At 46.8% G+C, this 108,956-nt stretch overlaps 2 protein-coding genes across 5 annotated transcripts in view; both read left to right on the top strand.

Annotated features, from left to right (window-relative positions):
* The window catches only part of si:ch211-151h10.2 (uncharacterized protein LOC567699 homolog), a 4,864-nt gene extending 3,332 nt beyond the window's left edge, over window positions 1-1,532 (top strand). Inside the window, exons 5-9 of the mRNA XM_034605019.1 lie at window positions 203-321; window positions 412-592; window positions 729-812; window positions 900-992; window positions 1,096-1,532. Of these exons, the coding sequence (XP_034460910.1) occupies window positions 203-321; window positions 412-592; window positions 729-812; window positions 900-992; window positions 1,096-1,422 (804 nt within the window). The 3' untranslated portion in view covers window positions 1,423-1,532. The remainder of the gene's footprint in view (window positions 1-202; window positions 322-411; window positions 593-728; window positions 813-899; window positions 993-1,095) is intronic.
* A 56,931-nt stretch (window positions 1,533-58,463) lies between these two features.
* On the top strand, window positions 58,464-89,797 carry cdon (cell adhesion associated, oncogene regulated). 4 transcript variants are annotated; one of them, XM_034604648.1, is made up of 19 exons: window positions 58,464-58,913; window positions 71,535-71,673; window positions 72,441-72,719; window positions 73,238-73,384; window positions 74,042-74,185; window positions 74,277-74,570; window positions 74,657-74,926; window positions 77,872-78,128; window positions 78,579-78,753; window positions 80,359-80,475; window positions 81,263-81,466; window positions 81,768-81,949; window positions 82,923-83,028; window positions 84,677-84,799; window positions 85,033-85,224; window positions 86,039-86,334; window positions 86,474-86,553; window positions 87,854-88,104; window positions 89,141-89,797. In XM_034604648.1, the coding sequence occupies exons 2-19, from the start codon at window positions 71,601-71,603 to the stop codon at window positions 89,293-89,295; spliced, it is 3,345 nt and encodes a 1,114-aa protein (XP_034460539.1). In that variant the 5' UTR covers window positions 58,464-58,913; window positions 71,535-71,600; the 3' UTR covers window positions 89,296-89,797. The 4 variants fall into 4 exon arrangements, with proteins under 4 accessions (XP_034460539.1, XP_034460538.1, XP_034460536.1 ...); XM_034604647.1 differs by having other exon boundaries at window positions 58,491-58,913; window positions 74,657-74,937; window positions 77,901-78,128; window positions 81,768-81,982; XM_034604645.1 differs by having other exon boundaries at window positions 58,491-58,913; window positions 81,768-81,982.
* Window positions 89,798-108,956: the final 19,159 nt, after the last annotated feature.

Genomic DNA, 108,956 nt, shown 5'->3' on the forward strand with positions numbered 1-108,956 from the left:
GTTTATTGGCTTTTTAAACTGAATGAAATGTGTTGAACAGATGTGTTTGCGTATAGAATGGATATGAAATGCAACAGGTGAGAATTTTGCACAGTCTTCATCTGGCACCATGGTGCATGTATTTTAAAGGAGTCCTTTAAATGGCCTCGTTCAACCAAACAAACCCACAAAACTAAACCCACTCCTCTATTTGTCCCTGCAGTCAGTGTCTCTGGCCCTTGAGGAGGCTGATCCTGGATCAGAGGTGACGCTGGACGAGGTGGACGGAGGCTCCACGCTGAAACACAGAGTGAAGCTCCTCTGCACCTACCTACAGCAGAGGTGAGGCTCAGCGTTAACACCATCTGCTTTTCCTTTTTTGTTTTGAACATTACTTCAGTTTGATTAACGTCACGCGCTCGGCTCTGACAGGATGAGGTCGCTGCGTACTCTCGTCCAGGTGCAGGGGGATTTCGAGGCCAGCGTGAAGGACATGCTGGAGGGTCTGGACGGTCTCTGGGCTCAGCTGGAGGAGCTGCACACCGGGGTCACACTAACCAAAGAGGGGGGTGAAGACCAGGGAGACGTGGCCCTGGCCCGGACGGACGCAGAGGTAAGCAGGTGTGGAAGAGTGTCTGCAGTTTGGTTGTATTATTAGATATAAGAAATATGCTTGAATCTTGGTGCATCAACATTTGCTTTGTCGCTGCCTCTGAGACCTAATTTCTCATTTTATTTGTCTGGCAAAGAATTTATTTTCAGTCCTGAGTCACTACAGGAGCAGACTTCAGTGCTGCCAGACTCATCTGAAGGACGCCACGCGGCAGCTGCAGGTGATCCTCTCCTCGTGCAAGAAACATCCACCTCTGATATGTCCCTGCCGTCTTCACCCAGAATCCCCTGTTTTCCGTGTTTCACAGGAGTTAATGTGGAGTCACACTCACATCAGCCACAGGGTGAGCAGCAGTGAGTCCGTCTGGCCCGAGCTGCTGCTTCAGTCCAACATTGAGCAGGTACAGTAAATTCTGCCCCTTAGACAAACAGCTCAGTGTTGTTCGTAGGGTTAACCCCCCCCCCCCCCCGCCCCAGGACTAAAGAACCTGTCTCTCCCTGCAGTTTGACAAGGTGCAGGAGGGTTTCTTCTCCTTGGAACAACAGACCTCTACGTTCCAGGCCCACCTGGAGGGGCTTGGGAAGGGGAATCAGGAAGGACATGCAAGGCCCCTGGCTTGTGCCAACGGGGCCGGTTCATGTCCAGCCTCACCACAGGCTTCCCCACGTCTGGGACACGCAAGTGATTCATCACTGGAGCCTTGTTCCACCTCTGTCTCCTCGATGGAAACAGACCTGGGAGACGACTTTCCTCTCTCACTGTGCGAGAGGTCGGCTCTGCAGTTCTCCTCCACTATCGGACGCCTGCGTAAATCTGGAAAGAGGAAATGATTTGTTTTGTTTTTTTATCAAAATGTGCTTGTATGTGTTAAACAAAAAGGTTTTTCATTGTCAAATGTTGATCATTTGCTGGTTTCCTCAAACAATAACTATTTATTGCTGTTGTGTCATTTTTCCTTGTTGTTGTATCAGAATCCAGAATTTCTTCATCTTCTCTTAATATTTCATCTCGGTTTTTAAACACAAGGGGGCGCACTCTCACCAGTCATTACAGTTGAAGTGTCTCACAGCAGCCATTCAACAAATGATCCAACATTAATATATATGTTCAGCTGAGATCTGTCTTCAATGACCGACCGTGGCTGAGACACTTTCCCTCAAATCGACTTTAACGTTAAACACATGGGTCTTTCTTCAAGGTCGGGTCGGTCACAACTTGAGTCTCGAGAATCTTCCATGTGTCTAATAAATGGGTTCCAGACACAAGTTTTACGTGTTTTCAGAATATTCATTTTCTGGTTCATCTCATCAAACATCCCAGTTTCATGTAATACTGGATATCTGCCTTGTTTGCATCATCCAGCGACTTGTTCCTGTTTCACTTTGAACCAGTGATTCGTCCACGAGAGGATGAGAGGTGCGTTCTTCTAATGTGCAGGAGGAACAACTCGCATGTTAAGAAATCCCAGATTTTCTTTCTTTTCCACAACAATTTTTCATTCTGTCTCTCTCGATCAGACTGAGCCGTGACTTGAGCCCTTCAAAGCAGGGATTCCAGGTCGAGGGCAGAGGGGGGGGTGGGGGGGGGAGAGGAAGGTATACGGGGGCACTGGAGGTCAACGCCGGAAGCGTTTCTGTTATTACTAAAAAACTGAGCAGCCCTCTAGACCTGTTTGAAAGACATGAATGTCTTTGATCCAAATTCAATTACCCTGCAGCTCCACACTGAAGGCCTGTGAGCTGACAGTTTGTGAACCGGGCTCTGACTCCTCCAACGGAATTAATGAGAATCACTCAGGGTGCCGGTTCTTCGGAGACCGTACAGTATGCAGTGGTGTGGATGTCGTTTGACCGTGGACTTGCTGACCATCTGCCAGATCCTGCATCTGTCTGATTCCCTCACACTGGTGGGGCAGTGATTGGGAGAGGTGGGGCCCCGACCCCTGGGGGGGGGGGGGATCTGGGATGAAAAGAATGCGAGCTGAATGCTGCAGGATCCGAGCTGTCACAACAGCACAGACACAAACACACCATGTCTGGGTGGAGAGGGGGGGGGGGGGATGTTGTGTGTTTGGTTATTTAAAGTTAGTGACCAGAGGCATGAATCCAAACAAAAAGATGTGTTATGACACGCTGCATGAATATGGAACGTTTTCCAGGAATCAGAAAACACAGAACACAGCAGATCCTCTGCTCTCGGTTCCAAGTGCTTCAATATAAGTGGAGAGTTGATTTTATGAGATGTGAATGACAAAACTGTGTTTAAAACCAAACAACCTCTGCTCCACGTTCTCATGAGGCCCGACTGGATGAACTCATGCCTCACATAGTTGGCATGTGATGTCACGGCCAGCAGAGGGACGGCGTCCGGTGGGGGGGGGGGCACCGGCTATCTGCTCTGCTCAGAATGTAACAGTGAGCCAATGAAATTACCACTGGCTTTGTTTGGTTACACTGAAAAGTTGATGACCAGCTTCCTCGCCGTCCCGTCCCCGTCCCGGAGCAGAGGCCATTTCAAAGCCAGCTCAAGTGTGTGTTGTTTCAGAAAATATGGTTCATGGCAGAGGTCAATCCTTCGCCTTATCCTGACAATTACTCAAGATCGGGTGTCACCGGCGTGCACACAGCGCACATTCGTGCTGATCCCTCCTGTGATGGCACCGCAAGTCAGGACGGACGGCCGCCAGCTGATACTGACAAACTTAAGACCTCGTCACAAAACCCTCACAAGTGCAAAGTAAAATAAACTGTTTTAATTCCACTTCCCTGGAGGTTTGTTTTTCCTTCACGGTGTCAGGGTGCAAAGTAATATTAGCAACAAAATGCTGCATAGGAAGTTAGGAGGCCCGTATGTGGACAGATAAATACCAAAGAGAAGAAGCAGTGCATGGACAGGTGTGTGTGTGTGTGTGTGTGTGTGTGTATGTTTGTGTGTGAGTGTGTGTGTGCAGCAGCCCTATTCAAATAAGTGTTTGTCCAATGATCTGAAGTCTGTGACAACGATATCATGTCTTACAGCTTCTGTAACAAAGCAGCTTTCCCGAAGTCCTCAAATCATATTTCACTCAAACAATTTGAAAAACAAAAACCTAACATAAAATAAGAACGGTTTCATCAGAACGAAGAACGAACAAACAAACAAAGTAACTAACTAACTAACTAACTAACTAACTAACTAACTAACTAACTAACTAACTCACCAACCTACCAACTGACCATGAACAAACGTACAAAGTAAGTAAGCAATTAATTAACTATGTCAACAAAAATTTACAAAGAAAACCCATTTTGTAATTACTAATTCTTTGCGGATGCATCTGTATATCAGTAAGAAATGGGCCTATCAAACACTAAATATATACAATATGTATTTTCCAAAGTATAATACACGTACGTCCACCAGATCCTTTGCTATCAAATCACATGTTTGTTTTAATGTTTAAAGGTCATTTGTGTTTATTCTTCCATTTCGTTGACTCTCTTTCCACAAAGTGCAGGTGTCTGCTGGATGTCACAGTCTGAACCAAACCAGTCATCGGCTGGACGCTTTAATGGGAAACTTTGATTACAGCCAATAAACTGAGCTGTGCAAGTATGAAGTTCAGGAGAGAAGGAGAAAAAGAGCAAAGGCCTCCCGGTGAATCACAAAGCATCGCTGCATGGCTGCTATTAAAGGGCTGGACACAGATAACGCTGAGGCCTCGGCACTTTTCACCAGAGGCTGTTGGAAACACAACGTGCAGCTGCACGCGGAGACGAAACATCAAAACACCAGCCACAGATGGACGCAATTAGCAACATGGTAGACATTTGGGGAGCAAAGGTCCATAAACGCGCGAGTTATTATGGTCGATCTAACGTGTCTGGAGGGAAGCCGAAACTCGACGACGTTAATGGGGTTTCAGTTCAGGTTCGAAGTTTCCACAAACGAGAACTTAATGTCAGCGAAGGCCTCGCTACTCCAACATAACATTTTAAATCAGTTTCTATTCACACACCAAGTTGTATCCCATTCAGAGCGTGTTATGTGTGATTGAGAATCTTTAAAACACAAAAAGTTATATATTATAAACAAGTGATGAATTCATAACTGTGAATGTAAAAACAAAGTCTCAGTAAAAGGGTTTTAAAAGCCTGATTTCTGTAAAATGTTAGAAAATAGAATAAACTGTGATCTACCTGTTCAGCCACTACTCGTGATGCCTGCAGTGGCCTGAAGGGGGAGCTCTGGGCCACGAGGCCTCATTCCCGGTGAAGACTGAGACCTGAGGAAGAATCGAGTCTTTGTTTACATTTCACCTGTTTCAGGTAAATCAGCTCTGGAGCTTTTGCACATGTTCGCTATGTGGTTGTGTTTTGTTATTATACTGAATGTTCAGTATTTAGATTTGTTATTTGTTAAATGATAAGTTGTGAGTAAACTAGTTAAAAACGGAAATGGTGCTTGGAGCGGAAAATAAGACAAACGTTGAATTTTAATAATTTAATAATACTTATTATGGCCGTTTGATTTGATTTCCACACAAAACATTAACAAGTATATGAAATTGAATATTAAAGGAAACTAAAGGCAAAGTTTGCAGCTTTTTCAATTTCTTTTTTTTCATAAATTGCTCATATAAAAAATATATTTTTTTAAATCCTTGAGAGGTGACACAAAAAATGGGGGAGTGTGCACTAGGGGAACTTTGTAACCATGTAAAAACTGTGAAGAACTGTAAAGAATACGTCCTCGATGCAGCGACCACAGAGGACGCTTTGTGTCTGAGAGTCCTTATTTACATTTCCCCTTCTTCAGGGTGTAACATACACTCTTCCATCATGTGTGTGTGTGTGTGTGTGTGTGTGTGTGTGTGTGTGTGTCTGTGTGTGTGTTGAGTGGGGGGGGCAGGGACTGAATGCTCAACCTGTTTCCACTCATGAGGAAACGCTAAGCTTCCTGTTTGTGTAAATATTTTCTTATTGTGTTTTTTCAAGAGAGAGGGGTAGAATAATCGAGCCTGACCTCTCTGCCCTCCTGTTTCCTACTCATCACGTGGCCGCTCACCTTCTGCGTCGACACCACTGACCGGAGGTTGGGGCCTGTCCAGACCCGTCACTGACTGGGGGGGGGGGGGGGGGGGGAGGTGAGTCAAGACTGGATGGATTCTCTCCAGAGGTCACGAGCAGCAGCCAGTGATACCAATGGGTAACAGCTGTGGGGCCAGTTTAAAGGCTGTTTTTGAACATGCTTAAGTGCATTTTATATTCTTTTCAGATTAAAACTATCATTCCATGAGTTGATAGTTGCAAAATACAATGTGCTTGAGAAAGAAGTTGCGCCACATTTGAAGGAGTAGAACCCACCGAGAGTTATTTGGGATAAAACGTTCGATTCCAGATGTAGTTTTCTGCAACATTGAAATATCACATCTTAAATCTTTCATGCTGGTATTTTTTTCCTATCTCCTTCGGACTGATACCCCGTAAAATCTTTTATCTTGTGTTGATGTTTTATCTGTGTTGCCAACGGGACTGACAGTTTGATTTCTCAGTATTCCTCCCTAAGAAATAACTTTTTGGAAATGTTCTGAGGCATCTGCGACCAGATGCTGCTGCTCTGGACTCTGTGGATTTTCTAAATATCCCCCTTAACATTTTATTCAGGCAAACACTGAGCTCTGGAAACGTGGAAACTTTGCCCCGACAACGTGTCCTTCAACAAAAGAAGTGGTCAGCTGATTAGAAATGATGTAAACAAGCAAACGTTTTAGCTAAGATTAACTCCCGGTTATTTTAAGGTATAAAAGCTGCTTAATGTTGCTTTAATCAGGGGTAAAAACCAAAAGTTAATGCCCCTCGGATATTGGTAATAATCCCTTTTTACAGTGTGCATTCACGATGTTTATCCTAAAACTTACAACACAAACAGACGTCAGTACACATCCTTTTAGTCACATTCAGGGTCCAGTGTCTGAAGCATTGTTTTTGGGGGCGTCTGATTGTTTGAGCTCATCCTCCCTGTCTCCTGTACGAGGCGTCAGTGTGTGAGGCAGCTCTCCGAGGGAAAGGCTAAACAAACAGGCCGGCCCCGGCACAAAGAGTCCGCCACTCAGGAGACATGTGGCAGCAAAACCCTCTCAATCCACGTCACCCAGACCCCGTCCACATCCCCTGGACGTGGAGCCAGGAGGAGAGAAAGATGGAGGAGGGGGAGCAAATTCTGATTCCTATTCACTGGATGTCACCACCTCACAAAGGGGACCGCATCACACTGCCACTAAATCAGAGTTAATGGACTCCTTTCTCAGTCCCGCGAACATGACAGGGGGCGTGTGTGCGAGAGTGAGGGGGTGTGGGAGAGGGACGGGGGCTGGTGAGGGTGCCTGGTTGCCCCATTGAAGGGGCACATGGGCCAATGAGCCCTGTGTGATATAGTGAGGGCAGATTGGCGAGAGGAGTGTGTTTTCCGGGGGCATTAACAGCTCACTCAATGGAAAAGACCTGCAGCCCGCTCGACACTCATTTGTTCTAAGCGCCCCCATAACTCAGAGGATATACTGCGCTGCTGCGTTTTTACTAGATTGTTAGTGATTTTTTAAAAAGGGGAGTGTTAATCACATGCTCTGTTTGACTTTTCTGTCCCGACTCTTTCAGCGCAACTGATTTGTGCGTAAGAGGCAAAATAACACAACGTCAATCAGCGACCTGTTTAACACTAAGTGCGACGCAACACAAACCGTGTTGGTGTGCAGGCAATCAATCAAACCCCCGAGCTGAAGGTGCGGGAACAGCATCCACCGAGCTCAGGGGGTGGGGGGGGGGTTGAGTTTTGATTTGCATGTGAACACTTATCACACAATGAGGAGCCAGACTGGGGGACAGCAATTTCTGAGCCATTTGTTATCTTCCCTCCAGGCCGGGACCTGATACAAGTCGCCCCCCCCCCCCCCCCCCCCCCCGCCCGGCAACAACGCACCCCACCCCGCACTCCTCAAAGAGCACGGCTCCAAGGCGGCAGCGGGGATGAGTGAAGATGGCATTGGTGTCACTTGGCAGGCATTCATGGGCACCGCTCCCCCCCACCCCCCACCCGCCTTTGACCGCACGGGGGATATGCAGAGAGACAGAGGCGGAGAGACAAGGAGCCCCAGGTACCGACCTCATTAGCAGATAAAAGCAACCTTTCCCCGCGACCCCTGACCCCGGAGGTTGCCATGGAGCCTTCCAGTCGAGTCATAGATGGAGCATGCTGGGATTGCTCCCAGCAGGGCAGAGTGAATATGGGCTGCTGTGAGAGTTATTAAGACACCCTCCCCACCACCCCACACACACACACACACACACACACACACACACACACACACACACACACACACACACACACACCCCCCCTCCCCTCTCATACACAAATCCATATTCGTCCACTTTGTGCGCTGGTGAACCCGGTGGTGCTGCGGCTCATGTGCTGAGCGCCTCCTGCTTTGTTTCTGAGCAGTCAGACAGTTAAGCTCATTACGTCTCAGGGTTCAACTTTGATGTGCACGGAGGAGAAAGTGTGATCGTTTACATAAGGTGGAGATGAAAGGACGAAACCGCGACTTCTTTTTTTTTCTCTCTCCCTCTCGGCTTGTTTCTAACGGGCGAACTGGCCCAAGTGTGGTTTGAATGTGAGCATTAGCGGCGCTGCATTAGTGATGCTGTTGGTTGCAACTAGTTTACATTTTAAAATCTGCAAAGGACGATGAGAATTCACTTCTGTCGGTTGGTTTGATGTTTGTTTGCAAGATTTCACACAAAACGCTTGGTGGAAGAAGGAGTCTGGGAAGAGCCCATTGAATGTCGGTGTGGTTTTTTTTTATCACTTTAACACTTTAACACAACTGTATTTATTTTAGTGCCACTGGAAACAAAGGTTGTTATTATTTCCTCGGCCAAGACGATTGTTTTCATCTGCGTTTGTTTGTTAATCAGCAGGATTTCTCAAAATTTCTTGGACGGATTATCAGGAAAGTTGGTGGAATAATGATGTGGTGAGGGTCTGGTTTCTTTTTGACACTTCTACTCATTTCCAAGGAAATAATTCCTGAATATAGATGAAAACAATTGGGTTTATTTAGGGAAGTGATATCTATGAGTCTTTAACTTGGTGCATCTTGATTGAATTTAAGGGGACTGGTGTTGCTTGGCGGAGGTTTGTGCTCGAGTCCTGTTTCTAGTTACACATTTATTCCTTATATTGAAGTGGATTTTCTGCCAGACACTCAAAATATTCAGCTCTTTTATGATTTTATTCTGTGCCATAAAACCATATATGGTTGTTATTATAATTGTTGTTGTTGAAAGAAAATTAGAAGATGCATAAAAACAGAAAGTCTTGTGTTGGGATCCTCTGAATCCTTCAAGTGAAAGTGTATCAGTGTCAGGTTGCGTGTCCATGTCTACTGTATGTATGCATGTGTGTGTGTGTCCATGTCTGCGTGTGCATGTGTGGTGGTTGGAGAATGGGGGGGGGGGGGGGTGTGGGGGGGTTATATCTTGGTCATGCTGACTGAGTTTTATAAGCTGTGGCTAACCCTACTCCCCACAGCTGACTGAATATTAAATAAACAGAGCCAAGTGGCTGAATTCAGTGGAGTGAGCGCTCGGGCTGGAGCAGCACTACTGCAGCAGCAGCAGCACGCCCCCCCCCCCCCCCCCCCCCCCCCCCATGGGGTCCCCACATCAGCCTGTCTTATTCTTGGCAGCTGCAGAGCAGAGGGGCAGACTATGGGGTGTGTTTTTTGGGGTAGTGTACAAGGGGGGAGGACGGAGGAGTCGCGTACAGGGAAGGAGGGGAGGACAGATGGAAGGGGAAAGTTGGAAGGAGAAAGATGGATGTGGGCAAAAGAAAAATGGGGGCCGGTGTGTTTGCCGTATGGATGGAAATCCCGAACGAGCAGCAGAAGGAGACCGAGCTCTGCTCCGTCACTCGCTGAGTTTTCTTGTGGTTTCCAGGAGAGTCGGAGGAACCTCTGCTCCCGGAGCTCGTCCGTCTGCGTCACAGAGAAAGAGAGGCAGCGAGTCAGTGTCAGTCTGTCAGCCGCCGACAAACCTGCTGCCAGGAACACCGCAGGCCTCCATGCTCCGTTTCACATCGCTTTTCACAGGGATGTTTCATATTTGGAGATTTACACGATAGCACCATAAATAAACAGAGATGTTTAAGAGATGCAAACAGATCAACTATTCTCATTCTGATGATTGTTTCAAATACGTTCTGTGTTAAAGAATGTTTAGCAATAAAAAAGTGTATTTGATTTAATAATGGCTCTGTTAACCATGAAAAGTCACAAATTCAAATGTTAAAAAGATTTTTAACGTGACAACAACTTATAGAAGAAGACAGAAAATATTTAGATTGCTCATAGGATTATATAAGAACTACTGAGCAGATTTCCGTGACGAATGAAGGATCAGACACGGATCAACATAGAACTAATTGAAGTTTCGTGCGGATCCAGATTCATCTTCTTCAACATTGTGAGAATTTTTTGACATCTTCACCATTTTCCCAGAGAACAATTCATTGATCTTGATGAAAAGAATCTGATGATATCTGTGAGTGTGTGAGTGAACTGAGCTTACTGTACTTTGACAAATTTAAAGTTTTGTTGTGAACCAGACCTTTTGTTGGCCAATCACGATGACACCTGTGGGGGGGTGGGGGTGGGGGGGCTGGTGGTTGAACGTCAATCAGAACGTCATAAAAAAAACACCATATTTCAAAGTACCATTACCATTATGAGGAACAGGTGTTTAAGTTATGACAAATCTCTCAGGAATAGATTTAGTTTTTTACACATTTTTGCTCGAATGTCAAGGTTTTAAAAGTAAGAGCTTTTTGAAAAGAGTTTGAAAACACCAGAACTCTTTCACATGTAAACATTCTGTGTTATGGAAAAAAAACGTACTCCCTTGATGATATCATGACAACGATATGACACACACCCTGCACACACACAGAGAGAGAGAGAGAACCACAAACACACACACACACTCCACACACTGCCCTCTCTGGAACCCCCTCCCATCCCACTTCACAAACATCACAGTCTCACACATTTCTCGAGGGTTTCCTGTCTTGTTATTTTTCGCCGTCTCACAGTTAAAAGAAGATCTGCGGCTCAACCCCCACGTCACCCCTCCACCGCCGTCATTACACACACACACACACACACAGACACACACACTGTAATTGTCTTTTGAGAACCCAAAACCGCCCGTCCCAGACCATGAGTTCACCCGTCGCAGACAGGGAATAAAAACCATTTGATATCAAGCTCCCGTTTGATTTACACGGCGCTCCCACATGAACGCTATCGAGTCACTGCGAGCATCTGGGGCAGGTCATGGGAGCCATTTTCTGGATGGAGTGAATCCGCAGGCCTCCAGCCTCCCACACCCTGCTCTGTAAACACAGCTGTCAGTCTCGTGTCGCCTGTCACTGCCAGCTCCTGTGTTTCCCTCTCTCCTCCCGCTCGGGGTTTGAAGCTGCGCAGGGCCGAGCAGCCGTGAGAGAGCATCCTGTCAGCATCCTCCTCTGCTGCTGGTTGGATGTGGGAGAGTTTCGCTCTCTCGCTGACTGAAGCGATGACACAGTGAGATATGTGTTTGGGATGCGTTCCCTGCGTTTATCTTTTCCAGGAACGTGCAGCGCTGCAAACCGCTGGCCGTCTCTAATGACTCACACCGAAAAGCCAGTGGAGCACAGAGTGAGAGTTCAGCTAATTGAAGCCAGTGTCTGTGCTTTATGATGAATTGTTGTCCTCTTCGTGTCCCTCCCCGAGCGTCCCCCCACACTGTGAGTCAGACCTCCCGCAGGAGACTCTGCACATACATTCATACGCACAGGCAGACACACACATACACATGTACACACTGCACTTTCATCGTGACCCCCAGGAAAGCAGAGGCACGAGTGCAGCTCATTGGTTTTCAAAGGGTGAACGAAAAAAGGGAAACAGAAAGATGGAGCGTGATAGACAAAGAGAGAAGGAGCCGTGTGTGTGCGATGGAGGAAGGAGGAAATGGCGAGAGGTAGAGCCGTTTGCTGAAAAACTCTCCCTGGCCTCTGCTTCCCTCTCCTGCTGCCCCACGCAGGTCGGCGTTCCCCCCCCGCTCTCCCTGTGTGGTCCGGAGCTCCGAGTCATTCCCAAACAATCGGCATTAATCCAGGGAGCGAGGGGCCTGGAGCACCGCGCTGCCAGACTGCCAAAGCACCCTCACCCTCACCCTGGCCTGCACTGATGCATGCTTCTCTACACCTCCTGTACACACACACACACACACACACACACACACACACACACACACACACACACACACACACACACACACACACACACACACACACACACAGACAGACTCATGCAGCCTTTAATCAGGCTCTGTAGTGTTGTGTAATGTACAGTGTGGTACAGCAGGAGCAACATCACGCCACATCACAGACATCTGTCAGTGAGCTTCTGTCAGACTCAGGGTTTCCTGACCAAGTGGTAAATCTGTACCTCAGCTGAGTTGTTTCTACGTTTCTGTCGAGTCTTTCAAGTCTCTGAATCGTGACGACCTAAATGACACAACTTTTCCTGTGGTCTAAAATCTGGAGCAGGGTCAATATCAAAGAAAGTCTCGTGGGGGCTTTCCTACATTGTCTGGTCCGGAACCTTTTCTGGTTTAGTCTGAATAAAAATAACAAGTGTGAAAAGTTCCTTGGACCAAAATTGAGTCCGACCAAAAGTGGTGGTTTCAGTCTGGATCAAACTGAACCAGGGTTCGGTTCGTTTGCAGCGTGAGAACATTTTTATTTTAAATTTAGAATTTCAGACCAAGATGAGAAAGAAGCAGAAGCTTTTAGTCGTCGCCTCAGTTGAAATAATGTGTGAACGACGAGGACGAAATTTAGAGAACAGGTTGATTCATTTTCTCCTTTCCATCAGAAAGACCACTTTATTCTGCTCACTTCATTTAAAACAAGAAATGACAAGACCCTAATGTCAGGTGCTCGCCGTCCACACCACTCACTGATCGTCCCTCCTGTTCCCTGCAGCTGTATTTTGGCACTTTGCATCCAGCCAGTGGTTTTAAGGTTGGTTGTGCACTCAGCCCCACACTGACCAGTAACTGCACCCCCCCCCCCCCCCCCCCCCCCCCCCCCCCCCCCCCCACGCAGGCCCGAGCATCTGGGATTATCCAGCATCGTGTGCTGCGGCCTGGAATGTATATTCCTGGCAGTGCTCAGGGTAAATTGCTGTAATCAGCCATTACTCTAATTCAGTCATTTACCTGACTTTACACATTCATCACTTTCATATAGTTCTCGGCACACAGATGATGAATTGGACTGTTTGTGTCCCCCCCCCCCCCCTCACACACACACACCGCAGCCTACTCTGCTGTAACAGCCCTGAAAACTTGTCTCGCCGGGGGACCAAGCTGGACTCCCCCTGCAGCCTCTCACAGCCTAATCACCGGCTTTGACCAGCCATTAGTCAGTCGGTTCAGACACCACCTCCGGTACCCCAACCCCGCCCCACCTCGCTCCCCAGCACACAGGCCAGAAGGTGGGTGTCCTGCTGGGAGGTTGGCTGGATGATGCTATGGCGAGGAACCAGGTCACTTGCTCCCTTACGGCCATTACTGTAATTATAGTTGGCGTTGTTAATTGTTTTTGGTTGGGCCTAATGAGGTGTGTGTGTGTGTGGAGGGGTGGTGCAATTAAGGAGGACGAAGAAGGTGGAGGGAGGTGAGGAAGGCTTGAGTGAGACAGGGGCGGAGTGGGGGAAGCCACAATGGGGGGGAGCGGGGGGGGGGGGGTGGCACTGCAGGATTGAATTGTCAGTCTGGGTTATGATTAGGAGGCGCAGATGCGGCCATGTGAGAAATGAATTTCATGCCTGTTGATTCGGCGATTTCTCCTGGAATGTGAGAGAGAGAGAGAGAGAGAGAGACTCGTTGTGCTCCACAGAGATAGACGAAGGCACAGAAGAAGAAGAAGAAGAAGAAGAAGAAGAAGAAGAAGAAGAAGAAGAGTGTAAACAAGGACTCGTGATGTGGGAGAAGTGCTTTCATCTCCGCCTTTGAAAAATCCTTTGTCTTTTAGAAGCTGTGCACCAAAAAAATTGCACAGTTAAAAGGTTGTTTTTGTGTTATTTAAATATCTGTGAAAAATTCCATATATTGATTTATCATTTATTTAAAACACCAGACGGAATATAATCATCGTTGATATGCTCCACTACCCAATCTCCCCCTGTGTTTCTAAATCATTGAATCATAATGCGCACTACACTCGTGCATATTACATTATTATGAATTTGAAGTGTAACGTACACAGCGTGTCCTTCTGAATCTGACCGAGGTCGACCCCTCACAAAGCAGATTTGAATCCTCAGTCACTCCAGGTCACACCACGAGCCTGAATATTAATTAAGGGAACGCCAAACAAATATTCCCTGGTGTTTTTTTTTTTGCGGTGAAGCTTCACTTTCTGGATAGAAGGGCTGAGTCTGGAGAAAAGGCGGGACACGTTGTGTATCCTTCGCTGTGGGAACAACAGAGCCCTGTGTACGCTTCTCTCCCCTTCGACTCCCTACGTGAGCACATGTTTTCCATTTCTGTTCGGAGTGTCAGCGAATTGTGTGACACACGGGGGAGAGCAGGGTGTCTGGGGCGGGCGCGCATGTGCCGAGATGGGCTTCCAGGCACTGTTTACTCTGGCCAGCTCTAGCTGTGGATACCAGTCTGTAGCCAACTGCCGACCTGCCATCTCACCAGCAGTGTCCCACCCGCATTACTCCCCCCCCCCCCCCTGCTCACTCTCCAGGGCCAAGGTTTGGACGCTGCCTCGCAGGATTTCTGGGAACGGACGAGCGGCAGAGAGATGCTGGACTCCTCATTATGGGAATATCAGCATCAAGGTTCAGGTTTATTTGCCCTAGAATTGAGCCGTTATTATTTTTCCTGGATGAAAAGAACACAAACACCAAAAACAATCCAAACGGGGGGGACACAGGTCATCACGGTTCAGTGAAAGCAATTAAGACGGTTGCAGTTATTTCGTACTACGACGAGTTTCCGGGTTATAGCTCAGTGGTGTCGAGATAAATGAGGCTTGTAATTATTCGTCCTGACCAGAGGAACCAGAGCGTAGAGGCTGGAATTAGGAGCGAGGGGTGAGAACACTTTGGTGGAACAAAGTCTCCGTTCAAACTTAAAGTCAGGAGCTCAAAGTCAAACTGACAGAGGACAGTGGGGAGCACAGAGACATTTGCCCTCTCCGCAGTAATTTGGAAATTTTTCAAAGTCAACTTTTTCCAGTTTGGCCTCTCATCAACATTTGGACCTCATAGTTCCAGCTGCAGTTGTACACGTACACGTACACGAAGTTTTCTCTGTCCGGCGAGAACTTGTCTCTCACTTTTAAATCTATGTACCTGTCTCTTGTGATCAGTTGTAGTGAGCAGACATAGATTGAATGGATTCTGTGGGGTTCACTGAAATGGGTTTTGGAACGAATGCCCTGCAGCTCTTTAAAGAAATGTAAGTGGTCAAACTGGAGACTGTTCGACTATGAAATTACAGGCTGACAAGTTAATGTGACGGAGGTGTTCCAGCAGCCAAATGCCTTTTTCATCACCTTGCAACACATAAGTAATGACTTTTTATAGATGTATAAATCAACGTTTCTTCCTTGTATTATTCACTGTTCTCTGGACACTAACTTGAACCAACTCTCTGCTGTTCACTCCTCGTCCAGACGGTCACAGGGTGGTGAGCCTGAGCAGCCGGAGCCTGAGCGGTGAGGTAGTGCACATGCTGTAATAGGGTGTCACAGTGAGAAACAGCGTTGTGTCTGTCCACTGGGGACATCGCATCATGGAAAACCCAGCACAGACCTCTGGACGTTGCGCGAAGTTCTCAGCGGTCTTGTCGGAAACGAGTCAACAGACTCCCCGGGGAGAGTTTGTCGCGCCCTCTGTCCTGTCGTCACCGCACACGAGTGTGAGAACGCGCAGGTGTGGATCACAGCAGTCGTGCGTGTTCGTGTGGGTGTGTGTGTGTGTGTGTGTTTGTGCATGTGGCCGTGCACTGGGCCCTGTTTGTGCCTCCCATGCCGGGTGTGTTAATGAAGGAGTCTAATTGGATTTCTTGGGCTGGTGCAGGGGCATTCAGGAGTGGGCGGGGCCGGTCCAGACCCCCTGAGGGGAGAGGAGATGAGGGGGACAGACCTGCAGGCTGGATTACCACTGTGCCCCTTCCTCTCCCGCTCTGTCTTCCCAAGGTCGGGGATTATCGTTTGCATGTGCAGTGAGGCCGGCGAGGCAGCGTTTCACGAGTTCAGCCTGTTAAGATAAAGGACGGGTCATGCGAGGCTAAACAAATTCTGCTTTGAACACAAATGTTAACGGGATAATCTGGTGTAGGTCAGCTGTTGCTATTCAAACCTCCATTACATCCGTGAACTATGGAAACGTTGTTATCAATGGTAGATCTTTGCCTTACTCTGCCGGCTGGCCTGTTTGCTGCCTTTTCCCTTTTCCCGTTCACTGAACGGACTGAATATAAAAATTGGAGGCTGAGCCCCTCAGATATGCCACGACAATGGTGAAGAGGAGAGGGAGGTTCTGCAGATTTTTTTTTTTTCCAACAACAAAAGCAGTGAAACAGAGGGAGACGTGCAGTGAGGGTGAATACGGGTCCTCGCTCCTTCCCACCCTCCCCTGCTCCCTCTCCCTCGGCTCAGCTATTGTCCGCTGTCCCCCGACCTCCTCGTCTTCCGGCCGCGACCGGAGTGGGTCCCGATGGCCCCAAACAGGATTAGGAGCGGCCACGGCTCCGGTCATTCTCTGTGGATTTGGTAGAGTTACTGCGGCTTGGCTGGGCTATGGTACTTTAATTACCCTGCCACCAGGGGTCCTCAGAGTGGCCCGGCGGGTAACAAGCGGGAAGCGGGGCAACAGCGTCTCGCTTTTTTTTACGTGGGAATAATCCCCGAACTTGTGCTAAGCACTGACAACAAGTTTTAACCCTGATTGTTAAGCTTTAGTGCAACTGTACATGAGTGTGTTACAATCTAATAATGTTTACAAGATACATTATATTTATTAATTGCAATTAACTGCAGCTTTTACTTTGTAACGTACCTTTAAAAACAAAACAAGACGATATTTGATCGATTTTCTTTATATCCTTGCATCCATCAGGTATACCACTTGTGCTTTTAGGGTCTCGGGGGGGGGGGGGGGGGGGGGGGGGGGGGGGGGGGGGGGGGAGCTGGAGCTTATCCCACATGTAGCGAGACAACATTCACAATTATCTCAGTAAATCACATTTATTTAATTACATTTATTCAATTTGGAATTATTATTATTAAACACACTGTCGCAATATGGTTCTGCAGCCAAGTATGTCGGCCGTAATTGTTTGGACCGCGCTGCACGCTGATGCATCACAAAACATCCTATCACTTATCACAATTACATTTAAATATGTCAAACACATTTAAATTGTTTATTTTTCCCTCAGCATCATGTGTTCTGTGTTAGATGCGATCAACATTTCTACAAAAAAAAACAGTAACTGCAGCTAGTGGCCCCAAGAGAGCAGTGATTTTGCAACGTGAACTTTGTGTAGGCTTATGATAGTCAGTGTGTGTGACAGGTTGTGTATTTGTCTAAGTGACAAAATCAAGAAGATGCTGATTGGGAATCGAACATCTCCGTCTCTTATTTTTTGGTGCCTGGGCTGCATCAGTGTGTCTGTGGTCATTGCACAGCTCAGACCTGCTGCACCTGCTAATGATCGACAAGCTTCATATAAACAGGGAGAAGATTCTCACCTCTCGCAGCCAAGAATGATGTCACAGCCACGAAACGAGGGGGAAACTGATTTCATGCCTTTGACTTCATGCATTTTCATGTGATGACAGAGAGACGACAGAGTTTCCTTGTTTATGATTCAGAAGAGGCTGAAGTGTGATGTTGTTCAAATCTCTCTCCGACAATATTTTTTGCACGTCACTGATGCAGAATACGGCTCGAGGTCAAAATGACAAACAGTGGAATAAAAAAAAATATGGTTCAGATTTAAAAATGCCAACATCTGGCTTCATGTCAGAGTATATTTGTGAGTCTGTGTGTGTGTGTGTGTCTGTGTGTGTGTGTGTTAGAGAGATGGCAGACACAGTGAGAGTGTGTGCTGGCGAGAGAGCAGGGTCTTCAGCGAAGGAGGCAGAGCGCGGGCACAGACAAAGGTAAGTCTGTGCGCCCCTTCCACTGACGACCTGTGGAAAATTCCCTGTCTGTGCTGTGCCAAGACGCCTTGCCCTGCGCTGTGGGACTCAGGAGGAATCCGAGAGGCAGACGTGACTGAGAGGGATCTAACCAGAACTAGAGCGGGAGCATGTCCTGAGGAGGTGGACGGCTTGAATACATGGATCTCTTTTCTATTTTCTGACAAAAAAATGAGAACTGTATCTATAGTATAGATTTCTAATGAATATAAAGAAACGAAAACACACCTCACTTCCATCCAGTGCAGGTGATTTGCATCTAAGTCAATGAAAGTGAAGTAAAATCCAGCTCAGCAAACGTCTGTGAAATGAAAACACAAATTCTCCACTTATATATTGAGCTGATTTTAACAGGAGGTCAAATTCATTTCCATCTCAGACACTGGTTTATGACCAGAGAGCCAAGATGTTTACTGTCACAGAGTTTATGTACAAACAAGTGAAAAACTTTATCTATTAGCAAAACCCTGTTTGGCACCAAAATAATATTTGCCTTGACCCATATCTCATCCTTACACTAAGTTTTGTGGTAATCTGTTTGGTAGTTTTTACATAATCCTGCAAATTCACAAAAAAACAGATACAAATTGGTAGTTTAGAAGTGAAGGAGTAAGTATAATATATAAACTGTAGTAAATTTAAGATAAATACAGTAATAATAAAATACAAATTTGAATATAATTAGTATTTACATAAGATATGCAGTACAGAATGGTGCAGATACGTAATATGTGGATAGCAGCAAAGGCTGAATACTTAATACTGCAAAGATTTATGGTTGTTTAATTCTCTTATGGCCCAGAGGAAGACGCTCTTCTGTTGTCTGGTGGTGTGAGTCTGTGGGGGACACGTGTCTCCTACCACAGGACAGGAGGGAGACGTGCTGGTGTGGGGGTGAATGCTCAGTTTAAGTTGCACAGCTTCGAGCCTGATGAAGAACTGACTGTCTAATGTCTGTATTTGTCCAACGGAGACCGACTGTTTCTGTTACACTCTGCATTAAATGGTTAAAACCAAAGGAAGAACAATAAAGTTAATCAGTAACATTCAGTGTCCTCCAGCCTGACTGTCTTGCACATCAACGGATCTTTCTCTGCTCACTCGAATGAGTCAAAACAGCCCATCACTGCGTCCTTGTTCAAGGCCGCTGTCCTCGGGCACTTCACCTGGTTGCCTGGCCTTGAGGTGTCAATCTGGACCAGGTGTCCCTCTCTACCCTTCACCTCTCTGGTGTCTGACCCACAGGAGGCGGCCAAAATGTCCCACCTGCACGGGAGGCCTGCAACTCCTCTCACTTCCATCCTCTCGGCTGCCGACACCTGGACGATACGCTACAGTGACTGTGAACGTCCGGAGGTTGGAGCCGCTCAAAATGAGAAACTTTGCTAATGAGCCGCTGCCTCGGATGGTGATTGATGATGAGTTATGAGCAATTATCAGGGCAGCGGGTTGGCATGGCGATTAGAGAGTGTGTCTCTCGGGCAGAAAGTCCTGAATTCAATCGTGTTTTACAGCTTTGATCCTCTTCCTCTAGTCTTTCATTTGTCCCTTTATGACCTTCTGAGAGCTGCAGGGAATCCTTCCCATTGTGATCAGGTGTTGTTGTGTTCATTGTGCTGAAATGGGCGCGGGGAGGAAATTGTCCCGTCTGCCAAGCCTCCGTGGATCCTGTCCGAGGCTCCACTGGGGCTACTGAGCCTCCTTCAATCAGGCCCGGGAGCTGCCAGGACCCTTGCATCTGGTCCTGCTTAGGGCAGCCCCCCAGCCTCTCCTGCTGAGTAACGTAGGAATCTCTTTTTCTTTCTTTTTGGGGCTTTTTTTTTGCTCTTGCTCCAGTTTTCTACCACCGCGAGGCTGCAGAGGAGCGAGGGACCAACCGCCGGGTGTGCTCCTCAGCTGGGTAACCGAAGCATGCGTGAAAACAGTCAGGGTTCGGAGGAAACACATGCGCAAATATATAAATAAACACCCATACGGGGAGTTACATGCACAATAGAGAGAAACAAAGGTCAGCTCTGCCTTGCCCCCACCCCTTGAAGACATTCCTGGAGCACCTGCACTCACTTAATATTTTGGCAGGAGTGAAAAAAAAAAAAAGAAAAAAGTTTCTGTGCTTCAGCGCCTGTCATGTTTGTTCACTGAAGGAAACAAGTTTGGTTTTAATTAGAGCTCCTGCCAAGAGCTGAGGTAATTGCCACTCCGTACGGCTTGCTTTCTTTTCTACATTTCTTTTTCTCCGTTGTTGCTTCATATACTTTAAAACAGCGCCGAGTCGTTGGCAGGAAAAAACTAAAACAGCCCTTGTTAAAGTGTGCGTTCAATGGGTGCATCCATCACGGAGAGCCAGACCCGTATTGTCAGCAGTCACACAGGAACCTACAGTAAATGATTAGGGGCAATAATAATTTGGATAATTGCCGTGTTCGCCCCCTCCTCCCTGTGTCTTTGTGTCATTCACTCTGGCTGCTTTTGGCCCAGGACAAGGTTTTGTCCTCAAGGCACCACCCCAGCCCTGTGCACCCTCTGCCCCCCCCCACCTGTAACCCAGCTGTGGCCTTATGCAGCTCATGAAAATTCCCACCGAATTATTCTGACATACACCAACATCTGCTGCAGGCAGTGTGTTTACGTGCAAACACCTATTTACATACACAAGGTCGACTCTCTTTTGAGTTCTACATGTTTACGAATCCTCGACGGCCAAGAGAGCTTCACCGTTTCAATGGACCGATGCTGCAGAAACACAAGCAAACAGACCCACTGTGTGACACATGTCCTGGGAAAACTGGAACCCGATAAATGAGTAGAAGGCTCAAAGACTGTTGCACAACCATATCTGCTGACTCCAGAAGTGTGTATGTGGCTCGCGTATCTCAAGAACCGTCCTTACTTGCTTCACACGCCCGAGGAAGTGCAGTGTCTGCTGCGCCTCGTCAATGTAAGTGTCGCCGATCACAATAACAACGTGTTCGTGACAAACGGCAATGACAACAGATTTTTCCAGTTCGGCTTCTACACACTGAGTCGAGCTTCACCGATCCTTGGATGCACAGTTGAGCAGCTCTGTGTGCAGCAGCTCCGGTGCAGCCTCGGGGGTTCTGCAGCCGGAGTCCAGCAGCCGCTCTTTTACTTGCAGGTCACAGTTTCAGCTTCATTCCAAACAGTCATTTTTAGAACAGGCACAAATTGGAAACACAAGCCCCATGTTGTTACAATATCTGGAGAATTCCAGCGACAAGAGGTGAACTCCATCAAATCACGTTCCTCTTCATCTTTAGTATCCCACTGGAGCTATGCAGTAATTCACCGGTTTGTTGGATGCAGCTTTTATCATGTTTCTGTATTGTCTTGCATTTCTGTGCCGCATGTTCTTCTGCCAAATATGTGTTCCCTTCATTCCTGCTTGTGATTTTGTAAGATGCAGTGCACTGAGCTGGGGATTGATGGATGGATGTAAAACACATTAACACATACAGGCCCATCCCTCATCCTGGCTCTGCTGTGTTTCACCTTGTGTCACGGCGTTGAGATACAGATAGAGAGGGTGTGATGTGCTGGAGACCGGAAGACAATCTTGATTTGTGTGTCTGTCGATAAGTAGATAAGAACCAGGGATGTATTTTTTCTCGTCAGGGCCTCAAATGACTTGAGCACATGCTGAGCCTTTCAAAAAGGGCTTTTGTTTTGATTTGCACCATGATGGAACGGTGCCTGCTCGGTCTCTCTCCATCTGAGCCCCCGCGGACCCATCAAAGCCAGCTCCAGTCCTGAGATGAGACGTAACAGCTCTGATTTACTTTTCTCAGAGGTTGTGTATTGCCTATGGACAAAAAAGACAATTGAATTATGCTGTCGGAAGAGTGGGGCTTGGCCACGGCAGCTCAGGACGGATGAGCTGTGTGATGGATCCTTCTGAATGCTTAAGGCGACTCCCTGTTCCTCTGATCAGTTCTATGTGCTGATGAAAAACAGACAGAGGAGATGCGGTTTGGAGTCAAGGTCACGGTTATTCCCTGAGACATCTGCACAAAGCTCAGGGTTAAAGGTCACCCGGCAAGACCATCCGCTCAGGACGTGCACGGACACTATCGTGGTCAGGGATATATATTTTGAGTTTTGAAAATGCAATTGTTGATTAGAGTACTTCAAATACACCAAAACTATTATTTCCACTCGTGTGCTCTATCAGAGGAAGCAGGAAGGACATATCCTGTCGTGATTTACTGGTAAAGTGATGATTGTTTGTTTAGGTGGTTTAATAAGTTTCCTCAGGAAGTTGAACAATGTTAGTTTTTTGCTGTGATTCTGCGTCTCCACTGGAATTTATTGCGACGTCTGAAATATATGAAGTCAACTTTCCACCAAAAAACACTTTAAACACATCAGCAAGTCCAGATTTCAATATGTATTTATGTAATTCTACATTTTCTAATTAAATCTTATTATTATGCCTCTGCACTATAATGTTTTCAGGTCGTCTGTCCCATTCTCGTGCTCAATATCTAAAGAACGCCTTAAGGGAATTTCTTCAAATTTGGTACAAACATTCAGTTGGACTGAAGAATGAACTGATAAGAATTTGGTGGTTGAAGGTCCAAGGCCTCATGTTCTAGTGAAGGTGATATGTGGAAAAACCCCCCGAAAGGAAATTTGTTCAAGTCTGTGACATCACAAATCCTTTTTTAGTCTTGTGAACACGTTATCTTAAGAACGCGCCTCAAGAGAATCCTTTACAAGGTCAAGGTCACAGTGGACTCATAAAACATGTTTCTGGCCTCAGGGAAGTAATTCTAGTTGAAATATGAAATACTGAAGCGGATGGAAGCTCTATTTAAACTCCTGATGCTCCGTCAAACACTGTGCGCACTGAACTGATCATCATGTCATGTGTAAGATGTCCAACATATACACAACGCTGTGATGAAGCAACAATCATCAACCAGTGTTTCATCTGTCGGGTCTGAAAACTCAAACACATGTTCCACACCCAGCGATGCAATTACTTCTTGGATGATCTGCTTCCTCCTCCTCACTGACATCATGCTGTTGGTGTTGATCCTCCATTAGTTAAACTAACTACACAGCAACAGACAGATTAACCAATATTTGCTGCCACATGTGGAATATTTAACTCTCAGTCATGTCCCCGGGTGAAATAAACCATGAGAGATTCTCATTATGAAACGCTTTCCCCGGGAATTTGTGGCCACATTCCCTGTTTCCTTTAAGATCACTTTTTGATCACTGCTGCAGAGATGTCTATGGCAGATGCACCCAGGTGTTGGCAGGACATCCCTTGTTTTTGAAGAATGTTTTACCCATTTCCCATCTGGAATCCCTGATATTAAAATCGAAAATACACGTTGAAATCCCAGGTAACACACAGATTGCATAAATTTACCAGCATCATCTCCAGCAGGGGAGTGTGTTGGGTGGCCTTTGCTTGGAGGGTGGCCCACCATGGCATCTTATGAGTGCTGATTGTGTACAACGTGAGTATCAATTGTAACACCCCCTCCTCTGTTCGCCAGCGGGAACATCGCTCCCTGCATCCCTCACCTCCCAGGACACAGAAGGTGAGCTGGACCCCGGCCCAGATAAATGTGCCGTCCGTTCCAGCTGGGGTTGGGTCAGGATCTCCCGGGCGGTGGGGACAGGCCCGTCTTTGTCCAACAGGAGCTGCGTGTGGTTTAGTATCTTAAGAGAGTCATAATCACATCCGTGATTGGGGTGTTAACAGGCCCCCACAGCTGTCGGAGAGCAATGCACCCTGGGAATGCATGACGAAGGAACCGCTGGCCCTTGGCGTGCGGGGTTTGCAATATGTGTTTATCCCTGTACACACACACAGCATGCACATATCCATCTCTGTGAGGGTAATATGGGCCGACGCCTCATTTCTTGTCCAAACACACCAACAGCTATGGCAGCACATTAGCAGCTTCACCCTGTGCAAGTTAAGTGCCTTATGAAAAGCATCTGTCTGGGACATTGTGTCCAACAATGCTGGGCGCTGTTGTGATATATGTCTGAACGAATGCCGAAGCCACAGTAAATGACAGGAATCAAAAATAAAAACATAACAACAATATGTTTTGAGAACTTTTAAAAACCCCCACAGAGCATCATCTGCTTGAAATCAACTGAGAAACATTCCCTGTCTTTGCTGAAGAGACGCTTGGAGGCCTGTCGATGCGTGAAGGGTGACCCAGAAATAGTCCAGTGATTAGCCGGGAGGACCTATAGAGCACTGAAGGGATCTCCGTTCAAGTGCCTCCTGTCCAGGGGCTGATTCATGAGCAGGGGTCAGTGCTTCAGAGTATATATCAGGTTCTCAGTTTGTTGCTTTTAGCAGCTGTTATTGCATTCAAGAGACTGAGCCGGCCCCACTGAATCACAGGCATGAGCGGAGGGAGAGGACTTTGACCTCCAGGGCCACGGCAGGCAGGAGCTGTGGGCGGGGACCCTTCCCGATGACGCCGCGGTGCCACAGCCAGTCCCAGGCAGGGCTGTGGTAGCACCGGATCATGCCAGGCTGCGTCCAGGCTGGCAGGCGACGCAGCACAGGGTAGGTGGTCCGGCCTTGTTTATTCCTCCAGCCGCACGCACGGGCTTGTTTAAACAAAGTGGGTGCCTTCATAAGCTTCCCCTCGGCCCGTGGACGTCATCAGGCAGGCGTGTGTTGATGTGGCCTTTCCCTGGAGCGCCCTGGATTGTGTACTCCAGAAAGAGAGAGAGGGAGAACGGCGTTGCCAGCTGCAGAACTCAGACCACAGTGCCATGCTTTTCCCAGTTGTTTGACCAGATAACTTTGGGCCAGAACGATGTGGAACAGCATAAAATATCTTGGCTCTCGCTCGGGCCTGATTAACATTTGGATCCTCAAGTCGAACCCTCCCGCCAACAATTCGACATTCCTCCACAATGTGGAGTGGAAAGTGCTGCCAGCTCTTTCTGTGATCATCGCACACTCAGCCGTCACCTGCTGCCTGCGCCTTACAGGTGATCCTCACTCAAACCGGGCTTGAAAGTACAATTCACTGAAGAAATATCCGGATCAAAGACACAGATGGGAAACAGAGAAAGGTTTTGCTTTTTGATCACAGGCTTACAACCTGGGCGCTGGCGTGTGTCCTAAAAGCATGATTCACAGGAATTATTAGAAACGAGCCAGTTCAAAAGAAAGTCTGACTTTTATCTCCTCAGTTAAATGTCAAACACCTGCACTATTGTCTTAGTTTAATGACCTGACCCCTGCAGGATGTGGAGAGAGATGGGTGGGGGGGGGGGGGGGGGGGGGGGGTCCATCAGCATCACAGAGGAGCCTCACGTGACAGGAAAGTGCAGATGTCAATCAATCACACCCACATGACTCATCATTAAAAACATACATGCACCAGCGCCTCTAATTAGTTATCTCTGGTTTGTTTGTTTGTTCGTTTGTTTGTAGGCAAGATTGCGCAAAAATGACTTGACGTATTTCCACAAAACTTCATGGAAGTATGCGATATGAGTCAGGGAAGAACACATCAAAGTTTGATGCCGATCTGCACAGGGGATCTAGGAATTCTTTTCATTCTTTAACATTGTGAGATTCAACATTTTCAGTTTTTCCAGAGAATAATTAATGGATCTTTTTGGAAATCAGACATATTTGGAGCAGCCTGATTGAATTAAAGGGGACTGTTGTCTGAACTTGTGGTCTTTGTTAATTGTAAGCTTGAAAACCCTTGAAGGCAAATCTGTAAATACATCATTTATTAAGGGAACATGCCCTTTCAAAGGAGCTGGTATATATCTCCAGAGAAATGCTCTAATCACCAGGACCATATGGACTTTATCTCCTGAAAAACATGAGGCTGCAATCTCATCACGCTGGAGCCTTTTTACCGAGGAATTTCAACTACAGAAAACCTCCTAATGGCTCAGCACTGTCACTGATACCAGGCCACGTCCGTATCAGTCACGAGCAGTTGGACGACTCATTAGTCGCTGCCGTTAAGGCCTCTCGGCTGCTCACTTTGTCATTAATCAAAGCACCCATGTCCCTCAGTGACAAACGGTCGAGTGCAACCAGCGATCTATCGTTGCTCTATCTCTGTGCTTTGATCAAGTGTCCGCCTGTTATCTCTCTCTCTCTCTCTCTCTGTTGGCCCCCGGTGGCCCTGGGTGGCCCCCGTGTTCTCGTCCCAGCCTGGTCCACGGGGTCAGGGTTTGGGAAAAAAGGTGCCTATCTCAGATGTCCTCCTCCTCCTCTGTGTCATTCTTCTGCATCCCCCCCCCCTTCTTGATCCCTCGGTGCTGACATGAATATTTGATCAATGGCTGGTGCCTCCGAAGGGGCTTTTCCAACACCGCTCCTCTTGCCAGCCTCCCCACCCCTGATGGCAAACCCCCCCCCCCCCACTCCTCCCCTTTCCTCTCAGTCTAAAGCTTGGGCAACTCCAAATGTCAATGATGTTAGTTTAGCCATTGTACACGGCTGGCCGCTTCTGAATGGGTGACTTGTCCCCGGGCCAGCCCCCTACAATTGCCTCCTTTCTCACTCTGACTTATTCTCAGCATTTTCCCCCGCTGCGTGAAGAGAGGGCTCTCTCTCTCTCTCCGGCACTCCTGGCTCTTTGGCTCTGCCGAGGATCCTGCAGCCGAAGTTAAACGGGAAGAGAGGGCACGGGAGATCAAGAGAGAGAGAAGGCCAGGGAGAAAGTGAGAGTGTGAGGGAAGGATGGAGGTTCGGGGGTCAGCAGGGAGGTGGACCGTGACAGGGCAGTAAGTGGTTTTATAACCAGAATTGTTACAGTGCGCTCTGCCAGTAATTACCAGCATAGACGAACGGTGGTAAATCTGGCTTTCACACACCGGCTAAGCTTGTTAGTGTGCTTAATCGGACAGGGAAAGAGTGTGTTGGTGCCCTGAAAGCTTCGGGGACGGAGAAAATGTGCAACTGGTTCCTTAATGAAGAGTGACGAGAGGAGGTCGGGGGCAGGCGGGGGGGGCGGTGGTCGAGGGAGGAAAATGTCATACATACATGGTGAATTTACAGATCGGGACGGGTTGAAATTCCTCGTCTGGGAGAGAGCGAGTGCAGCTCGGTGAGTGCAGCCTGACAAAGAGCCGCAGGTCACGAAGGGTTAGCGAGGGGAAAGGAAATCAGGGAGGAGGTTTTCAGCCTTTATTTGAGCTCCATGTTATTTGAGCTGGTGAAGTGGAGTCCACCTGATTTGGTCAGAGGTGACCACGGCTGTTTTCACGTCTTCTGGGTCACGTCCATTTTGAACTTCGAGTCAAGTTCAAGCCGCCAGTCAAACCAAATGTCTCGAGTCCTCAAAGACAAACCAGTGGATTCAAATTGGATTCAGTTCTCTCAGGTCTCTGAATACCAACAATTAAGATATGATGTTAACTTGAGTGTCACTCAGTCCCTTTATGAAACCACGTTTAAATTCAAGAGATCCAGATGTTTTGTGGATCAAATTACAGTTTTTGCACAATTCTTTACTAAAATAAAAACACTACCTCCTTGGTGAGGTCAAAAACCCTTTAATGTGCAATATGAGCCTAATATTTAAAATATGTATTGCATTCTCAAAGCATGTCAAGTCAGGCATTAAGCAGACTGATTTCAACTTCTGTTACTTCTCTGCGTTCTGTCTCCTTTCTCCTCTCGTCGATATCAAATTTGATATAAAGCGGATTTATAAAACCCCCAATTTCACATATTTCACTCAAGCTCAAACATTTTTAAAACGCCTTTGGAAATGTCACCGCATTCTCCTCTTTCTACAGAAGCCTGACTCACATCTCAGGTTGTGCGTCTACATGTCTGCTCCTCCACCCGAGTTCACCATCAAACCTTTCGTCATCACTCTCCTCGCTACTCGCTGAAAGAATCATTTTCATTAAACACGGCTTTTTAGCAAGTTAAACTGAAAACAATATGAATGTAATATTTTATTAAACAGCTCTGGGCTGGGTCTCGGCCTGATTTTGGACAGGACACACACACACACACACACACACACAAACACACAAACACACATGCAAAAACATACTCCCTTTTTTTCTCAATGAAGATTTTATAGACACTGAACATCTGGATGAGGCGAGGGCGGAGACGTGGGGAGGAAGACGAGCAAAGAGGAGAAGTAACAAGTCACGTACTGTCACCGACTTCCTTTGAACGGAATGAGATCATTACTTTTGGCTTAAATTATGATTATCTTAGAGAAACGCATCCTGTTTTATGTTTACTTTATCATTCAGTGTTTGTCATTCTTTTTTCAAAAGAAGAGTTCTATAGTTGGCTTTGGCCTGGCACTGAACTTTTCCATTCTGTCACATGTACAAGACCAAATCTGTAAGAAATGATATCAAATCTACTTTACTTCTCTCATACTAATACATTTAGGAACACTTTAATTTTTTATCTCAGACTTGAAAGAGCTGCAGTGGTTTATTTCCTTCAGGTAAACTTTAAGTGCTGCCATCTACTGATGCCTCGTTGAACTGCTTGGATTCTTTTTGCTGTCTGGAGGTCAGATACGTTCACATCTGGAAGGCACATGGCCTCTGAGACAGATGTGTGCGGGGTCGGGGGGGGTCAGCCGGGCCCTTTAATGCAGATTAAAGAAGAAAAGCTAAGAACAACAGAGATGAACAAACCTCGGCAGCAGCTCCGAGGCGGAACAGCCACAAACTGAGAAACTGATCAGCGTCGCTCGTCTGTGTGAGTGAAGACAGGGAGGCTGATTACAGAGATGAGCTGGGACAGTTCGGCTCGGGAGTAAAACACACGTATTAATCCGCATGTATGTGTGATTGCATTGAGGAAGAAGGGATAAAATCATTTTAGTTGTTATGACCTAAACTATCTCATCCAAGGAGAGTTGCGTTCACATCTGTCTGTTGTTTTGTTCGTTGGTTTGTTCGGTTGTTGGTCAACAGAATTACACAAAAGCTACGACATGGATTTCCACAAGTCATGGACAGGGATCAAGGAAGAAGCCATAACCTTTTTTGGGGCGGATCCAGGAACTCGGAGATGGATTTGATTTCACAAATTTTCCCAGGAAATAATTCATGGATTCTTAATGAAAAACATCCGGCATATTGAGAGGACTGATATCGTTGAGTTTGTGAAATTTGCTGCAGCTTGATTGTGTTTAATGTGACTATCGGGGCCTTGGCACAGGCACAGGCACACGCTCTATTGGTTTGTTTGGTTGTTTGTCAGCAGGATTACTTATAAACGACATGGACCAAAGGGGGGATCCAGGAATCTCTCTTCATTATCATTTTCTTTTACCATTACAAGGGAATAAGTTCCCAGGGAATAATCCGGCATCTCTGTGGAGGTATAACATTCTAGCTGAGGATTGTTATAACGTCCGACCCTAAATGTAGATGTGTTACGTGGCGTGCTGCTTGTGTCGAGTCTTTGTTCCCTCTGCGACTCGCTCTGCTCAAACATGTTTCTGTCTCCCCCCCCCTTAAATTCCCTTCTTTCAGGGAGAGGTCAGAGGCCAGGGACTGTGACCTCCCCTGGGGGCGGGTGAAGGACTCCAGCTCCCCTCCTTGAGAGATGGGCTGTGTCTCCCCATCTCTTTATTTTGTATACACCTGAGACCCTTATTCTCCCTCGGATCCACTGACAGAGTGCGGAGAGAGTGCGGAGAGAGCGGTCGTATCCAGTTTCCTGCTCTATTTTGTATTGTGGGGACAGATCAATAAGTGCTCCACTTTCAGCTCTATGGGGGTCATTGTACTCTCGGAAAGAAAAAGAGGGACAATCCTTCAAACTTTGCTGAAAGTTGTCATCATGCTGCTGAGTTTATAACAATCTAGGGAACTTTCTAGATTATCTGGTTACTGCAGATGGAAGGTTTTCCCTCGTCCCGAAGAGAACGACACGTGGGAGACTTTTAAAGAGAGGTTTTGCCGTCATTACCTGTTTCAGGGAAGTTACTTTAGACGAAGTCTGGTCTCAAAGGTAACACAAGACAGACTGTTCTCTCCGGACTCGTACTTGTGATGCTGACCACCCTTCCTCTCCTCCCTGCCACCCCCCCACCCCCCCGCCTCTCCCTGGCACCGCTCCTGCATGTGTGTTGGTTTAGAGGAATTCTCTGGAGCCTGCAGGAGAGACAAGTTGCATCGCTCACACCACTGTCTTCCCGCTCGCTCCTATAAGTAAAGTGTTGCTGGCCCTGTCTCTGCGTGTACTTACTCAAACACGTTTAAACAACTTGCCTCCTCTCGGCTCCTCATTCCACATCTTGACAAGCGGAGTGGAGCAGCTGAATCTGGCCCAGTTTCAGACTTGTGTCTCCTCTCTCTTGCTGCCTGCAGAGATCCGCACCACTTTTAACAACTGTGTGCTCCGCTCCCAGGGACTCAAATGGTTTTGCATGTGCAGGGCTTTGAATCTGTTTTTATAGTCACAATTCAAAATGTGAAAATGATCAAACTGATTTAATGCAGCGGTTTGATACTAGCCTCTGCCAGGGAGGGATGTTTTCACCCCCCCGGTCTGTTTCTGTTGGTTTGTACATTTGTTTGTTTGAAAGCAAGATTTCACTAAAACAACTGAAGGGACATCAACAAAACACTGGTGGACGGATCCAGTGTGGGTCAGAGAAGAACCATCAGCTATTGTGTCTACGTGTCCCCCTTCCATCGTAGATATACCGGATTTTGGGCCAAGACTTTCGAACGTTTCTCCTTTAAATTTAAAAGCTGATAGTCGATGCATTCTGCCCCTGTTACACTGAAGAACTCATTAGATTTTGGTGCAGATCCGGAACAGAATATATTTTTCTCTTTCTTTAACATCGTGAGATCCCTGAATGTGAGGAATTTGGTGCAGCTTGATTGAATTTAAAGTTTTGGGCCTTAGCAGAGGTTTGTGCTCTACTGAGTGCCATGTTGGTTTGTTGTGTATTTGTTCCTTTATTTGTGGTTTTTATCACTTACATAATTTACTTTTGTCAAGTTTTCTAAATGCAAAATGTCTTTCTTTCTTTTCTCCGCGCACTTCCCTGCGTCAGGATTTATTTCTAGTCAGACAAATCAAACTGATCTGAGACTAATCCCAACATTTCACCCCAAGCAGAAAGAACCAGCAGGTTAAGAGTCTCTGTAAATTGTTGAATTTATATTGGGTATTTCAGGGTTTTATGAAAGGGATTTGAGAGTCTGTCCTTCCTTTGGCGGCATTCCTTTCTTCCTCAAACGCAATTATCTATTCCCATTTGTCTGTTTTTGTTTTCCCCATCTTTTCCCTCTTACACTCATTTCCTGTTTTGACTTACACCAGGCTTTTATCCCCCCCCACCGCCCCTCCCCTCCCAACCCCTTCCCATAAGTATGGGAGCATATCTGTTATTTACAGCCCCCGGGGGCTACCTGTCATTCTCACCGCTCCATCGTGATCGCCATGGTGACACCCAAATTCCACGGAGCGCAGGTCCCGACCCCCGCCCGCTCTAGCATAAAGCTCTGACCCCTCACCTCTGCACCTGGGGATGCAAACCCATTGCTGCTGATTAGAGAGTGCAGGAGAAGAAAGAAAGTTAGAAAGGGATGGAGGGATAGATAAATGGATAGAGGGAGAGATGGATAGAGGGATGATTTGATGGATCGAGAAACGGAGGGATCCATAGATGGATAGATACATAAAGGGATATAGATGGATGGAATTACAGCGCCTATACGAACACGTTTGCTGTTGCAGGCTATAGAATCACCGTATCTGGTGGTTTGTGGACTCGGGTTCATCACAGGGCAGCAGCCTGAGTGTGTTGCTACATGTTCTATTGTCGTGTGCGAGTAACATCCTGAGTGTCCGTGTGTGAATATATATGTGTCGCTGCGGTTTGACATTGTAGACCCGTTGCCGTGGATACAGGAGGCAGCCTGCAGAAGAAGACACGGTAGACGGTGATAAGAAGCTGCCGTGAACTCATGACCTGCTGTGGGAAGCGAAGTTACTGAGTTACACACCGACGCTGGGGTTTTAATCCGTTAGCAAAATCAAGTACTGTAAGGATGTCATCCAATATCTACCATTTAACACCGGAAAAACATCCCAGCAGGGGTTCGGTTTTCTCTGGGTCTGAGTCATGCTGCTGCTGTGACTGGAAACAATGATATGTCTGAGTGTTAATAAAAGAAGAAGAAGCTGATCCCATTCACAGGTGCTGTGGAAGTCTGTTGTGTGAAATGGGGAGAAAACCTTTGCTCCTGCGACTGTTAACGTTCGAAATCGGGTGAATTAACCCTCCAGCCCCTCCGGCTGTGTTACTGCATAATTACATGGTTTCATGATTTCCCTTACTCATATTTAGCCATGTAATGGTTTACTTCTGCAAATATTTCGGTCCAGCTGGCGCTAAGGTGTAACTGTAGATGCGGAGCCCGTGTGAGAGTGGAGTCTGCTCATGAATGGACTGTGTAACAGTCGAGAAGTCCGGGCAGACATAATAAAGTGAAAACATTCCAGAGTCAGATAGAAAAACATGTCACATTTAGCAATAAAAGAAAAAGAGAGAAACTCAAACTTATCACCGAGTGTTGACTTTGAAAGAAAACTTCAGCCACAGATACATTAACACTGCCGTCTTTGATTCAGCTCCGTTACGCTTTGACCAGGTGGAACATGTTTAAGTGTTTGTGTTCATCCACTTTTCTTGTTTCCCTTCTCATTTATCTTTTTCAATATTTCCAAACCGCGTGCTTTCTGACATCTTCCACAGGATGAGCTCTGAAACCCTCACAGGTGTGTGTTGTACGCGTGTGTGAAGACATGAATGGTGTTTTGTCAGTAGAAACCTTGTGGACACTGTGAATATTGTCTGTTTTATAATAGATTTCTTGTTTTATAACTGTGAAACTTTTGTGTTTGGTGTTGAACTTTTGTATAAATGGACAAACGACAATATGATGTCAAATATTTATATTACATTTTTCATTATAACGAGAAACACCCGATAATTGCTTGTTTCACATTTTCACATTTTCACATTTGCTACTTGTATTACTTGAAAAAGGATACTAAACAATGGCATGGTCAACATTTTTATTTGGTATATGACGGCCAAAATCAAAGCTTTAGAAATAGCTTCACCGAATTGCTCACACTTATAGATTGTTAGTAAAAAAAAACTGACTTCTTACATCAAGATCCATGAATAACTTTCTGGGGAAATTGGTGAAAATGTAAAAAAAGACAGAATCTGCCCCATTGCCCAAATCCACCAAGTTTCGTGAAAGTCCTTCCAGTAGTTTTTGCGTAATCCCACTAACTAACAAACCAAAGGACAGGGGGTGAAAACATAACCTCCAAAGTGTGACATTACCAATTTAATCCATTTGTTACAAAAGGTTAAAAATGACCTTTTTAAAAAAAAAGTAGCCGACGCTCCACAGGTCGGGAGAAAACCACAGTCAGTGTCTCATTACCATAAACAGTAACCCACACTCTCCACCTTGTTATTTAACAGTGCGCTGACCCATCTGCTGCGTTTATAAACTTCACACAGTCCCGAGCAGGGGCGCTTCACGAGCTCTTTCCCCTCTGGAACAACTGGTCAGTCTCGTGGTTCGCATCTAATGAGGCAGACGTTATTGTTGGCCGGGGAAACCGGCGCGCTGGTCTGCCCCCTTTTGTGCCAAGATGCCAGTCTGGGTCCTCAGGCTGCTGCTTTCCATCTGACTGCCAGTCTGGCCGCGCCGCACCCGTGTGACGCCCAACTGTCCGTCACTGTTTGTTTGCCCGTCTCCCGAGCTGTCAGCTGTCGGGGCCAAACCACATAACCATCTGCCCTCGGCCTGGCTCCTGTCCTCTGAAACACGGATCACCGAAATGTTATTCCACTGTAAACCTCAGCAGAAATACAGGAACCCTGGCGCTCTGGCACACTCCTGTATTGTCTCTGCTCCACGAGGGATCGCTCGCTGGGAGGCCCGGCGGCTTCAGAGAGAGCGAGACGTCGGGTCAGAGGGCGCGGATTCGTCTGTTGGGGAAACACGTACAACACGTGGTCGGACATCACATCCTCTTCCATCTCATTAGCACGGTGCTGCATCTTTTATTTCTTCTGTTCTTTGTTTTTATAGCGTTTAAAATCGAGCGTTTGGTATTTTCTTTGTCTTATTCTTGACTCATCAGCATGTGAAGAACTTTGAATTACACTAACCTGTATGAAAAGGTGCTACGAATAAAGTTTGATTGATTGATTTTCTTATTCCATCTTCTCTCTCATTAGTTTTTTTACTGCGATCGTTTTTTCCTTCATAACCTTTCTCCCACTTCAATGTTTTCATCTCACATTTGGAAATCGTATTACTACATTTTCAATTTGTTTGATAAATATGACATTAGTCCTGCACCGCCTGTGAAAACTAATAACCTTGTTTTCCTCTGAATCAAAACCAGAAACCAATTTGCCTTAATTGAAAGCATGTCGAGTTTACATGAGATGACATTTGTCTCAGTGTGGGGGAGACGGGGAATTAAGTGGTAAAATTGAAAGTCGAGATTTATTTTAAATTTGCAGAGACGCATGCTGATGCTCACATACATTACATTAGTATATTTATCTCTATGTTCTGTCAGAGGGAGGAACTGATTTTCCTCACACACACACTCTCTCTCCTCTCCACACACACACACACACACACACACACACACACACACACACACACACACACAACACACACACACACACACACACACACACACATCACAGGTGAAACTGTTGCCCTGGCCACTGTGTACACATTGGGAGAGTTTGGTCCGACCTCGACATTCTCAGTCACACTCACAGATGCGGTTTTCAGTTTTCCCTGAGTTGAGTAAAAACCTCCACATTCAGACTCAGTTTCACTTGATTATTGTCAAAGGGAACTCTGGGAAACTTTAGTGACCATAAATCCTCAAGTGATCGGAAGAAAAGCTAATTAAAAGAAATAAAGAAGTCATTGCAAAAGCAAACACAGTTTCAGCAATAGCTGCGTATCTGATGGAAAGGTTGTGTGTGGACCTCTGTTGCTCCAGTTGGGTTTTGGAGACTGCTCGTTCTTTACTGGGAACCAGTACTGGCTCAAGGCTGCATCAGCCCCTGCCCGTCTGAATCTCCAACAGAGGTGTCAGCGATGGAGTTGCATTGAAAGCAACCTGCACAGATGCCAAATTTTCCCAAAGAAGAATTTAATTTAATATAAATTTGATTTAAAGTGGGCCGACGTTACAGTCTTTTAAAGCTGCCGAGGCCAGGGAAGGAGTCGTTATCACAGGTTACACCGTCTGCTCAGTATCACTCTGATTAACAACATGATGCCTCAGTGTGACCACAACTCACACAGTGGAGAGAGAGAGAGAGACTCGCACAGTGGAAGAGAGAGAGAGAGAGACTCGCACAGTGAAGAGAGAGAGAGAGAGACTCGCCACAGTGGAGAGAGAGAGAGAGAGAGACTCGCACAGTGAAGAGAGAGAGAGAGAGACTCACACAGTGAAGAGAGAGAGAGAGAGAGAGATGAGAGAGAGGAGAGAGAGAGAGAGAGACTCGCACAGTGGAGAGAGAGAGAGAGAGAGTAGAGACTCGCACAGTGGAGAGAGAGAGAGAGAGAGATTCACTTCACTGAAGAACTTCTCCATCGCCCCGTTTCTCGCACGCCTCTTTTTCGGTGTCCTGCGCTCCTCTTCTCCTCTTCTCCTCTTCTCCCTCCTCTCTCGTCTTTGTTTGAAAACAGCTTTCAATTTCCTGGGCAGCCGTCTTCAAAGGGAGCGGGAGCAGGGGTGGGGGGGTGGGGGGGGGGGGGGGGGGGGGGGGCCAAGAGAGGCCAAGTAGGATGCCAGAGGCACAGTGACAGCTGGGAGGCAGGAGACTCCGGGACGAGATCAGAGGGTTCGAGTTTCTGTCCGCCACAGACACGCTGTCATTCTCCGAGCTCCTGGCCCTGCTGCTTCCACACACACACACACACACACACACACACACACACACACACACACACACACACACACACACACACAGTTGTACACACAAACATGCATTTTGGAAATGCATACACAGAAGCTTGAATACACAACAACTACGAATACCAATACACACCAGCTGTTGAACAACCATGTGCTTTATTGAAAAACCAACATACACACACACACACACACACACACACACACACACACACACACACACACACACACACACACACACACACACACACACACACACACACCTACTGAGAAAGATCCATATAAACACAAAGCCAATTGTTTCATGTGTGAGGCGAAATTAAAAAGCTGCCACAAAGGAAACTCCACCGCACACTTTCCCAGAGCACCTGCCCCGACTCGACGCCCCCTTCATCGCAGCGCCAGAGGTCTTCTGAGGCCGCGAGCGCCGGGTTGCAACATCGAGCTTTTATTCCCAGGTGATGATGTAAGTGTTGAGGGAAGAAGCGAAAATGATCTGATTTAATTTAAATAATGTGTTGACTTTGGAACCGATAGCGTTCTGCTGGAAGAAAAACACGACCTTTTCATTGGCAGCGCCGGCGCTCAACACATTTTAGTGATTAATGCACTCAAGCAGACTTGAAACATCTGTCCCACTTTCTCATCTGACTGTCTTTTGGCGGCTGCACAGTATGGGTTTCAGCTTGTCCTCTGTGTGGCAGCCCGGTTGGGCCTTCAAAGCCTCTCCAGGTAATGGCACTTTTGGCTTTGGCAACGCTGCCACAAGCTCACAATTATAAGGAAGCTTTTGAAGACTCCTGGCGCCACATTAGAACCGTATCTCCGCACTGTCTAATCATACCTTTCTAGTGGCAAACAAATTACCTCCTGATAGCACTGGGTAAGATGATGCCAACGCTGTTTTTGTTCTCGCTCGACATGGCGGCCTGGCAGCTCCGTGCAACCCCCGGAGTAAAGTGACATCAGTGACCACAAAGCTCCCGTTTGCACACGAGGAAGGAGCAGTGGTGGTGGTGGTGGTGGTGGTGGGGGGGGGGGGGATCTGGGGGAATCTATTTGGAGAGGGTCAGTGACGCTTTGCTCAAGTCTCACCTCAAAACCCAGAGTGTTGACTGCTCTCGTATTCCCAGTGCATCTCGCACTCTCAAGGAAAAATATGCAAGAGTTGCGGAGGAAAGCCCGAGATCGAGTATATGAAGGAGAGAGTGGAGGAGAAATGAGACAGTGGGGACTCGAGCTGGAAGGGGGGGGAGAGAGGAGGAGGGCGAGAGTGGGAGAGGCAGAGCGAGGGAGAGGGAGAAGGGGGAATGGTCTTTGTTAATCCCTCCACATCTGGCTTCTATTAGGATGTGGGGGCCGCTAAAATAATGTTTTTCACCCTACAAGCCTTTCTGTGCTATAAATTACCCACCAGCCACTGTGCCTTCCTAACTGAAACTCTTTCAGTGCAGCCAGTCAGGCAGTCCGCTCACCTCCTCCCCCTTCGCCTCCTCCTCGCTCTTGTCCTCTCTGCTTTCTCCATTTCGAAACTCCCTCTCAGCGCCGGCGCAGTAAAATCCTCCCTTTCTTCCTGTCAGCTGTCTGCACTTCCTGTTGCCGCTCTGCTCTTCATAACTTTGTGGATCTCTGCATTTAGATGCCTCCCTCTCGCCGTCCTCACGCGCCACTGAACACGGCAGAAGAAAGTTGTTGTTCAGACCAGTAATAATTGTTTTTTGCAGCCTCTTGACGATTTAAAAACCACCACCACGAGTGCTCGAGCAAAAAAAGCTCCAAGGTTGATCTTGGCTTCGCCCCATCTGTGACTTCAGCGCTCGTACGTCACTCTGTGATTTGGTAACAGCTGCTTCCACCCAAAACCTTTATGAATATTCCAATAACACGAGTCTCATTCTTTTCTTCTTTTACTGGATACGTGTTAAATCCACTTCCATATCAATCAGCTCAAATGTACGGAGCCCCTAAGGGGACATGGGACCGCGGTGCATTACGTCTTGCTGTGTTTCTGTCAGGAAAGTTGGAAAGATATTCACAGATTCTGTCTTTACAGATCAATAACTAATATAAACAAAACGTCTTTAAAACACAAGAGAAGCCTTCCTTCCAACCAGCTCCAGCTTGACTTCATCAAAACGAGCAGAATTCCGATCAGGAGGAAAACACATTGGTCTTTATGCAGAACAGGCAGTGAGACGAGTGCAGGGACCGTCTACAAAGGACAAAGACGAAAACAGGTCAGATTACAACTCTCACTTTAGAAAATTATGTGATACTTACTTAATTAATAACTTTAATTATTCTTTTTGCGATGTCCCGTTAGGGGCTTTGTACAAATGCACTTCAGCGATTCAACTTCTTCAGTTTGAGGTGTAGAACATTCACCAAACTCTCAGCTGCACAAACTTTGAGCAACTTGTCTCAGAAGAAATTCATTTTCATGAGGATGTGCACATTTGTGAGATTAAGATTAGATCCAGATTGTGAGACTGTGCTTGAATACAGTCCGACACCAAGTTGGTTTGGGATCTTTTCTGCTGTCTTATGTACAGTAATGTCTCCACCATCATCATGCACTGGGCTGGAATGTCAAATGGCCTAATACTTCATGATTTTATAGCTTTGTGTTCATTCTGCTGTTCGTCTTGAAAGTGCTGAGACAGAGGCTACTTCTGGTTTAAACTTTCCTCACAGGATTATAACCACTGCTGCTGCGTCTGAGAATCTGACAAACCTTCAGACCCCCTGGTTTCCATTCCGTTGCATTGTACTTTCATTCTGAACTCAGCCTAGAAGCCTGATCTGTGGCCCCCTTCAGTCTCTCAGCAGCGAGAAGGCCAGCCAGGTCGGATCTGTCACTGGTGATGAGCCTCTGCTCATCATCTCCAGGGGTTAAGCAGAGTTCAATGTGCACAGGTGCATAAAAGTAGCGTGGGCTCGCACGTATAGAGCCGGAGACATGAGGTCTAAAGGCCGGTGAGAGGGCCAAGGCAGGGCCCGGTGGAGAGGGAGGGAGGGAGGCTGGCTGGTGGAAGGGGTGAAGGGCAGCAGGTCAGTGCCTCATCACCAGAAACACCAATTAGATAAATCAGAGCTGACAGCTCCGAGGATGAAAGGGAGAGGATTGACTAATGCGCGAATTCAAGTGGTAATGATGAACTGGCCAAACCTGATTTTATAGCCATTAGGCACCTGTTTGAGCCGAGCAGCTGGTCCTGCCAGGAGGCCGAGGCTTCCCCAGGTGATCCCCAGTACCCGGGCACATCTGCTGTGAAACCAGAGTCACGCAGGCGGTGGCACCGTCCCTCTCTGATGTCTGATCGTCAGAGAGATGCTTCTGGAGATCAAACCCGAGTCAAGTGGAGCAGCACTCACTCTATAATCTTAATCCGTGGACCTGTATCAAGGCAGATGGAGATGATCTCACCTGATGGTCTGACGCAAAGTGCAGGATTTCTGGTTTCCTCTCAGTTTACAGAGATCAAATCAACCTGAAGGAAATCTCAGACCTCGCCCATATCACACGGAGGGAGAGAAACACTTTCCACTTCACACTCGCACCGTCGGCATCGACAAAACAAATCGAGCTATCGTATTTCTATCGAAGATGATTTATGGGCTATAACGTGGCGCGGTTTGAGAGAGTGAACTCAACATTTGATTGTTTGAAGTCGTCCTGAGAAACAACAGGATCGTATGAGCCTGCCGAGGAGGAATGTGCGGACGCATTTCAGCACGGCGTAATTCTAGCTGGTCACGGCCTATCATCTGGATGGAGTGGATGTCATCCCTGTGCGGGTACCCATTATGTCAAACGGGCCCTTTGCCACATATTTCGATGCGCCCCCTGTCTCTTCTGTCCGTCTCTCCATTACTCCATCCCATAATCACCTTCTGCGCTTCCCTCAGTGAACCCAATCCTTCCTTTGCTTGTCTGCCAATTCCTCCGAGGTTCAGAGAGATCCATGTCATTCGCCTGCTGGGATCGGCTGGCCGGAGGACCGCCTGTCTGGACCGCTCTCACCGGGTCGTCTGTTTGTCTGTTTGTCTGTTTTTTATGAACTAAATGTAACACTGACCTTTAAAACAAACGTGTGATCTTTGGAAACTTGTTATGGATGAGTTACATTTCAGTTTTTTATCTCGTATTGAAAAAGCCGCTGCTGCTGCTCCGTCTATCTGCTCACATGATGCCTGTGTATCCTCCGGCTGTCAGAGTTTATCTCGGCTTAGAGCAAGAATGTCGAGATAAGAGATGAGTATCGAGATAGACAGTTTGAGCGCTGAGGCTGCAAATGAGAGCTGCTTCACCGGGCGAGGCCGGTCCATGGGAATCCGGGAGCACATTTATCCGGTAAAAGGTTAAAAAAAAAAGAGAAAATCTTTCACAGAGCAACGTGGATGTTTGTCAACGCTGCTCAGGATTCTAAAACCCATGTCATTTTTCTATCATAATCCCCCGGGATTATTTGTATGGAGGTGGGGTGTGTGCGGGGGTTTGAACAGGGGAGGATATTCCTCCATGCAGGGGTCTAAGATATCAAAGCCAAAGGGCTGTGGGGAGGATGGAGAGAGGGTGGATGCAGCAGGGGGGGGTGGGGGGGTGTGTTCAGAGTGGTTGGGGTTGGCTTTTGTTCCAGCCCCTTCACCAGGATCCCCTGAAAAGATCACCGAGCAGGCCGATTCGTCACGGCTCCGGGCTGCCCTCCTCTGATTGGTTGTGGCGGGCGAGCAGATGTTGGCGCTGCAGCAGGGGGTTCGGATGATTCCAGCTCCTCGCTCTCGCACCGTGGGACGGTCACACAGCACCGGCGGCTTCTCACACACAACCTGCTGAAGCTGAGGCCCACGGGCTAATAACACACAGCGGTCGCTCGGGTGCCCCCTCAAAGACGCATTCACACTCGTCACTGTTCACTTCTGCTTGGCCACATCAGACATGACCATAATGGCCCCGAGCTATGTTTGCTTCTGGAATTTATTATGGGTGTTAACTGAGCGTGTGTGAATCCACTTCACGATGCTATTGACAAACTAAAGATCCGGTCATGGGGTCGGAGGTTTACTCCTCATTGAGAATAGATTACAAACTGCGTATGGAGCTTTTATTGTTGGTTATTAATCTAAAGAAACTATTTTAAAACATCCATATTTATAACACTTCCTTTAACAGATGTACCTTGTGGGACCTCCGGGGTCATTTGAAGGAATCTGATGTAATTTTTTATTAAATCGGCTGCCGAGTAGAATTTCCGGCTGAATCCATATGTTACTGGTAAGAACAACCGAGTTTTCAGTTTCAAGAATTTGAATTTTAATATGTTTGAGGCTAAAAGTTGCAACCCAAGTTATTTGAACGAATATAAAAAAAGCTATGCAGCTCTATCAGCTGTATAACTATATAGAAGTAGCATTAAATGAAATGGGATCACTCTAAACTGCATAAGTTGTGTAGGACAAACCCCTGTGGACCAAAGTCTTATTGTGTATTTGAGAATAATAATTGTAACCGATGCATATTGTCGATTGGAAAATCTGGTCCAGAGCAACGCGGCAGGAGATTGTCGGGTCAGGAAAATAAACTGACAGTTCCCTTTCTCACACACAGCCCCTCCAGAACATACAGGGGGAAACGTCTGGACCTCAGCACGTGTCCAAAAGCAGCTCTAGAAGTTTCTTTCTTGTGCAGGTGCTGAAATGAAATTCTTCACCGTCGGAACTAACTGCCCGAGATGAAAGGGAAAAGAAAAAAGATGCCTCAAGACTAATGTTCAGAGCGAACTCCCCCTTTAAGTGAACTAATTAGTGTGATTAGTGTAGAGATTACTTGTCAGTGTGTCATTTGAGCGAAGCTGTTTCCCGTCCCAGTAGCTCTTTATCTGAAGCTGCAGCAGATAAGAGCACGTGTGTGTACATCCAGGTCTTGTGATGCAGAGTCCAATCTGCTGAAGCCTCGGAACGGAAAGGCAACAGGTTTTGCTCTGCTTTGCATCAGCAGATCTTGATGTTTGCTCAAGGGTCTGGGTCCCATACAAACACTTTGTTGCAGAGTTGAAGAGGCAGATATGCTATCTGGGAAAATCTGCAGGCTCTGAAGCAGAAAGCAGTTCCTGTACTGTCCCTCCTCCGCTTGGACAGAGCCACGGAGTAAACGGCCAGTTGGACCGTCCTCCGCTTTTCCCCTTTCTCTTCCTGACATGTGTTTTTATACATGACAACAACAAACACAAATAGAGAAAGGAGATACTGACAAATAAGCGATGTAAAAGGAAAACGCTGACTAATCGTTTTGGGATGAAGTGATCTGGAGAACAAACTTAGGCCACATATTAAAAAATGTCTCGTTTTATCTGGCAGGGATGTGTTTCGACAGCCATAGGAAAAGGAAAAGTTCACACACAAGTCAGAGGATTAAAAATCATGAGGGACTGTTTGAATTTGCATCTCCTCTGTTTTCAGCTTTGTGTTTGTCTGGATACCACTTTACCAGCGAGCTATCACAATGGCAAAGATGTTATTGACAACACGTCCCCACAAGCTGAAAACCCTTCCAGCCGGAGCCTGGACAAGTGCCACGGAGACGAGGAGCAGCAGCTTGGCAGGACAGTTCTCATGACGACAGTAGGTGTGTTCATCAGAACCATAACGTCCCCAAGGCCCTCGGAGCGGCAGCCCATGTGTTTCAGGTTGATTTATGATAATCATCTTTGTTTCCAGTGTTATTCCTCTGCATGGCATATTTGCTGCTCCACTTATTGGGATCAAAATGTCCGTGTGTTTCCCTCCACATGAAGTTTGCATGGTTTGGATTCTCCTCCTGAACCCAGACGACAAAGTAATGCCGAGTGATTTAAAGCAGGAGACGCACGCGGGAAGGAATTTCTGATTGATTGAAATAATGAACGGTTCAACTCTGGGGAAGTTAAAGCCAAAGGGTCAGAGGGCAAAGCCTCTCAGAGAACAGACAGGAGTTGTGTTATCCACTACAAATCAGCCTGCTGTGGCTCTTCTGCATGTGTGCGTTGGTTCTCTTTGAAGCGCGGTGCTCCCCTACGTACGGCATGGCGTGACTGGAGCCAAGCCGGTCGAGGGAACCTATGAGGGGAGATGTTCTGGTTGTGGTTATCGGTGCGCTATGCTGGCATCCAGGCAGCGCAGCACGTTGGAGAGATAACAGGCCTTCGGGAGGGAGGAGGGGGGGGGGGGGGGGGGGGGAGTCAGACCATCCACCTTTTAATACCACGTGACCGGGCCTCCACCCGGGCTGCGGACAAATGATGTCTGAGCCAGTAATGCACATCTGTGCCTTATTTTATTGCTGTTCATTTTGCATCGGTATGTGCAGAGGCCAACAAACAAAGCACAGTTCCACCTTGTTCCCATATCCCTCCCTGCCTCCCTGCTCTCCCCCCCCCCCCCCCCCCCCCCCCCTGTGCGGAGACCCGTTTGAACACACATAGGCTTGCATTACACAGAATGCAAAGGTACAGATCTTATATTGGAGTGGCATTCCAGCAAAGCCCCCACGGGGTAGATGACAGGGTTTTACTTAAAAGCAAAGAGGCATGCGGAGGGAGACTTCAAGTCTGAAGAGGATATTAGAAAAATACATTGAAAAACGTCCCCTCCGGCAATATTTCTTTTTTTCTCTTTCACTTTCAGGAACAATTTTGTACCTTTCGCTCAGAGGGGGAAGTGTGTTCAGGGGGGGGGGGGGGGGGGGGGGGGAGGGGGGGGGGGGGGGGGGGGGGGGGGGGGGGGGGGGGGGGGGGGGGGGGGGGGGGGGGGGGGGGGGGGGGGGGGGGGGGGGGGGGGGGGGGGGGGGGGGGGGGGGGGGGGGGGGGGGGGGGGGGGGGGGGGGGGGGGGGGGGGGGGGGGGGGGGGGTGGGGGGGGGGGGGCGAGAGGAAAGGAGGGATGCTGTTTTTTTTTTCTTGCTTAGGTCTGAAGTGCAGAGGACGTAATGAAAACCAACTGGCAGGCCGTCACTATCTATCTATTCTGCTGAAGGAGTGCATTGACATGGAGAGGGAAAACAGGCCCTCGCCCCTAATCCAGTCAGGCCTGCACTTCTCCTTTTCTTCCCTCCTTCCTCCCGCTCTCCTTCTATTTCATTTCCAGCTTCCAACTGTTCTCAGACCGAGTCGTCGCTTTTTGACAAAAACAAGAGATTGTCTTACAAACGGGACGAAGATGTGAGCTGGATGTGAGGCTGAGGTTATACAGCGAACGACAGCGACATTTCACTCGTGTGTTTCGCTCAAGATCGAGAGACTTTAATCGTGTTTCTCTTTTTTGTCAGTATGAACACAAACAGCAAACTGCACCAAACTAGTCTCATAACTCCGCCAGTCCCCGAATGAAACTACATTTCAACTCAATCTGCACCAAAATCATCAATATCTGAATCATTCTCTGAGAAATTAAAGAAAGTGGATGGCTCATGGATCCAGCCCCTGATCTGCATCTAATCGGCCCTTTACTGACCCAAAACACATTTCGTGGTAATCTGTGATAATCCTGTTCATGAACAAGCAAACCTGCAAGTGAAGAAACAAATGGACAGGGCTGAAATCACAACCTTGGCAATTAAAACAGTTATAGAAGCTTTAAATCCTAAATGTGAGTGTATTTTTCATTTTGCTGTGAAACGTTGCTCTATCGGGCTCCAGAGGTTGAAATACAAATGAACCAGTTGGGATTTGTAGTCGTTGCATCTCTGTGTGTTTGGGACCAGTGAGGCAGATCGAGGAGTCGGGCTGTTTCCTCGCGTCCCACCTGGCTGTGCGGTGAAAGCCGGTCTTTGGCTCGACGCTGCCGGGCTGCCCTGCAGTCGGGGGGTTCAGGGCGATAAGAGACTTCTTTCACACCCGCGCTGCTTCCTAATCCACACTGCGCCACCCAAACCACCAAGCCCAATATTAGTTTTCCTGCAGCTGGCCAGTGCGGGTAATGAATATGAGTATGTTTGTTGGATTGCATGTGTAGTGTTGCTGAGCTCCGACAGGCTCGTAGCTGTGGATAAGTTACTCGGATGCAGATTTGGAATTTTGCAAAAAGCCACGAGGAATGTTTGCTGTTCGCACACATTTTGTGAAAGATGTTTCCAAAGTTTTACCGTTGACCAAGTTTCAGAAGTACGATGATTTTTCCCTGATTTGATAAACTGATTTTTTGTGTTGCTGCAGACAACTTAAAATACTGTTGTGTTGTGTGAAATGTTGTTGTCTTTTGACCCTCAGGGCCACCGTACAATAAACAAAGGCACCATGAGATCAAACAGAGGAAAAGGAGAGAATAATAATGTTCAAGGAGAAGAATGTAATGAATACTTTCCAATGATTAACTAATTATCCAAAATGTTGCTGATTTCTCTCAAATAACTTGTCAATGGATCAAATATAAATCTCAGGAAAACTTGGAACAATCTTTTGAGAAGATTTCCTTTAATTAATATTTATAAAGGCGACCCCAAAGGCAACCCCCACAAAAAAAACTTTAAAAAAACTCTATCCATACTTTTATATAATCGTCCTTTAAAAATAAACGAACTTTGTCCACACGAGCGTTTTAGCTCCACATCAGTTATTATCCACATCCATACTAACGCACCATCAGAGCTTTTCACCGTCTGACTCAGTCGACAAAGACATTTTTCCATGAACACCTTCCTGGGTCAGAAATTAGGAGGATTTATTTGTCAGATTGATGAATAGAGAGAGAGCGGCTTGTCTATTAGCAAACACTCAATCAAAGTGCACCAAACAAAACCAGAGAGCTTTTACACCGACTGAGGTGGTTCACCGTGACGTTCACAAGCTCGAACGCCGTGCAGACGCCACTGACTGGGGAAATTATGATTATGAATCCATCAGACGAGGTGTTTTTATGCACTCAGAGGAAACATTGTGGTGCCTTTTTGTAGCTGTGAAATATTTACGAGTGCTGCTCCGCCGTTAAACGTTTGTTAACACTCCATCTACTCTTTTCCTAATCAGCGGCCATTAGTGAAGTCCGACTTGGTCTCATTAACCAGGCCAGGCTGACAGGTAGAAGGAGCCTTTCATTCTCTCCACATTTATTGTTGCCCGGCTTTAATGAGCACTTTGGACCATCACCTCCACACTGTGATTTATAGCGTTTTTAGCAGAGATCAGAGAGCCGGGCCTGTTACGCGCCTGTGAAGCCGGCAGCCTTTCCTGACACCCCGGGCCGGGCCTGGGCACCGGGGGGACACAGCTGGGCCCAACATGACGAGAGGTGTGAACCTCCCCGGGCCTAATGAGCTGATGGCGGAGGCGGATTACAGAGGAGGGTCAGAGGTGATGGGACCAGGGCCGAGGAGCCTGGTCTTAATATCCATGAGCCAGATTAAGACAAAAGAGATTTAGTCTGGGAGACTTCCCCCAAAATAAAAATGCTCATTGGAGAATAAGTGGAAAACTAACCTGACATACAGTCTATAAAATCCACTTGTACAACAGCGGTGATAGAATCAGTCTCAGAAATGCATAAAAGAAAAAATGAAAACCCCACAGTCAAGGTGGGAAGATGAATCGATCTTCAAAAAAACAAAGCAAAGTAATTTCTCTAAACAAACATGCAGCGTCATCATTGTCCTCTGCAGCCGAACCAGTGCACTGTGGGTCCAAAAGTGGAGTTTTTATCTCCTTATCTCCTAAATGTTCCTGACCGGACGGTTCTCTGCTCGGCAGCAGATGAGTCAGTTTATGCCGTGTATGTATAACGCAGTATAAACACTTTGGAGAAGTTGAATACACATTTAATTTTTTTCGAAATGGATAGTTTTGTTGTCCTCAGTAGTTCCCCATACTTCATGTTGTCTGCAATAGCTGTAAATTAAATCTATCTGGGGATAATTTGGGTATTTGGGCCGATGATCCACTTTGGCAGTTGGACGATATAATTGAAGTTACCTTAACTTATAAAAATGTGGAAGTGGAAGTTTCTTTTGACAAGATAAAGCAACTTTAATTAGCCAATAATCGTTTATATTTTGATTCCAAATTGGACTTTTAAGTTCAACAGACTAATCCAAAGGAAAGTCGACATGTGTGAACATTGGTATCTCAGTTTAATTAAATGTGCATCAAATGCCAAAAGCCGATAAACGTCTGCAGCAACACAAAAAAATGTTCAGTGCTTCAGTTCGGTTATAAATCTACAATGTTTCCTCAAATGTGTGCACGCCAACCGTCACTTCTCCATTTCACTGCACCCCATTTCATTCTGAGTACACAAGTCAAACTGCAGTGACCTCGGTCCATCAGGGCACGGAAGGCCGAGCGAGGGAGGAAGTCCAGTGAACTCACGCTGGGCCGGGACATTAACTGTGGGAGCACACAGGCCATGAAATATATGGCTCTTTAGAGGGAGCTTTATATTCACCTTTAACAGGGCCGTTAAGAGCCTTTCAGTGGCCCTGATCAGGAGACCACAGGCACAGTGACACCAGCCTCATCGGTCCTCACACACTGACCCTCGCCATCAATATCTGTCCACACCACCAGACGAACTGGGGAGACGGGAATTAGACGTGAATTCAGCGTTGGGGTCGAGGGGACTTTTGTCCGGCGAGCCTAATTTGAAACAGGAGTCTTTTCAGACAGCTCTATCTGGCTCCCACTCGCACTGTCTTTCCAGCCGTCCCCGGGGGAGCTGCGATTTATGGAGCAGAGAGACGAGCACAGGCTGTGGAATGGAGCAGATTCTTCATGGATGTAGCTCGCCTCTCTGGCGTGGGGGGGGGGGGACGGGGCAGAGCCGGGTGAGATAGCACGAGTTGGACAGGGGAGAGAAAACTGAGATCATTATGAAGACATCAGTGTCTTCACTTCACATCTGCCAGAGATTTCCCCCTGCAGCCCGTCCTGCATGTTCCGGGGGGGGGGAGTTGCTCCTCTGGCGTGTGATTGAACGCAACAAATCTCCCGTGTCTTGTCAGTGATTAGATGGCGGCCATTATCACACTGTGGTTTGAGAGACAAAACATGCATCCGAACGGCTGCGTAGAAAAACAAATAGTGATAATGGAAATAGACATGAACAGGGCATACAGCTCGCAGGCGTTACACAAACACGTTCCTGTGGCTCCACGGTGATTATCTGGTGATATCCTGCAGCGATTGTGCGCCCGGCCTCTCGCTGGGGGCGGCGAGGCTCCACATCTGCCAACAGCGGAAGACAGATAGATGGTATCTTCCTGGATGGTGTCGTCCGACCAGCGCAATGTACAACAGAAGTGAGATACAAGGGTTCTCCCGAGACCAGAGGTTTGCAAAACAAGAAACAGGATGCTCTATCACACCCTGACATCCTGTCCTCTGCCTCCAGTCAGTCTGTTGTGGTCCAATCTCTGTTTTCGGGATCTTGGGACCTTTTCGGTTCAGTCTGAACCACAATAAGCTCAATAAGAGTCAATGGATCCATATTAAGATTCAGATCAACAGAGGTGGTCTCGGGTCTGGATCCAACAGAACCATGGTTCTGTTCGTTTGCAGTGTGAAAACAGTTTTTCGGACAAATTGCAGATAGAGACAACATTAAACAATAGAAGAAGAAAGAGAAGAGGAAGCCTCGCTGGTCTCTCCAGAAACTGAGGTGATCAGGCTCACATGGTTGCTGCAGTTTTCACCTCCGACAATATAATGTCAGAACGACGAGGACGTTCACTTGGTGTCGAGTAGTGCGTCTGAAGGTGGTGATGCTGGGAATCAAACCATAATGATTATTCAGTAGCAGCAAAATTAGCCAAATGACCCAGTTCATTCATCTTCTCCCACAACACGCGGATATCAGACACACGCCTGTCTATAACCGATGGTGACAACAGGATGTCATATGTGAAGTAAAATTCTCTTTACCTGAAAAAGGCCTAAATCTATGAAAACCAAAGAAGCATGACGGTGAACGATCCTCTGGAAAACCACTCCACCGCTCACACTCTCTGTTTGTGGATTTAGTTGAACACCTGTGGGAATGCCAATAAGCTCCAAAGGCCATAATGAGATATGTTTAAACGTCCAAACATTTTGGGCATGTGCTCTCTTCAAGGTTGACGAATGTGCTCGGCAGAAGCTGCGGGTCAGGAATGTGGACTCACAGTTTCATGGCCTCGTCTAACGCAGTGTTGGCATGATGGATGGTGTCCTTCGTGACAATGGCAGCTGGTGGAGATGTTTGTGTATTTGTGTAGTGACATCTATTTGTATATGTGTGTGTCTGGATGAGGAAGATTACCGGAGATGAACTTTCTTAAGCGCTCTGTCTTTGACCTCCTCTCAAAAGTTTTACTGATGCATTTCCAGCAGCTAAGGGCATCTACATATTCTCTTATGGGTAAGGGTGTGATTTATTTGGCCTGCATCATACATATTTGTTTCATAAATGTATTTTGAGTTCTCCCGGACCTGACCCCTCTTTGCTGGATGTCTCAGTCGCTCTCTCTTCCCCTTTCAGGCTTAAATGTCCCGTTCAAATAACTTAAAGGGCTTAAACCCCTAAAATATCTTTTAAAAAGAGATCATGTATTAATCCCTGGAGAATTACCCAAAAAATGTAATCTTTAATCAGTTCTTTCTGGCCTACGTCCCATCCTTCCACAAAGTTTCAAGAAAATTAGTTTGCATAGTATTTGTGTAATCCTGCTAACAGACAAACTGATAAAGTAATGAAAACAAAAACCTCCTTGGCAAAGATATGGTTCCATCCCTGCACCGAACATGGACATAAATGCTCACAACTTAAAGCCAAAAGCTAAAACTGTGTTAAAGCCCAAATATTTAACTTCCAGTTCCATACTTTTACGTTTCTGTGGCTGCGACTGCCTGAGCGATGTCCCACTGTCCCCGATGACAACAGAGTCCTTTGCACTGTGGTGGCAAACAGAGGAGCGCCACATGCACGGCTCACAAAACAAACAAAACAATGATTAGAGCTCATTGAAACGTCTGCATAGAAGCTCCTGGGCAGAGAGAGAGGGTTAAAAAAAAATAGGCTGAATGTGGAATTCAGCCTCAGTTAATGTGTGTGGAGGTTATACGACCAGACGGGGTTCGAGTGAAAGAGAGTGTGGTGACCTGTAACAGCTCCATGACTCCAGTCTGGGGCTTTAAAGTCCACACGCCGGGGTCCTGGGTTGAACCCGCGGCAGACCTCACTTCAGTATAGACAAGGCAGCCCAATGGGAAACTGATTGTTTATTTAACTACTGTTTTATGGAATACCTAGTGACAGGAAGTCCTTAAAACAGCAGCAGTTACTATTTATATAGTCCCTTTTCAGAGTAAACACACCCGCTCGCCCCTCCTCCCGCAGGCGGACACCCTGCCGTTGAGGAATGCGCCCATTCACAAGCTGGTGGCCATCTTGGAAGCTTGCCTCTCACTTCCTGTTTCCATGGCTACACTCGGTGCAAAGGAGATGATAAGCACTGGAAGTCGTAATCCTCTTGATCTGGCTCAGTTTCTACATCGCTTCACGCCACTCGGAATGAGCTCGAAAAGCCAGTAAGGCGCAACAAGTGACACACGTGTTTTATTTTAAACGCATATTATCTCTGGATGCATTTGTTTTTTTTAATAACAGCTGGAAAACCTTCAGTCCAAACACCGCAGATGAGGATTTCACAGTGGCTGCTTGCATGAGTCGGACACATGTTTGTGTGTAGCCGTGGGGCAGCTGTGTTCTGATCCACTCCTCCGGCGCTGCACCGTAAATCACGGGGTCAACATGAGCCCGCGGGACCAGAGGAAACATCAGCGTTGAACAGGAATGATATTTCACTTCAGCATCTTCCTGCTCGCGATTCCCCTGACACCCACTATGAGCGACTCCTGAATGCTCATCATGACAGCTCCACGTCACTGCTGCTCTGGATGTTGGGGACCGGAGCGGAAAAACATGTCCCAGTGGGTGAAGTGCAGGAGATGGGGAGCAGCTCCTGTGTTTCCATGGCTTCACATCAGGATAATGGACCATGTGAACTGTTGTTGTGTAAAATAGAGGATTTAGTTGGAAACTGTTGTTGAAATACTGTAAGAAACCACTTTCGTAACAATATTAATGACTTTATTGCATCTTATCTGCATTTGTCTTGGTGGAAGGATGAGACACAGGCCAAGAAAGAACCCACAACATGTTGGTGCAGATCTGGACACAGGAGCGTATTTAATCCACTTTCTAGGACAATGCGAGACAGGGCCCTTGGCGGAGGTACAGAGCTCTAGTATTCTAGTTTACATGTTTTTTCTTTTTCTGTGGTCAGATAACAGATCAAGTATGAAACAGTGGCTGGAACATGGTCCATTAACACAGAACATTAACCTGGAGTCACTTCCAAGTGGTTTCCAAGCTGCTGCTCCGCTAAAAATCGGACAAAACCACAATTCACACGAGTTTAAAGACGACTCTGCAGTGATTTCATCTACATTTACTTTTTTAATGATCGCTCACCGAGCGTTAGAATCAGAATATCTTTCTCATTCTGTTTATTACACATTGCACAGGCTCTGAGGGGTGTTACTGGCAAATCTTTTATATTGGAAATATAAAGTTTGTCCAAAAAGTCAATAGATTTTATCACTAAAGGTGTTTTGATTTAAAAAAAAAAAGTCTGCTTTCATTGGCAGCACTGAGTAATAAATATAATATCTTGGACCAATTAATTTTGACAGCCAATGGTGAAACACTTGGCAGAACGACCAATGGTGTAATGGCCTCAGTCATTAACGCGACATTTGGCCGACCGATGGTGGGATTTGATCACATGTTGGCGTCTATGGAGCTGACTGTAAAATGGATTGTTAATAGAGTAAACAAGTAGTGGAATAATAAAGGAAAAGTTACAATAGTGACAATCCAAAGTAGTCAATCTATCATAATGAGACACAGATGCACACATAAAAAAATATATATATATATATACTATAATATCAGCTTGTATCTTTATGCTTGTGCAAGAAACTTTCTTTCTTTCTTAAGGATTTTCAGAGCTTCGAGTCCAACTTTTATTTCCCTTCATCTGAACCCACAATATATAACAGACAATAATACAGCAACACCTTCTTTAAAATCTTCTGAATTCAATATGTGGAAGGCAAAATAATCCAAAGGTCAAAAGAGCACTACGAGTTTGTTTAGTTTTTTGTTTATTTATTGAATGTTATTCTGTTTATGTACATTTACTGTACATTGAGCACTTTGAGGTCTGACATCAGACGGGGGTGGCGGCTTGAAAGACGAGCAGAGGATGTGCGGGGTCACCGCAGTGTCAGGGGGGGGGGGGGGGGTCGCTCGGGGTCGTTGTACACGGTGAATTCCGGGGAGATGTGTGAATAAGTGAGATGTTACAGACTGATGAAATTCCCAGAGAGCCCACGATGGATAATGTGATCCCACCGCAGTGATGCAGAAACCAGATGGAGGGGAGCGCCCCCTTCAAATTTCTCTTTCTTTTCCCCTACACATTCACGAACACACACCCACAACTGCAAACCTACAGACAGACACGACCTACACACGCACACATTGTGCACACCTGTCCCAGCCGGGAGATGTATGGGCCTCCAAGGGGGAATCCATTTAGTCTGTGTTGTAAAATTGTGATTTTTCTCACTCTCGTATATATTTCCTCGCCCACACAAAGTTTTCATTGTCTTATAAAAACGTATAAAAGGCTGCAAATGAATGTCCCTGTCTCAGCTCTGTGAAAGACGTTTGTATATAGTTGCGTAATTGTCCTACTTCACGACTAAACACCCTATAAAAATAAACTAAACAAGTGCTTTCTCACAGCGTTGAAATTTCCCAAACAACAACAAGTAGGTGAGTAAATCAAGCGAACGTGTTTGTCAGATCTGAAGCACAACAAAGAGGCTGTGGTATTTTGTCCTGCCGACCAATCCACAAACCCTGGCAGGCCCAAACAGAGAGTTGGCACTCCTGTTATCTGAAAGTGCCTTTTAATAGCACTGGGAGTCAGGCGTCTCCCGGGCCCCTGCTGACAGAGTCAACAGAAACCTTGCGTTGCTTTGCAGGTCATAAACACTCTGTTGACAGTGGTCGGAGGCTTATTATCCTCACAGCAAAGCGCAGCAAGCTGCATGTACCTACCCTAAACAACACTTGTGGATTCACTACACAAAACCCTTGTTAGTGGTTCTCTTGCAAAGTTTAAGCTAAATCAGGGAGTCGCGGGAGGAAAATCTGTATTTTCGTGTACTCGTGCAGTGCACCATTCTAAACCTGCCTGTTTGGAATGATCTGTTTTTTTTGGTCTGTGGTGATGCTGGTTGAAGGTTTCTTTCTTTAAACTGCAAAAGTGACCTGCAGCAATTGAGCCGCCGCCGCAAGTGAAGACAGGCTGTGGGACTCATGCTACATCCACACAACAAGGTTTCCATCTGAAAACCTATGAACTCTGCTAGGGATACGCCTGGCGTCCACGAGACTTTGGAGTTTTAGATCCGCTAAAATTGAGAAGCTTGAAAACTTTGCTGACCCATTTTAGTTTGAAAACTCGGGGGCCATGTTTTAGTCTTGACGGGCAGAAACGGAAATGTTTGGAAACTATGACGAAGAGAACTCAACTGCTATTATTTGAGCAATCTGTGATATTTCCCATCTCCAGCGAGACCGGGACACGCACGCCTTGTGTACATCACTTGATTCAGGCGTGTTAATATGGATTGGGATTAAATCTGATCAAAACCCTCATGTGCACAGTTTGAAAATGCTGATGATATGTAGTGTGGATTTAGCCTCAGTCCCCAGAACCCTGACACTGCACCACCGCTGCTGCACAAATATTCTTTCACCTGTTTATTGTGTCGTGTTCAACAACATCACTTGTGTTGATGCACAGCGCTGCTCCCCTGTTTATTCAAAGTTTATTCATATTGAATGTATCGCGTTTCCAAATCATACTTAATTCTACTCTGCTCTTCCTTTGGTCCTCAACAATACTCCTCTGAGGTGTGAGGCTGATAAGAGGAATGGATTTTGAGATATGTGAGCTACATACAGACTGAGGTTTTTAAATGAGTAGATTAAGTGTAAAACTGTGTTTGCAAACAGTATCTGCTTGATCATCAAAACATAATCTTGTATTGGCTAAACTGTTGTAATCTACTGATATTGGATTGGGGCTAATATGACGAAGGAAACTGGCGTCATATCGGTTAAATGTGGGCCAGAGGTCACTGCTGCTTTGTGTACTTATTGTTTTTGCAGCTTCTGCTCTCGGCGGAGCCTCAACAGCTCCGTGAAGCTGCTGTGGCTCAACAGCGAGGAGCTGGCAGCTCCGCACAGATAAGTGAGTGTGTACCCCAGGGGGCCAGAGACAGCCAAACCCTCGGTGGATAAGAAGTGTCTGTGCTGTCAGCTTTAGTTCCCAGCGTGGCCTCTCCTCCTCGGGCCGCCCCTCCTGCCCCCGCTGAGCCCCTCCCTGGCCCTTTGTGAAGGGGACCCTGCTCCCTGCGGACTCGCCACTCTCTGGCCTTTCACATGCGACTGTGTCCAATCACCCTGCTCACCCCCCTCTGAACCCAGAGCCGCTGTCTCCATCTCCAACCAGCTCCTGACCCTGAGACAGAGCGGGAGAGAGAGAGAGAGAGAGAGAGAGAGAGAGAGAGCGATGGAGAGAGGGAGAGGGAGTGATGGACACAAGGAGAGAGAAAGACCCCAGAAGTAAAATCAATCACTCAGGAAGATTTAAGAAATAGTGGGTATCAGTTCATAAAGGACCAATCTCAATAAACAGATTCTACATGTGAATATTCAGAATCTGTGGGCGAGGGACCAGATTTTTGGGCCTCAAGCTTCTGGATCTTAGTTTGATCGATCGTGTTTGAACATGCAGTGAAATCTGCATTCGTATGCAGATGTCTCAAAAAAGAGATGAGCCAAAATCTCGTCTGGACCTAAAACCCCTGCACAAAGTATCCTGTCCTTGTTCTGTGTGGAGAAACGTCTGACTTGTGTTAAACAGTGAACGAATGGAGGACTGAGTCTATCGGATATCCACTGTCTATGTTGCCCCCAGAGGCTGATTCGTCGTTAGAGATTGCAAAAGGGCTAAAACTATAAAACTCAGGTTTCGCAAATGATAAGTTATGATTGAAAGTCCTATATGAAATAGGTTTTCCTGCTTCGTAGCCTGTGTGAGCATCAACAATGGTTGCGAGTTCGGCTTCATTCCTTTACTCTACAATGATAACTCTTGGTTTGCTTCTATTTGTGTCACTTCTTGGTTTTTCCTGAAGTTAGCATACTAACCAGCTAGCCTCGGCCTGCTCTGCCTGTCTCCTCGCTTTCCGATAGTGGGTCACTGTCGTCTGAAATCTGCCTAGAAGTCCTTGTGCTGCTTAGAGAGAATTCAGTGTACCATAACCTCCTGAAATTGCAAATATGGCTGAAGTGCTTGGCGAGCGACCACAACCGCTACCACCCACTTCTGGCAACGAACCAAGGTTCAGCTGCAGAGAAAACGTACATACAGCACCTTTAATAAATCATCTCTGAAAACTTTATAGTCAGTAATACGACATATGGGAAAAAAAACTTTTGGGTTGCCAGCTTGTGAAAGAACACTTGTCCTCCTCTGCCATCGGGCCTTGCACTCATGCATCACTATTAAAGGGTTCTTCCCCTAAAATAATCCATAATTCATAATCTGCGGATCAATAACTGTTGGACCAAGATATGTAAAGTCAAAAGATCGGGCCTCCTAAGAGGGAAATCAATAAATATTCACAGGTTAATGATAAATAGATTATTGGTCTTTGAGGCGTCATCTTTTTCAACTAGCTTTATTATTATAGTTTTATAACAGCCACAATAAAGATTTATCACAAGACTCAAGTTGTTTATTGCAAAGCAGAAGGTCTTCGTCTGTGCCTGATAAGTAACTGGTGCCATGACAGCAGAGAAAAAAAGCGAGTGGATAGAAAATGACGCTTTACAACAACAGAAAATTGGCCCCGTTGGAAGTTAAAAGACAAACAGGACGGTCCTGCTAGTGAAAACAGAGTCGAGGCATCTGTCCTTCATCGGGCTTGTCTCCGCCAACCTCCTCCATGTTGTTTTTCTCTCCTCCTCCTGTGTCAGAGGTTTGCCGGTTTGTTAGCTTTGGCCCCGTCGCCGCCTGAAGGCCCTCGCTTGGTCGAACCCGGCCTCGGGAGGATTGGATCACACCTTCCATCGCAGTCAGCTGTCAGATGGCGAGCTGCACCTGCTGTCTGAAGCAGGGTGGGCCCCGCGCCGCCGCCGCCGCCACCACCCAGCCAATGCTGGAGCACATAATTACTGCCTCAGAGATGATTACGCTGTTTACTCATGCCCATACGCACAACAGATGACTGTTTCTCAGCCGCCGCTCCCCCGCCTCTCTGCGAAGGCATTTCACCCAGTGATGAGGAAACGGCTGCAGCCAACCAACATTCAGACGATCCAAGCAGCACGTCTGATGCCAGGAATGACCCGTAGCTATTAGCTGTTCAAACAGCCTCCTCCCACATAACTTTGATTCAATTCAATGGACCTAGTGAGCACTGGATTAAGGAAAAGTGTATTCCACTGCAAAAAAAAAGAAAAGAAACATGACTTTATGGCTGTGAGGCTGTGTCGGGATTTAGGTTCGTGCAGTAGATGAAACTCTCATAGTCTCAAACAGAGGGAAAGACTTGGTCAGGGAAGGTTTAGAGAAATAATCTTAGACGTGCAGCACCTTAGTATATGTTCCTATTAATAAAACAGCTAAGGATAAAAGTCTACCTTCTTGAAGAAGTAAAACTATATGTAAATATGATTCATTATTGTAGCTGACTGGTTCAAATGTTCATCTTTACTGTAAAATCTTCCGCTTTTCAATTGAGTCCTTTGTCCTAATGTCAACACACACACACATCGGTTATGTTGTTTACACGGGTGATACTTTTATGATCATCACCTGATACAAAACCATCCTGTATCTCTGCATAAAAGTACAAACTACAGTGATCTATTATTATTTGATCACCCATTGTTTCATTTATTTACACTATATGTAAGTATTACTGTCATTATTGTAGCAGAATGGTTCCAATCTTCAATTTTAGTAGGAAATTCATGACATGAATCCTTTATCCAAATGACTGGGATACACAACGCTGACATTAAACCAGTGTAAGTGAAAGTGTAATTTGCTTTGTTTACATGTGTGACACTTTAACACTATATAATCACCTGCCTGAGAAACCGGAGACAGGTCACTGAGAGGTCGGCTACAAACTACAATGAGTCATAACAAGTGAAACAATAAAGGTTTTGTACTTTGTATATGTGTCAATTTTATATTAACTTATTCTGGTTTTATTTCCACTGCTTCATCTCTCATGTGGCCAATGTGCTTTAAGTCAACAGCCCTGTCATGTTTTTAATTCTTTAATCTTTTTGTTTTACTTCTGCAATTCTCTCTCTCTACAGAAATAAGAGACAGAATTACAAACCATAGAGAGATAGACAGACAGACAGACAGACAGACAGACAGACAGACAGACTAAAGTAAAGTCACCTAGTTAACCAGGTGACTTTACTCTGAAGTTAACCAGGTGGGTTAACACTGAAGTTACCCAGGTTACACTGAAGTTAACCAGGTGAGTTAACACTGAAGTTAACCAGGTGAGTTTAGCCTGAAGTTAACCAGGTGAGTTAACACTGAAGTTAACCAGGTGAGTTTAGCCTGAAGTTAACCAGGTGGGTTAACACTGAAGTTAACCAGGTGAGTTTAGCCTGAAGTTAACCAGGTGAGTTAACACTGAAGTCAACCAGGTGAGTTAACACAGAAGTTAACCAGGTTACACTGAAGTTACCCAGGTGAGTTAACACTGAAGTTAACCAGGTGACTTAACACTGAGGTTAACCAGGTTACACTGAAGTTAACCAGGTGAGTTAACACTGAAGTTAACCAGGTTACACTGACGTTAACCAGGTGAGTTAACACAGAAGTTACACAGGTGAGTTAAGACTGAAGTTAACCAGGTGAGTTAACACTGAAGTTAACCAGGTTACACTGAAGTTAACCAGGTGAGTTAACCCTGAAGTTACCCAGGTGAGTTTACTATGAAGTTAACCAGGTGAGTTAACACTGAAGTTAACCAGGTTACACTGAAGTTAACCAGGTGAGTTAACCCTGAAGTTACCCAGGTGAGTTAAGACAGAAGTTAATCAGGTAAGTTTACTCTGAAGTTACCCAGGTTACTCTTAGGTTAACCAGGTGAGTTACTCTGAAGTTACCCAGGTGAGTTAACACTGAGGTTAACCAGGTGAGTAAACACAGAAGTTACCCAGGTGAGTTAACACTGAGGTTAACCAGGTGAGTAAACTCTGAAGTTACCCAGGTGAGTTAACTCTGAAGTTACCCAGGTGAGTAAACACAGAAGTTACCCAGGTGAGTCTGCGCGGAGGAGGAAGGAGGAAGTTTCTCTCCGTCTGGTTGTAAAAGTTGTTCCCTGAACACGGTGCCTCCCCCTCGGCCTCCCCCCTGTCTCCCCCTCGGCCTCCCTCCCTCTCTGCAGGAGCTGCGGGGCTGGGACTCGGGACATTCCTGGTTTGACGAGCAGCTCCGCCGCGGCCACGATTCGCTGAGCAACTCGACACTGGTTCAAAGATGCGAGTGTGTAGAGCCGGAGGAGCCGTGGAGGAGCCGCAGTAACGGGACGGACACAGGAAGAGACCGTGCGGGGGAAACTCACCGGGACCTACCGCTTTCTATCCCAACTTTCCCACCACCACCACCTCCGCTCGACCAGGGGGGGAGTCGTCGCACCTTCGCCCCCGAGAAGCCTGCGCTGCTCCGCGGCTGTGAGGAAAAACTCCCGTCGCCGCGTCCACCTCCGGCTGTGTTCATGTTCCCCGCGTCGCCTCTCCCTCCCGGCCCGGGTCTAATGGAGGGCCCCGTGCGGATTTGCCACCAGAAGAATGCGTCTCGCTCCTGATTCCGCCGACGGCTCGCAGCTTTTTTCGCCCCAGCGAGAGAGGTAAGGACCGGGGAGAGCAGGGGGGGGAGTCCCGGGCCGGCCTGGGTGCCTCGCTTGGCCGGGCGGAGGAGCTACAGGGGGCGGGCGGCGGCGTGTGCGTGTGTGTGTGTGCGCACCAGGGCCAGACTGAGCTCCGGAGGGAGTCACAGAATAAGAAAAGTGGAGGTTTATTAAGTTTGTTTCCCCAAATATCACCAAGATTTGTTAACTTGGTGAAAGAAGAGTGTGCACGCGCCTGTCTGGTAAACTGGGGGCGCCCGTGTACGGATATTAATATGTGTACACATCCATGAATAAAGTACATCTACTCCTAAAATACTACTCCTACAGCCTGTGCTACATATAATCTGTAATAAAAATCCATTTCCCCTCCATTGCAATGAGCAGATATCCCCACAGTGTGTATTTCCATGCCCTGCAGGCTTCATCTTTTTCTTTATAGATTACAATCTGCAGACAGGAAGAGAGAAAAGAGAGAAACCCCCTCCATGCATTTCTTTTGTATTTGCACAACAGAAGCCTCCGACATGTCCTGATTGTTCAGCAGGGATCTGTCCTCGTCTCCTCAGCTTCGGGATGTGTAACACAGAGGGAGAGGTCTGGGTTATTTGTTTGGTAAACAGCTCTGGAGGCTCAGGGACACCTCACTGGAACATCATGAGACACATGGGCTGCACTGCTGCTGCTGCTGCTGCTTTTTTTGAACAGACAAATGTTTTTTAGAAATCTCAAATAAGTCTTGGTGGAAAGAGACTGAAATACATGAGACGTGACTTTGTTCTAAAGTTGTATTTTCTGTATATCATGGATCCAGTTTGTCCAGGGAGCCGACTGTCTGCCACTTTTTACCACCGTTGCAGGAACATTGTGGCTTAGACTAATATTTGAACATTTTTCTCCCTAGCTCTCCGCAGACAGAGAGCCTTTATTGTTTTAGATGAATCCCCCCCGAGGCGGTGTCATAAATGTTGGTTTGGTAAATCCCTGTTTAATATTTGGCAAGTGCACAAATCACCGGGCGAAGCGGAACCAAATGGACTGGTACCTGCCTGCTGGGATGAAAGTGTCACTTGTTCACACACTGAGAACATGTTTATTTTACTTATTTAGGATCTTGGGGATGAATTATTAGTGCAGTTATTCACATTATAAAAACAATAGACAGCTTCTCCTTTGATTCAATTTAACGTTTCTGTGTCTTTGATTTGAAAAATAACTCTGATTGATTGTGTAGTTGTGTACACGAGTTTATTCGACACAGGTTTTGTGATGTGATCTGCTCAGCAGCATCTCAGGGACTTTAAGGGAAGACACCTTTTAAACATTGTAGTTTTTTTTGGACAAAATATAAGATTAATCACACTTTTCTTTTATTAAATACATGTATATGAAGTATATTATCGTAGTACGTAGCTATATTTGTAAAAACATGCAGAATGTGGATTTGAATATAAGGTGTAGCTGTAAATACTGTGTCTGAGTTGAGGTTTTCAAAAGTGAATTTACAACAAAAAGGTGACAGAGTAAAAGTGATTGTACTGATGTGACTGCAGGAACAAGTTGAAGTCACTTTTTTTCCCCCCCACCTCCTCCCTCAAGTAATTTCCTGCGTCCGCCGCTCTCCCCTATCATCAGAGCCTCGCGGGGACTTTTGTTACATGGGGGCAACTCTTAAGAAAAGTGAACACTTAAAAGTTGTCGAGAACAAAGTCCCGAATCCCTCTCGAAAGCATGACATCCAGTCAGGGGGACACACATGGCTGCTCGCACATAAAACACTTTCAAGTTCAAACAGTCGCTCGTGCATTGTTGCGTTCCGTGGGGGACAAGGAGACACTTCCGATGGCTTTCAGATCCTCTCAGGGCTCCGCAGATATTGGGTGAGCTTTTGACAGGGGGCAGAGAGAGAGATTTGCTCTTTTGTGTTCAGACGCTGACGACGGCGGCGGCGGCGTTCACTTTAGAACCAGAGGAGCCGGCCTCCAGGTTCTGATACTGACTCTATGACTCTTTTCCTCTTGAAAAGGTGTAGTGGTGTTATTCTTTTGTGGCCGCCTTCCCCCAGCCGGCCTCGTTTTAACTTAATAGACTCCGTGATTTCCTTTAATACCTCGTTCCCTCGCTCTGACCACAGTGTGTCCTGTGGCTGCAGTATTTTAGGGTCAGTGTGTGGACAAACCTCTTCTCTGGGTTTCTCCCTGTACGTTGGGGCCGTTACAGCGATAGAATACAGTTCTTACACTCATACATTTTTGCACAAGTGACGTTTACAGATGTTTTAGATTGCAGATGTATGCTTTCGCTGTCAGTTGCCCTTTGTTGGACGCTGGAAATATATTTCCGAACGGCGTCGTGTTCAAAGAGAACGTGAACATTTCTCTTGTGAATGAGAAAATAAACCCAGAAGTACAAGTGTTTTTATTACGATCGTCCATGTTCTTAATATGTGGGATTTTCGGTGATTCTGCATTGAGAACGTGATTGAATCAGAGAAACAGCTCCTCAGAATCAGTGTGTTTTTTTGATTTTGCAGGGAAATTAATAAACCATTAGTGCCACAGCTCTTATCAGACGGCCCCTGAACAAAGCACAACTACGCCATTAGGCCAGTTTGAATAATGTTTGAGCCATTAGGGTGCTGGCTAATGATAAACACATGTTGCTGTAGGAGAAGAACTATGTTAAGTGGGGCAATTTGAATGTAAGCATGTGTAATGATACCAGCCCCTGCTCTCATAATGGCTCTCTTGATTTTTTTTTCGTGGAGCAGCATTTTAATCACGCAACCACAGACGCTCCGGCAGTGACAAGCGCTTGTTGAGCGAAGGCAAAAACCAGGAAGCGAGCTTGTACACAATTAGTCGATTAGCGGCACGTCAATTAACTGACGGCGACGCAGAGGAGTGATTCATTGTTTGACATTTTTCAGGCGTGAATGTCAAACTGCTCTCAGGCCTCTTAGACGAGTGTTTTCAGGTTTTCTCTGTTTCATATCGTGTTTGATTTAAAATGTTTGATATTTTGGGAGAAATTAAGGTTTAAGATAATGTTCCATAGACCAAACGATTAATCGGTTTATATAAAAAGCTCGTTACAGCTTTATATGGCAGAGATAAGTGGATGAGTGTCTATCTGAGGTGAGTGTGGTGGGAGAGGGTGTGTCCACGTGGGTGACTAAAGTATATTTTGGGCACCTCCCACATTCTCCTGCTCTCGAGGCCGTACAGATTTGAGGCCAGCGAGCAAACCTCAGCCCTGGCCTTAAGCGAATGCAAGTGAATTCAAACCCTAAATCACAGTGTGGCTCGGTTGTTTATTTGGTTTTGCGCTGTGATCTGTCATATCTTCGCTGCAAAAGATCAACCTTTGGCCGAGAAGAAATGTTCGGAGAGTCATAAAACCCGGGAGGGAGGGGGGGGGGGGGATGTAAATTTCAAGCAGCCACCTTATTTTTCATCATCCTCACAATATTTTGACCGCTGGAATTAGTTCTCGCTCGTTTGCTAAATCTCACACGGCTAATCCATGTCAGCTTCTTGGTACAATAAAGAATTTAGTGTGGCGTTGTTTGGTTGACGTTTGACCCCGCCGCTACTCCCAAACTAGAACCTGGGCTTGTTTTGAACTCTTGACACGTCGCCATCCTTTTACTCTCATTTCTCAGAGATTGAGTCATGCTGCAGCGTTTCTTTCCCAGTTTCTAACGCTGGCCTTTACTCCGTGAGCTTCGGCTCCCATTCGTCAAGGACCCGCGCCGAGCTCAGGCCCCATTAGATGGACAGAGGGGAGTTTTGGGCAGACGGCCAAACAGCCCCAATGTTCAAGGAGCCGAGGGCGGGGGTGTGTGGGGGGGTGCTGATTGACAACACCCAGCAGCCATGAGCGAGGGGTTGATGGGAAAGATGGGCAGGTCAGAAAACGGGTTTGAGTTCTTGTGACTGCTGGGCTGGTGAGTGCACCCTGCAGCTGCAGCGCTAACACACACAGAAAAGAGAGAGACCTCACTTTCCACCCTCGCTCTCCCTCCCTCAATTTATTCTGAGGACAAGCTGTGAGCGGAGCCGGGTAAATTGAAGCCGTGAAGGCAAACGCAGTAGCTGAAGGTGTCACCTGTGTTTACGTGGAGCTGTCATCAGCGGCACTTCTTATCTGCTTGGAGCTCACACCGTCATTACTTTAACTACACAACACATTCTCCCCCCCCCCCCCCCCCCCCCCCCTTCCCCACTTTCTCCCATGTCCCCCAAGTCTGACAGATGATCCAAACAGCCCGGCGCTGACTCGCTGTACTATGCAAGCATGTTACTCCGGGTGGTTACAGATAGGCTGCGTGCTTCCTCCGGCACAGCTCCCCTCCGAAATGTCAAGGGCGAGCCGACTGTAGCCCGATGTGTACGCCACCTTTCAACAGACGGTCGTGTTGGGTTTCTGAAGATTCAGAACCTGGAAGGACCTGAAACTGGATAATGACTTTCGAAGAGATTTGAGAAAATGAAATGAGAAACATCGGGGCGTAATTGTTAAGACAAACAAACAGTATTTGGGAGCAGCAGAAACAGATGTTCCAGCCCAGCCACTGGAAGAGCAGCGGGACGACGCCGTTGCAGGGGCGAGGACGTCTGCTTCTTCTCGGGAAGATGTTTTGTTTTCTGTTACTGTAACTGAAATGCAGGCTGCGACTAAATATATATGTCTGCGTTTTCAATATGATAAGGGAATGTAAACCAATAGGGCGAGCATGGCGTCCTGGCGGCGATAGATAATGAAAATACCTCAACAGCAGATGGTCAAGAGCTGCGACACGTAAGGGACACACGTTGATAGAAACTATGATTTTTTTTTTTTTTAACTGTAGGAAAAAGTTTTGTTCTCTTGGCTCAGATCAAATCTTATACACAGATGGTTGGTTTGATGAAAAAGACCAAAAGGCTAAGAAAAGTCTTCTTTCTGCCACATGGTTTGACGTTTGTTAGTTTCTGTAGATGCCTTTTTATTATATGCTCATTATCATTCGAGGGAGTGCTCTTTGGCCGGAGTGGCTGTAATGTACATGATGCAGGACACCGCATGTACGAGAGAGAGAGAACAAAAGCTTCTCCCGGAGAGTTCGACGTGGCATTTTTTTACACAGCGCTCGCCTTCTCTCTTTCCAAAAACAACAATTTTCCTCATCGTTTTCAATCGAATGCACGACGAGACCCCTTTGTCTTCTGCTGTTCTTTAAGTGATTCCTCAGCCCCCGGGGGGAGGATTTCAGCGAGTGAACTTCTGAACCTGGACCCTCGCTGACAGCTCTCCTTGCAAAGTATTTCAGAACATGCAAGGGATTCTTTTTGTTTTTTGTTTTTTGCATCCTCAGCGTCTTCCTGTTTGCCAGCTCCGTTTCTTTTCCCCTTCCTGCAACTGACCCCCGACTAAATAAGCCTGACTAAGTCCGTCGCTTCAGCGCAGGCCTCAAGAGCTGAGAGCCTTTTCTTCTTGAAACTTTTGAGCAACCGCAACTTTCTATTTCAAATGTTGAACCAATAAGTCACATCTGACGTGGGGTTTTTTTTTTTTTTCGCGAACCAGACTGTGAGCGCTGTTGAAAAGCCAGCACAGGGATCAGCAGGACTATATTAAGGCAGAAGTAGTGGCTGGCACTCCCCTCTGGCTGACAAACAGGCTACTTGTTTGAAGGGCTGTTTTTGAGTGTGAGGCAGTGTGGGTACCGCTGCCGCTGCCTGCCTCCAGGCCTGTGGTTACGGGTGCCATTTTGGGCCTTCCCTCCACCAAGATGTGGCCCCCGGGGGAGCGACGGAACCCCTTATTTGTTAAAAAAGATATTCAAAGTGAGCGGAGTCAGAGGGATGGAACATGTGGTTCGGCTGCAGCCTTCTGCATTGTCCTGGGAATCTTTGGGAGATGGAGCCGTTACTCAACGCGCTGCAGTCGAGTGTCGTCTCCGCCTGGTGATTTATGGATTCATGGTCTGACTGACTTTTATCAAGTAAATATAAATCAGTGTTATTTCTCTGCGGTGCTCGCACACAGTAGCAAACACAAACAAACCTATGCAAAGAATGCACCGAGCGAACCAACGCCACGGTTTCTGTATTATTACTGTGTTTTGCTGTTGTCATGCGGCGGTGTTTCTCTTGGCAACGTCGGGAGCACGACGTCATTTCACCAAACGCTCCTCTCACCTCCAGCGTTTCAGCAGCCTGGACCCCAAACATGTTTTTATGATTTGACCAAGAGCCAGAAGTGGAAACTCGGATGATGTGTGTGTTGATACATCACCGCCGAGTTTGTTTTGCGATCACTTGATTGCCACACAACAAGCTTGAAGTGTTACATGGCGAGACGGATAAACATTTAGACAAACTAAATAAAGCGTTTACACGCTCCGTATGGGACGGAGTATTTATCTTTGCGTCCTCACACGTGTACATACAAGGGAGCCGGTTTGCTTGTTTGGGTTTTTGCAAGAGATTTGTCGAATTGGTGAAGGCTAATTATATTTGAACCTTTTTTTACATGTGTTTGTTTTTGTTCCGCCGGCTCGCTGTGGAGTTCAGGCCTTTTTTAGTCTCCCCCCCCCCCCCCCCCCCCCCTCCTCCCCCTTCCTGTGAATACATGACCATCGCTCCATTATAGTTGCAGAGTCAATTCATCATCCTGAGAAATGAAAGTACTCCGTGTGTACTGTTTTTCTCACGCCTCTCAAGTGACAAACAAAGGAAAACACCCTGGAAGCAACCGAATTCAGTTGTATGTTTGGCTGGTTTAAAAAAACGACTTTGTAAAAACGGAGTTCCTTCTTCGTATCTGTATGGACACCCGGGCCGATTTGTTTTTGTTGCATATGTTTGAAATTACATTATTTGATGTATGTTTTAGTCTGAAAGTGCTTTTGGTCGGTGGCCAGGGACCCATCAGGAGGAGACTGAACAGAAACTGTTGTCTGCGTCTTTGCTGCTTGTTGCCGTAGAGACACAGGGAGTGATGGAATCCAGGAGAGCTGGGGAGGGACGGGAGACTGCGCCGAGGGGAGGGGGGGCAGCTGGATCAGATCACCGCATGCCCATAGTTCACAGCCTACACAAGAGCATTTAAACACACAGAGAGCGTCTCCACTCCCCCGGAGAAGGTGGACGTTTGGCAAACTCCATCATTTTTCCTCCCCTGCATCAATGTGTTTTTTCTCTCATCTCTCTAATCAAGGCTGATACGGAGGAATGTGAATCCGTGGCCTCCTCTGCCCCGGTGCCACGGCTGCACAATCCCAGCTCCCCTCTCGCCTGGCGTGATGAATCAGACTCTTGGCACATGTTGGAGATCAGTGTTATAACACACCCTGCAGGCAAGAAGGCCTTCTTGTGCATTCCTCCTTTCCATCAGAATTACCTTTTTCGTCTGAACAGACGTTCCCCTGTGGGCTGAAAGGCCTGTGAAATCAGCCGGAAGGGCCTAGAGAGCTTTGACAATGGGGAAGGGTTGTTAGTTACATGCGCTTTGCAAAAGGTCTCGAGGTGGACTTGTATGGTGGCGATACCCGTGGATCTGTTTCCAGTGTCCGAGGCCGCTATTGAGTTTCGCCCCCGTGGTTAATCCTGCTGTTCAGGACCTTGGGAAACAACCGTACCTCCCCACCCTCCTGTCCCTCCTCCCCACAAATTCCCAGGAAAAACAAGACATTGCAGAACAATCTCCAATTAAGATGGGTCTTACATACTGTACCATTCAGTCCCCACTCTCTCTCCCCCACCGTCTCCGTCTTTCTGCCACCCCCCCCCCCTCCCCATTTCTCTCCCCTCTCAGCCCGCTGTTTGTGTCCTCGGCCAACAGGCCTCGGGGTAGAATTAGCGCTGTCTCCCAGGTCCCGGCCCTGGCACTTTGGGAGGGTCGGGCTTTGGTGAACGGAGGCGTTGGGGGGGAGGAAGGGAGGGGAAGGGTATGTGTGTCCTTGGTAAACAGGGCTTTGTGGGATGTGACTGTCTGATCCCCGGGGGCCTCTCCTTTCATTCCTCCTCTCATCTGATCCCACACCACGCTGGTGTCGTCAGGGCTGCGGCGTCGCCGAGTTCTGGGACCCGCTTGGCCTCGCCGTCACCCCGTGCCTCCCGGACTGCTAATGCTCGGCCCGCCTGCAGACACACAGAGAGACAGCAGTGTCTGAAACGCAGACCGTCCTCGAAGATGTGTCTCGCTTGTCTCCTGCAGTCCCACCGAGTTTGAATGATTTATTGAAGAGTCTTGACTCAACTCTCTGCAGAATGTCAGGTTCAGGCGAGGGCAGGCCTTTTTGTTTTACGGGTCGGCTAAACCCTTCCAATGTTGTTTTCTCTTTACCTCTCAGGGGGAAACCAACAGCGCCTCTCTTCTCTGCCATCGTAATTCCCTCAGTTGATTCCAAATCATGTCTCCCTCTTTTCTCCCCCTTTCTTTAGCTCTCTCCCCTTCTCTAAGTCTGTCCCACTTTTTTTTTTTAATAACGTCTCGGTCTTTAATCAGACAGAGTTAGACCATACCACTCATCCGTGGCCCCATGCTGCCTCACCCAGAACCAATAGAGGAAGCTAATAATGGCCTACACAGGGTCTCTTCTCTCGGGAGGCTCTTCCCAAACCTTCTCTGCCGAGCTCAATGCAGTTGGGCTGAATCATCAGTCGGGATTTGGCAGCCGTGGATGCGAATGCAGCCATTATCTATGCGTCTCTATCTCCGGGCCAAATAAAGAGGGAGGAGAACAGTCTGGGCTTTGCACATTTTCACCTCACAGAGAAGGTTTCACCTCTTTGCAGCCCCATCTCCTTTTACTCCCCCTCCCAGAGAGCTTTTCTCTCCAGTTTCTCTCGTATGTCTCTCCCCCCCCCTCCCTCCCATTGCCTCTCATCTTCTTCTTCTTTTGAATTTATCTCCCATCTCTTGTGTGTGAGTGTGTTTCTCTCTCTCTCTCTCTCTCTCTCTCTCTCTCTCTCTCTCTCTCTCTCTCTCTCTGTCTCTCTGTCTCTCTCTCCCTCTCTCTCTCTCTCTCTCTCTCTCTCTGTGGAGCTGAGGAATGTGTGAGCTGCAGATCCTCTGTCAGTGAGATGTGGGGCGAGTGCAGACAGGTTTGGGGTATAGCATGTGAATCGGCTTCAGCACACATGTCAGATTAGACCATCATACCAGAAAAGACTTGCTCTTTCTCTTACACCCGACTGCTCCCTCGCCCTTAAAGTCTTTATCTCCCACTCCGGCTTAATGGCCACTTGTTACATATCTCCCTCCCTCTTTTTCTTTTTTTTTGGAAGATAAACCTTTCTGATTTATTGGATTTGTACCACTCCGGTGTATTGATTGTCGTGGCAGCCGGGATCGGCCCCCTGTTATCCAATCAGCGTCGGAGCTGCTCCGCGATGTTGCTCGTTGGCTCTGGTTCAGCGGTGCAGTCGTGTGAAGCGGAGAGGAGGCCTGCAGGGCCCGGCCTCAGTCAGCAGCACCAGTTGTGACCTGTTCCTCCTCTGCCCTCCAGGTCTTTGATGCGCCGCCGTGTTGCTTTTGTCCCTGTTTACCCAATATGACAGGGATATGGGCCAGCCCCACATGGGGGCAGATGGGGCTTTAAGTAGTTCCTGCAGAGAGGAGGCCTAAAAAGAAGTGCAGGTGCTAACCCCCACCGCCACCATCCCCGCCGCCCACCTACCCCCCGAACTCAAACCCCTTTCCCTTCCCTCAGGGCGGCCTGTCAGTGTGTTTATTTTTTCCTGTGTCATCACCAGGGATCCCTCTCGTCCTACAAGGGGATAGATGTGAGTTTTGTTTTACTACCAAGATGGATGGATAAAGCTTCTGCGTCTCAGTGCTGCAGTTTGTCTCTGGAAGGGAGAGCGACAAATAAAATACGAGTTTTAAAGCTCGAGAAAAGGATTCAAGCTGTCGGAGGAGACTGTTGTTTTTTTTTCCTGTCGTTTCACACACTTAAGCCAGGTGTCAGTCAAACATTTCCCAAACATACATGGGTCAACCCCCACACCTGTAAAAAAAAAAAAAAAAAAAAAAAAAAGAGGAACTTTTCCACTTGAACTCACTGACACTGACCTTTTATTTTCATAAACTGTCACATGTGTCTGTATATCAGCTTTCAACGGCGTCTGTTTTGTACGCAGGATGTCTCTGCAATTTATAGCCGGTCGACCCCGCGTTGAGAATGGTCATGTATCTCCAGTGTATAAGTGCAAAAACAGAGAGTAACACAAGATCAGAGCCGGGACAGGAGCAGGAAATTTGGAAGGCAGGATTTTCTTCCTCTTTACGTTTGTGTAGTCTGGAGATTTGAGGAGAGCAGAGGAGCGAGGGAGTGGGCTGGCCCGGGGATCAACGCCGGACCAGAGGAGTCGGCTCTCAGGCTGATCAGACTTCATTTGACAGGGACTTCCCCCTTTTGTCAGAGAACCACTCCAGCCTTTGTCTGGGGGCGTCTGCTCAGGAGGAAGCAGGACTTGCCCTTTCCACGCAGCCGCTGCTGCCAGCATCGGGACGACTCTCTGTGATGAGGGATACAAGATATCCTCTCAGTTTCTGTCTCCACTGAGGCGGCTTCATGGTGGCGGATGTCAAAAGGAAAGCCAAACAGATAAGGAGCAGGAATGATGCCCTTGTGTTTCCTCGTTGTGCCAGATCGATGGGCCAGATAGGCAGCTGTGTGTGTGTGTGTGTTTACACGAGGGCACCCAGTCGGAGCTGTATCGCCCAACTGCTACGCCCACTGGGAGGAAGTGAACGCTCGAACTAAGACGGAGGCAGAAAATTAGATAAAGACAGAGAGGGTTGCAAAATCGGCTCTTGGTCCTCATCGTACCATTTACCAATGTGCCTGCGCTTGGCTGTGCATTTTTATAGCACTGTTGCTCATTATTGTAATTATATATCATTATTCCGGCACAGAGAGAAAGATAGTTTCCATTGATGACATGGGGGCAGCGTGCAGGGCCTGTTGCAACTCGTGGGATAAAGAAAAAAACGCCAGCGTGAGAGATGTGGGTTTGATCCGCCTGAATGAGAATGCACACACTTAAACTGGAGCCTGAAACGCATGAGGACACACAATGTAGTGCGTTCAATCCTATACAGTCAGAAGTACGTGTTGTTGTTGTAGCAGTTCAAACTCAAAATGTAACTTTTGAGATTGGGTTTGATTGTTTTTTTCCAGTTTTTAACGTTACTTTAAAGCACTTTGTGTGTGTGTGTGTGTGTGTGTGTGTGTGTGTGTGTGTGTGTGTGTGTGTGTGTGTGTGTGTGTGTGTGTGTGTGTGTGTGTGTGTGTGTGTGTGTGTGTGTGTGTGTGTGTGTGTGTGTGTGTGTGTTGCTGGTGGTGACCTCTGGGGGCTGGTCCAGGGCCACCAGACACCCGCTGGTTCACCCTCTCTCTCTGCTCCTCCCCGACCCCTGACCTCCGGGTGAGAAGGGGGCGTGGGCCAGGAGCTGGGAGAGTTTATTATTTCCTGCCTCTTCTCTCCTCCTCCTCCTCTCATGTTGCCCTCTGAGAGAGAGCGAGGGAGCAAGATGAAGCGAGTGAGAAACGAGTGTGTGAATAAAGCATCTGTGTCTCATTGGCTGGATCACAGAGGAGCGAGTGTCTGCCCAGCGTCACTCACAGCCAGCGGTGAAACTTTGGATAATTGATGGATCATTGAGGTCATTTATCAAGCGAGATTTTCTGCTTTTGTATTTCTTTTCATAATTGCAAATTGGATATCTTCATGTTTCTCGAGTTTTCAAAGCAGTTTAAAGAATCGGGGGAGTTTTTTCCCCCCATCACCTTCTCGAGAGGAGGCTAAGCATCTTGACCTGTTTGATTGTTGCCCAGATGAAACTGTGTTCAGGTTGGAGGGGCTAGAAACCTGCTCGGCTCCACTGATCCCACGCAGACATCATCCTTTTAATTTGACCCACCCCTCAGCCTTTTCCGCTAACGTCTGCGAGCCGTCGAAGCGCCAGTGTGAATATCACAGCTGGACGGCCATTGTCCCTCTGGCCTCAGGCTCAAACCCTGCACCGACCAGTAACCTGGGATCAAAGCTGGCCCGGATTACTCTTAGCAAAAGAAGGGAGGAGGTGCCGCAGTCGGAGGGGGTCGGGTTGAAAAGGATCGAGGAATGCTCCTAATTACGTCCCCTCCACTCCTTTTCTGTCTCTCACTCCGGCTCCTCTCTTGTCTCCCCGTGTGTGTCTGGGCCTGCACTTCAGGCTACAGTGAACCTGTGAGGGAGCAACACAGTGTGACAAGAGAGTGATATTAAGAGCGAGGCGACAGTCTCTCCAGAGCCACTCCATTAGCGCAAGATCTTAGCGGCCCAGCGTGGGAGAGGGGCAGGGGGGGGGGGGCGGGAGGCAGAGGGGCCTCCGCGGAGACAGTGAAGTGGGTGAGAAGACGGGTCACAGGACAGGGAGGGAGCTGGAGATCAAGGAGTGTGTAAAGAGGATGTGTTGTGAAGATTAGAGAGATTGTCGTATAGAATTCATTTGGAGCCGACTGGAGTATTTCTCCCCCGGCTCACATGTTTTAAAGTTTATTTCTGTCCCCGTGCACGTGCTGTCATGTCTGCAGGCCGAGCTCTGGTTTGATGTGTTTCTCATCTCCTCTGTGCGCCGCAGGTTTGCAGAACAGACGGAGGCGTACGTGCCGGACAACACGGCTGCTGACAGGGGTCGAAGTGCACCATGGACAGTGGCCTAAGGGTCCTCCTGTCCACTGTGCTGTGTCTCAGCCAGTCTCTGCTCATCAGCTGCTCATGTAAGTTGCTCTGTTACACTTATCTTTGTTTCTGAATGTTTATAAAGGGGACAAGTCTACAGCAGAAGTATCCTGGATAGAGACGCTACCATCTTGTCCTGGTCATGTCATTTGGAGTCAGTCGGTCCTGACGATACACCTGAGTCGATCTCAGCTGTCAATCATGACGTCTCAGCCTGTCAAATAACTGATTAAAATCAATCGTATCAGGAAAATTAACATTTGACCAAACATCAGTTTGTTAAGAGCGACTTCAAGCGACAGAAAACAACTTTGGGAAACATGTATTTGACGCAGTGGTTTGTGGGCTGGCCACAAGGGGGCGATCCAGATGTTTTGGCTTCACTTTTGGGGAGCTGTCAAGTGACTATATATATATTTTATATTCATAATCAAGAAAAGAACATTGTTTAATGTGACACATGTTGTTCACTATTACATTTATCACCAGCTTTGCAGCTCTTATTATTTCAGTTGCATTATCTAAAAATTACACCCTCATCAGTTTGCTTGTTGCTGTTTTCATCAAATACAACCCCAAAAGAACCAAATAAATAATAATAATATAATAAATACAAATAGTACGACTGTAAATTAATAATAATTTGTTTTATTTTAAAAAATATATATTTTTGTTTAAATTTGTCAAGGAGTTATGTGTCTTAAAACAATATCTTTGTGTGATTTGAGCTATTTGACCATTCATGACAAAATTATTGATTTATAATCCTGAACCTGTCTTTCTTTGTCCTTGTCTCCCCATCCAGCTCAGTACCCGTTCTTCAGCTCCGAACCCGCCTCCCTGGTTCAGAGTCGAGGCTCCGTAGCTCGTCTGCGCTGCTCAGTAAATCCTCCGTCAGCCACCGTGTCCTGGCGCTTCCGAGGCCGTCCCCTGGACCGGGACACCCTGCCCGATGTGGAGCTCAACGGAGGCTCCCTCACCATTTCCTCCCTTAAGCCGGGCCACGCTGGCGCCTATCAGTGTGTGGCACGCTTCGACCACGGGCCGGCCATCGCCAGTCGCCTCGCGCGTGTTGACATAGCAGGTACGGATACAGAGAACTGCCCCTCTGTGCATACTTGTGCTCACTTCAAAGTGGTGTGGTAGAGAAAGCAAGGAAGTTGCCTTGAGAAAGGGAAGGCCATTTTGTAAGTGTTGAACACTCAGGAGAAATGCCTTTCCTCGGCTGCCTGCTGCTGAGCGGCCGAGGGGAAGGAAGCAGTAGGAGTTTTTTTTACTCGGGCACCGATCCAGATGCCTCTTGACCGGTATCCTTAATGAGCCTCGGGCTTTCCTGTGCGGTGTGTTATGCTCCTGCTGGGACGCCGCTTGCTGTTGGACACAACACTCGGGGGTTGACCCTGATCTACAAACTGTATCAAGCTAAATAGAATCACTCACTGCAACAATAAACAAACCCAGTGATCCAACACAAACAGCTGGAGTAGCACGGTCGGCCTTCGCTCTGCACTGCGCTGCCGCTCAGCTCAGATTGAATGTTTCACATTCTGCAGAGAAAACCCAGTTTGACTAAAGACTTCATCCTTTTCTCTGACCATGCAGAAATTTCCGAATATGAAGCTGGCAGACGACGATCGTTATCAGTGCAGGAAGGAAGCCCGGTTCTCATAGAGTGTCCTCTGCCGCCCAGCGTCCCTGCAGCGCGACCCAGACTCCGAGTTCGAGGGGAGTGGATGGAAGCGTCCACAGGTTTGTGTGGAACCAGTGGATACATGTGCAGTTTCTTTTCCATTATGAACTTCAACTGGAGATTAATGATGTGATTCTATATAACATAAACAATAGCAGCAAGAGCTTTGGTTTATTATTATTATATCTAGTGCAGATTATTTTGCAAATCAATCAGCAGAACTACTTGTACATCCATGTGATTACATTTCTTGTTTTCACTGATGGATTTTATGTTTCATTTGTTTGGAACAATTACAAATAAATACATAAAATATAGCTCATAATTTTGTTGACATTATTCTGTTTAACTCTACAATTTAAATCATAATTTGACTCTAAATGTAATTATGTAACTGCTAAATGTCGCGCGTTCTCACCATGTTTTCTCTGAAATTAGCACCTCAGCCTCCAAACTCGAAAAGTTTGTCTTTTTACTCTGTGATGTCATTGACATGAATCGTGGGCATTAATTATGCTAATTCGCCAGCATCATGTTTACACACTGAAGATAAAAACATATGTTGAATCTGACGTTTCCTGTTGGTATGAACTCACCACACGATCGAACGTAGGAGACATTTAGGAACAAGTTCGTGCATCAGGCCCAGTATCTTGAATCTGTGTGTACAAGTTGTCTGTGTTATTATTGAACATACTTCATCCTTCTCTTTCCAGGTGATTATTTAGTTCTTCCATCTGGAAACCTTCAGATTGTCTCCGCTTCAGTCCAGCACCAGGGGATGTACAAATGTGGTGCGTTGAACCCTGTCACCGGGGAAACCGTCCTGCAGCCTCATGGCACCAAGTTATCGGTGAAACGTAAGTCAGGTGGTATTTCATTAGGACGTTTTCATCTGTCAGCTGTATTTTCTGTTATCGTCCGCTAACGTGGGACATTTGTACGTTTTAGATTTAGACACCCCCTCGTCCTCGGTGCGGATAGTTTACCCCACTGCCCCCATGACGGTGGTGGTGGTGCAGTCGCAGCCCCTGACGCTGGAGTGTATCGTGTCTGGTCGTCCTGCGCCGGCGGCCAAATGGTTCAAGGACGGTAAGGAGGTGACCCCGGGGCCTCATCGCCAACAACAGCACAACAACCTGGCGTTTGCGACGGTGACGAGGAGCGACGAAGGGCGGTACACCTGCGCCGCTGAGAGCGAGCAGGGGAGCGTGGTCAGCGCCAACTACACTGTGAACGTCCTCGGTGAGACAGAGAGAAGAGAGTTTCTGTGTGCTGACTGGTTTCAGCTGGTGGTCACGGAGGTTAACGTCTCGTCCTCTCCTCCACAGAGCCGGTGTCTGTCCTCCAGGGTCTGACGGACCAGATCGTCTCTCCGGGCTCCAGTGCTTATTTTACCTGCGCGGCGAAAGGAAGCCCCTCCCCGAACATCACGTGGCTGTTCAACGCTGATCCCGTAACGCCGTCACGCCGCTTTCAGATCTCTGGATCCTCGCTCCTTATCACAGACGTGACACCACAGGATGTAGGCGTTTACCAGTGTGTGTTGGACAACGGGATCGGGTCGGCACAGTCGCAGGGAATGATGACAACACCATCAGGTAAATATCCACGAGTTATGTTATTCTGATTCGTTATATTGGAGCTATCTGTGTCTTTCTTGGGGTTTTTTTGTCATTTATTGGGCCACACATTAGCTGAATGGTCAAAAAAGTCAAAAAACACAAATAAATGAATTAATACAACTTAAACTTTAGCTGAGTGCTTCAGAAAAATGATTAAATAGGTTTTTGCCTCCTTAAATCCTTAATTTCTTGCTGGTGTTAGAAATCGTGAAGGCTTCTCAGTAGGCAGGTTCTCTGTGGGCCTGCACGTACAGTAACTGCAGGGAGTCCTTGCTGTGTGTGTGTGTGTGTGTGTGTGTGTGTGTGTGTGTGTGTGTGTGTGTGTGTGTGTGTGTGTGTGTGTGTGTGTGTGTGTGTGTGTGTGTGTGTGTGTGTGTGTGTGTGTGTGTGTGTGTGTGTCTGTGTGTGTGTATTTCTGAGGCTGGTAGGAAAGGTTTGGCCAAGGCCGCCCTCCTCCTGAGCCTTGAACTGAGCTTGAGCGTGAGAGTGAGCTTTGTGCACGCCGTCGGGGATAAGCCCCCGGACGCTGGAATGCAAGGAGTAGCCATGGAGGGTTATGACGAGGACCAGACCACCCAGCTGTCAACATCATACACAACTGCCTTTTATTTATTAACACATCACAACCCCCCCCTCTCCCTCCACCGCTCTCCCCCGAGTGAACCCCCCCCACCTCTACTCCCAGGGCGCCTCCACGCCAAGGCCCCATTCCTCAGCTCGCCCCGGTATCTGCGGAGTGATTAATACAGACGCATGTGGCACGTTAGGGAGGACGAGTCGGAAAGAAGGAGGTTTCGCTGCGAAACAGTTGCTGCAGGAAGAAGAGTGAACTTTAATATCTGTATCGTACACAGAAAACAGAGCCAAGCTGATAACGAGACGCGTCCAGCGGAGGTAAACACTCCGAGGCGGGTTTGTGTTGCGTCGGTTTGCAGGTACCAGGCACCGCGGCGTATCCAATGCACTTTTCATGCAGAGTAATCGGTCTGTTACTGTAATTCATCACATGCAGCAAACTGAAATATGTTTGGTTTCAATGTTTGGTGTTTCCATCGCCATGACAACTCCCTGCTCTCATCCTTTGAGCGGGATGTACCACAGGGGAGATGTGGTGTCCTTATTCTGGCGTGTGATTGGCTGGTTCATCGCCACCACTACTCCCCAAAGGGCACGCTTCAAGTTGATCTGAGCTCCTTTCTGTTAAAATCATTGAAAACTGGAAATATTTGTTTCTTTTTAGACTTGTTGGACAAAACTGTTTTAAATTCCGACCTCGGATTCTCCTTTTTTTAACTATTATCCGATTCTTACTTTCACCAACGAGGGTTTTCAACTCTGTCTGTTGCTTTATTTGTTTGTTTGTCTGCAGGATTGAGCAAAAGCTACTGAACCGATTTCCACAGAATGGGCCCAGAAAGAATTTGACACAGATCTTTTTGTTTTTAGACATTTTCACTGATTTCCCAGGAAATAATTCATGGATCTTGATGAAAATAATCAGGCGAATGTAGGGAACTGATATATATTGAATTTAAAGGGACTGTTGATCTACTGAAAGCCATTCTAGATTCCACAAAATGTAAATGTAAATCGGTGTGGCTCAAACGGACAGGGGTGAAAACATAACCTCCTTGTTGGAGGTAATTAAAAAAAGATCCATCAACTTGTCCTCTAACAAGTTGAGCTCTGTCCGGTCTGAGGCTCTTGTCTCTGCTGGTAATCCTCCAGGAGTTACTGTCACATCTCCTCCCAGGTGTGCTCTCCTCTAATGGACTGACCTTTCTGTTCTGGGAAGGATGAGCGATACCCTTCCTCTCCACCGTGAGGACGCCGTGACCTTAAATGCCTCCTCCTGCATCAGCGTGTCGGAGGAGGAGGAGGAGGAGGAGCTCCATCTGTGGTTGAGCTATGAGTCAGAGCTGAGGAGAGAGCGTTACGAGCGGGAGAGTGTGCAGGACCGAGCGTAGTGCCGGGGTCTGATTCTCCCCGGTATTTTAATGGTTGGCGTGTGGAATGTGCGGCAGCTGGCCGCAGTCCCAGGATCAGGTCTAGTGTTACCAGCTCCGGGCCTGTTTGTTTTACAGAGTAAACCGGTGCCGCACACACCCCTAACACTCCCCGATACTGGACCCAGGCCCCTGCAGTGTGCCCCCTGTGGCAAACCCCGCTGCTTTAACCTACTTACTCACTTGTTTAGCTTTTAATATTGAATTATGTCGCTCTTTGACCTCGGCCGTGCGGCTCCGAGCCGAGAGGTCCCTGCTCTTGTGGGCAGCGCCCGGTGTCCTCCCGAGCTTCTGTGAAAAATTCCACCCGGGCTCTGCCAAGCCGGTGTCAGCTGTAATAAGGCTCCCGGCGCTCAGGCTTTGCCCAGGTGGACTTCTCTGGCTCGGGCGAAGCTTTAATGAAAAAAAAAACAAACAAAGCGCGATTGTGCAGCGATCCAGCTTTCTCCAGTTATTTTATGTAGATTAAAAAGGCTTGTTCCAAATTCTAAAAGTTTCCAGCACCCCTTGTCCTCTGTTGACATGCAGGGCCACCTCTGTTCGCCACTGGCACGCTTTTATTGCACTGGGCTTATTCCTGTGATGGATGTTCAAAACTCAGCCAAGAAACGAAAATATTCACAATAAAAGCAGCATTCATGAAATTTACCAGCGCATAAAGTTACGCCCAATGATTCGATTTTAAAAAGTCCATGTATGATTAATCAAACAACTTTATTTAACCCCAATGGCAGCAATACATTTGGAACAGCTTGTAAAAAACCATACTCGCATAACAAAAAACATACTCTTACTGAGGAATAAGAGTACACACAAATAAATATTGAATAAATAACACAATAAACGAGCGTCTGACTGAACCATGACCTCGTGTCGTTAAGACCTCGGTTACATTGAGCTTGTTCTCATTGACAGATCCACAGCCGGGCTCCAGCGCCGCCCGGCAGCCGGAGGTGTCCCCCTCTCTCCATCCCATGCAAAGCGACGAGGGCCGAGACGAAGACTCGGTCAACGCGCCGGCCGACCGGAGCGTCAACGACCGCCCCACCCCAGAGGCGCCGATCATCACCAGCCCGCCGCAGACCCACAAGCCCGACATCTACGACCTGGAGTGGAGGTCGGGGCGGGACGGAGGCAGTCCGATTGTGGCCTATTTTGTCAAATACCGCAAAGTGAGTACTGCATTTCACTTCTTAAAGTCAGATTTCGGTTTTACCACAAGGCCACGACCTTTCACTGAAGTGTTTTGCACTAAACCATCTGAGAATGGGCGAATGTAATTTCTTCATTAAGTACAGAAGGTATAGAGCCAGGGACTGACTGAGTGAAAGTCGGTCGTTTCCTCTTTAAAGTCCTACATTTGCCCCAGTAACAATCTCACTCTGACCATAAAACAGCAGCGAAACCAGTTAAGACTCTGTTGGCAGCGGGGCTCAGTTCTGCTGGAGCTGGAAATTGTGACAGGAATCTCGCAGGCGTCTTTTCCGAGGCTGTTCGCTGCCGTTCCTCGGAAAGAGACTGAACTGTGCAGGATTGTGGAGCGACAGATGCTTCTTATTTGTCATTTTGACTCATGTGTTTGTATTTGTCTGTGTGTGGCCGCGTGTTTGTGTCTGCGTCAGGTCGATGAAATGGGAACAGTGGTGGGGAGCTGGCAGACGGTTCGCGTGCCTGGCAGCGAGAAGACCCTGCGGCTGTCGGAGCTGGAGTCGACCAGTCTCTACGAGGTGCTGATGGTGGCTCGGAGCACCGCGGGCGAGGGCCAGCCCGCCATGCTCACCTTCCGCACGGGCAAAGGTCGGTCCCGCCCCCTCCTGGCTGAAAACTCTCAAACTCTGTGATAATAACCGTTATTAGCAGGGAAACTCCGCTTCCTGTGTGCTGCAGTGTTTCTGGTCATATTCCTGGGAACTGCTGACCACTGGAAGACAACACTTTCCCCATTTTTCAATAAAACCGCTGGAGGATTAAGAAAATGTTCAGCTGCCTAAAACATCAACAGTAAATGTCAGGTTTTGGTGTCACTTCCTCTGAGTTACGGAGCATCTGGACATTTCTGGACTCAGCGCTTTTTTTTCACTGACGTACAACAGACGCTCAGGAAGAGATTTATCGCAAAAGAAGCAGGAACATGCGTCAGTCTGTCCGTCGATAGGAGTCGGAAAATATGCAAATCACGCCGTGTTTTCAAGTCGGGGTTGTTAGAACCAACTGTGGCTTTCTGAGGCTGATATTTGTGTTTCTGCCGTCAGAGAAAACCCACAGAATCAGGTTGTTTCACAATTAATTGAAGAAGAAACACAATTTTCTACTCAGACGATTATTAGTAAATCGAAGAATCAAAGAAAACCAAGAAGTGAAATAGAAGCAGACGAGGAGACAGTTTGAAACCGAATATTCTACACACATTATTCCTTTGAATATCTTCCTCCCTCACATTATCCAGTTATAATTCTAAGTTGGATCATGCAACTAAAGGTTTTTGTCTTGTTTTTCAAGCCAAATAAAAATAAGGACAACTGCAAAAGTCCTGTGAAAAACTAACAATAATGTTTTACCACAGCAGGGTTTAGAAAGAAATGTCCTCTGGTCAGAAATATGTCAAATGCTGCCAAAGAACCAGGGATCTGATCGTCTCCCACGGGAGTTTCTCAACCAAAGAAATGCCAACCAGTCAAAAACCAGGCTCTTGTGTCCAGATGTGGATTCAAACTCCACTTATCCACTCGACAAAACTCAAATGTTCAAAGGCTAAATTGTGCTTTTAATATTGACTCATTAATAAGTTGATTTACATGCTCACTGCTCAGTTTACTTGCGTATTAATTTCCCTTCCTGGTGATATTTGAATGTAAAATTGACCTTGATGCTCTCACCAGCTCTTTTTCATTTTCCAGAAATATCCCTCCGGTGAGGAAACACTCAATAATAACTTACTAATACAGTTTTAATCCATCCAAAAATATCATAATCATTGCTTTTCAACCACTTGTGTGTAAATGGAGAATCAAAACTTTTTCTAAGGCCATTAAAATCGTGTCCTTTGCGTCATCGGTTGTAGTTTCGACCCTTTTTTATCGTTTCTGATGAATCAATCTAATGAAATCCTGATGTTTCATGTTACCTCTCTGTGTGTGTGTGTGTTGGATACACAATCACATCACACACTCCTTCAAGCAGCTACACGCTCCAGGCGTCAGAGCGGCCGCATGTAAACGTGAAACCCGCCCTGATAAAAACCGGAGCAGCTCTGAGAAGCGGGAGGAAGTCTTAGATTTCAGAGCCAACATCCGGAGCTGCTCCGTGTGCGCGCGGTGGAACCGATAGCCCTGAAGACCTGTCGGGCCCTGTTTTCTCACTCCCAGCCTTTTTTCCTCTCTTGTCCTTGTCTCCCTCCCTCAGAGAAAAGCACCACCGCCGTCAAGACTGCGTCCAAACCTCCCGTCGTCCTGATGCCGCCCAAAGCCCCGGAGGACAAAACCCCCAACACGCACTTCGGAGTCATCATCCACGACAGAGGTAGATGTGAACAGGATCAGTGGGAAGTGTTCTGCTGCTGGATTGTGTGCAGATGTTGAACGTGTGCAGATGTTGACTGTACCTGATGATGTAACAGGGCTTTTCTCTCATGCTCATAGTTATTGTGGCGTTTATGACTAAAACTGTGATGAATAGATCTCAGAGGCCACATCCACACCACAGTCGTCGTAAAGACCCAATCAGCGAGCAGTTGTGTCTACGTCCGAGTTTCCAAACTTCTCCGTAGCAGAGTTGATGCATTTTTTTTTCAAACAGAAACGTAGTGATGTGGATGTCGCCTTAGTTTTTTTTTGCTGTGAGGCTGTTTTGTTTTTTTCCGTGAGTAAAAACAGTAAAATTACAGTTGACACCTGTAATGACTGTTTGGCTGAAGGGTGCTCGGAGCAGAAAGCTGTGAGCGTTCACACGGCTTCAGGGTCAGACCTGACTCTCTGTCTGTGTGTGTGTCTGTGTGTGTGTGTGTGTGTGTGTTGTGTGTGTGTATTGTGTGCATGCTTTACTCGAATTACAAGCCTTTGTTGCTTTAACTCACATTAGTCTTTTCACTAACCCTCTATTCTCTCTCTCTCTTCCTCCTGCGCTCTCTGACTTTGTGGCTAAGAGCCCAGGCAGTAAGTACACATTCCTCCACGACACGTCACTGTGATGTGTATCTTTCCTTCTTCTTCTTCTCTCTGTGGACTTGTTCTGTCCTCGTGTGAGATGTGATGCTGTGACGCCATTTCTTATTCCTCTGCCCTATTCAAAGTTTTGTTTTTTTCCCCAGTGCCCGAGGCCCCCGATCGCCCAACCATCTCCATGGCGACTGAAAGTTCGGTGTATGTCACCTGGGTCCCGAGGGCAAACGGCGGCTCTCCGATCACGGCCTTCCGCGTGGAATACAGACGCGGCCGCGTGGCGGAGTGGGTCGTGGCTGCGGATAACATCTCGCCTCTCAAACTGTCCGTGGAAGTTCGCAACCTGGAGCCTGGTGAGCGTTCGCAAAACCTTTCTCCTCAGTCCAGTGAAGCGGGACATGAGTTTTCTGATCATTAACACATCTCAAATGATCTTCTGGGAACTAGTTTAGTCTGTTTAAGCTTTATTTTTTATTTCCAGACTGATGTTTAACGGCTGCACATGAGAGTGACTCATTCATCCTGCTGATATTTGACTGTTTATGATATTTGATACTTCAATTACCACTAACCCTAACCCCATTGATGCTCTTCAGTTGTTCCTCGGCTCCTCCGTCCTCTAACACAACCTCCTCCTTGCGTCCTCTTCTTCAGGCTCCAACTACAAGTTTCGCGTTGCGGCCATGAACATGTACGGCGAGAGCCCCCACAGCATCCCCTCCAAGCCCTACCAGGTGCCACAGGCCAGCCCACGCATGGCGGACCGCCCCGTGGTCGGACCCCACATCTCCTCCACGGACGCCATCAGTGACACACAGATCATGCTGCGCTGGACTGTGCGTACACCACTGACACACACTGTGCACACGGTACCATAGATCGTTTTTAATAGCTTCATTCCTGATCTTAATGCTAATGAGATTTAATTCACAAAGTAAGATGCCCTTGATTTTCCTGAATTAATCTCGTATAAGTCACATCCTGTAGTTATCAGCTGTCAAGTTCTACTTTTCACCTCCACCACGGTTATGTTCTCAAACCAGTCCGTTTATCTGTTGGTTGGTTGAGTGGATTTCTATGAAAACCTGGTGGAAGGATTTGGACATTTGGGTGAAAATCGGGATCAGAGGTCGGATCCAGGAATAATTTTTGACGTTCTTTGCGAATAATAAATTCTTGGATCTGAGGAGCTGATATCTATGTGAGTGTGTTGGGCCTTGTTGGAGGAATCCGCTCTTCTTGACATTTCTCGAGCCCAAGTTTAAAGTGTCAAGTTTGTAGGTGCAGATTAAAAGTATAAAGTGGCATAAAATGACAAAGTAAAAGTATTTTAACGATAAAAACGTTTAGATTACAAGTACCTGATAGCCTTTTTTTGCCAAACCCTCCAGTGGCTGTATAATTCGGTAACCACCGCGTGTAGCGTCTGTTCCAGCTGCTTAACCTGCGTCTGAGCTGCTGCTGCGTCCGAGTCTCCATCAGAGCAACGATTAGGACTCGAACTCAGATCAAGAGGCCCTGTGTTCGTCTACGCTTTTATTCTTCAAAGCCGTTTTCTTCCTCCTCGCGGCAGTTTGTGCGGCAGATGGATGTAGATTCCCCCCCCCCCCCCACATTTACTTAACCTCAGACAGCCTCATTATGTCCTGAACTTCAGAATCACAGCCTCACTCGCAGCCCCGTACATCTGCTGATAACAAGCTCCGCCATTAGTCGCTGGAAAACTTTCCTCTCGTTTAATAATTGCCCGGCAGATTGCTGTAGTCTAACGTGATCTTTTTTCCATCCCCCCCCCCCCCCCCCCTACAGTATAGTCCCACGAGTAACAACAACACTCCGATCCAAGGTTTCTACATTTACTACCGACCCACTGACAGCGACAACGACAGCGACTACAAAAGAGATGTGGTGGAAGGTGAGTGGAAAAAAAGCCCCTGTTTGTGTGTCTGTGTTACGAGTGTGTAGCCGGTGTGGAGTGTTTGTTGACGGGCTCATCCGGAGCCGGACGTCAGGCCCACGCTGGGCAGATAAACTGGGAGCCGGAGGGGTAATGGATACTCTCCGTTAAGAGTGGGCTGTAGTGAAGAGGGGCATTTCTGCTGTTTGATTTATAGAGAGCGCTGTCCCCGGGCAGCAGGGCTTTCTGAAATCTGTTTTTAATAAATGGTTGCCAACTAATGGGCCAAAGCTGAAATACGAGCCCAGGCCAGAGGAGAGGGGCTCAGGTTGCTGGTGGAATGCTAACAGAGGAGCCTGGTTCAGGAAAGGGGAAGGAGGGATGGCGTTTTAACTCCGCCCAGCATTTTAAACATCTGAATGTTTGGCCTCCCGTCGTCTCCTCACTGTCTGGGACAAGTGAGCGTAGAGTTCGTTTCCCTGTTTGGTTCAAAACGTTCAGGATGAAACTGAGCAGAGGAAAAAGTGATGATCTGTTCAGGTGCTGTATAATCTCTATAGACGGATTCTTCATGTCAATGTGCAGAATCCGGCCCAGATGTTGACCATTGACCATTGCCCTCAGAGGCTGATTCGTTGTCAGACAATCGCCACTGGGCTACGCATACTGTTTCCACAGAGTTTCAATAATTGTATTTCAGTGTGCAGTTGTAACCTGCTTCCACTTGATGTAGTTATTTAAGTTCACGTTGAAAAACAGATGTAACTTAGATCTTCTCAAGCATCTAAAATGTCCATGTGGCAGATTCGGCACCGATTTTAACAGGATTGTCTCCTTTTTTAACTAAAACACACAGACTTGACAATAATGTAGAGTTTTTTTTTATTCAAATCACCAAATCAGTTCATTATTATATCTGCAAATAAAATAATAAAACCATTCAATGCCAACATCTGGTATTCGAGGTTCAGTTCACATCCTCTTCCTGTTTATTACATATTTAAAAAAACTATGATTAAGCATCAACTTGTGTTTATATGTGACTTAAACTGTAATGATTGTGATTTACAGCGCAGAGTATTTTTTTAATGGTTCCCACTTGAAGGGTTTAAAATCCAGCTCAGGGCAGAAGTAACACACACGTGCAGTCGTTTCCTACGAAACAAATCACGGGGAGAACGGCAGCTTATTTCAGCCCCATTTGTGGGAAATGTAGCATTTCCACGTCGGGAGATTGTCGTCTCATCTGTGATTTCAAAGCACGTAGTTGTGTGATTGTGTGTGGTAGGGCAGCAGCGCGTGTGTGTGTGTGTGTGTGTGGAATGGGAATACTGGAGGCCAGCCAGGACAAACACCGAGCTGCCATATATGGAGCTCATCTTGAGTAAAACAACTGTCTGGGCCCTTGTGGGACTGATGGAGTAAGAGAGAGTGGTGAAGCAAAGAGAGGGGAGGTGGGGGGGGGGGGGGGAGAGGGAGAGCGTGAAAGAACATGACCTCCATGAAGGTGTGAGACATGAAGAGAAGGAGGAGAAGGCAGGAAGAACTGATTGTGAGTTTACACAGGCAACGTGAGTCAACACTGGCTCGTAGAGGAGGTGGTTTCTCACCTTTGTCCTCCTTTTTCTTTCTTCCTCCTCCTCCTCCGTCTCTCCTTCCCTCTCAGGTGTAAAACCCTGGCACATGATTGGTCACCTCCAGGCCGAGACGTCCTACGACATCAAGATGCAGTGCTTCAACGACGGCGGGGAGAGCGAATACAGCAACGTCATGATCTGCGAGACCAAAGGTGAGAAAAAACACAAACTTCACCGCACGAGAAACGACTCGTACCAGAACTATGCTCCATCAGATGTCCAGGCACGTTTCTGTTCAGTCTTAAATGACGGGTTCGATCGCCATAATTACACAACGTAAATGTACTCCTGAGTTTTACGACACCCAACAACAATGGCCTGTATTATATAGTTTGGTACTGTGTCATTTTTTCAAACGCGCCTCCTCCTTCCCGCTCTGCTGCAGCACGTCAGACCCCGGGGTCGCCCAGCCAGCACCCCATCACCCCACCCGGGCCTCCTCCACAGGAGACGCCCAACACCCCTGGCGGTCTGCTGTACCTGATTGTGGGCTGCGTCCTGGTGGTGATGGTGCTCATCCTGCTGGCTTTCATCGCCATGTGCCTGTGGAGGAATCGTCAGCAGAACAATATGCACAGTGAGTTTATGGATAAGCTGGAAAAGGGGGAAGTCGCTCCCCACACTGAATGATGTTGCTTAAAGCTGATGTAGCATATTGCATTTATTACTGTTTTAAAATGAGTGTGCAGGACCAGCAAAGAAACTAAACCTGCTCTCAGACATGCACTGAACTCCGGATAGTCTCCTGACATTCTCCAGAGCGGCTGTTTGTGAGAATGAGTGAGAGCCTCCAGACTTTCTACGGAGATTCTCTGGTCGGCCGCCTTGTAACAACTCAAGAATAAGCTCATGACAAAAAAGAAAACGCATATCTCAGGATGAAAAAGCAGAGTCATACAGAAGAAGACACAGACAAAGGTGTCCAGAGAACTTGCGGTGATAAAAGCCGATGCTGGTCTAACGCTGCATTGTTCACGCAACCTCCGGAGAAAGTCTGGACCTGGTTATCTGGACATTCTCCGGAGTTCATGTCGTGAAAACGGCTTAAGAGTTCACTCCATCCCAGGTCTCTCGTATTTCTAAGATATTTGGCCACAACACAATATTCCAAGTGTTCACAACACAGATATGGTTCCCACAGCGCTTGCAAAACTCTTTTCCATTATTGGATGGACTCTTTACTCGACCTTTTGGATCAGTAAATACTTTTGGATTTTATAGCTTAAAGATTTGGGAGAAAAAGCAAAAGACTGAGTCACAGGTTAAGTTTTTTTGGCAACATGTCACCTGAGTTTCTGGACCGATGCAATGATATAAACACAGATTTGTCTCTCATGGTGTAAAAGAAACCAAAGAGCTGAAACTCCTCTCTCTCTCTCTCTCTGCTAAAGAGTACGACCCTCCTGGCTACCTGTACCAGCCAGCGGAGATGAACGGCCACGTTCTCGAGTACACCACGCTGCCCGGCACCAGCCGCATCAACGGGGGCGTCCACGGCGGCTACGGACACAACGGCCCCGTGATGCCCCAAGGCTGCCATCACCTCCATCACAAACTCCCCAACGGCTTGGCGCTGCTCAACGGCTCCGGTGGCCTGTTCTCGCCCGGCCACCCACACGGCCACGATGGCACGCTGCCCCACGGCACCAGAGACTGCGAGCTCTCGCACCCGCACCACCACCACAACGTGAGTGTCGCCGCTCAGATACCTCAAAAGTACCTCAGACCCGGAGGCTGGGATGCACGGTGGTGTTATCCAAGCTGTACGAGTATTACACGGTGTTTAGTTTAGTGGCTAAAGGTTGTGGTCTGTCTCCTCTTGTCAGGGCGGAGGCATGTACACAGCTCTGCCCCAAACGGAGTCGTCTGATTGTATGAGCTGTCAGAACCTCTGCAATAACAACAGGTGAGAGAACGAGTCCCGATCTACACACACTGCATTCGTCTGAAGTCTGAAGTCATGTAAACAGCATTTCCTGAATAAGATCATCTGTGGAACGAGCAATAATCAAATGAAGACGTGTATTCTGTCCTTAGTCACATTATCTAGACATGTTTACATCTTAATCACTTTATAACATCCTGTTGGACTTTTCACAGCCTTTTAGAACATCAACGTATGACTTCACGACACATGTCCCGGGTTCCAGTGTAAATAAGATGGGAAAAATAAGAAAGAAGCTGTAGTTTTTTGCAAAGATTAGAAAGAAAACACGTGAGGTGGCATCGTACAATAAAATATTTCAGGTTGGGGTTTTAACAACTGGCAGAATATTCAAGATTTCTGGAATTTTGTTTATTTAGAATATTAGTCTCATCAAAATTTTAAATGCAACCTTCTTGGAACTGGGTTTGTCACAAATCCATAATTGAACACCTGTCAACCACAGTGATCACGGCACCTTTTGGTTTGTAAAGGAACAAACCAAGTGAAACTCTTACTGAACAATCTGTTTTCTCAAAGTCTCTGAGGATATCACAGAAGTTTGCCTGAGAAAATTAAATACTGCTTGAATTTCATAAGCTGCAGCCGAGCAGAAGTGTCCTACTTTGCTTGTGACCCCTGTCGCTCGCTCTCTCTCTCTCTCACACACACACACACACACACACACACACACACACACACACACACACACACACACACACTCATCGATTTGCCCTCCTGCTAGTCCTGTTTATGTACTTAAGGGTCCCCGGCATCACAGTTTACCCTGTGTGCACCCAGCCAGCAGCCCTAATGAGCCCCGTGTTTATTTACCTCTGGCTGCTGGGAAAAGAGGGGGTGTGGTCGCCGTCCAATCCTGTCCCGTTACACTGAAGCTGAGTTTAGGAAAACGTGGTGAAGATCCCTGCGTGCAACTGTCTGCACTGGGGAACTTCACCCGAGAGCGAAACCACAATGTGTCACAGCTATTTAGAGGCAAAGAGACCGGACCTTTAATCTCTGGTTCAACTCTCCCAATGGTTTTTGCAGCTGTGCATGACAGCTCCAGTTGTGTTGGAGGCTGTCATTGTGTTGCACGCTGTCAGGTCAGGAGTATTAGCTCGAGGGTTTGCTGTGCCTTCCACAGAGAGGACGAGCTGCGCCGGCGTGTGAAGCACCGCTGAGCGTCGTCCGTGTTCGAGCACTCAGCGACGCACCGACACCTTGTAAACAAATGTCCCCCCTTTTCTTTTCCATCCCCTTGTCTCCTGCGTCTGAGCAGATGTTACAACAAGACCAATGGCACTTTCTCCAGTGGCACGCTGCCTCTAATGCACCGCGTGGCGCCGTGCCAGCAGGACGGGCTGGAGATGGTGCCTCTGGGCCAGGTCTCCTCGCAGTGTCACCAGATGACCTCCGGCGACCAGGAGGCGGATGAAGGGTACCGGCCGGACGAGCACAGGGAGTCCTCGCCCTCGCAGCATTCCTGCTGTCTGATTGGGAACAATGAAAACTGTCCGGCAGACAACACTGGTGAGACACGTTTTATTTCTTATTTATCCCTGGTTATGTGATTTAATTTGCTTTTTATTTAATTATAAGAACTAAAGGTTGGGTTAGTTATAGGTTTGAATGACCTTATGCCCTTGTGATCATAATTAAATACATTTTATTCATATAGCACATTACGTAGGGGTGTAACCATAGAAAACAAATAATGACAGATGACTAAAAATATAAAATGCACATCATAATCACATATATAAACCAATTCTGCATGATTATTTTTAAGGAGACGTATGATAATATTCAGGTTCATAATTTTAATTAGTGTTATTACTGGAAAAGGTAGAAAAACAGCCTCATATGTCTCCTTTAAATGGTTTAATTGTGATTTGTGATGTGTTTCATGATAGAAGTAGGAATATAACAATATACATTTTACAGTAACACATATAAATGCACCTCTTTTAACCCCAGAGCTCGATGTATTAATAAGCTTAGACAGTCAGAGGAAGTTCATTTGGGAAAAACACTTTAAATCCAGAATATAACACCCTTAAAAAGTCCAATATGTCATTTTTAAACTTGTTTTACGTGTGGAAATGAAACTAATGAGACATGCAACATGTTGAATTGTGATATTTAAAGGTGCAGAGTAAGTAGGACGATTCTGTTAACACTGGACAGAGTCGGGCAGTTTCCCCACTTTGTCCTGTCTTTGTGCTAAGCTAAGCTAATCTGCTGCTTCAGTGGCATCGATCTTTTCCACCAACATCACAAAATGTCAAACTAGTTCTTTTAGACATTGGAGTTTAAGTGAGAACATTTATTTCCAGGCCGACACGGCTCAGCCCGGTTGTGAAATCCAGCTCTGACGGTTCTTCTAAGTGCCTAACTAGCGTGTTTTTACATAATTACCAGTCCTCATGTTAAATACAGACAAAACTATGAAGCATCACCACAAATTACACCGTTGGGCCTCTGCTGAATATGTCCTCGTCTTTTTTTAATACAAAGTATAAAGCCAACACTCTCCCTCTCTCTCTCTCTCTCTCTCCCTGTGCAGCGGAGGAGGAGCTGGAGTGCGAGGACCTGGACGGGCCTGTGCTGTGCTGGGAGAGCCTGGGCCTGCCGGACTTGGACTGTGACGAGAAGCCCGGGTGGATCTCCAGCAGCAGCCTGGCAGGAGAGCTGATCCAGCCGGGCCCACAGGAGGTCTGAACGCAGCCCACACACAAACACACGCTCCCGCAGTGTGGAGGCTTCACAGGAAACCAGACGGAAAGAGAGGGAGAGAGAGCTGTGGAAATATCCCAGAGGAGCGTGAGAGGACCAGCGTTGGGACAGTCAGAGACACTGTGTGTTACGGTGACAAGGACAGAAAACTGCTGACAGCGACATTGGGGGAAAAAGAGACGAGGACAAGAGGACGGACGGCGAAAAAAGACTGTGTCCCACTGGAGGGAAGACTCTCATAAAAGATCCAAAAAAACTCTTTAGATGACTTATTTATTTTTTTGTAGTAGAAAAAATATTACTTCATACGAATGTATCTGTTTTAAAGAAAAAAAGTTTGTCTTTTATATTATTTATGCCATTTGGATGAGAAATACTTTTTATTTTTGTCGTTCTGTCCCCGGCGTGGCTCCGCCCGAGCGCGGAGGTTAGCAATTGTCCGTGTAAAGTTTTGTAATAATATAAAGAGAAGATATGGAAGAGTAAAGCTCGTCCTACTTTGATGTCTGTCCCGTCCCCCCCCCCCGTCCCCCCCCACCTCCGTGTGTAGAGCCCGATGAGTGATTGCCACAGCGAGTTTCCCAGCCTCGTCCATATCTGTGGCGGCTCTTTGATGTGGCCCGGTGATGGGCCGTCCCCCCGCGCTGACCCCTGAACAGGGTGAACATTCCCTGCGCCGCTCAGATTAAGGCGGCTGCTCTTTGCCTCAGTGAATACTCGATAGCTCATCACTTTACGCAAAATGCACCGTTGCCCTGAGAGGACTGTTGACCTACTGGCCCCAATCTGCCGGAGCGGCGGGCAAGTTACGCTTAAACAGAGTCGTTGAGCGTGAGCGGCTTTTCTCACACACACACACTTGTATGCGTTTTAAAAACCGCTCCAAACACAGAATATGTATTATCATTATTACAAATTCTTGCAAATATCCAGCTGCCACAGAGAAGCACATTTTAAAATCTAAAGTTTTACTAGAGAACGCATATACGTCAAACTGTCAACTTGTGAAGCCACATTTAAATTCACTAGATTTTCCTTTGGATCTGCACCAAATGCACACACCCATAAATATCAGTCCCAATAACTTTAAGAATCCCCTAAGAAATAAAACAAAAAAATGTAAAAATGTCCTTTCTGGGAATTTTAAAGAAAGTGAATCAAACAAATTCCTGAAACCACCTTCTGATTTAGATCTGCACCAAAATTGAATGACTGCTTCCCTGATTCACATCACATCCTTCCACCGGGTTTTGTCCAGTAGTTTCTGTGTAATCCTGCTAAATGTCACACGGACAAACAATCGCAGATGAACACATCACCTCCTCGGTGGAGGTAGAAACTTTATCCTCATGGATTTGTGTCATTGCTCTGAGGAAGGAGTAGAACTAGTGTCGTTGAATCATTGAATGTGGATGTTTTTTCGATCCCCCAGAGAAAAAGGGACCTTGTGTCTGAGAAGTAAAACATCTGCAGAGATTCATGCAGCACAAACGCATTTTATTTCTTCACCTCCACCGTGTTGTTTCAGAGGCTGAAATCTCAAGAGAGTAAAAAAAAAAAAAAGCTGTCCTAAACCACGTTCACTCATCCACACGTCTTTGTTTCCTTCCACCCAGAGTCAAAAGCAGTTTTCAAACTAAAACGAAACCTGCAGCTTTTACTAACAAAGTTTTAGCGCCTCTAAAACTAATGAGTTTCCAAATGAAAACAGTAGTGTGGATGTTGCCGTAGTGATTTGGGTGAAGTGAGCCTTTAAAAGGATCAGGGAACTGGCCTCTGCACCAGTCTAATGACTTTTCATTCATGGTTTCTGTGGATTCATCTTTTGAAACGAGGATTTGAGCTGCCGACGTGCAAAGCTGTGCAAGGAACATGTGTTTTATTAGAAAGTGAAGGAGGTGCGTTGCCTCTCCGCTGTGTGATCCTCCTGCTCCAGATAACTCATTCATAAAACCCTTGTAACTTCTCAGGTTTCAGCCCGAGTTAGCCAGCCCCTGTTTTCTCAGGGCTTAAACCCTTCATTGGTTTTAAAATAATCTCCGTGGTGTGCTGGCTGATTGGACGTGATAGGATTGCAGCAGGGCAGATGACAGAGCTGGCCGCGCTTCACTGAGGGATGACTGCGGCGCAGGCTTCCCAATGCCTGGTGCCTGTCTGCTCCGCGTCCGTGCCAGAGTCGGCTGCCAGTCCTCAGGCCCTGGCTCGCCTGGCATCTCTCTGTTGGTATACGGGTTATTCCTGGCACATGGATCTACTCGCCTGCTGCTGAGGCGTGGCACAGCGTCTTCCGGCTGTTATTTTTAGTCTGGATGGAGGCTGTTGTGCTGCTGAGGCTGGTGGCGTCGGCCCAGTTGATTTAGACTCACTTCTTCTTTTCCCAGGAAGAGTTTCTCAGGCCTGAAACTCTCCAGTGTTTACTAGAAGTGGCTCGAGGCCGATCGTGATGGAAAGTCGAGGCCTTTGTTTTCACAGTCTCGTTGTTATTATTTCCAAACGAATGTCATATTTCTCTGCAGCAGCTTATTGGAGTCTCGCTGTCGTTAGAAAAGCAAAAGGAACGAAACAATGGGGTTAGGAAATGAAGCTGGAAATGAAAGAGAAATGGTCCGAGGAGAGAGAGAGAGAGAGAGAGAGAGGGGATGCTGACAGATGCAGGCTGGGCTCGATGAGGAGAAGATAAGGGCCGGGTTGTCTCCAAATGACCTGTTCTCCATCTCCCACGTCTGTCAGTCGGCACCTTCCCTCGGCCCGGCCCTGCACCCTCTACCCACGCAGCTACACCCCTTCATTAAGGAGCCCATGGGAACAAGAAAGCTCATTGTCTGCCCTGGAATTTCTGCCCCTTTGCCGCCGAGCCGACCTGTTAACGCCGGTCCCTCTCCCCTCCGCCCACCATTCTTCCTCTCTCCCCTCTCCAGCACACCCTGAATGGATGCACTTCTTATGAATCGGGCAGTGTGTTGTTAACTCGCCTGATTCGGCCCTCGGGCGGTTTTTTATCCTTGAGATGTCACAAAACCCCAAGTGGAGCATGTTGTCGTTGGACGAACTCCAAGAGAGTTCCAGTGGGTCCCTGCAAAGGGATGAGCTCATACACAGAACCAGACTAATAACCTGAATCCTCCCTCCAGGATATCTGCTATTTATTTGTAATCAGGCTCGGGTCTTGGTGCAGGAAGGTGCTGACGCTTCTCGTTGTCGCGCCGGTGAAACTGTTGCATTTATCGACTGCACCTGTTGGACTTAATCAGGAAGAAAAACACAAACATGGCCTCGTCTCCATCGCGGCTGCTTCCATTTAACGGCCTCCACTTTCCCCTCCTGTCAACAGACTTCACGATTCCCGGCGTCGTCACTCGGCTCCGGATCAATAATGAGTCTATTGATGACAAGTCGGGGGGGGGGGGGAGCTGCCGAGACGAGGGGAATCGACGCAATCAGGAGAAACTCTGAGAACCTGAGACAAATAATCCACGCAGTCATTTTTATTCCCCCAGCATATAGGATATCTCTGCACAGACAGACACGAAGAATGGTACCTCTATTCAAATAGGCATGAATTATTTACGAGAACATTCGTTTTACATCAAGGTGTCTGTCGGTTCAAAGGGGCTGAAATGCCCCCCCCCCCCCCCCCCCACCTGGGAATTATTCAGGAATGAGAGTTTGTGGCCTTGAGCGAGAAGCTTGAAGATGTCGAGATGTGTCGGTCGCACTTACAGAAAGAAAACGCACTTAAAGAAAGAAAAACATCACAGCAGGGAGCCCGGGTGGTTATTGGAAATAAGCAGAAACCGTAATGAAGAAAATATTTCAAGAAAAACACACACACACACACACACACACACAAATATAGTGTTGTCTAATGAACCCACCAATCCAGATGGTTTTAATAATGAACGCTGCGAAACACAAAGGGCGAAGTATTTGAAATTGAAACCACAACCTCAGGTCTGCGCGGTGTCACGCTCTGTAAGTTTATATGGCTGCGAAGAGGCAGGAGACACAAGTGGTTCAGTCCAGTCTGGAGTTAAAGGATCACTTTTATATACAGAAATATTTATCCTCTTATTTACCTCTAATGGGTTTTAGTCACGGGGATCGTTTTTTCTTTTGACTCCGAAACAGTGGAGCTGAAAAACGACATTTAACAAAAAGCAGCAGCTGCATGTTTGTCCTGAGACAAAGTGGAAGTTTATCTGAAGAATACACACAACTTTATTTCATTGTTCTCTTAAGCTTAAAATAAGCTGCGTCACCAAAACATGGAAAAGGTTTAGACGACTACACTTTTGTAGATTTACTTTATTTCTGTACTACTTTTGTTTTCGGGTACTTTTTACTTTTTACTCTCCCACATACATCAGCAAATATCTGAACTTTCTACTTCTCTACATTATACAATGAATTGTTTTACATGTTTAAACAGTTTTTTTAATATTTTATAATAATTAGAAAACAATTGGTCCATTGATCCAATCAGAGCGGGCAGGTTCCATTAGACCCCGCCTCCTCCGCCGAGACTCAGCCATTAATTAATATGACGACGTGTCAGTAGATTAATCTGCAGCTTTATTAATATGTTCTGTTTCATATACTCGTATGAAACAGAACATATAGGCCCAGTTAATGAGGCTACACTCTGCAAGTACTTTTACTTTTAATACTTAAATATATTTTGAATAAAGTACTTACTTACTTTTACTCTGGTAGAAAACGTAATGTGGAACTTTTACTCTTTCAAACTTTCTTGTTTTCAAACTTTTCAAACTTTAGTTTCAGCCTGAGGGCTTATAACTTGACAAAGTTCAAGACAGACACCTGGACTTCTGTGTCAATGGGTCCAAAATGATCTGCATGGTGTGAAACCACTAAAAACACACCTGAGAACATGTTGTTGGGACATTTGGACGAATCACTTCATGCACACGATGGTCAAGAGCTTTGAAAAGTAGAGAGAAAGTAACGCAGCAGAAGTTTGAGGACGTCATCAGTCGTCCTCCACATCCAGCCGGGTGAAGTAGAACGTTATCCTGGCCCCTTCGTCCGTGTCGTACAGGGCCTGGCAGGTGTACATCCCCCCCGCCTCCCTCCGCAGCTCCTCTATGACCAGAGCCGAGGCGTTGACCGGCACCTGCATGCGGCCCAGGCTGCCGGACTGAGCCTGCAGCTTGGGGCCTTGTCCGTAGTTGTACGCCACTGCCATGTTGCTGTCAGTTCCTGGTTTGGTGAAGCCCCAGATGAAGATGCTGGGCATGGTGGAGCCGCAGTCCAACGTGACCGAGCCCCCCACCGCTGCTGTGACGTGGGAGCGGATGTACTCCACCTCCTCGGGGTCGAATATCTCCAGACCTTGTAACACAAGAAAGCAGGAGTCAGTCACGATAACCGCACGTGTTGCTTTCTAAACATCGACAAAAAACTGCGTCTCCAGGTGACGTGTTGACAGATTTATGTGCCAGTGTCTTCAGGAAACTTTTACGAGAGCTCACAGTTCGCTGGGAATCGGCTGCGTCAGCCTCTCGAAGACGAACAAACCTCATTCATTACACTCACAGTTTTTCAAGCCTCTGGCACAGATGGGATTTTATGGCCTCCTCCTCGCTGCAGTAAAGTCTTACTCACCTGAGCTAAAGCACAATGAGATCTTACCTTGCAGAGGAAGAGCCAGCGAGCAGAGGAGCAGGCAGATACTAGGAACCATCCTCAGGCCGTGTGTCTCCTCTCCGGTCCACACTGAGACTGAGTGAAGCTGCAGGACTGACGGGGAGAACTCTTTCAAAATACACTGAAATCACAGTAAATTATTCATCAATGCTTCCACCTCCTCGCTGCCGCTCCGCTCTGCCTGTCTCTCTCTCTCTCTCTCTCCGGCTCCCGGCTCATGACTGGGCTAATGGCTGGACCTGAGAGTGAGGGGTGTAGGGTGTCAGGGTGATGCCATCGTCCTCATATATTATTGAACGAAGCGGTGGAGATAGCCTTTTTAGAAATTCCATCACCTCCAACGTGAAATGAAAACAGGGGGAAAATGCCGGCGCCGAGGCTCCCACGCAAACACCCGCCAGTTATTATTTACCCTGTGATGCATGAAGCCGGAATAAATTCACCTCAGATTCATGTCGTCTACTCACAACTGCTTTCTATCGTTACTCACTCGACAGGACTGTGTCGTCTGCCTGCTTGTGTGGATGTGAATAGTGGGAGCAGATCACAAAGAGAGACGCCCAGAAATGCATGTGTTAATACATATTTAATTCATGGGTATTAGTCCTGTAAAGTAGGACACAGCTGTAATAAACGGACAACATTTAGGAGGAGACAAACAGTGAGTGTCATTAGTTGTGGCCGTGCAGCAGTAAAAACTCTGTTTCCCAGAAGCGTCGGTTAATATTTGGGCCTGTGAGCTGCAGCGAACACAGGCCGAAGCTGAACGCAGCCCATAAAACGTGCTCTTATACTGGAGGCAAACCCCAGACTGAGGAGAAGGCTCTAATTAGTGCTCAGCTCCTTTGGGGGGGTAAGAGCAGGACTATATTTAGAAAGCTGCTGGAGGACAGACAGATGTAGTAAAAATGTGATATAAAACAACATGGTTTCTGAGTGTGGAGCGACTGATGAGGAGTGGACGATCTGTCTGAGATGCACCGACGGGACAGAAAACACATTGCACAGAGGTGTTTCTGATAAAAGTACAGAGAAGTGTATCACACAGGGAAATATAGATCTGTAGATGTGTGTGGGAAAGTGGAGCAGCAGCAAGCGAGGAGTGTGGTGTGGTCGTGCTCAGAGCGTGCAACGTGCAGGAGTTTATACAAACTGCGAACAACGACCACTTCACAAGGAATAAACAACTGTGGGAAACTAGTGTTTTCTTTTGGAAAGAAACAACTTGTTGGAAGTCGGTTTCATGTTAGTTGCTCTCCACCGAGCCAGGACAGTAACAGCATGGTTACTGCAACATGTGCTGTTAACGCTGAAAGGCCGGATCAGGTATCCCAGCGACCAGTCGGACAGGAATCTATTAGAGCGTCTTTAAAAACAAAGCAAAAATAGAATATGTTCAAACAAGATTGTTTAGCATTGAAACCAAAGCTGCTTTCAGACATGCACTGAAACTCCTGATGTTCAGAGTGAGAGGCTCTGGACTTTAGTTTATTAAAAACAGATCATTTCCACTGAGCCCAAAACAGCAGGAGACTTAAGATGTTTCTAACACGGGACAGATGCAAAACTGAAAAAGGCGTAAATACCTCAGGAAGACTCCGGCAAAGATGTCAAGAGGGATTTTGGGTGATAAGAATCGAACACACGTGATCCCTGCAGCAGCACTGATACGCTGCGTCCTGCCTCTGCCTGCTGCACCACCCTCCGGAGGTTTCTGGGTCGATGTGACGGCGTCTGAGCGGAGAATCTCCCGTTGCGTTGTGCACGTGTGAAAGACAAACGCCGGAGAAAGTCCGGACCCACTTCTGCAGACATCCTCCAGAGGTCATGTCTGAAAACAGCTCGATGGAGTCAAATGGTTTTAGACCACGTGGAGCCAATGATGACACCTGATCAAACTTTATTTGCTGGAGGAAAAGATAAAGTTAGAAAGCTCTGGGATCAGCTCGGTAAGTTGATCTTGAATCATGAATCAACATCAACAGAATTAGGTTTTAGCATTTGCATCCCACATTTCAGAAAAGTTAAATAAAATGATCCTCAATATAACACATTCATTCCGAAGCTCGTGCCAGTGCCGCTGAAACAACCGTCTTGCAGCTGCTACCTCAGGCGATAATGTTCCCGCTATGACAAAGGAGAGAGGGAGTGTGATTTGTCATTAATGGGACCAGTAAGGCCTTTTCTGCCGGAGTAAGAGCCGAACAAATTCTTTACTGGTGAAGCACGTCCTGCCACATCTGCTGGCCGCCTGCCTGATTTGCTGCCTGGCCGCTTGAAACTTTGAAAAAAGGCAACCGGGGCGACTGGAAACTGTGAGTCGCTGAGAAAATGCCCCGGCCTTTTGGCGGGCGGGCGGGGGGGGGGTTAGTGACAAAATCAGAGTCGCATCTTATCTGGACCCTGTGAGCCCCCGTCAAAAAAAAAAACGTTTTGTTTTGAGTCTTGGCAGCAGATAAGAGAAGAGAGTCAGACCCAGATCGCTGCGACTACACGGGGATCTGGGTAACACATTAACCACCCCAACATGTGCCACCCGCCCCAGACTGTGAGAGCTTGGCAACGCCGCGAGCAAAGCTGGCAGAACAGGTGGGTTCCTTGAGCGCGCCCTGTGATTAGATCAGTCATTACCACTGGCATTGTTGCAAGGCCAACAGCCAACCTCTCATCTCACAGGACCACCTGCACGGGAATGTGTTCCCGAGTCTTCACGGCAGATGATTCAGTCTGTGGAGTGAGGATGTGTTTCCACTTAACGTCTGATGAGATTCGTTAGTTTTTCCACTGCAGCCACCGTGTTTACTTTTCTAACCGGGGGTTTTATCAGCGTTCACCTCTGGTATCGACTTCCTCTCATTTGTGAGATCGTCTCTGTGCCCTGCCGTTCCTCAGAGTCGAGTCCCAAACATCTCACGCTGGCTGTGAGGCCTCCTCCTCTTCCTCCTCCTCCTCCTCCTCCTCCTCGCTGCGTCCTCTTCAGTTGACAGGGACCACACATCGAGGAGTCAGAGTGAGTCTGTTGCACTACTCTGCTCGACAGGCTCACATATATTAGCCGACCCATCGTATATTTCAGCTCCGTCGTCGTTTATCTGCCAGGCCCGGCCGAGTGGAGGTGAGCGAGGCTGTGCAGAGGCTTGTGCTCGTAAAGCACATACACCCCCCCCCCCCCCCCCCCCCCCCCCCCCCCCCGTGACCTTGATTTCCCTCCTCAACCACTTCTCATCTCGCAGCCTCGGACCTCGCCATGCTGAGGCCCCCCCCCCCGGGCCTCTACCTGAATCCCAGAGCAGAGCGCAGCCACAGCTGACTGGCCTTGGGACAAGGGCAGCAGGAAGGGGCCTCTCTCTCGTCTGTGTATCCGAGCCCCAGGAGAACCCGGTACACAAAATGTTGCTTTACAGAACGGATGACCTCCGGCAGTCCTGCATCTGGTGCTCCAACATAGACTGTGTCTCACATTGGGGGGGTTGCATCTTTTCGGGAGACCAAGTATGTCACAGTGGCGCAACTAGACTGTCCCCGATTCGAAGACTCCGACAAATGTGTCCACCGTAAATTTGCACTCACAGCCACTCATAGCGAGTCTTTTAGTTTTAGGTTTACAGTTAATTTTCTCAAAACAAGAAGAAGAAATGTTTGATTATTTAACTTTTTCCCATCAGCTTGTGTTCTGCTTGTTTAGAGATGTTTACACTCAGTCCTGTGTCAGAAGCAGACACAGGGGATCGAACACTTATCTCACTCCACTCACGGCAAGTTTTATTTTTAGTTTTCGAGGAATGTATTGTTAAGACTCAACAGTCACCCGCAGCGTGCTGGTCCGAGTAAGTGGATTAAACCCGCGACATGCTAGGTTGGGCATGTGAACCTGCAGCCTGGCACTCTCTCCGCTCAGCAGAGGCTCCGTGTCAGGGAACGTGTGGAGGACGTGACCTGGAAAGAGCCCGATGGGGACCAGGGGGCTCTGAGCACCACAGAGGCCTTCTGCAAACAACATGTGGAAAGGCTTCGGGGGCTAATGTAGCATGGAGTATTTATGTACTGAGCTCGACCACTGTCCTTCAGTACTCAGATAGGCCTCATGGAACCTCTGCAACTATTTCACATGACCACCTCGTCCAGTGACACACCCCCCCCCCCGGTTCAGCTGTTTAGCGAACAGTAGCTCGTACCCACCGCCCTGGGTTGATTTGTTGAGTGAGAATGTCCTGAAGTCAGATGAGGTCGAAACAGCTCCAAGGATATTTCAGTTTGTGGTTTTACACACAGAGGAGTGTGTACGCGTGTCTCTGCAGGACCATGTGACTGCAGGGAGCTCTGCTATGACATAACCACGACAACATCACGTGTGTATATTGTTAACGACTGAGTCCTCTTGATCTTTACAATCAGTGTCACTGCTGTAATTTCAGGGGTTTGTGTGATCTTACAAATCAGAAACCAAACGTGTGCATGTTCACAAGATGCTAAAGAATCAGACAAGAGCAAAGTTTAGATGATTCGATTTTGATGATTTTCAGTTTTACTCTCAACTTTGTCCTAATTTAATGTGTTGCTGCTGAACCAGAACATCCGTCAACACAAAGCTTTAAACATTAAATCTCATGTTTGATTCACAGACAAGAAACTTTTACTACCTCTTCCAAGGTGGTTATGTTTTAACCCCAGTTTGTTTGGTTTGTCAGTTCAGGTCAACCTTCGCCCCCCCCCCCCCGTTCGCTTCCAATCTGTGCGACTGAGAAGGCGAATAAAACTTTTGTTTCTTGTGTGAGTGAAACTTTGATGAACCTTAGGGAGTCGATCCAGGAAAAACATAACTTTCTGTGAACTTGTGAGAATTCATTTTTCACCAATTTTTCAGGGAACATGCATATTTAGGGGACGGAGATCTATGAGTGTGTGCAATGTGGTGCAGATCTAAATGAAAATGTGGATATAGTGGATTTGAATGTGGTTTCATAATGGGACTGTTGAGGGGGGTGTTGCTTTTATGGTCAAGCACCTTGAGAGAGAAGTGTCTGGACGGTGGTGATCACAGCAGAGTTCTTCCATGTTTCAGTGCGAGTGGAATCAATCTTTTCAGAAAGTGAAACTGTATTTTCCAAAATGTTGAAATATTCCTTTGAGTTAGTTTAACGCACTTAAATCGGTGGATTTTCCGAACATCATCTTAAAGATTTAATGCAGCCAAGTTGAGATCCTTTGTCTTATGCAATATTTATTTCCATATTTCATGAACACATGCAGGGATTGAGAAAGACGCTACAGAGAGTTGAATCTTAATGATTAATGTAATGCGTTTATATCTTTCTCCGAGGTCTGACAGTTAACAGGCTGAACGCTCTCGTTCAGTTTGTGCGAACACATTTCAAACTGCAGCTTGTTTTCACAAGTGATCAGCAGTGATGTGAAGTTAAAACCTGCAGATGCTCCTGTTCCCTTGTTCACACTGTTTATACTTCAGCAGCGAGAAACACTTTGTATTATTATCCAATTCATCACCAGATGTACGACAGTAAATTATCGGCCTCTCTCAACGGAAGCTGCAGCCCCACGGTGTGTCGACAGTTTAAACGTTGGGACGTTTCCCTAAAAACCAAAAAATGAGCTTCAAAAATGCTTCAAACATGACAGTGAAATTACTATTTAGTTTCCAGCAGTGTAATGGAGTTGTCAAACACGCTTTAACTCCTTCATCGTCTCAGGAGAAAAAAATCTAGAGTGTAATTTACAAGCACGCAACCAATTTGTGCGAGAGCGGGTGTGAACGTAAAGAAGGCTGGTGGGAAGGACGCTCGCTGATGGAGGAGCGGCAGGAGAGGAAGTCTGACGCCTCACAGCAGTAACTCAGTCAGGAGGCCGCATGAGGTCGAGGGATAGTTTATGTTGCAATAAAAATAAAGTTTAAATTGCATCAGAAACTTTCTGAGAGGGGCGGAAGTAAATGACTCTGAAGATGGAAAGTAAAAGTTAAGGGTTTTACTAAATTCACAAGACAATTTTTTTAAACAAAGTTTTTTAAACATGGATTCATGGGGATTTTTTGATACAATAATAAAATATTTTATTAGGGGAAATGTGCTGTATGAGTAAAAGTAATAAATATGTAAAAATACAATATTAACATGAGGAAATATAAGTATAACAGTATATATAGAGTATCACAGGATTACACATACAAGATATTGAAATTGCAGAGAGAGAGAGAGAGAGAGAGAGAGAGAGAGAGAGAGAGAGGGACGGATGGATGGATGGATGGAATTCCCTGAGTTTCAGTGTTATTCTTACTCCAGACCTCAAACACCTCAGTGTAACATCTGCACAGATGTTTTCCATGTCCGAGAAGTAAAAGTAGAAATCCACCATTAGCGAGAAACTTCCCCGTTCTCCTCGGCTACTTTACAAGCTTCTAAAATGGATCCTCGCTCACAGTGAAGTGGTTTCTGACACTTCTATAGAGGAGGAGGGGGGGGGGAGAGGTGACTGTAAAGTGCTCAATAATTTGACCAAGTAACAGTTGCTTTTGTTCTCCTCTCGTTATTTATGAGTAGAAGCAGACGTGTGTGTGTCCCAGTTGGAAAAGGAACTCTGGGTAGATTCTTTCTTTTCTGTAAATTAACGTTGTTTTGTTAAACACAAGGACGATTAATGGAGAACATCGGGATTCACATCGGACATAGGGCAGTTAAAATATGTAGAAACATTTTCAGAGAACAACAACGTCTCGGATTGGCTTATATTGCATTTATGATGATGATGATGATGATGATGTTGATGATGATGATGTTGATGTTGATGTTGATGATGATGATGATGATGATGATGATGATGATTCTTTAATCGTCAGGACCCATCTGAAATTTGTTTAGCGTTATACAGCAGCTCCATTCACATTTATCTCTGAAATTAGATTTTGTTGCAGAAGATCCAGGAATCTTTTTCTCTTTCTTTAACATTGAGATAATAATTCATGGATCTAGATGGAAAATAATCAGGTGTAATAAGAGAGCTGATATCTATGAGTGTGAGAAACTTGGTGCATTGAAGTGAAGGGGGCAGTTGGGGTCACGGCCGAGGTTTGTGCTTAACTGAGGGAAACTCGTAAAAGAAATTGTTGAAAGACGTCCAATCGCACGATGTTAAGAAAGTGGAAAAGAAATTCCTGCATCCACCCTGAAAAGAATCTGCTCTAAAACATTAATGGGTTCTTCCTTGGCCCAAACCCCAGCCTTCAAGTTTCAACACGATCGGTTGTGACCTCCACAGATGAGGTAATAAAATAACGTGTGCTCACATATGACAACATGGAGCTGTAGCTCGCTCCCTGTCACACACACATGGCTTCTCCACAGTGTTTGTGCAGGGACATGCTTCCATTCACACGCTGCGCCGCCATGAAAACAAACACCATCAAAATGTGGAATAGAAATAATCTGCGGATGCACGGCCAGTGAGTTTCACCGAGGGACATGAATCTGTGACAGGCTGCATCACACTCCTGCAGCTCTTCTCTTCTCGTTTCCTCGAGGTAAAGACATTAAAGCTTTTACTAAACTCGAACCCCACGAGTTCCTTCCCCATCTGGAAGCAGTACAGGGTTTGTCTTAAAGATAAAAAAACGATATGAATCGCTGCTGGCAACTCGAATGTCCAGTCTGGGATCAATTACACAGACAGGATTCAAAGAGAGGGAGAGGGAGAGAGAGAGAGAGAGAGGAGGGGAACGCAGATTCTGTATCATGGCCTAGTGCAGCGTAGCAGCACAAACACACACACTCACACACACTCACTAAACAAACTACTCTGCGACCTGTAGCTCGTGCACACGGTTCCCAGTGTCTGGTTAAGGATTGGCTGAGACCGCATGCTGCCATGTTCCCGCCCCGCTCGCTCACTGCAGTTAACAAGCGGCTGATGGCAGTTCCAGATGAGGCCGCTCTCAGCCAGCTGCACTGTCATGTGGGTTTGGGGCAGGGAATTTTCTGCGAGGATCAATAGAATAAGCCGGTGGTCTCTTTTACAGCTTTTGCGGCACACACACCAATCTCATGCAAATATTTTATTCAGTTTTAAGCATTAATTTCCCAGCTTTAACATTTGCTTTCCCCCAGAATTCATAAACTCCGGCAGCACGAAAAACATCTGCCAAGCAGTCTCCACGCAATGCATTGTGGGATGCTTGAGACAGGGGGGGGGGGGGGGGAGGGAGGAGGGTGGTAGCGGAATGAATATGAATAACCCAAAGTCAAAACAGACAGGAGGGGAGAATGGGAGAAAGACAAAAGGTTTAATAGGATCCAGACTGTTTGGAGCTCTCTCTGTTTCAAAGGGAGACGCTGACATGTGCACGTTTACACTCAGTGTGTGTGTGTGTGTGTTGGAGACCTGAGCAGACAGCGACAGGCATTCACAGCATCACGAAGGGTCACGGCAACACCTCCAGTCCCCATAACCTTTTTTTAGGGTCACGCTTCAATTCACAAATAGAGCAGGACCTCACCTCGCGTGGCCCCATTAAACTTCACGGGCTCGGCCTGCTCTGTGTCTCCCATTACCCTCAATAATGTAAATACACAGGCCGGCTGCAGCATCCCTGTGCTGCCACACGTTCCTTTGTGCACGCAGGATGGGATTAGTCACATAAAAGCATTATTTATTAGTGTAGTTAGAGTTCATATAGACGGAAATGACACCTTTCCATTAGTCTGCAATTAGTCGAATTAATATTTTTTACTGTCCTGCACCTAATGAATGAGAAGTTCTTAAGTTTTTGTGGACACAGGACATTAGGGATAAAACTGCAGGTAACTCCAGACTAAACTGTTCTGTGCAGTTCAAGCTGCATCACAGAGGATTAGGAATTCATCATTACACCACAAACATCTGGATTTTTGCAGCTTTTGAAACACATCTGGAGCTTTGTGTGAGTATTCTTGGAATCTAACTTCATTATTTTTTAACTTCCTCTGCTTTTCCTTGAGTCCTTACCTGTGTTCCTGTGACTGATGGAGGGAAAATGATGAATGACCCTGCTTGTGATTTAAATTCATCACAGAAACTCTACTGCCATCTACTGTCTGCTGCTGTTGTCCACAGCGACAAGTGCACGTTTCCTGTTCAGTTCCTGTGGACGTCAGTGTGATGTGAGAACAGAAGCTGACTCGTCTAAATTATAGCTTTTATTTGTATCTGTGGTGATAATAAAGAGTCTAGAGCAGCTGGTTTTGTCCAAAGTAATTTTTCAGTAAACCTGAAATCAGATCTTCTCCAGAGACTGAGAAACCAGAGGGAACCTGAGCTTCACTAACTCATTTTGGAATTTGCTGCTAAGCTTTTTCCCACCTCACCTCGTGCTCCTGTGTATTTACACTCAGGCACGAGTATTGTTCGTCCAGTTGACACAATGATGAGTTTCTTTCCTTCCTCCCTCCACTGAGGGAGGAAGGAAAGAAACTCATCATTGTGTCAACTGGACGAAGTTCATGGGAATAATCGAGTTAGAAGAGGCTGTCTTTTATTCTTTTAAAGTCAAATTCATCTATTGAAGATGTGTTTTTTTCTCTGCGTTTGTTTGTTTGTCTGTTAGTTAGTAGGATTACGCAAACACTACTCAGTGGATTACCACAAAACTGGATGGAGGGGATGTGGCATGAGTCAGGAAAGAACCCTTTGAATGTTGGTGTGGATCTGTATCGGGGACAGATTCACTTTCCTTAACATTTTGAGGGTGTTTTTCAATATTTGTGTTGATTTGTCCGAAAATAATTCATGGATCTTAATACATAAAATCACACACGTTAACAGGACTGATATTTATGAGAGAGAATTTAAACGTGGTTTCATACGGGGACTGTTGGGCCTTGGTGGAGGAATGATCTCTGAGTTCCTTTCATTACTTTCAATTAGAACAATTATTTGAGTAATTCTATTTGTTGTATTTATGTCTGTGTACTATCCTCCCATTGAGTCTTTGTGTTAACATGTTTTAATGAACTCAGCATCATCAGTAGTGTTGTCTAAACCTAAACTAATCATGTGAACATCACCTTAATTCACCTTCCTCCTGGACTTCATCCAGGAAAACAAGTCGGACATCCACAGCAGAGCCTTGGCCTCGTGGGTATTCAGGTGGGCCGAGAGCCTTGATCATAACACAAACAACACTGTGGAGATTAGATCGACTTCCTCAGGATCCCATATGCTCATCTTTCCCTGGTAATCAATGTGAATACCTTGTGCACACGCTGGAGTCGATCAAACACATCAAAACCCCTCTGGTTTTATTTCCAGTCAGACTGAGAGAATCTTCCTGCAGCTCCAACATGTCACAGCAAATTTCGGTCCAAATCCTTGTCCAGGAACATTTCGCTCAGCATCCATCACGGCTTGATTTACCTCCGCCGCCTCCTCCACCTCGGAGCAGTTTGTCATTTCTCTGTCTGCTGGCCGCGCTCCATCAAAGAGCCTGCAGGATTTCAAAGTACGGGCAGGAAGAAAAACACGAGAGTTGCTGACTTTGTTCATCTGGGGATCCACCTGTTTGAGATACCGGTCCTGCATGTGCACCAGCGCCTGCACCACACGCCACAGCAACCGCTTCTCCCCCTATTACAATTACCCTCCTCACCAAAAACACACACACACACACACACACACACACACACACACACACACACACACACACACACACACACACACACACACACACACACACACACACACACACACACACACACACACACACACACCAACATCAGACTGAACTAAGAAACAAACCTGCAGCACGGTAACGTCTATTTATCAGTGTCAGCCACCGAGGAATCATTTGTTTTGTGATTCTCTGAATTCTTTCTTCTTCCATCTCTTAAAATGACAGTGTTGTGTGTTATTGTTTAGTACGTTATGTGTTAATGCTGCACAAACTTGATGTGGCAACAGCAAATGTCACTAAATACATGATACAATTTCAACATTTTAACATGCAAAAACACATGTACTGCACATGCAACAGTTTCTTCAATGTGTGTGTACTATTAGAAAACAAGCTGAAGATGTGTGATACTGTGGCACACGCACACATGCTCCAGAGCACACGCTGTTGTCTGTTGAGTGCGTGACGTGCTCTGTTTCTTCTCTCAAAGCGCTGGTGGAGATTGAAGGTGAAAGACTTGACTTCCTGCATAGCGACACCCAATGACAGGAGCGGTGTTTGTCACCACGGAAACCATTAGTTTCTTGGCAACATTCATATCATCTCCAGCCGTCTCTATATTCGACTCTAATGATGGGATTCCAGCAGTTGAGTGAAAGAGGAACGTTAGCGAGCAGAGTGGCGACAAATACTTCAGCGGTGTGAAATGAAAACACACAAGTCGAGGGGGGAAAACATCTTGAAAACTTCTCTTTTCCCTCAGTTCCTTGCAGCTGCTGATCTGTGGGTTTGCATCCTGTCATGTGTAATATTCTTGAATGCCGAGCGCGAGAGGGCTGCCACGCATCTCCATCGCCAAATGTCAGCCTTTTGAGATGAAATGACAGCCCTCGCATGCAGCGGTGGCCGAGCCACAAGTTGTTTATCCACATAAGTAATTCACCCACTCAGACTGACCTCTGTGCCCCTCAAACGGATGCATTTAACTGTTCAGAGGGTTTTCTGCAGCCGTCTTTATCCAAGAGACGCTGGGAGTGTGTGCACTAAGCCTCGATATTCACAGATCCATGCTGACTGTATTATCGTTTCTGTTATAAATGTATTTTTGTTTCAAATCTCTTCATTTTAATGGAAGAGCCTCCCTTAAATACATCTCCCTGCTCATTTCTCCCCTGTAGCACCATCACATTCCCTGAGGGTAAACCAATTTACATTCTTGTTTTGCTCTTCAGATCCATGCCAGTTTCCATGACAACATAGTTTCACTTTCTCATCCTCTCTGTCTCACTCTCTCTATCTCCCTCCTCTCTCCGTCTCCTGCTCTCTCATTCCCCACTGCTCCTTTCTTGTGTTCTTTTTGACCTTCCTCCAATGTTTCATTTTCTTTCTCTCCAAATAGCGGCGTCCAAATTCCTCTCCTCTCATTTCCTCACCTCAAACCGAGCTCATTCCTCCGCTTTACCGTGTACAGGCACAGAGAATAATGGACTGAAACATGCCAGATCTCAGGGGGGGGGGGATTTCACAGCATCTTTTCCCATTTTTATCCTAATATACAAACGCACAATGCTCTGCGGATGATTTTATTTACTCCTAAATATCCCCGAGCTGTTTGGCAGGATTGATGCCTGGAGTCCAAAATTACTGAATCAAAACAATGTGCAGCAGAGAATCCTGTTCTTTGATTAAAAAGTACACTTGTTCGGGGAATAATATCCCCCACACAATCACATTCACAAAGAAGAACACAGGAGGTGTCCATCAAATGACCGTATATATGTTTGCTTATCCTTCATTTGAGTTATTTAAATTAAAAGTGATCCCTGTCTGACCTTATTTCCATGATGATCTGGCAAATAATGACAGAATAATGTGTTGTGCAGCTCTCTACCAAATGGCGTGATTAAAATCTCAAGCTATTTAATTGCCCAATAATTAAAAATGTCCGATGCCAACAGGTGTGATGGTGCTTCTCCGGCTGATTAATGCCAGGCCTCTCTGTCTGTGTGTCTGGAAGCAGAAGGTCATGCAGAAGGTGGTCCGTCTCCCGCACGTCTGCAGGCTGGAGAGTCGCAGAGAAATCACCCCCGGTGGGTTGTGATTATTTTCTCTGCTCCTTTCTGACCCTGATCCGCTGCAGATTCCTGATTTATTCCTCCACTTTAAATCACTGCTCTCAACACACGACTGGTCGTCTCATAGAGAGACATCAGAGCAGGGGCTTCGTATTCACCCTCTGTTCACATGGAATCTCGTGGGTGGCCTAGAAACCTACATCTAAAGTTGAAGAAGCAACTGGTGCAGTTTTAAATTGTTGCTCCAGAAACATCTGGACAAGGAACGTGTGTAAAAAGTGAACGATGTCTCCTGTTCCCCTTGATTATGGCAATTACTTTAGTCGGCCTAAATGGGAGCCAGCACCTTAACGGTGTGAATATCTGTTACTGCTCCAACTCCACAGTCAGGATGATCACTGTATTTTTAATTCGAGGGGTAAAACACATGTTGGGCTCTCTCAGCTTTTCCCAGACCGGTGCGGTGCCCGTTGTTAACCTGCATGTTTGGAATGAGCTGATTTCTTGGTCTGTGTTGATGCTCTGGAGCTACTTCACAATTATTTCCTTGTAATTACACTTCTACAATATACTGTCACTTCTCTACTGTTTGTGTGCAGAGCTTTTTATAAAGAGTATATGGTGCTTAGATATCTCTGTGTTCATCCTACCTGGTTTGTCCGCAATCAAATTTTATTTCGTCAATGTTTTTAATCAAATGAAACTGATATTGCTTTATTATTGTTCATATGTGTGGCTCACAAACATCATCAACTTGCTTGTGGCGAGTCCTGCCGAGGATCTCCTTCTCCAACCGGCCCCTTGGTATAAAGTCCGCAGAAAGTCCGGAGGCTGTCATTTGGACATTTGCGTTCTCACATCCATCCCCTCCGGAGAACATCTGGAGGCTCTCTGGAGTTCAATGCAGATCTGAAAGCAGCTTTACAGACAAATTACATGAAACACAACTTAAAATCCTGTCTCCAGTTAAAAAACACAGCTGGTATACTAGCCAATAAAAGCCCACAACCAGAGTTCACTTGAGGGTAAAGCATGTTTCCGAGCCGTTACCTCTGCTGTAGCCACACCACCAGAGGGAGTATTCATCTGAACAAACAAGAGCAGGTTGAGCTGAGCAACAACTGGATCCTCACTTTACTTCATAACAGTTCCTGGGCTCAGTTCTCGGTTGCTTCTTCACTTTTGGTAAACTTAGCTCCAAAGTTTTAGGAACAGACTCGATATCAGAGAAGCTTCGGTCTTTAAAAATA

Source organism: Hippoglossus hippoglossus, chromosome 13 (assembly GCF_009819705.1).
Source record: "Hippoglossus hippoglossus isolate fHipHip1 chromosome 13, fHipHip1.pri, whole genome shotgun sequence".
NCBI classification, from domain to species: Eukaryota; Metazoa; Chordata; class Actinopteri; order Pleuronectiformes; family Pleuronectidae; genus Hippoglossus; species Hippoglossus hippoglossus.

Bases quoted from the DNA above. Each gene is read 5' to 3' on its own strand.
- cdon (XM_034604645.1), top strand. From the start codon at position 71,601: ATGGACAGTGGCCTAAGGGTCCTCCTGTCCACTGTGCTGTGTCTCAGC. The intron at 78,754-80,358 runs GTCGGTCCCGCC...TCCCTCCCTCAG, and splicing joins CACCTTCCGCACGGGCAAAG to AGAAAAGCACCACCGCCGTC. The intron at 83,029-84,676 runs GTGAGTGGAAAA...CTTCCCTCTCAG, and splicing joins CAAAAGAGATGTGGTGGAAG to GTGTAAAACCCTGGCACATG.